The 144179-nt window shown below is 46.7% G+C and overlaps 1 protein-coding gene across 1 annotated transcript; it reads left to right on the top strand.

Moving 5' to 3' along the window:
* Positions 1-44748: 44748 nt before the first annotated feature.
* On the top strand, positions 44749-139486 carry HS3ST2 (heparan sulfate-glucosamine 3-sulfotransferase 2). Its single transcript, XM_086692763.1, has 2 exons — positions 44749-45654; positions 138105-139486. Exons 1-2 carry the CDS (start codon positions 45164-45166, stop codon positions 138721-138723), a joined length of 1110 nt encoding a protein of 369 aa, XP_086548889.1. The 5' UTR covers positions 44749-45163; the 3' UTR covers positions 138724-139486.
* Positions 139487-144179: the final 4693 nt, after the last annotated feature.

The following is a 144179-nucleotide window of genomic DNA, read 5'->3' as shown; positions in this document are numbered from 1 at the left end:
TCCCCAAAGCCAGGGACCTTGTATGATTTATCTTGGTATAACCCACAGCACTGGGAACAGGGCCTGGCACATAGCACACAATAAATGTTTATGGAATTGACTGGAGTTTTCTAAGAGATAAGGGACCAAGCACACACACACAATTGTCCACACACAAGTACACAGAAACTATACCTACACATCCTCCAGACACACATGCCCACTCTCTCTACCTGCACAGACATGCTCCCTAACACACACATGCACACGCGCGCGCGCGCGCGCACGCACACACACACACACACACACACAGGATTTTTGTTTCTGCAAATGGGAATGTGTGTCTGTGATTTTTGGTTCCCTATAACATGTTACATGTATAACCCCATCGCTCATCTTAATTACATTAGTGTGGGCTCTATTTGGCCTTAGGCTATTTTTGAGACCAAATTGGAAAATTTAAAAACAGCCATCTTTCTTCCCCGAGAAACTTCCTATCAGCGATTGCTGTGGGGTTGGGGAATGGGGACACCGGGTGGGGGTGGGGGACTGACTTTTCACAGGAGTCCCTTTTGTTCTGTTCACATTATTTTTAACCCTGTGCATGTGTTATCTTTTCAAAGCATAAAAAATGGAGACCTTTAGAAAATAGCCACCTTGCTTCAAAAACAACCGCTGACTTACATCAAAGCTTTTATAACTGGGTTAGTTAGAGATTAAAGTGGAGACCCATTCTGGACAGGTTCACAGGCCCCCAGGGACACGCTATCCCAAGGGGGCAGGCAGCCAGCAAGTGGATGACAGCCCTCTGGGGCCTGGGCTTAGGCCGCCATCCTCCTGGATGAGCCTGGAGGAATGCTTCCTCTGAAGTGCCTTCCCAGAAGCCCCTCAGTGCAGACCCTGCATGTTCGTTCGCTTATTCTCTTTGCTGGGTCAGTGACAGATCCGCAAGGATTAGGTGAGGTAAGCTCTGAAATCTACTCAGTAAGATGAAAATCTGTCCCTTCATTCTCAGGCTCAAGTGGAAATGATTAAATCTGAGGAGTCGGGCTCAGGGGGCAGGGGCGGGGGGCGGGCTGCATCCTTTCCCGTGACTTGAGATCACTGGCCTCTGATCCCTGGACTCTCAGGCAGCTAGCTGTTTGGAGCCTTGGAGTCAAACCCAGGGAGGACTGGGGCCTCCGAGGTGTCCTGAGTCCTTAAAACCAGCTAATGAGAGAGCCGGGGCTTTCTTCTGAGTCCAAGATATTCCTGGAGGGATTAATTTTTATCAAATGACTTCTTAATGAGAGTCTGCTTACCTCCAAATTTGGAGACTTTAAAGCTCCTGAAATTTAAAACTAATCAGCAAGCTGGACTCCTTTGAATGTGAGGAGTTCACACAATCAGAAGCTCGAAAGAGAGGAGCATGGGTTAGTAACAGCCAGGAGCTAGCAAAGTGGAAAATGTTAGCTTGAAATTCAGCAAATGGCCTTGCTCGGTGTCCCTGAGCACAGAGGTGCCAGCTTGGCGTCTGGAATTGGTGTCTTAGGGCTGGCCCTGACTTGCAGATGTGTTTTGTTTAGTCCACAACTGATTTTAAATTGGGGGAAATTTCCTGTACAGATGTGGTCGGGGGCTCCTTTGTAAAACAGCAAACTCTGGCAGCAGGCGAGGGATCTCCTTCAGCTGCATGGCGCCGGCCCCTTTGCAAAGGGCCATGAGGGCTCGTTGGCCGCAGTCCCCACCTTTCCCCATGACCCTTTCAGCCGTATGTATTATGTTATCTGCCTGGCCTTTGTGGGTATTTGAGTTAGAGTTTCCTGCCTCAGACAAACCACACTCATCCTTAGAAAGACCCACGGGATGGACCATTTTACGAATTTGGGGATCACTGGATAGACAAGTGAGGCCAAGAACACTCCACCGGGCTCAGCTGGGGGGATTCCTTCACTGTGACCCACATTGCTCGTGCCGATTTAGCTGCCCTTGTGGCTCGACTTCAGTGGCCTAATGTTTCTCTTTTGTACCCCGTGGTGGAAGACACTAAGATGGTCCCAGCTTCTCCCTGCCGCCCGGGACTCATGTCACTGCGCAGTCTCCCCTTGAGTGTGGGCAGGTCCCGCAACTTAATATCTCAGCAGAGGCATCAGGATGCCGCTCCCACAATCACACTACGTGAGACTATCGAGTCTGTCTTGCCAGCAGACTCGTCTTCTCTTCCTGGCTTGGGTGAAGCGAGTGGCCACACTGGGACCCGAGAGCAACTGTTGGCCAGCAGCCAGGAAGAAACTGAGGCCCTCAGTCTGACAGCCCCTAAGGACCTGCAGCCTGCCAACAGTCATGCACGCTTATTAGAAGCTGACTCTGCCCCAGATGAGCCTTCTGGTAAAATCAGACCCGGCCGACAAGGCTGATCGCAGCCTTGTGAGACCCTGAAGCGGAAGACCCAGCTAGGCTGTGCCCACGCCCCTGGGCCATGGAAAACCTGCGAGGTAACACATGTGAGTTGTTTTAAGCTGCTAAGTGTGTGGTGGTATCGTTTGTTAGGTATCGATAGAGAACTAATACGCACCCCCTCTGGGTTTGGAGTTTCAACTGCAACATTTCTTCTCAGTTGGATCCTACCTCTGCCTCTTGTCTTTTTACTCGTGGTGCCGTTGCTAAAGGCTGCTACTGATTCTCCCAAATCTGGGCCGCTTGCCAGAACAGACATTTTTTTGAGGGGTGGGGGAGGAGTAGAATATAGCCACACTCAGTTCACAGCTCTTTTGTGTCATTCACTAAATGTATTCCATAGTAAAATGTGTGTCCCTTGATGGGAGGGACTCTGTTTTATTCATCTTGACATCAGTGGTACTAACTATAAGGAGTATGTGGTCAGGAAATACTTGTTTGATGAATGAACATAGCTGAATGGCTGGATTATCCATTGCAGGTACTTTCTCCCTCCCATTTCAACTTGTTAAAGTTTCTTTATTTGAGAGAGAGAGAGAGGGAGGGAGAGAAAAGAGAGTGCATGAGTGTGGGCAGGGGTAGAGCAGAGAGAGAGAGAGAGAGGGAGGGAAAGAATCCCAAGCAAGGTCCACACTGTCAGCACAGAGTCCGATGTGGGGCTTGAACTCATGAACCATGAGATCATGACATGAGCCCAAACCAAGAGCCAGTCGCCTAACCCGCTGAACCACCTAGGTGCCCCTCTCCCATTTCAATTTTAAATGACTAGATCATCTTCTGTCATTTGAAGGTACTGTAGTTTAGAGAATTAACTTCTTTTTGGCATAATCTTGTTTCCAGATTTTTTTTTTTTTGTTAATACAATCAATGCTTTGAGTAAGCATTCTAATAGCCAAATGTTTGTGCCCATTTGTGATTATTGATGGGTTAAAGCATATGCACAATTACAGTTTTTAATATTCACTGGAAAAGTATTTACACTCCTAAAAATGTAGTATATGGGAATGCTAACTTTTCCTGCACACTTGCCAATACTAAATAGTATTTTTCTGAGTAACTTTTGCCAGTTCAATAGCTGGGAATAGTATCTTATTGTTTTTGTTTGCATCTATTTGCTTATGAATGATGTAGAATTTTTAATTAGCTATTTCTATGTATTTGTAAATTTATATTTCATGTACATTAACCATTTTTCTAATGGAACAGTTGATCTTTTATCTTTTATCAGAACTCTGTGTAAATGATTCAAACTAGTTTTGAAAATTTTGTCTTTTTATTTTTTTTATTTTTATTTTTAAAAAAAAAATTTTTTTTCAACGTTTATTTATTTTTGGGACAGAGACAGACAGAGCATGAACGGGGGAGGGGCAGAGAGAGAGGGAGACACAGAATCGGAAACAGGCTCCAGGCTCTGAGCCATCAGCCCAGAGCCTGACGCGGGGCTCGAACTCACGGACCGTGAGATCGTGACCTGGCTGAAGTCGGACGCTTAACTGACTGCGCCACCCAGGCGCCCCGAAAATTTTGTCTTTTTAAAAATATGTTTTGGAACACATTAAGAAGTTTTTCTTTGGTGAAATTTATCAGTCCTTTATTTTATAGTTTCTGTCTTTGTTACCACACTTAGAAAGTCCTTTTCCACCTTCAGCATTACATATGCATTCTCCAACCTCTTTTCTAGCAAAGTAGTTGATCTTCAGAGGACTTACTTGTTAAGTTTGGCAGCTGATCCATGGGCTTTCTCTACATTCATGATATTTTGGTCAAGCATAATTGAATTCTAGTCATGTAGGATAAGATTTGGGCCCCCAGCAGATTCATACTAATAGATTTTTTTTTTTTTTAATTTTCAAGTTAGTTAACATGCAGCGTAATCTTGGCTTCAGGAGTAGAACCCAGTGGTTCGTCTTTTACATATGACACCCAGTGCTCATCCAGAAAAGTGCCCTCCTTAATATCCGTCACCCATTTAACCCATCTCCCCCACCCCACCCCACACCACCTCCTCCAGAAACCCTCAGTTTGTTCTTTTTATTTAAGAGTCTCTTATGGTTTGTCACCCTCTCTGTTTTTATCTTATTTTTTCTTTCCTTCCCCTATGTTCATCTGTTGAGTTTCTCAAATTCCATATATGAGTGAAATCATATGATATCTGTCTTTCTCTGACTTATTTCTCTTAGCATAATGCCCTCCAGTTCCATCTATCTTGTTGAAAATGGCAAGATTTCATTCTTTTTCATCCCTGAGTAGTATTCCATTATATATATATATATATATATATATATATATATATATATATATATACACACACACACACACACCAGTTCTCCTTAATCCATTCATCAGTTGATGGACATTTGGGTTCTTTCCATACTTTGGCTATAGTTGATAGTGCTGCTATAAACATTGGGGTGCATGTGCCCCTTGGAATCAGCATTTTTGTATCCTTTGGATAAATTCCTAGTTCACACTAATAGGATTTTTAACTAAAACCAATTTCTCTACCCAAGACTCCTGAGGCAGTCTTCCTCTTCCAGTGGTGGAAGCCACTTTTTACTTTGAGCTAAGCCCTGGGAATACACAGATTCCTTGGTAGACAGACTCAGCCATGACTATTAGGGGACAGAACGGGGTCAGTGGCGTCATTGGACAATAGGTGATAGACTGGACAATTAATATTGAGGGGCCTATAGGACATGGGAGTGTCCTTATCAGTAATCAGAACATAAAATGGCTCTTCCTCTGAAGGACATGGAAGTCCATGACGTGGGCTGACATGGCTTTTATTAGGGTCTGATGGCTGCTGTGTTGAGAGCAGACTGTAGTTAAGAACAGAGGCAGTGAGGTCAGTGAAGAATCTAGTGGAAAAACCCTAAGGGGACAGTGGCTCCATGCGAGCAGGGCGGTAGGAATAAAAGTGGTGTGTAGTTGGGTTCGGGGTGTTTCCTGGAGGTAGTGCCAGTGGGTTCTGTGATGAACTGGCTGTGAGATGCAGGAGGAGAACAGTGGAGGTTGCTGTGAACGAGTCACAGGGTGGAGTTGCCTTTAACTTAGGTGAGGAGGGCTGTGGGCAGGTTTTGAGAAGGAAGATGAGGGACTTGGTTTCCGACATTGGAAGGCTTATTTCTTATGCTTCTCATAACATCCTCGGAGTCGTCATGGAATGTGGCTTGAGGAGATGGGAGCTGAGAGAACCCAAGAGGGAGGTGGGGAAACGTGCAAAGGAGAGAGGGGGGCTGCCCATCTAACCGTTCCCTGAAAGTGCGGCACAAATAAATTGTGAGGAAGCCCACAGCACTGCTTCATAATGCCGGTGGGCTTCAAAGTCAATAGGGTTTCCTGAGAGTCTTAAAGCCACACTGACCTCTGTCCTTGCTACTTACTAGCAAAAAATCTGTGCGGTTTCTAGCATGTGGCAGGGGTGTCAGTGAGGGAGCAAGAGAGGACCAAGTGTGATTTGGGGCAAATGATTAAGATGGAGGCTCGGGCACTGGGACCAAGACAGATCCAGGGCTGAGAAGGGCGGGACCAGGACTCGGATCCAGGGATGGGAAGGGCGGGACCAAGACTCAGGTCCAGGGGTGAGAAGGTGGTCTTGTGCTGTGGGGGGAGACTTCAAGTACTGACTCGTTCTCCGGGGCACACTGGACGATGATGCACACCCACCCCCGTGACACTGGGCCAAAGTGGAAGTGGCCTGTGTCACTTCTGGGCCAAAGCATCTGTCATGATGATTCTGTTGTGGTGACCAATGAGGCCTCGGTCCCAGATGGTGCAGCAAAAAGATGTCAGAGCCTCCACCATCCTGAGACCCTCACTGACTCCGCAGAGAGCGGGCCCCCAGTGACCTAGCTGCACATGCACCCTGAGAAGGAAACAGAACTCACTGCATTAAAGCCACTGCGACTCCAGAGTTAATGTTACCCCCGCAAAACCTAGACTATCTCGACTAAAACACCTCTTAAAGACAGAAGCAAATTACACCTTACTCCATTTCCTCTTTCATCTCTTATCCTTTTAAGAAATATAAAAGCTGTTAACACTCTTCCGACGCTCCTGAAAATATATCAGTATATCAGAACTCCCACTCATCCTTAGAGACTCTGCTCTGCACGAAGCCTTCCCATCCCCAGCCCCAAGCGGAGTTAGACGGTTCCTCCTTCCTGCTCCCACGACACTCTCTTATCATACCTATTAGAGCACTTACCACATCGTGTTGAAACGATTTGTGTATGTCTGCCTCTCCCTCTAGACTGTAAGTGTCAGAAGCCTCCTCTATTTCCTTCTCAAGAATCGAGGGGAAATACACCAAAGAAATGGTAAATACAGATAAAAGGCAGCTACACTGAGTCTCTCCTCCACCTTTATCTGGCAGTGTTTTAGTTAAGGCTCTTTTCAGTGCAAGTAACAGAAACCTAATCTTGCTAGTTTAAGTGAAAGGAGAAATTTGTTGGAAGGATATAGAGGGTTCTCAGAATCCAAGGAGAAAATGCACAAGAAACTCAAAGAACTGTGGGCACCAGGATGGCCCCAGGATGATAAAGCGGGTGACGGGAGTTTATCAGCCATTCCTCTACACCTCTGCCATGGCCCGACACAATTTCCAGCTCCCTGGACTCTGGGTCCCTCAGTTAAATGTTTTAGGGGACAGAATCTGATTGGCCCAACTTGGGTTAAGTGTCTGCCCTCGGCCCAATTGCCAACGGCCAGGAAAAATGTCATGCAAGACAGACACAGAGCTGTGGCTTTGAGCAATCCATATGGGTGGTTCTCAGCAATAAAGGGCTGGCAAATCATCTAACAGGAGCTCGTGTCAGATGCTATCTTTTCTAACCTTCCGGAAAGCCATCTTCTTGCCTCACAGACCTCTCTTGACACTTCCTGATAAATTCCCGTACCTGGGCACGCAATCTCCATCTAGATACCGGGTGTGCCCGGAAGTCTGAGTGATCTTATCTGCCTTTAGCTGGCTGCTGTGTCGCCCCCAGTTGCTTTTGTCCTTAATGGTTCTCAGCATCCAGGACGCCGGGCTCCACTCACGTACTGTATCGGCCTCAGCCAAGCTTGACTCTTGGCTGAGAATGGACAACAAGCCCCAGAAACAGGCCCATAGCAAGTGTGGAATTAAATGAAAACAGATCACTAAAAGCTAGATTGGGTCTCTTACCAGAAGTGAACTGGAGCCCTGCAGGTAAGAGGGGGTATGGCATCAATTCTGGAAACAGATCACCCCCAAGTCCTGCCCATCCATTCCCATTTAATCATTCCACAAGCACCTCTGGGTGCCTATGATGTCAAACATTTCTCTAGGTCTGGGATATTAAAATGAAAAAACCTTGTCTTGCCATTAACTCACGTCTAGTGTATGTTTTGGGGGAGGATGCAGACATCTAAACAGACAGCTGAAATTCTGGGCAATAAAACACGCAGTCAAGAGTGTGCATTGTGGAGGGGCCTCTGTGTGAACTCTGCTTCACCACTTCTTAGTTGCATGACCTTGGATAAGTCATTTGACCTTTCTGGATCTTAGTTGCCTTATGACAAAAGTTGGTACTATTGTTCTGATTAGTGCAGTATCTAATTTATATATTAGATATATAAAGTTTCTTAGTATATGATAGATTGCCAATAAATAGTAACTATTGATATCATTACAAAACCCAGGGTTTTTTGTTTTGTTTTGTTTTTACTTATTTTATGCTTTTTGCATAATTTCTGGGGTCATATCAGGCATTCGTGTATGTATCTGTAAAATAACTTTTAATTTAAAGAAAGGCAGTACAATGGAGAAAACTTTCATCCTTGGTGTTAGAAATATCTGTGCTCTCAGCCTTACTGTGAATTTGGACTCTGTCTCAGGTGGGGTCCCTAGAGGCAGAAGCTGAGAAGGACCTTCTTTGGCAAATGGTGAGACTCTTCTCAGGAAAAATTTGTTAAAAAAAAAAAAGCAACATGGGGCGCCTGGGTGGCGCAGTCGGTTAAGCGTCCGACTTCAACCAGGTCACGATCTCGCGGTCCGTGAGTTCGAGCCCCGCGTCAGGCTCTGGGCTGATGGCTCAGAGCCTGGAGCCTGTTTCCGATTCTGTGTCTCCCTCTCTCTCTGCCCCTCCCCCGTTCATGCTCTGTCTCTCTCTGTCCCAAAAATAAATAAACATTGAAAAAAAAAAATTAAAAAAAAAAAAAAAAAAGCAACAGAGGCAGGATGAAGCAGGATAAGAAGCTAGACAACGATATGGTGGATTTTGGTGCCTCCCTTCAGGCCTGGAAAGAGCTCTGGAGAGTGAGTTCTCCACAGAGTCAGTACTGTCTTGTAGCAAAGGGCTGGCTTTTGTCCCCCCACCCACATCAGTCAGCTGTTGGCTGCAAGTGGCTCCTGGAGAGGAGCACTGTCATCTTGGAAGTGCAGGCAGGGGGGCTCCAGCTGACCTCAGAAAAATGCAAGTATGAGGCCTCAGCAGTCACCACCAGGAGCCGGGTACCTAGAGGGGACCTGGTGGCTCTGGGCTCGTGAGGACTCTCACTCTCCTTCAAAATGGTGCCCTTGAAACTCACAGCACACGAGGGAACTGAGCCTCAGTAACTCATCCCAGATGACCTAGCTCTAAGCAGAAAGTGAATCCTAACGACGACTATGTGTTCGTAAGAATAACTGCCAGTTATTAATTAAATTGCCACGTGCAGGTAGTGAAATAAATGCTTTACATCCACTATCTCATTTATTGCTCACAACGAATCTACGGGGTAAGTAATCTTACTATCCCCCAGTGAAAATGAGGAAGTACATGTCAGAAGATGTTAGGAAACTAGCCCCAAATCACATGACTAGCAGTGGTGTGACCAGAATTTGAAATCAGGTATGTCAGACTCCCCAACCAAAAAAATTGTAACTACAACCCTAGGGGAATATTTAGAAGTATTAATTTTTTTTCTCTTCCCACACATTTCCCTTCTTCTCTATATTCCTATTTCCTTCCCTGTATTGAAGGAGGAGGCAGCCTCTGAGACCCTTTCCTCATGGGGCATCTCTAGTGGAGTGGAAATCAGAAAAGAAGGTTTCCTTTTGGCCTTTTCCTCCTAAAGCTTACAGCTTCAGGGAAAAAGGATCCAAAAACACTGACAGAGTGTGCTGGCTTGAAGAAATGGCAAGATTTATTCTACTAGAATTAGGATCTGCTAGACTGGAGGAGGAGAGAGAGAATGAGCAGAGTGGGATGGGGGCAGAGAAGGGGAGAGAGATGGAGGGAAGGAAAGAGAACGGAACCGCACGCTTTGAGTCCCTGGGCAGGAGAGAATGAGCCTCACCCTCCAGCAGCACCGCTGGGACAGATCACAAACCTCGGAGAAGAAGAGCTTTGTGACGCTTCCAGGTAGGTGGGACCACAGGAAGCCTCACAGAAGACTCTTTGCTAGCATTACAAAGAAAGGGACTGGATGAAAAGAAGCCATGCAGAAAGGGACAATGGATGCATCATTGGCAACCTGTGTAGACAGATGACTGAGGACCAAACACAGCCAGTCTTTGGGTGCAAAACACATGGATGTGAGTGACCCAAGGAAGGACCAAAGTTGATCTTATCCACAGATCAGAGGGATAGACAGCAGACAGTGAGATAATCAAGTTAAGCTGGAAGAAAAGGGCGTATTTATTGCATATCTGAATTTGAAGTTTGAAATGTATACCTGTGACCAGCAGAGAGAGAATTGGCTTGGGGATTGTGAAGACAGTGGCCTGTGCTATGGTGAGTCAGCATCACTGATCACTGAAAGCTAAACCCTTACCTATCAATTTGGGCTGCTCTATCCACTGTCCCTACCAGGAGCATGGGAGGTATTGAGAATTGAGGTCTAAGTAAACTAAAGCTGGAGCCCTGGTAGGGTTATAGCCTTAGTGAAAGGGATTTAGAAAAACTGTGCCCATCAACCCAGGGAAGCAACTTGGGCTCTGGGTTGGTAACAAAACCAACTTGCTCATGAGAAACTAAGATGCTAAGTCTGTACTTCATGATGATGTTGAAAATCAAGTTTACACTACTAGTAAGTATCAGATTTCTAAAGTTATGAGTTCACATTCAAAACTTGTTCTAGACTAGTGAAACCCCCAGGGTTCCCTGCATACACAAAAACAAAAGTACTCTGTGTACTATTACCATAACCCTAGGTTCCATAGGACTCCCATTGTATAAACAGTCCCCATGGGATTTAGCTATCATTAAAAAAACAAAAACAAAAACAAAAAAAAAACAAAAACTACAAGCCACAGGAAGAAATGGTCAACCATGAGGAAGAGTCAGCAGCCACCACAAGCAGTAAAATTAGTGACCTCAGGAACTTTAGACAACAGAACAGCAATCTGAAAGACACTGTGGGTCTGTTTAAGATTTTTAAAGAGATAATAAATAGAAATCATACCAACAGCACAAAATAACACGAAAATGATAACCAGCAGCTTTGAAAAGAGAAGCAAATAGAATGCCAATTAAAAATGTGGGCACAGAAAATAAAACCTCAATAAATGTGTTAGCAGATTAAACTGCTGGAAAAGAGAATACTGAAGTAAAAGAGCTGAGGACATCATCCAGAATAAAGCCCACAGAAGAAGAGATGGACAAGAAGGATAAAAGACAAGGAGAATAGATGTGAGCAGAGTTCTGGTAGCAAAGAATACAGGGAATGGGAACTAGGCAATATTCAATAACAATTTTCAGAATGCACACGGAGTTCTGCACAGGGTATGGACACATAGGGATCCATGAAGTTGAAACTGAAGAGTAACAAAGACAAAGAGAATATTAAGGGCATTGAAATTGTCTGCAAAGGAAACACAGACCAATGGCCACAAGAGAAGCCCAGAACAATGGAAGAGTCCCTTCAAACTCCTGCAAAATAAAACTATCAATCTAGAATTCTATACTTAGTTTAAACATTGGCCATGAAGGTCATAAAAAGCCATCTCTAGGCAGGAAAGGTGGAGGGAGGTTAATGCTCCAGGGATGTATTCTGGTAAAAGGATATTTGACCACAGAATGAAGGGGTAGGCAGCCAGAGGCATTATTTAGCAAACAGCACTGCCTCCATCTACCCCTAATTAAGCAAGCATTTCTCTTAAAAAATAGTAACTAATATTGGGGGAGGTGGAAACAAAATGACCAGTTAACAAAGATGAATGCAATGAAAGAAAGCAATGAGAGCTAATTCTCCCAAGGTCTGCATGTGTTCTGGAGCAGAGCAGAAATAGCAGTCACCTACAGGGATGAAAGTATGCAGATTTAAAACTTAAGGGAAACTACTAGAAGAATAGAAATAGAATGCATAACTTCCAGAACAGTAGAGAGGAAAGAATACCTAACCCCTTCAACACAAAAGTGGGAAATATATACTATATAATACCAGACAAATTCACAAAATAAAATGGGCCAAGTAAATCCACATGTGCAATCACAATAGATGTAGGTGGACAGTTGTCATCAGGTAACACATGGGGATTCTTGCATCTATATGCTATTTATTAGAGACGCCTTAAAAATAATTTTAAGTACAAGAAGTAATTTTGTAGGTAATGGGATTGAAAAAGATATCCTAGGTGAAAGGGGACCAAAAGAAGGCTGGTGTATCAATTAGTAGCATCAGATAAAACATTATTAAAGATAACAAAGCATAATTAGGGATAAAAATGACCACTATGTAATTATTAAAGGGAAAACTCACCAGTAAAATACAAACACTGCAAGCTATGTTCAGCTAACAACACAGCTTCAAAATAAAGCAAGTATGACAGAATGACAAGAAGAATTTGATAAATCTACAGTCATGGAAGGGGATTTTAATCAACATTTTGTAGACACTGATGTGCAAAGGAAATGAAAAATAAGGATATTGAAGTTTTGAACATCACAATTAATAAACTTGGTCTCACAAACGTGTTTAGGATATAGAACCTCAAAATTAAAATATATTCTTGTTAAGCACTTGTAGAATATTTATTAAAAATCTCCAAGTAAATGCCGAAGATTCAATTCCTGCAGACCACTTCCTTGCTGGTGCCAGAAAATTGCAACAGAAGGGCAGGGGCGCCTAGGTGGCTCAGTCAAAGTTAAGCATTGGACTTTGGCTCAGGTCATGATCTCACAGTTCTCAAGTTTGAGCCCTGCATCGGGGTCTGTGCTGATAGCTCAGAGCCTAGAGTCTGCTTCGGATTCTGTGTCTCCCTCTCTCTTTGCCCTCTCCCCTGCCCACACTCTGTCTCTGTCTCTGTCTCTCAAAAATCAGTGTTATAAAATTTTTTTTTATTAAAACAAAAGAAACAGAAGGGCAGAAAAGCAGTCAAAGCTTCTCACTCCCTTGGGAAATGATTACACTTCTTTTTATTTAATTTTTATTTATTTAAAAATTTTTTTTTAATGTTTATTATTTGAGAGAGAGAGAGACAGAGAGCAAGCAGGGGAGGGGCAGAGAGAGAGGGAGACACAGAACCAGAAGCAGGCTCCAGGCTCTGAACTGCCAGCACAGAGCCTGATGCGGGGCTCGAACCCACATGCCACGAGATCACGACTTGAGCTGAAGTCAGCTGCTTAAGCCACTGAGCCACCCAGGTGTCTCTATTTAATTTTTATTTTTAAAAGATCTTAAGTAATCTCTACACCCAATGTGGGGCTCGAACCTACAACCCTGAGGTTAAGAGCCACGTGCTCCACTGACTGAGCCAGCCAGGCACCCCTCCTTTGGGAAGTGCTTACACTCTTAAGCAATTCACATGTCAAAGGAGAAATCTGATGGAAATTAGAAGAATTTTAAGCATAAGCAATAATGAGAAACACTTCCTATTAAAACATGTGGATGCTGATTCTAAAAATCATACGGAAGAGCAAAGTGTCCAGTTCAGTGGAAATGGGGGAAATGCAATTTGAAGCAAAATGAGATTCTGGTACACCTATCAGTATGGCAAAAATTTTTGGAAAAGTCCGACAAGGACCAGCATCTGCGTGGGTACGAGGCGGCGGGAACCTCCAGCATGGCTGCTGGCAGGTCTGGGGAAACTTGTCAGCAGCTAGACAAATTAGTACCTGCAGCCCCCAGACTCAGATGTCTCTGGGCACATGCCCTGGCCTGGCTGCCACCCATTAGGGGGTCATGGCATCAAAAGGTTTCTAAACAGCTTCAAAACAAATGCAAAAGAAACAGAAAATATCTAAGTGTGTTACCCATAGTAAGATGAGGTATTGGTTTTGTAAAAACTGTGTCTGTGTTGGTGGCTATGTCAGTGTATGCTTTCTGGAGGTCATGGTTAAAAAAGAAGAAGAAGAAGAATTGAACAGACTCTGCCATAAAGAAACCCATTTGTCCACAAGGAGGTCGAGATGAGCATTCATTGTAGAGTTGTTGGCAATAGTGATAATGGAAAATAGCCTAAAGTATAGTGAAAAAAAAGAAAAAGTTGTATTTATCTACTTAGTGGAATCCTATCTTGCAATTAAACTAACTTAAATCTATATTTTTCAATGCTGAGAAATCTCAAAATCCTAAGGTTGAAGATAAGGAGAGCACAGTGTTAATTTCTCTGGTATAATTTTTTAAAAATGTTTTTATTTATATTTGAGAGAGAGAGGGAGACACAGAATCCGAATCAGGCTCCAGGCTCTGAGCTGTCAGCACAGATCCCAACGCGGGGCTTGAACTCGTGAACCATGTGATCATGACCTGAACCAAGTCATATGCTCAACTGACTTGAGCTACCCAGGTGCCCCTCTCTGATATAAATTTAAAGATACATCTATATGCAGTGGAAGCAATGAAACATTCATGGGAAGGATACACAGGAGCTTCAAGATTTGTTTCCATCTGAGGAGAGAGCTGGGAGACCTGGGTGGAGCATGTACCTTTGGGAAGGGGGATGTCTTTTGTTTTACCTGTGACGTTCTGTGTGCAAATAATGCATACATATTTGGGGGCAAATCTGGGAAAATGTGAACAAACTGTACAGTTTGGGCTCTGGGTACATAGATGTCTGTTGTGTTTTTTTTTTTTTTTAATACTGTATGTTTGAAACAATCCACGAGTAAAAATCTAAAAATTAAAACGACCACATTAAAAATATCTTCAGAGCATGGCTTATCCCACACGAGCTCTCAAACCACAGGGCCAGCTGAATGGCTAGTGTTCTTGGCTGTTGGAAGGGGACTCTTGCTGGCATTTAGCTTGGGGGCAGGGAGACAGAGTGTAAATTTGTATCACACACTCCGACAAAATCAATAGAGGTAATTTCCTGATCCAAACCCGTAGATGTGCACAAAACCACCCAGATCTATGGAGAATGATACGCACAGAGAGGGAGCTCAGGGGGTGATTGGAGACCTGAATTATTCAGTGTCTGTCTCATGTCCCTGTCAGTTTGGGCTTCATTTGGGGTGTGGTGGAAAACGCACGAGTTCAGCTGCCGGCCTGGCCTCAGCTCAGATCCTCTGACAATAACAGACCCGTGATGAATGATAATTGTATTTTCTCCACATCAGTGTATGGAAATCTGTTTATAGACTTGGATTACAGATTCTGGAAGCTTTATATGTTTAATGATTTTTTACCAACCTTAAAAGGCTCTGTACTATTTCAACCATGACTCTGCCTGAATTTTGGGCATTGTAGAAGGAACCCTGATTTCGCCCTGTGGAATTAACTTTTGCAGTTAAGAAACACTTGACATATCACTTCTCCCACCCCCAAGTTCCTTGTTTTATTCAGAAAAAAAAAAAGGCGGGAAAGGGAAAAAGCAGGTAAAACCTTTGGAAGAGGCTTTAATGAATGGCTGTTTTTCCCTGCTAAGCTTATAGGACACCTGTAATCCCAAACTTCGTAACTGAAATCCCTGCTGGGTGGTGAGGCAATCCATAGGGTCTCACGTGTAGCCTCTAGGAGACCAAAGCAACTGGCCATGAAGTTCAGTTCTAACAGGATTAGAAAATACGGCAGCAGGCGGATGGCCACAAAATCAAAAGGTGCTGAGTGACACACATTAGAAAAAGAAAATTGAATTAGCAGTGACATTTTTTGGCCTGAGGCCTCTTTTTTTTTTTTTTTTTTTTTTGGCTGTGGAAATAAAGACAAACTTTGATCTATTCTGCTTAGAACCTGACAAAGACATCAAGGCCAGAATATTACCTCTAATCTTATTTGCTGTTTCCAGACTACATCCCTTTGGCTCCTCTGCTCCTTGAGGATGGGGCTGTGTGTATCTCTGAATGGACTTTTTTTTTGAAAGTTTATTTATTTTTAGTAGTCTTTACACCCAAAGTGGGGCTCGAACCCATGACCCTGAGATCAAGAGTCACATGCTTTTCCCACTGAGCCAGCCAGGTGCCCCACAATTGGACATTTTCATGTTTCGGTCACAACAACCCTATAAGGGAAGTTGAGCCAGATACTTAAAAAGTGTCCCGTGATTGTTGGGGGCAACCATTGGTCTGGCCAAGGATCTTCATTCATGAGATTTATGTGTTCTTCTTCAGCATTGGAAAAAGCATAGCTAGCAGAAGTAAAATATAAAAGAGGGCAGGGAAACAGCTGTACAGCAGGTTTAGAATTATGAAAGACATAATAAGCAAAAACTTCCTGTTCTTAAGTGAAAAAATTCATTAGTTTTTCAGGAAAAAAAATAACATTAATGGAAGAAGACATGCCACTAGAGACAATCTAAAAATGTCTCTTATGTTTTGAAGGTAAAGAAATTAGGCTGCAAGCATCCAACCAGGAAAATAATTATCTTCAAAAACAAACACAAACACAAAAGGAAAAACAAAATACATTTTAAATTTTAGAATTTAAATCCAAGTTGGTTATCATGTAGTGTAATCACAGTTTCCGGAATAGAATTTAGTGGTTCATCACTTACATATAAGACCCAGGCCTCATCCCAACAAGTGTCTTCCTTAATGCCCATCCCCCATTTAGCCCATCCCATCAGCCAACACCCCACCAGCAACCCTCAGTTTGTTCTCTGTATTTAAGAGTTTCTTATGGTTTGTCTCCCTCTCTGTTTTTATATTATTATTAAAAAATTTTATTTAATGTTTATTTTTGAGAAAGAGAGAGAGACGGAGTGCAAGCAGGAAAGGGGCAGAGAGAGAGGGAGACACAGAATCTGAAGTAGGGTCCAGGCTCTGAGATGTCAGCACAGGGCCCGATGCGGAGCTCAAACTCATGGAGCGTGAGATCATAACCTGAGCTGAAGTCGAACACTTAACCGACTGAGCCACCCAGGCACCCCTGTTTTCAGAGTATTTTTGCTTCCCTTCCTTATGTTCATCTGTGTTGTAGCTTAAATTCCACATATGAGTGAAATCATATGATATTTTTCTATCTCTAACTGACTTATTTTGCTTAGCATAATACACCCTAGTCCCATCCATGTTGTTGCAAATGACAAGATTTCATTCTTTTTCATCACCGAGTAGTATTCCATTGTATATATATACCACATCTTCTTTATCCATTCATCCATTGATGGATTTGGGCTCTTTCCATTCTTTGGCTATTGTTGATAGTGTTGCTATAAACATTGGGCTGCATGTGCCCCTTTGAAACACCATTCCTGTATCCTTTGGATAAATACCTAGTAGTGCAATTGCTGGGTTGTAGGGTAGTTCTATTTTTTATTTTTTTGAGGAACATCCATACTGTTTTCCAGAGTGGCTGCACCAGTCTTCATTCCCACCAACAGTGCAAAAGGGTTCCCCTTTCTTGCATCCTCGCCAACATCTGTTGTTGCCTGAATTGTTAATTTTAACCATTCTGACAGGTGTGAGGTGATATCTTATTGTGATTTTGATTTGTATTTCCTGATGATGGGTGATGTTGAGCATTTTTTTCACATGTCTGGGTAGCCATCTGGATGTCTTATTTAGAAAAGTGTCTCTTCATGTCTTTTGCCCATTTCCTCAATGGATTGTTTGTTGGGGGTTGTTGAGTTTGATAAGTTCTTTATAGATTTTGGATACTAACCCTTTATCTGATATGTCATTTGTAAATATCCTCTCCCATTCTGTCGGCTGCCTTTTAGTTTTGCTGATTGTTTCCCTCGCTGTGCAGAAGCTTTTTATCTTGATGAAGTCTCAGTAGTTCATTTCTGCTTTGGTTTCCCTTGCCTCCAGAGACGTGTTGAGTAAGAAGTTGCTGCAGCTGAGATCAAAGAGGTTGTTGCCTGTTTTCTCCTCCAGGATTTTGATGGCTTCCTATCTTATGTTTAGGTCTTTCATCCATTGTGAGTTTATTTTTGTGTGTGGTGTAAGAAAGTGGTCTCAGGGCGCCTGGGTGGCTCAGTCGGTTAAGCGTCCAACTTCAGCTCAGGTCGCGATCTCACGGTCTGTGAGTTCGAGCCCCGCGTCGGGCTCTGGGCTGATGGCTCAGAGCCTGGAGCCTGCTTCCGATTCTGTGTCTTCCTCTCTCTCTGCCCCTCCCCCGTTCATGCTCTGTCTTTCTGTGTCTCAAAAATAAATAAACGTTAAAAAAAAAAAAAAAAGTGGTCCAGGTTCATTCTTCTGCATGTCGCTGTCCAGTTTTCCCAGCACCATTTGCTGAAGTGCCTGTCTTTTTTCCATTGGATGTTTTCTCCTACTTTGTCAAAGATTAGTTGGCCATATGTTTGTGGGTCCATTTCTGGGTTCTCTATTCTGTTCCATTGATCGATGTGTCTGTTTTAGTGCCAGAACCATGCTATCTTGATGATTACAGCTTTGTAATATAATTTGAAGTCCAGAATTATGATGCCTCCAGCTTTGGTTTTCTTTTTCAGCATTGCTTTGGCTGTTTGGGGTCTCTTCTGGTACCATACAAATTTTAGAATTGTTTCTTCTAGCTCTGTGAAGAATGCTGTTATTATTTTGATAGGGATTGCATTGAATATGTAGATTGCTTTGGGTAGTATAGACATTTTAACAATATTTGTTCTTCCAATCCATGAGCATGGAATATTTTTCCATTTTTTTGCCTGCAGTTTCTTTTATAGGCTTTCTATAGTTTTCAGTGTATAGACTTTTCACCTTTTTGGTTAGGTTTATTCCCAGGTATTTTATGGGTTTTGATGCAATTGTAAATGGGATCGATTCCTTGATTTCTCTTTCTGCTGCTTCATTATTGGTGTTAGAAATGCAACCAATTTCTGTACATTGATTTTATATCCTGCAACTTTGCTGAATTCGTGTATCAGTTCTAGTAGGGTTTTTTGTTGTTGTTGTTGTTTTGGTTTCTGGTTTTTTGTTTTTTTGAGTCTCTTGGGTTTCCCACATAGAGTATCATGTTGTCTGTGAAGAGTGAAAGTTTGTCTTTCCCCTTGCCACTTTGGATGCCTTTTATTTCTTTGTGTTGTCTGATTGCTGAGGCTAGGACTTCCAACACTATGTTGAATAACAGTGATGAGAATGAACATCCTTGTCATGTTCCTGACCTTAGGGGGAAAGCTTTCACTTTTTCCCCATTGAAGATGATATTAGCAGTGGGTCTTTCATATATGGCTTTTATGATCTTGAGGTATGATCCTTCTACTCCTCCTTTCTTGAGGGTTTTTATCAAGAAAGGGTGCTGTATTTTGTCAAATGCTTTTTCAGCATCTATTGAGTGGATCATGTGGTTCTTATCCTTTCTTTTATTAATGTGATGTATCACACTGATTGATTTGCAGATGTTAAACCAGTCCTGCAACCCAGGAATAAATCCCAGTTGATCATGGGGAATAATTCTTTTAAATTTTTTTAAATGTTTTATTTATTTTTGAGACAGAGAGAGACAGAGCATGAGCAGGGGAGGGGCAGAGAGAGAGGGAGACACAGAATCCGAAGCAGGCTCTAGGCTCCGAGCTGTCAGCACAGAGCCCGACGCGGGGCTCGAACTCACAAACCATGAGATCATGACCTGAGTCAAAGTCGGACGCTTAACCGACTGAGCCACCCAGGCACCCCGGGAATAATTCTTTTAATCTAATGTTAGATCTGGTTTGCTAGTATCTTATGGGGAATTTTTGCGTCCGTGTTCATCAGGGAAATTGGTCTGTAGTTCTCCTTTTTAGTGGGGTCTTTGTCTGGTTTTGGAATCAAGGTAATGCAGGCCTCATAGCCTGAGTTTGGAAGTTTTCCTTCCATTTGTATTTTTTTGGAACAGTTTCAAAAGAATAGGTGTTAACTCTTCTTTAAATGTTTGGTAGAATTCCCCTGGAAAGCCATCAGCCCTGGATTCTTGTTTGTTGGGAGATTTTTGATTACTGATTCAATTTCTTTACTGGTTATGGGTCTGTTCAAATTTTCTATTTCTTCCTGTTTCAGTTTTGGTACTTTATATGTTTCTAGGAATTTGCCCATTTCTTCCAGACTGCCCAGTTTGTTGGCATATAATTGCTCATAATATTCTCTTATTGTTTGTATTTCTGCAGTGTTGGTTGTGATCTCTCCTCTTTAATTTGTGATTTTATTTATTTGGGTTCTTTACCTTTTCTTTTTGATTAATCTGGAAAGGAGTTTATCAATTTTGTTAATTTTTTGAAAGAAACAGCTCCTGGTTTCATTGATTGGTTCTACTGTTTTTTTGTTTTTGTTTTTTATTTCATTGTCATTGATTTCTGCTCTAATGTTTACTATTTTCCTTCTGCTGTTTTGGGGCTTTATTTGCTGTTCTTTTTGCAGCTCTTTTAGGTATAAGGTTATGTTGTGTATTTGAGACCTTTATTCTCTCTTTAGGAAGGCCTGGATTGCTATATAGTTCCCTCTTGTGACCGCCTTTGCTGCATCCCAGAGGTTTTGGGCTGTCGTGTTTTCATCTTCATTGGCTTCCATGTACTTTTTAATTTCCTCTTAATTTCTTGGTTAACCCATTCATTCTTTAGTAGGATGTTCTTTAATCTCCAAGTATTCATGATCTTTCCGATTTTTTTCTTCTGGTTGGTTTCGAGTTTCATAGCATTGTAGTCTGAAAATATGCAAGGTATGATCTCAATCTTTTTGTACTTGTTGAGGGCTGATTTGTGACCCAGTATGTGATCTATTCTGGAGAATGTTCCATGTGCACTCGAGAAGAATGTGTATTCTGCTGCTTTAGGATGAAATGTTCTGAACAGATCTGTTAAGTCCATCTGGTTCAGTGTGTCATTCAAAACCATTGTTTCCTTGTTGATTTTCTGCTTAGATAATCTTTCCATTGTTTGAAGTGGGGTGTTGAGGTCCCCTACTCTTACAGTATTATTGTCAATGAGTTTCTTTATGTTTGTGATTAAGTGATTTATATATTTGGGTATCTCATGTTGGGAGCATAAATGTTTACAATTGTTAGATCTTCTTGGTGGATAGCCCCTTTAATTACAATATAATGCCTTTCTTAATCTCTTGTTACAGTCTTTATTTTAAAATCTAGTTTGTTTGATACAAGTATGGCTACTCCAGCTTTCTTTTGACGACCATTAGCATGATAGATGGTTCTCCATCCCCTTACTTTCAATCTGCAGGTGTCTTTAGGTCTAAAATGAGTCTCTTGTGAGCAGCATATAGATGGGTCTTGTTTTCTTATCCATTCTGATACCCTATGTCTTTTGATTGGAGCGTTTAGTCCATTGACATTTAGAGTGAGTACTGAAAGACATGAATTTGACGCCATTATGTTGCCTTTTGAGTTGATGTGTCTGGTGATGTTCTCTGGTCCTTTTTAGTCTTTGTTGCTTTTGGTCTTGTTTATTTTGTTTTGTCTTTTCTCCACTCAAAGAGTCCCCCTTAAAGTTTCTTGCAGGGCTGGTTTAGTGGTCATGAACTCCTTTAGTTTTTGTTTGTCTGGGACACTTTTTATCTCTCCTTCTATTTTGATTGACAGTCTTGCTGGATAAAGAATTATGGCTGCATGTTTTTCTGATTCAGCATGTTGAATATATCCTGCCACTCCTTTCTAACATGCCAAGTTTCTGTGGATAGGTCCGCTGTGAACCTGGTCTGTCTTCCCTTATAGCTAAAGGACTTGGGGCGCCTGGGTGGCTCAGTCGTTTGAGCGGCTGACTTCGGCTCAGGTCATGATCTCGCAGTCCGTGAGTTCAAGCCCCACGTCAGGCTCTGTGCTGACAGCTCGGAGCCTGGAGCCTGTTTCAGATTCTGTGTCTCCCTCTCTCTGACCTTCCCCTATTCATGCTCTGTCTCTCCCTGTCTCAAAAATAAATTTAAAAAAAATGTTAAAAAAAATTTAAAGGACTTTTTCCCTTGCTGCTTTCATAATTCTTTCCTTGTCTGTGTATTTTGTGAATTTGACTGTAATATGCCTTGGTGATGGTCGGTCATTTTTTGTTGAGTCTAATGGGTGTTCTCTGTGTTTCTTGGATTTTCATGTCTGTGTCCTTCCCCAGATGAGGAAAGTTTTCTGCTATAATTTTCTCACATAAACCTTCTGCCCCTTTTTTCTCTCTCTTCATCTTCTGGGAATCCTATGACTTGAATGTTATTCCTTTTTAATAAGTCACTGAGTTTTCTAAGTCTTGTATTGTGATCTTTGCCTTTGTGTCCTTTTTTTCTGCTTCATTAGTCTCCATATTTTATCTTCTAAATCGCTGATTCACTACTCTGCTTCATCCATCCTTGCTGTTGTGGCATTCTTAAGATTGCATCTCGGTTTTAGCATTTTTAATTTCGTCCTGACTAGATTTTACCTCTCTTATCTGCACAGAAAGGGATTCTATTCTTTTTTTAACCCCAGCTAGTATTCTTATTATCATGGTTCTATATTCTATTTCAGATATCTTGCTTATACTGTGTTGATTAAGCCCCTGGCTGTCATTTCTTCCTGTTCTTTCTTTAGGGGTTAATTCCTTCATTTTGTCATTTTGGAGGAAGAAAAAATTAATAAAATAAAAAATTAATATTAAAAAGTTAAAAACAAAACAAAAAAATCAAGTAAAGGAAGCTATGTCCTAGGTGTATTTTGGTCTGCTTGTTGAAGGAATCTTGATAGAATAGAGAAAAAATGGAAAGAGAAGGGGATAAAAAAGTAAGAAAAAAATTTAAAAATTAAAAAAAATATAATAAGATAGAATAAAATGAAATAGAATAAAAAACTTTTAAGATACAAAATAAAAAATATATAAAAACAAAAATAAGTTTTCCTCTTTCTGTATCCAAGAATGAGGAAGAAAAGAAAGGGAAAAAAAGAAAAAGAAAACAATTTAAGCAAAAACAGAAGCAAAGAACATAAATAAGTGAACCAGCAAACAGAATGAAACCCTAATGAAGCTATATCCAGTTTCCCCTAGAACTGAAACTATGAAGCACCCTCTATAGTCTTTACACTAAGTGGGTGGAGTGACTTGTGCTGGTCTTCTAGGGGATGTTCTTGGAGGGGCAGTTGGGTGGGGCTTGGTGTAATGGCTTTGTTCTCCACTATGTGGCGTTTCTTAGCTAGGTGGAAATGGTTTTATCTAGCTCCCTAGTCTCTGACGCGGGAACTTCGTGCACTAACCGACCCACAATCAAGCACCCTTCCTTTGTCTCAGGCCTCCGTCCACTCCCTGCCTCTACCTTGTGTCCAAGCTGTCCACCTGCCAGGCTGCACCTGCCTCTAGAGTTTTATCTCAGATGGGATTGTGTTTCAAAACCCCATACCAGAGACCCCAGTGGGTTGGACCTGGGCCAACTTTCTGGAGGACGGTCTCGCTGAGAATGGCTGGGTGCTGGCTTGCCCCAGAAAACTTTCATGTGATCGTGCAGCAGCAGAGGTTCAGAGATTGTGGCAAATCCCAACACACAGCCAATGTCAGGTTTCACTGCACTCTGGTGTCACTGTCCCAATACCCGCAAACATGGCTGTTCTCCAGGGTCCCCTGGGACCTTTGCCTGTGGGGGGGCCATATGGCCTCTACCAAATGCACTCCAAGCAGGGGAACTACTTCTCCCCATGTGGCACACAGACCCCTCATACCCCACTGCCTGCTCCTGGGGAGTTGGCCTGCTTCCTCACCAGAGAACCATCAGGCATTGAGCTCTGAAATTTCACTCTGCACTCCACTGTTTATAGAATCCTGGTGGTATTGAAACTCTCTCCTTTCTTCCTGTCAATGGTTTTGGGAAACAGATTTCTTGTTCAGTTCCCCTGTTTTCACTCTTTTTTTTCTCTCTCTCTAGCTACTTTAACAGGAGTGCTTTTCTTGCGCTCCCGATGTGCCACACAGTCCTTCTTTCTCTCTGTCCTCTCTTTGCAAAAAGAGCTCCCTACCTGCTGCAGCTTTTCTATTCCCCAGCCCATCTCTCTGCACTGCCTTCCTGCTGAGTTCTATGGCTCAAGTTATGCAGATGTTGTGTTAAATCTCAGATCAACTTTCTAGAATGTTCAAAATGGTCTGGTGCTGATCTAGCTGTGTTTCAAGGATGAGACAAGCTCAGGGTCTCCATGGTGCTCCACCCTATTTTAATTTTTTTTTATATGTTTATTTACTTTTGAGAGAGAGAGATGGAGAGGCAGAGCATGAGGGGGTGGGGCAGAGAGAGAGGGAGAGACATAATCTGAAGTAGGCTCCAGGCTCTGAGCTGTCAGCACAGAGCCTGATGTGGGACTCAGACTCACAAACTGTGAGATCAGTACCTGAGCCAAAATCAGACACTTAACCAACTGAGCCACCCAGGTGCCCCACAAAATATTTTTTAAAAAAGGATGTGGGTGGCTCAGACCTTTCTGCTTCAGCAATAAATGCCATGATAGACCCAATGGTGCCTATATAACTTGGAGGAAAGAAGACTAAGTCACTGTGCATCCAAGTTGGTGTTCAGGTATGAAGACAACAGTTAAGCATGTCAGAGATCCCGGCAGAGGGAACAGTATTGCAAAGATCTCCAAATGAAAAGATGCAGAACTTTGGAACTTGCAGGAGGAGCTGAACTTTTTTTCCCCCTAAGAGTTTTAAGCAAAGAAGTGGTGTGATTTGATGGATGTTTTTAAAAAAAGATTAATCTCTAGCCTGCTGTGTGAAGAACAGATTAGCAGGCCAAGGTGGGGAGGAGACATGAATGAGGAGAGTTTTGCATACCCTGGGCAAGAAATGATGAAGTCCTGGACTGGCACATGACAGTGGAGAAGAGAAGTAGTTAGATTTAGGATCTCTTACAGGAGGATGACAGAAGGGGGCTTCCCGACAGATTGCACTGGGGAAGGGGTGGAGAAAGGGAGGACGGAAGAAGGTTCCAGGTTTCAGGTGTGAATACTGGCAAGATGGTTGCCACTTACTGAAGTGAGAAACAATGGCAAGAGCACACATTTGAGGCTGAAGATCAGTGGACTGGTGTTGAGCCTGTTCAGTGTGAGAGACTCAGACCTCTAAATGCTATGGCCAAGGAAGTAAGTCTGATCAGTATGCAAGTCTGGAGTCATGTTCTCAGCCCCATACTTCTCCACACCTCCTACAGCATTCTCTGAAACCTTTCCATGGACCTTCTGGAACCCTATCCTGTGATCAATAGATGCCTCTACATCCTCAGCCTCCTCTGCCCCCAACCCTACTTGCTTCTCCTTATTTTCCTTATCCCAATACCTGATACGTCCACACTGGCTTTTGCTCCCCACGCCCACTTCTTTCCTCCACAATCCTTCCCATTCCAATTAATGGCACCTCCAAACTTTCAATTGTTGAATTATCACTGACTCCTCTTTTTTGCTAACACCCCACATTCAACTCTCTAGGAAGTCCAGTGGCTTTCCGTATGCCTCGGAATAAAAACCAAAGATCTTACAATAACCCATATAATCCTACATGACTTAGAACGCTTTGATGTTACATCTTGCCACGCTCTCTCTCACTTACTTTGTTCCAAACACATTAGCCTCCTTGCTATTGCCCAAGACTCCAAACACATTCCCACCTCAGGTCCTTTGCACTGGCTCTTCTACTGTCTGAAACTGTCTTTCCCCACTTATCCACATGGCTTCCTCATTTCCTTCACATCCTTCAAATATATGCCTTGATCTGATATAGTATATGTGCTGCTGAAGTGAGCACTGCCTTGATCTGATATAAATCAACATCCTTTCTCTTCTTATCACACCTGGCATACTCTCTATATTTACTTGTTTACTGTTTGTTCTTCTCCACTATAATGCAAGTTCCATGAGACCATTGTTTTGTTTTGTTTGCCTCTGGATCCCCACAGTCTAGAACAGTGCCCAGTCCATGGTAGGTGCCCCATCAATACTGTTGTGTGTGGTTTTGCATGTGTAACCTGAGGTGACCTCCCCGAGATTCACCTTTCCTAGCTGGGAGGTGAGGATATTAATATCTGGCCTGCCTAGCACATAGGGTTGCCATGAAGCCCAAATATGTTACTGTACCCTATGGCTTATCTGTTCGATCTAGACATTTTCATAGGCCAGAGTCCCATGGCCAAAAATGCAAACCACAGTATGTGTAATTCATATAAAAGAATATTTAATAAGTTTCTATATAATTCCTATGGGGGGGGGGGGGAGGTGGGAAGAGCGAGGCCCTAAAGAAACTAGTGTATTCTCCCAGGGAATTCGCTGGCAAGTCCTGATCATTTTAAGATCAGTTCATAAAAATGGAAAGACAGGCACAAAACCAAAGATGAATACAAAAGTTGTTAAGCATGGATAAGAATGGTTTCAGGGAGGCTGGTGGTGAAAAAGAGCTAAGGTTTGCAAAAATGTTAAGGATGAGAAAAATTGATTTGGGGGCACTTCTGAAGCAAGGAGATAAATGACGGGATCGTGCCAACAGATGACAGATTAGAGGTAGAACTCAGGTCTTACTTTGTTTCCAACAAAGAAAATTGTCTTCAGGTTTAAAATAAGGAATCGTTAAAAATGAAATTTAAAGAGCAACAGACGTATGCAAAGAGAACCTTGCGTCATTAAATGAGGTTGGGTCCTCAGACCCGATGTAATTGTCAACGCCAGCCCCTCGCTTCGTTTCATGGGTCTTTTTGTACCGCACCAGCCTTGGCAACCAGGTTATGCATCCAAGCTTTAGGCATATCCCCCCCAACCCCCCGGTTCCCAGTGCCATCTGATGAAGGGAGCCCTGTCAGGTGGGTGGAGGAGTTTCTTCTCCTCCATGACCTCACTGGAAGGGCCATGAGCAGGTGAACACCCAGGTGCTTAGTTGTGTGTGTTGTGTGTGTGTATGTGTACAAGTGAGTTCCTTCACCAGGGAGGTCGGGGTCGGGGGGCATGTCTCCCGATGACCATGAACTAATGGTTTATTGTCTCCAAGGATCTCCTCCACCAGAGGTGGGACAGTTTGGGGAACATAAGGGCCATTGCTCCCCTGATGCCAACAAGTACAACATGTGTCATACTTTGGATTTTCATGCTTCCTATTAAATACTCCAAACAGCTTATAAGACCTTACTTACCTCGTCTTCTGGAAGCCCACGAAGTGTTCCTCAGGTGCAGGAAACTCTGGGCAGGTTGCATACCTCATTTTTTAAAAATATTTTTTTGGGGCGCCTGGGTGGCGCAGTCGGTTAAGCGTCCGACTTCAGCCAGGTCACGATCTCACGGTCCGTGAGTTCGAGCCCCGCGTCAGGCTCTGGGCTGATGGCTCAGAGCCTGGAGCCTGTTTCCGATTCTGTGTCTCCCTCTCTCTCTGCCCCTCCCCCATTCATGCTCTGTCTCTCTCTGTCCCAAAAAATAAATAAACGTTGAAAAAAAAAATTTAAAAAAAATATTTTTTTAATGTTTATTTATTTTGGAGAGAGAGAGAGAACATGAGCAGGGGAGGCACAGAGAGAGAGGGACACACAGAATCCAAAGCAGGCTCCAGGCTCTGAGCTGCCAGCACAGAGCCTGACGCAGGGTTCAAACTCACCAACCGTGAGATCATGACCTGAGCCAAAGTCGGACGTTCAACCAACTGAGCCACCCAGGTGCCCCTACTATATAACGTATCTTGTTATTTTTGTATTGGGGTGAAATATATAGAACATAAAATTTACAATGTTAATCATTTTGGTGTATATTTCAGTGGCACTAAGTACATTCACTCTCCACGTCCAGGACTTTTTCATCTTCCCGAACTGAAACCGTACCCATGAAACACTAACTCGAGTGTCCCCTCTTGTCCCCATCCCTGGCAATCACTGTTCTACTTTCCATCTCTGTGAATTTGACTGCTCTCTGATTGTAAGAGGAATCCCATAATATTGGTCTTTTTGTGACCAGCTTCTTTCACCTAGCATAATGTCTTCCAGGCTCGTCTGTCTTGCTGCATGTGTCGGAATCGCTTTTCTTTTAAAGGCTGAATGATATCATATCTCAATTGTAACGGGTTAAGTTTTCACCTGGTATCCTGTGGCTAAATGGCAGGAATGTGCAACTGAGGGATGGGATACTGAAATCTTACTGAGCCCATGTCATCTGGGAGGAAAGCTGTCTCAGGAGTTTCCACAATATTCTTGCCCAGACTGCCCTGGACAAGCTTAATAACTTGTGAATGACAGAAAATGGGGCATAACAGCTCTTTTGTGGAATGATGAATATGGATTCAAAATATTTAGTATACTAGAATGATACACTGAAACCAAGGAGGTGAAATTTAACAACAGTAAATGCAATATAGTAAAACTAGGTTAAAGTGCATCTTGCAAGCGTACGTGCATGTGTGTGTGTGTGTGTGTGTGTGTGTGTGTGTGTGCATGCACACACACACACAAATGCAGTAGCACAGGATGGAGTAAAACTGGCCTAAGAGCAGCATGACCAAGAGTTGTGGGTTTTAATTGACCACAAGCTCAGCCTGAGTCAACAGTGGGATGTGGTTGCCAAAAAAACAACTAATGTGATCCCAAGATGCATTAATAGAAGCACAGTGTTCGGAGCAAGGCAGGAAATAGCTCCTATGCTGGCCTTGCTGGTTAGCCTGCACCTGGAATGTTGTGTTTGGCTGGGCACCGCACTTTACAAGGGATATCAAAAACCTGGAGGGCATTTGGCAGAGGGCAAAGTGTCTGGAAAATGTGCCTTGTGAAACAAATCCAGGAACTTAGCGGGAAGGACAGAAGACTCGGCAGGGGAACACAGGAGGCAACTTGAAAATTTGGAAGGCCTGCTTCTGTGTGGCATCGGAAAATGGAACTATCTATAACCCATGGATGGAACTTATGGCGAGGGTAAGTTCCACTGAGAAAAATAAACAACTTCCTTATCTTAGACCTGTCAGGCAATAGATGGGTGGCTTCCGGAGTGAGTTCCTCATCACGGGAAGCAATCAACCAGCATCGGTTCAGAAGAGTGATTCTCAGGGGCAATTCTGCTGCCCAGGAGAGAGGGATGTTGGGTGTCACCAATGGGAGGAGGCGGGGTTGCTACTGTCATCTAGTAGGTAGAGGCCGGGGGTGTTTGTAAATATCCTACCAGTGTGCCAGCCAGCCCTAAGAACAAAGAATTATCCAGCCCCAAATGTTGATTGTGCCAAGCTTGAGAAACCTCAGAAGGAATTCCTGTGCTGGAATGTTTCAGAGCAGAGGCCCAAGCCCCCTGGCTGGATCTGGCCTCCCAGTGCTTTTCTTTTCATATCACTTGCTCATGTTTAAGAATCCTAGGATTTCACATAAAGATTTGGAATCCCAGCCTTTCTTTAAAAAAAAAAAAAAATTCCTACATTTTACAACACTGGGTCCACCTTCCTGCACGGCAACAGTTCCCTGGAGCTGAGTAGCTGAGGTCCCTTCTGGATGAATCTAGAGCTCTCTAGCTCACCACAGTCCCACTTCATTACCTGCCTGACCACGGTAGGCATTTCCATTTGTGACCCCCTCGTCCCTTCCATCCACTGGTGCTCAACTTTGCCTTTGCATTCAAATCGCCTGGGGAGCTTTACGGGTACTAACACAGCCGCACCCCACACCAGTATAGCAGACTCTCTGGGGGTGGGACCCGGGGAAGCACATTTTCTTACATCTCCCCAAAATGGGTTAAAGGGGTAGTTAAGGGCAAGAACCATGGCTTTATCATGAAACGATAACCTGTGGACAGTTCTAAGGCAAATAAACTCATACTCAGTAGAGAAAACTTTCTGTGGTCAAAGAATTTGAATGGCTGAATGGGCTGCTTCAGGACTGAGCTCTACGTGAGCTCTGATGGTAATCAAGAGAATTTTTATTAAAAAAAATTTTTTTAAGGTTTACTCATTTTTTGAGAGACAAAGAGTGTGAGTGGGGCAGGGGCAGAGAGAGAGAGGGAGACACAGAATCTGAAGCAGGCTCCAGGCTCTGAGCTGTCAGCACAGAGCCTGACGTGGGTATTGAACCCATGAACCGCGAGATCATCACCTGAGTTGCTCAACTGACTGAGCCATGCATGTGCCCCAAGAGAGTTTTTAAGAAGAAATCCCTACTTTGGAATACTTGAAAGGGAGTGAGACTGGATCACAGCAGGGGTGCTGCAGTCCGAGTGTGGGAGACAATCACCTGAGAGACTTCCCCAAGCACACAGGTCCAAGTGCCATCCCAGAAGAGTATAATCTAGAAAGGTCAGGCAAGGGCTGAGCAGGTACAAATTGAAAAGGCCCCCCTGATGATGCTGGTAAGCGCTCCCGGGGAAGAACCACTGAGCTAGATGGATGACCTCTAAAGCCCCAACCTCAACATTGGCAGTGACTCAGGTCCTTCTAAAAAAAAAAATCTTCATAAATCTTCAAATACACACTGAAATAGAAACATAAAGGGCATGACCACCATGGGTTGGGGAGTATTTTAACACACGCAAAGATGAGGGTAAGCCTGAAGCTCAAGATTCTCTGATTCACTCAAACACTGAGGCCCAAAGGATTCAAGGAAAGAACACTTTTCGAGGCTGTAGCACGTTCCCTGACATATTTGACACGTGACGTTTGCTTAAATAACCTCTTGGAAAGCCGCTTATATGCTTGTGTGAGTTTTTAGCTTCAAGCAACAGATACTGATGCTGCCTGCTTTAAGCTAGAAAGAATTCCATTAAATGGGTATTAGAACAGTGTAAGAAGGTTTTAAAATATGCCTGACTTAATAAAGCATGATACATCAGCGCAATGACTTATTATACGGCCTTTAGAAACTATCACACAGATTAAAATGGATACATTTAGTGGGTGTGTGAAGATGTCCACAGTATAGGGCTCTGTGAGAAAATTAGGCTACAGAACAGGATGTAAGATAGGATGTAACTCATTTTCATAATAACATGTTTATATTAGTATTTACATACAAAATCTGGGGAACATCTGAACCCTGGCCTAAATCTCATATTTTATAGAAAAACTTACTAAAAATGGATCATCCAAATAAATATAAAATGTAAACCTACAAAACTTGTAGGAAAAAAAAACCCAAGAGAAAACATTCTGGATCTAGGGCCACAGGGTTCTTAGACATGACACCAAAGCCAACTCTGTAAAAGGAAAGATTGGTAATTTTGACGTCATTGAATTAAAAACTCCTGTGCCGCAAAGAAACTGTGGAAAAAAATGGAAAGAAAAGCTGCAGATTGGGAGAAAAGATGTGCAAACCACATATCCAGCAAAAGACTAGTATTTAGACTATATAAGGAACTCTCAAGAGTCAGTAGTAAAAAAACAGACAAAAAAAAAAAATCAGAAAGTGGGCGCAAGACATGAAAAGCCTTTCCCTCATTAGGATATAAAGATGCAAAATGAGCCCATGGAAAGATGTCCAACATGATTAAGTATCAGGGAGACGTAGTTAAAACCACAATAAGGGATCACTAGGCACTTATCAGAATGGCTAAAATAAAAAACAGCAACAACACCCGATGCTGGTGAGGATGCAGAGAAACTGGACGGCTCACATAGCATAAGACAGTCTGGCTAGTCTGGAAAACAATTTGGCAGTTTCTTAGAAAGTAAACAGGCAATCACCATTTGATCCAACAGTTCAGCTCTTGGGCATTTACTTATCCCAGAGAAATGAAAAGGTATGTCCACATAAAAATCCATACATGCATGTTCCCAGCAGCTCTATTTGTAATGGGCAAAATTGGAAAACAACCCAAATGTCCTTCAGCGGGTGAATGACTAAAGAAACGGATACATCCATACTAGGAAACACTAGTCAGGCTCACTTAAAAAATATCTAAGAATAAAGGAGGGGTGACATAAAGAAATTTTATAGAAGTAATCCTATTGGTGCACGGACGGGTAGGGCAGAAATTATGAAGATGCCATGTAAATGACTGAAAGTCAAAACACACTGTCCTGGAATGTGCCCAATTCCCTGCTGTCTCTCTGTCGCTCTCTAAGGAACCCAAGCACATTGGAAAGGGCACAGAAAATTAGAGAACCCCAATAAATGCAATCCACATCTTTCCCCCTTCCCTTTTATTGACTCATACTTAGAAGTGGGGGGGCCGATTCTAGACATTAATGCATCACCTCCTTTATATGTTAATAAATGATCTGAAATGAGTGATGGTCCTTAGAGCTCCCACTATCATTAGACACGGGTTAGGGTGGGAGGCTGGGGGAGGGATGAGGGAAGAGGCAGTCACTGATGAAAATAAGCATTTTCAAGGTCTGTAGCTAAGCCTCAAGCCATCACTGTATAAGCAAGGAAGTGTTAGGAAGTTGTTTGTGTGAAATGGAGTGTAAACTGCAAACATGTCATAGAGGTGGAGGGGAAAGGACAGAAGGAGTCACCCACAGAGGAAGCATTAGCCCCCACCCTAAGTGGGAGACCGTAGGAGTCTGGCGGTCCTTATTTATACGATACCAGATAACACTGCAGCTCACACTCCGTGTGTTTGCCGCCGCGTCTCCACCAACAGATGGAGGTAATAAAGAGGCTAAAAATGGAAACACGAACTGGTGTGTAGCTTTGTTATGGCAGTTTGTCACAGAACAGTCAAGAATCCCGCACCGGTAAGTGTGTTTGTCAAGGTCACCCGTGACCTCTTTGGTATTAAATCTAACCGACACTTGGCTGGCCGGGCTGTAGCAAGGCCAAGGAGGCCCGTCTCTTGGGGCATGAGGTTGGCCGCTGCCCACTCGCGATCGGCCAGGCTCAAGCAATGGTTTGGCTTCCCTGGGGCTTCTGGAGGCTGTTAGTTCCAGCTTTGGTCAATAGCCTATGTAATTAATCAACTTAAAGGGAGTGCTGGTTAGCAATGGTTCTTGACCCTGGCTGCACACTAGAATCACCTAGGGAGCTTTAAAAATAATACTAGGCCTAGACCTCACCCAGAACCAACCGGTGGGGCTGAATATAATAAGCAAGGTGATTCTCATGTGTAGCCAGGCTGAGAGCCAAGAGGCTAGATCATTAAGGGGCCAAGTTCAGATACATGGGAGATGCCAACCTTGCTCCTTCTCTATTCTATGACCTCCTACCTCTTCCTAGTATACTTTGAATTGGGGTGGAGATACGGGATTGGCATTGAGAGAGAAGGGACTATAATTTATGTAAGCGAAAACCAACAGGATGCAGTTTTAAGAGAGCTTCCAATTTCTTATAAAAAAATGCTCTGATGAACTAATCACCTTACATGCAAACCTTTGTAAGTATCCATAATGTGTTTTCTTGGGATAAATTCCTACTCTGAGTTAAAAGGTATGAACACTTTCTAAAGTTTCAATAATTCAAAAATCCAATAATTCAAAAAAGTATTGGCCATCTTGGTTGGTAATAAGTTCTAGTTAATAATCATTTTATCATTTGTTATTTTTCACTTCTTTAATGTTCATTAATTCCTTTTGTATATTAGTCATTTGTATTTCTTCTTTTCTGAAGTGGCTATTCATGTGCTTTGACCACTTTTCCATTGCGGTGGTCATTTTTTCTTATTGATTTTTTAAGACTCTTTATATAGGAGTGTATTAAACTTGTATGTCACATACATTGCCAATACTTTTCTTGATACAATATTTTTCTTTGTTTTTAATTTTATTTGAGACTTTTAGGTATACAAGTGTAAATTATGTATGTAGCCATGCAGCCAGATTTACCAGTCTTACCCTCCATGGTCTCTTCCACTACTTTTAGGCTTATTAAGTTTTTTATTGCAAATTGTTCTTGTAATTATTTTATGGCCTAATTTCCAACATTAAATACTTTGCTCCATCTGGAATTTCTTTCGGCAAAGAAACTGCCTTAATTTCAACAGCCAGATGGCATACCAAACACGCGGGCCCAGGTGTGAGCTTTCTCTTTCACCCCACTGATCATTCTGTCTGTCCTGTCTTGAGCTAACACCACACTGTTTTAATACTGTAACTTTATCATTTACTTTAAGATCTTGCAAAAAGTACAGTTGACCGTTAAAATAACACAGCTTTGAACAATGCACGTCCACTGACAGGTGGATTTTTTTCCTGATGAATACAGTCCAGTGTTGTGAACATATTTTCTCTTCCTTATGATTTTCTTAATGGCATTTTCTTGTCTCTAGCTTACTTTAAGAATACAGTACAGAACACATATAATGTACCAAATATGTGTTAACTATGTTATCAATAAGGATTCCAGTCATCACTAGGCTATTAGTTGTTAAGCTTTTGAGGAGTCAAAAGTTATACCTCCATTTTCGACTGCGTGGGGGATTGGCACCCCCAACCCCATATTGTTCAAGGGTCAAATGTGTATCATTCTTATTTTTATTTTCCAAAAGCATTCTGCCTATTCTTTGATTCTTGCTTGAATATTATTTTGGAAAAGCCTTAAAATTATTACAAAATTAATGCATATTAAGACAATATTGTTTGCAAATATTGACAAATAGATCAATGGAACCAAAGAGAGAATCAACAGATGGGAAATATAGTATTTTATACCTGCAAGAGAAGAGGGGACTATTTAGTAATTGATTTCAGACATTTGCTTATCTAATTGGAAAATATTAGAGCGCTACATCAGATTACATACAAAAATAAATTCCAGCAAAATTGGCAAGCTCTGTGAATAGTCAGTTTATAGACAAGGAATTGAAATGGCCAATAAACAAAAAAGAATCTTACCCACAGTGATAATCAGGGGAACGCATATAAAAACAATAACTAGATACCATTTTTCTTCCATACGAACTGGCAAAATTCTTTTTAAAATATAATATCTTAGTATGTAGAGGTGATGAGGTTGAGGGGAATTGCTGGGAGGGTATGGATTAGCATAAACAATTTGGGAGCATCTATTAAAATGTAAAACACACACACACCCTACGACCTAGTGTATCTACTCAGAGAAACACCAGCACGTACACATACTAAGGGCAAGTGTAGCCAGGACTCTACCAGTTGCTAAGATACTGAAATACTTCTCTTTTGGTTGGGAGACAGCCCCCACCTCAAGTCCTGCAAGCACTCTTGACTCCCACTGCCCAGGCCACTTTAACCTTCTCCCCTCTGCCCCATACTGTTCTGTGATCGAGAGTTAATGAGTTAATTCCAGACAGAGGTTAGCTCCCAGATCCCCTTGCAGCTCTGGAAGCTATTCTAGTTGGTTGGGGATATTTGACTGTGATCCCCGTGTTCAAAGATGTTCGTTGAAGCATCGTTGTATGAACAGACTGGAAACGACTTGAAGCAGACACTGCTGACTGCCTGCCAAATATCCACCTTCTCTCTCAAACCAACAGAACCTAGTAACATTTCCATCCATCCACGGCTACCCCTTGCTGCCAGAGGTAGCCGTGTGATTGAATTCCAGCCAACGAAAGGTGCGCAACATTCATGTGGGATTTCTCAGAAATCTCTTCCCCTTCTTCCATGCAGTTGCTGGGATGGAGATGTGATGATTATGGGGACCGCAGCACCCAACTTCAACCACAGGAAGGTGGGACACATCCAAGGTTACCAAGAGCCCAGGTGGCTGTTAACTTCATGGAGCCGCCATGCTGATGATTCAGACCGCCTCCTTCTGGACTTCCTTTAAATGAGACAAATTAATATCCTATTCAAACTGCTGCTACTTTGGGTTTCTTGGTTATAGGCAGCCAAGTTTAATCACAATGGATACAAACCTAAACTCCTATTAACAGGGAAATGGCTAAATCAACCATGATATATAAACAATATAAATCGTAAATAAGCTGAGACATCACGTATTTGATGAAATACTTGGCAGGGACCGAGTTAAATCTACAGGCATTTCCATGTTGAGTGGGGAAAAAAAAAAAAAAAAAGCAAGGTGCAGAATGTCTTCATCGTACATGCCCTCTCCACTCCAAACCCCTATTAAACTCTGCTGGGTTTTCCTAGTTTTCATGAAAGCACAGAAGAAAGACCGAAAGTGTACCTCACAAACTATGCTAACATTAGGAACTTTGGGGGAGAGGAGAAAAATTGCTGGGGGGTGGCCAAAGGGCCTCTTATCTTTGGCCGCACCCTTGTACGTTCCTACAAAAGGGGTGATTCCTGTACTACTTGAATGGTACAAATTAATTAGGTTTTCCACCTACCCACCAGCTGACCTTCTCCAACTGTTTACTTGCCTGCTGCTTGCTGCCTGCAGTGTCCATATTTGAGAGCTGTCAGAGCTGAGGGCTCAAACCTGGAAGAGCAGACTCGTTGGCACATAGAGATTAGCTTGAGAGCCACCACCTGAGTGCTTTGTGTTGGAGAAGTTCAAGGTTCTTTCAGAACGCCCCGTCACACAGATTGTATACCATGGCGTCTGAGGGAATGAAATACAGGTGTTAATCCTCAAGGACAAAGAAAGTAAGAGGACACAACAGCTAATGAGAAATGACAAGAAAAAACCAGAAGCACTGCTTGACACAGCAGAGCTGAGAAAGTTGAACTGAAGAGAGAAACAACTGCCAGAGGGAATTGTCAAAAGCTCAGTACTTGGAGGCATCGGGGGCCTCAGATGGCAGGGGACAGGTGCAGGGGCTGAGCAGCCGGCCCCTGGGTACCACTTGCCAGGCATACCACTGCAAACCCGTACTGTCCACCCTGCAGTCACTTGTTTTATAGAAAGCTTCACTAAGATGAGCTCCAGGCAGGGAGATCTCAAACGGAGTAGAGAAGAGAGGTGTGCTGGTATGAACCAAGGGGAGAAGTTAAAACCACCCACTTATGGGGTATTTATTCCTGGGTCCCCTGCCAGAGTCCTCCAATTAATTCTCATTTTGGAATGAGGCCAAAATGAGATTCCTTGTTGCTGGAGAATAGTGGGGCGAGGGGGGCAGGAGGGAGGCAAATGATCTGGGTAGCTGGCAGTTTTCTTTCAGGCTTATTGTCTCCAAACAATTCTTACCATCTTGACAATTCTTTAGCCCCTGGGGTGGGTCCACCATCTGAATGAGCTGAGAAGCCACAGACAGCTTTAAACAGAAGGGTGACCCTCACTGTTGAGAATGTTTTAGGAAGGCCAGGTGGAGACTATATTGATCAGTGTCTCATCGGGAAAACAGAAACATCCTAGGTATTTCAGACAGAAATTATTCAACATGGGAGATTGGTTCTAAAAGTGACAGAAGGGTGGATGGAGCAAGAAGGGGAGGGTGGGGTTACTCAGAAATTAGTAACTCCAGGAGCCAGCCCCAGGCTGTGGAAGCAAAAGGGAAAATGTTAGCAGAGCCCGTGACTGCTCCATCACTGTGGGTTCTGGAGGACCTGTGACTGTCACTGCTGCCCCAGGGACCACAGCCACACCCACCTGGCAACAAGCCAGGAGGTCACACTCCCACTAATACTGCAGGATCCTCCAGGCCCCAAAGGTGTCCATGAGGTGGAGGGTCTGCTACACCCGGGAGATCTGTGCTGCCGAGGCCACAGGGGTGCCCACTTCAACCTCCACGCTTCACGAACACGTTAGAAGCCAGCTAGGATGACAGCTGTGGAGGTGGTGAGAGGCAGTCAAGTTCAGTATGCATTTTGAGCAGGGAAACAACAAGGATTTGCTCACAGATCAGATGCAGGGGATGCGAGAAAGAGAGGTCAAGGCTAACTCTGGGTTATTCTTGGCTTGAGCAAATGGAACAGGAGAATTGCCATTTACTTGGATGACCAAAATTATGGTGAAAGCAGGTTTTAGGGAACTAGGAAGAGTTCAGTTTGGGACACATCTGGTTGGAGACGCATTGGCAGACACTCCGGGGGAAGGAGCTACGAATTTGAGATGCAGCAGTATACAAGGGGTGTAGACACCAGGAGACCCAAGGTGTTGCTAAGGGAGGGAGTGTTCACAGGAAAGAGATGATGTTCAAGGACCAATCTCTGGGATAGTCCCAAGTGAGCGGTCCTGGAGGTAAAAAGAAGCCATCAAAGGAAGCTTAAGAGAAGCAGAAAAGTGAGAAAAACACCAGAAAAATGCAACACCTTCAAATCCTGGTGAACAAAATTTCAGGAAGCAAAGGGCATCCGCTGTGTCACATGCTGTGCATGGGCCAGGTCCCACTAAGATGAAGAGGTGTCTTGAGTTTCGCACTATGGATGTCACTAGTGACCTCAAGAATAACTGTTTCAGAGGAGAGGAGGAAGCATAAGCCTGACTGGGATGGGCTCAATGGTGAGTGGGTGGAAAGATTTGGGAACCAGGGAGTAGAGCACTCTTGAGGAGCTGAGCTATCAACAGGGATGGTGTGCCAGTTGGGCTGAGAAGTGAGGTCAAGACAGTATTGCTTTTCTCTTTTCTAAGATGGAAGAGATATCAATTCATTGATATGCTGATGAGAAGGACCCAGTGGAGAGGGGACACTGATCATGGGGGAGAAAAAGGGAAGGCTTGCTGGGGCCATATCCTTGAGTGGGCGAGATACAGTACACAAATGGAGGGGCTGGCCTTATCAGGAAAAACATAGACCATGAACATTAACAAGAGAGAAAATAAAGCATGTGAACATAGCTACAGGCAGGTGGGTAGAGGTGATGGTAAGAGTTCTCTTCCAGTTGCTTCTATTTACCCATGAAGTACAGAGGAAGTGAGGCTATCAGATTGATCAGGATGGGGAGGAGATGTCTGAGGTTCAAGAAGAGGAGAGAAGGAACCAAATTGTTACATAGGAGAGTGAAGAATGAATGGACACGGGAAATGGAGCATGATTGCCAGGAAATGTGAAGGGTCCACTTGAGATCCGGAATGATGAATTCTAAGTGAGATTAGTCACCATGCTTGTGCGTTTGCTATGCTCAGCTGTGTGGGTGCAGGCACTGAGTGGGAAGAAAGTTGACTTTAACCAGAAAATACAGCAGTGAGAGAAGGTCAAGGGAGTTGACAGTGTAAGTGCAAAGTGACTACGTATCATGTTTATCTGTGCAGAGAGGGCATGAAGGGGGTGATCAATGAACAGAAAATCCAGTCTTTTAAGGTAAGTTATGCTCTATCTTCATGCTAAGATTGTTGTCCTCCAGGCAGAGGGGTCTTCGGGGGTGGTTACCTATTTATTTAATATTCATTTACTGAACACTTGCCATGAACTAGATCCAGGGTGGATAGGTGGTTACTTTCCTAGAAGCATCTAAAGTATCAGGTAGATAAGCTCAGGATCCAAAGCAAGAGGAGTGTTAGGGGATTGCTGAGAACAGAGGTTGACTTTATTGTACTGTCAATAAAATTTTCAAGTAGGTTGAAAGATGCAGATCTAGTTGAAAAGTACATACTCCTATCAATCAAAATAAGTAAGCAAAAAAGAATTTATGGATGCATGTAATTGAAAAGTTTGCAGTATAATAATGGCTGATGTTTATTGAAGGCTGTTAGCCAGGTTCTATTCTAAGTGCATTACATCTATAATCTTTTTTTAGTCATACTAGCAGAGCCAGAATTTGAACTCAGGCAGCCTGCTTCCAGTCACTGAACTCCTAATCACTATGCTTTACTGTCTCTTGAAGAGACAGCTTCAGGCAAAGCTGGATCTAGGGAGTCAAGCACTATTACCGGGACTCAGTCTTTCCCTTTCACTCTGCTTACTTACATGCTGAACTAGTTCACATGTGTGTTAGGTTCTCTCCATTCATAGTAGCTGCAAATTTATACCATTCTTAGAAAGAGAGAAAGCTATTTTCTCTTCTTTAAGTTTATTTTTATTATTTTGAGAAAGGGAGAAAGAGAGAGAGAATAAGTATGAGCAGGGGAGATGCAGACAGAGAGGGAGAGAGAGAGAATCCCAAGGAGGCTCCACACCAGCAGCATACAGCCTGATGTGGGGCTCGAACCCATGAACACTGAGACCATGACCTGAGCCAAAAACAAGAGTCAAATGCTTAACTGACTGAGCCACCCAGGTGCCCTACTATTTTCTCTTTCTGAAAGTACTAGACCTTCATAGGTCTGTATTTAATGATATAAAACAGATTCACAAGGGACGCCTGGGTGGCTCAGTCGGTTGAGCGTCCAGCTTCAGTTCATGTCATGATCTCATGGTTCGTGAGTTCGAGCCCCGTGTTGGGCTCTGCGCTGACAGCTCGGAGCCTGGAGCCTGCTTCAGATTCTGTGTCCCCCTCTCTCTCTGCCTCTCCCCAGCTTTCACTCTGTCTCTCCCTCTCTCAAAAATAAATAAACCTTAAAAAAAAATTTTTAAATAGATTCATAATATTGTCAAGTAAAAAAGCATTTTATAAAACAGTAGATATGGGCTGACCCATAAACAAACAGATACATTTTTAATAGGAAGGATGTAAAAAAGCATTTGATAGTTACTTCTAAGTATCATGATTTGGGGGAAGTTTTTTTTTTTGCTTCTCAGTATTTTCATTTGTTTCTACATCCAGGATAATATAATCTATAATAATAATGTTGAAGGGAAACACAAAACTCAATACAAGCCAACAATTGTATCTCCCTAAGTTGTTCTCTGTAGCTAGGTACTCTTCCTATACCACTAAGATCTATATTTCAGAAATAGATACATTGGGGGGCACCTGGGTGGCTCAGTCGGTTGAGTGTCTGACTTCAGCTTAGGGGCCATGATCTCATGGTCCATGAGTTCAAGCCCTGCGTCAGGCTCTGTGCTGACAGCTCAGAGCCTCCTTCAGATTCTGTGTCTCCTCTCTCTGCCCCTTCCCCGCTTGTGCCTCTCTCTCTCTCTCAAAAGTAAATATTTTTAAAAAATGGGTACATTGGGGGCCACAATGGTGACATTCTCATCTGCTTCCATTTGGTTAAAGACAAGGAGATGAGAGGGAGTATAACCCAGGTATTCCAGGTCAGCCGTACCCCATTACTGCATAAGTGAACAGGTTAGTATCTCCCCCAATAGTCCATACAACCCACTGTGGATAAATTTTGAAGTGAAATATAAGTTTCTTTCTTGGAAGCCCTAACAGGGTAATATGTATTGGTCCGTGGTCCATCAAGGAGGAGAAAGGAGATCAAGAATCCAAGGGGGTCCCAACATGAATATGCAGGCCAGATTCTCAGTACCATGCTGATTTGTAACCAGCTGTTGAGTCCCTTCCCCAAGGGACAGTTGCATTAGGAAGGCAAGATGGTAAGATAAGGTGAGCGGAAGATTGTGTGGGTTACATAAGGCAGGATGGGACGTGGGGGCAGGTAACAGTTCTGACCCAAGGGAGGGTTGTGGCTGAAGCTGATCATTAGCCAGCCCATCGTGTTTTGCACTGGTTTCCTCCTTCTCCAGCCTGTATCATCTGGGAGAACACAGAAAACCTCCTTGAGATGGTTTCTGTAGGGATAGTAGTAATCCCTATCTTACCGGGTTATTGCAAGGGTTAAATTAGGTACTGTATCCAAATGCTTAGCCCAGTGCCTGGTGCTGAATAAACGCTCAATACGTGGTGCACATTATTACGATGATTATTATTGCCAACAGCAGAAGTAAACCAACATGGAGATGACAAAAGATTTGGAATCTTACAAAGCAGTACTTGCAATCAACCGCGACTGCTGGCCTTCCAGATTGGTTCCCTTCTATAGGCAGCATCTGGCCCCTTGAACTTCCTCCCTCTGACTTTAGCCAGAGGATGGGGCACGTAGAAAACCTCTTTATCCTCACTTTCAATCCATTCCTAAATGGAGAGCGTTCATGCACACCCTCCTGCTCAGATGTGAACTCTGCCCCTCACACAGCCTGCAGACCTCGTGAGTCCATTTCACAGTCCTCTCCCTCTTAGGAACCACCCTCTTTGGAACATTTTCTCACATTTCACAAAACTCAGCCCTGGGGGGGAGGGGGGAAGGAAACTTCACTGAAATAAAACTGAATAATAAGGCTTGATTGGGTCCAAAGACTTAAGGGAAAGAAAATTTCCTTGTTTTGTTAATTTCCAATTCAAGGTCTTAAATGTAGGGTGTAAGGGTGGGAAGGAAGATTCAAGAGAATAGAATTCAGATGCAAAAGAGCAAACGAAGACTCAGGACAGGAAGAGAAGGATGTCCGTCCTGAGGTTCATTCTGTTGCTATTCTGTTTATGCACCCAGTCCACCCCCGCCCCGCCCCCCCCACCGTTCCAAATCCCTCTTCTTGCTTATATTAGCCACAGTCAGCTTCTGTTGCTTGCGACTCAGTAGCCCTTCCTGGTTTATAAATAAAAGGGAGTAAAAAGGCAGTTAAAAGTGAAGAAAATAAACAAGGTCCAAAGAGGAACAGACAAGATGGGGAAAAGTAGCTGGATCTTAGGACTGTGTCAGATTTTGAAGGATTCCAGTCCTAGTCTGTGCGTACCTGCCCCCCCCACCCCGCCGCCATGCCCTTAAAAGAGAATCACAGTACTTCTGGAAAAAAGATAGGGGTGGGGGGTGATGAGCAGGCACATCTGCTGTCTCACTCCTGAAAAATTATATGCAAATCACGGTCACTACTGTGGTTGGAAATTTGAAGAGGCAAATTTGCCTGGCTCTGATGGGTTGGAATACCCAGGCATTTCACAGCTTATGAATTCAAAGATAAAAATAATTTTTAAATTGAGCCAAGTAGAGAATTATGAGAAGTAACTACATTCATTTTTTTTCCTAAGAAAAAGTTCTTGTCAGAGCGGATTAATCCACGTTTAACCTTGTGATTTTAACAATAAGGTGCAAGAAATAAATAACAGGTTCACAATGTGAAAAACTTCTGAAGGTCTATATTAGAGCTACTTCCAACATATTTGTTTTGATATTATTATTAAAGACCTGAGTGAAGAATTAATTAAATTGCAATCAAACACGGAGATGACATAATGCCAACAGAGTGGTTCATACCTTGAATAAGGGAGCCACAGAACTACACAACATCAGAAAACCAAGGTTTTCATAGTTAATCCTGACTCCCCATTTTACAGCTGAGAAAACTGAGGCTCAGAAAGATCAACCCATTTGCCGAAGAGTAAGGCTGCCAGAATTCAACTTTTCTACGCGTTCTTTTTGAATAAATGAAAGCTGCATTGTGATTCAAGATTCAACTAGACATTTGTTAAAAACTAGAGCAGTGAGCTGATGAGACAAGATAAAATTTAATCAGGTCAGATGTGTAAGGACCTAACATGTTGGGTCCAAAAAAGCCCACTGTACAAGCACAGTATGGGGTAGATATGCCTTAATCAGCAGCGCTTGTAAGAAACACTTAGAGATGTTACTCAGCTGCGAGCTTGAGATGTCAGCAGTGTGATAGAGCTACAAGAAAAAGATAATGGAGTCACAGGTGGCATTACTAGAGACAGTTTACAGAAGGGAGGTGAGCATCTCGGTGAACTTTTCAACCTACAGCTGGAAGTCCTCATTTGGTCCCAGGTGTCAGGCTTTAGAAGTAATAGAGACATGTTAGTTCACAGCTGGGAGAGGAGCCTGGGATGGAATTCTGGGAGGAATGATCAAAGGAAGATAAGGAATTGCAAAGCACTGTCATTAAGAGCCCAAATCCTGAGTCAGTTTACCCCCCCCCCCCCCCCCGACCCTGTTGATTACTGATTGTGTGTTCTTTAAGCCTTACTCTCAGTCTGTAAATTAGGAATTATAATAGTATCTATCTCCAAAGACAAGGGAGGTAGTGCATGTCAACTGATATGCACATTACTGGCACCAAACAAGCACTCAGTAAATGTTAGCTACTATTAGAATTAAGGAAGTGAGGTGATGTGGGGATAATGATAACAAACTCATCGGGTTGTGGTCCATATTAAAGGAGTTAACCCTGGGAGGGCTCGAAACAAAGTTGGTAGTTATGGTCTGTAGTAGAGGGACTGGCCTAAGGTTTCTAGGGATAGGCCCGTTTGGGGACAAAATACTCCCTGGCTAGGGCTAAAGTCCACAGAACCTGATTAGATTATTCTCTGAAGAAGGATGTTTAGTTTGTGGGGGGCAGGCAGTGGAGGTGATGGTGGTCGCTCAGTGAATGGTGTGTGGGTAGCACTTGGTGAACACCTGGGCACAGAGATTTGGCATTCCTGTGGGGTGACAACTTAGCTGCGTTCTTGGCCACGGTGATTTAGGTCTGTTCTGATGTACGGTTCTGATCCACTAGTGTGGTCACTCAGGACAGCACTGGGGTTGGTCACCCATGCCTGTTCTGCGCATGGTCGCTGAAAACTGTCCTGCGGGCAATTGCCGGGAAATCATTCGAAGAGGAAATGCTCCTGGAAAAGTCCTCCCTTGCGTTTCCTTCTCATGCCACGGCATGAAGTCCACAGCATCCTGGACCTCAGGGACGCTGTGGGACCCCCAACAGCTCCCCGGGGAGCAGTTCGCCGCTAGGGGGCGGCCGCTAAGAGAGGAACCGGCCCTGCGCGGAGTCCGCTCCTTTGGGGTTCCCTCGCCCGCCGCGTCCCGGGAACTGTGGAGTGACAGTGGGGTGGGGGCGCATGCTTCATGGGTGTGAGACAGAGCGAGCCGCCTGGATATGAGTCAGCGCGCGGGGGGCCAACGAGCTCCGCGAATAGTCACGGAATCTCACTCACGCCCTGCTTCTCCACCCATCCCCGTCTAGAGCGTGTGTCCCAGTCCCGCGCGTGTGTGCGCACACGGCACGATGTCTGATTCCAGGCTGTGTGTGTCTGGTGAGACGGGGGTGAGGGGGACAGGGGAGGGTCCGTGTTGGTGTTTCCACGCCCTTGTGGGGTGAGGGGGTGTGTCCTGGTCAGGGTACGTGTGTACCTGTGTATGTGCGTGCGTGCGTGTGTCAGTGTGGTGGGACCGTGCATCCGTGTAGAGTGCTTGCGTCTGCGCCGGGGTCTGAGGCTGGATGTTGGCGCAACCTGGGCCGGGGTTCCCACCCCTGGGGGTGCTGGGGGCGTCCGGCCTCCTGGAGGAGTAAATGCCTCGCCACCCCAAGCCGGCCAGGGCTGCACAGGGAGCGGCCTGAACCGGGAGGGCCCGGGTGGCGCGTACCTGGGAGGGGCAGGAGAGTGGGGCGCAGGGGGCGGGCCAGGTCCCAGGGCGGGGCGCGAGCTCGGGGGACCCGCGCGGCTGACGTCAGGCGACTCCTTAAATAGAGCCGGCAGCGCGCGCGGCTCGGCATTTCTCGAGGAGTCGGAGCGGGGCCCGCGCCAGCGCCACCGTCCGGTCCGCCCGCCAGCCCGCGCGGCTGCGCCGCCGCCGAGCGTGGGGCGCCGCGCTCCGGGGACCAGGAATGGGGCTTCGGGCACTGGGCGCGCTCCGAAGCCGGCGCACGTGAGAGCCGAGGAGCGCCGCCCGGAGCCCCGTGGTCCGGGACGGGGAGATGTGGGACGCGCAGCCGCCTGTCCCCCGAGGAGCCGCCGTCCCCGAGATCCCCGGGCATGGTGCGCGCCCCGGCCGGCAGTGCCCGGAGAAGACGGCGCCCCCCACGCCCGACCCGCGGGGCCCGGGCAGCGCGGCGCCAGCCCTCTAGGCGGCCGCAGGGCCACGACAGCTCCGCCGCCGGCGCCCCCCGGAAACCATGACCCCCGGCGCGGGCCCATGGAGCCATGGCCTATAGGGTCCTGGGCCGCGCGGGGCCAGCTCAGCCGCGGAGGGCGCGCAGGCTGCTCTTCGCCTTCACGCTTTCGCTCTCCTGCACTTACCTGTGCTACAGTCTCCTGTGCTGCTGCGACGACCTGGGCCAGAGCCGCCTCCTTGGCGCGCCTCGCTGCCTGCGTGGCCCCGGCGCGGGCGGCCAGAAACTTCTCCCGAAGTCCCGCCCCTGCGATCCCCCGGGGCCCACGCCCAGCGCGCCCGGCGCTCCCAGCTCGCCCGCCGCTGCCGCTGCCGCTCCCGCCCCTCGCCTCCCGGCTGCCAACCACTCGGGCTCGGCCAGGCTAGGCACCAAGCGGCTGCCCCAAGCTCTCATCGTGGGCGTGAAGAAGGGGGGCACGCGGGCCGTGCTGGAGTTCATCCGCGTGCACCCGGACGTGCGGGCCTTGGGCACCGAGCCCCACTTCTTCGACAGGAACTACGGCCGCGGGCTGGACTGGTACAGGTAAGGAGGGGGCGCCCCGCTCCGCGCGCCGGGGCCCCAGTCGGGTCCATCCTTAGGGCCATCTCCGGCGTCTCCTCTCCCTCTAATCCGGCTCGTTGTGTGGTTCAAGCTGACACGTGGGGGGACTCTAGCAGGATTCACCAAGAACTTCCCGGGATGGTGTAGACGGGCACGCGCTTTGTCGAACTGCAAAGGGTGGTTGTTTCTGGAGTCGCCGGAAGGGAAGCGGGATGTCTAGCCAAACCTCAGGGCGAGCTGGTGAGCTAGCTCCGTGTCCAGCCTTTGGGGTGGAGCGGGATGCCCGGGGAAGGGGCGGGCCGGGACACGTGCCGCTTCAGAACAAGGCCCTCTCCTGACCTTCGTTCATCTTCCCCGGCGTCTGAAGGACCCTGAGAAGGGAAAGTCAGAATAGGGCCCCCTTGCGGTAGGGCTCTGCGCTTGGATGAAGTCCCCGGTAGTTCAGGCACACGGAGAGGGCATCCCCTAATGAGTGGGGATGAGGTGGGGGGGGGGGGGGTCCCTTCCGGAGGGTCATTTTTTACCCGGACTGAGACGCCCCCACCCTGCGCCCACCACACCCCGGTCGCTCTGACTCTGAATGAGTGGCCTTAGGGTAGTGGAAAGGAACTCTGGATTTGAGTCATGCTCTGTCACTTAGCTTGAGCAAATTCCTGAAATGCTTTGAGCCTCGATTTCTTCATCCATCCCAGTGGTCAGGAAAACAGCCTCGTCCTGGTGTGCCTCCTAAGGCCTTTCTAAAGTACCTTCAAAGTGTAAAAAAGACACCTGCGCTGGGTGGTGCTTCTAAACCCACAGCCAGGATGTGGAATTTGGGATACTGGTGGGCACCTCAGATAAGGGCTGGCCAGGGTCCTAGGGACAGCCAGTCATAGACTGTCTGCTCCACTACACTGGCAGGGCTGAGAGTCATCTAGGTTGGTGATGTCTGGGGATAGCCTGAAGCTTCTGGAAGGTGACAGCCTCTACTGTTCAGTGCCCGTCTGCCTCCCAATCCCTGAATGGTGCTGAGGTGTAGGACTGGCCCAAATGTGGGCGGAGTCAGGGCATCCCTGGGAGTGGTGTCAGGTATGGGTTCCCCGCAACACATGGATCACAGAATTCCCATCATTCATCTGACCCTTGAAGACCTTCTAGAAATGTCTGCATAGTATTGGAATTGGGGAGGAATAACATGGTAGCTGTTACAGGAACTAGAGCTAATTTTTAACAAATGTTTCTAAAAGTAAACTCTTTAGGAAGTAGCAACCATAAGCATCCTGGACAGATGAAAACTTTGTTAGGGGAGCCAACTAGGCTCATACTGAGGGGCTCTGGATTTGCAAGGGGGCAACAGGGCCGATAGCCCTGGCCTGCACTGGTCATGGTTGTGGGGGCAGGGGATGGGACACACACCCCCCTTAGGAGGCAGACACACACTGTGACTCCAGTGGAGCCCAGCAGGGGATACCTGGCCTGTTGGTGACCCCTGGCACCATTATGTTGGCTTAATGGAATAGGGCAACACAGTATGGGAGGTCTGGTGCTTTCCAAACTGTGACCCACAGGCATCCCATTTGGGTGTTTGAGGTGTACAAGGACAGCGTCAGAGCCAGACTTCAGGGCGAGGGAGGCAAATTCATGGAGCAGCAGAGCCCTGTGTGGGTCAGCCATAGCCACACACTCATGCCCAGCAGGGTTTCCTCGATGGAAAATCTGAAGATCATTACAAAACCCTTGGCCAGTACGAAGTGCCTTTTAAGTGCAAAATAGCAAAATTCTGAGCATCTGGCTTTTAGATATTGTGTCCTCCAGTAAACAATGATAACCCTGCACCCAATGTTTACACTCCCCTCTCCCTGGCCCATGGGCAAGCAACTTACCTCTGGCTTCCTTCCCAGAGCCTGTGTCATTCAGGGATGGCTGCCTTTTATTTTTAACCTTGGCATGTGTGATTCTAAGCCAGCTTAGCTGTGAACCTTAGAGATGGGAGCCGTGCCTTTTTTTTTTTTTTTTTTTTTTTTTATAGCACATTTGGATTCTGCTAAAATTCTCAACTGAGCCTTGGTAGGTTTTATTTAACATCAAGCACACTGACAGCTCTACTTCTCTCTCTCCTCCACCCGGCTTCCCAGGGTCTGAGTTACCCTCCCTTTCACCCTTTGTATTTCTGGGAAAGGTTAGCCTGGAGGTCTGTCCTATTCCCACTACACCCCCAGGGGAGGGCTGGGAGCCTACAGCTCAGGAAAGGGCTGTGTGGTTTGTGCATCTGTCCTTTGCAGACCCACACTCTGGGAGTCCAGGGTTTGGTTGTGGATTGCCATTTCTACGTAAGGTGATGCCGTCCCATTTGGATGCTGTTTGCATTACTTTCCAGAACATTTCTCTGAAAGTGCTTTATCCTTTATCATCGCTCAAGAGTTATGCATCAATTGCAGAAATGTCCAGGATTCCTGGGATCCCTTTTAAAATCCACGTTCTCACTTTATTCCTGCATTCTGGGAGTTAGGACAGCAGGTGATATGATGCTCCTCTTTCTGCCTGTTGCCCTTGTCATTTCACACATGTGAAAACTGCAGCCCCCCAAAAGTCTGAAATGGGATCACAAAGCAGGCTGATGAGCCAGAAGTCACCGGCATGTAGTAGCCCATGGAGACACACATGCTCGTGTGTGTGTGCCTGCGCATTGCCAGCTAAGTGCTTTAACCACTGCTCTGCATAGCTTGCCACTATGGAGCCGGTGACCCCTGGGTAGACATGGCCAAAGAGCCCTTGCACCCAGAGTGGCGGACCATGTTTTCCAAAGGCGGAGTTCAGAGTGGCAGAGTTACAGGCCATGGATCGCATTATAATCTGCCCACAGTTAAGCTCCTCGGGACAACTTCCTGGGTCCCGAGGCCTCCATATAGAGAGACAGGGGAAAAATCCAACTTCACTCTCAATGCAAAGGAGAGAGCCTTCTTTCTGTGGAGATAAGCCAGGAGGGGTCAAACAGTGCCTGAAGGCGGAGTGATACAGCCAGGGAGACCAGGAGGCAGAGTCTGTGTCCTCCTTGCCTCCAGCCTGAACCCCTCTTGGGAACCAGCCCGGGAGAGCCCAGCCCTCTGCGGTGGGATCCCTCCCCTTAGAGGTTTCTGAGTTCCATCACCTGCATGTCTGGCCTGGCTCCCCTCTCCCAATTTCCTCCCCGAGGTGACAGCTGGGCCTATGGGGCGAGGCCGGCTGCATGCTTGGACAGGGGACAGGTAGGCAGAAATGACAGCAGGCTGGTGAGGGAACCAGAGATGGTCTCCAGATGCTGTGCGGTTGGTTGAAAGACCGTGATCATCCTGTGTCTCGCCTTCCTCGTGGGATGGGGCCCGTAGCAGTCGTCACAGAAGGCTGTCGTGTGGGAAGGTGTCCCGGAAGAGTCTATGGCACATAAAGGTATGGCAGCCATGTTTCTGCTGTTGCTGCGGTGGCTGCAGCTCCTCACTACCAGTGCTTCTGGGATCACCGTCACACTAGTGTGAAAACTTGGTTTCTGCCCCTGCTGCTATTACCAGATTGGGCTGAGGAGTTAATTAGTTGCTAGAAAAGCAGTCCCAGGATAGACTAGGTAGGGTCCCGGTCTTAATTCTAGTGTCAGCTCTGCTTCAGTTTGCTTTCTTATTTTACAGTCTTCCTTCTCTCTCTCCTTTCTTTCCTTCCTTCCTTCCTTCCTTCCTTCCTTCCTTCCTTCCTTCCTTCCTTCCTTCCTTCCTTCCGCATTGGTAAAAAGTCACTTCACACGTCTGGGTGTCCGTTTGCTCACCTTTAAAATGGGACTGATGTCTGACCTGCTTTCCAGTCTTGTGAAACTCAAGACGGACCATGTGAAAATCGAAGATTGTATTTGGGATGCTATGATTTAGCAAGGGTTGGGTGTAAGGCAGAACAGTCCAGGTGTTCATCTTTTGTAAAGTGATAAAAACTGTGCGTTGTCTGGTAGTTTTTAGGGTCTTAGAGGAAGCTGAGTTTTGTCCTAAGTGTTCTTGATTTTGCTAGTTTTCAGGGATGGCAGGGGGCTGAGGGTGGGGGGTGAGGAGGAAGCGGATCTTCTCTAAATGCACTGAAATGCCAACAAGAGCAGGTTAACACATGATAATTGACTCTGTGCTCAGGTGACAACATTATGATAGATAAACCTGTTGGGTAAACTTTAGACTTCACAACTCGGGTTATTTGTTTGTTCAGCGTCCATGGTGTTGTTGGGATGGTGTAAGTCAGAGTAGACATTTGCCCCAGAGGCGACGGTCCAGGGAAGAAAGAGAATCAAAAGCAGAGAATAAGGTCTGTCGCTGGTTCTAGGTAGTCTCAATCAAGAAATCAAATTCTAACAGCAGAGCAAACAGAAGGCGAGGGGAGCGGTTAGTGCAGAAGACTCTGCTGTCTGCAACAAACTGAGCAGCACCTTCAGGTCATGGTCTCACGGCTTTGTGAGTTCGAGTCCTGCATCGGGCTGTGCGCTGGCAGGCATGCAGACTGCTTGGGATTCTCTCTCTCTCCTTCTCTCTCTGTCCCTCCCCAGCTAGTGCTGTCTCTGTGAAAATCAATAAATAAACATATAAAAAAAAAACCCTAAGCAATACCTGACATGGACCGTTCCACACTTGTCAGGTGTGCGCAGATGTATGCACTTGCACACTCCACAGACGTGCCCTTGCACGCACAATTGCAGTGTCTGTGCAGACACATGTCTTCAAAGGAGTTTTCCTGCCTCGGTCCAGGAGGATGTCATATGCGCTGGTTAAATGAAACCCTTGAGTCCATAAATCCAGCGTCCATGGTGTGCTGGCTGTCAGCCTTGCAGCACACTGGAGATGTAATAGTTAGTTCTAGCGTGCCTACAGTTGTCAGGCACCAAGGAACATTCGGGATGGGCAGGCAGAACTGTCATTGCTCAAAGACAGGTTTTGAAGAGCCGGCTTCGCTTGCCCCTGGAGCTTACAGGGATGGTGGGAGAGCTCGCCCTGGAGCGGGCTGTCCCCACAGTCTCTGGTATGTGGCTCTTTAGGGGGGAAAAGACTCTAACAGCCCTGGTGCTTTCCAGCTGTCACACATTGTTAAGCCTGCTTTGGGGTTTTGTTTAGTTTTTATTTATTTATTTTGAGAGAGCGAGAGATAGAGCACAAGTGGGGAAGGGGCAGAGAGAGAGGATCCCAAGTAGGCCCTGCGGTGTCTGCACAGAGCCCGATGCAGGGCTCGATCCCACGATGTGAGATCATGACCTGAGCCAAAATCAAGAACTGGATGCTCAACTGACTGAGCACTGACTCAGGCGCCCCTGTTAAGGCTGACTGAGCCCCTGTTGGATGGCCTGACTGAGCCACTCAGGCGCCCCCGTTAAGGCTGTTTGGGATGCGAAAATACCATTTATCAAAGGTTGTAAGAGCACACTTTCCCCCCACATTTTAACATCTCTGAATGAGGATATTTGACGATTGATGGGGTCTTAGATTCAATGAGGTATCATGTTTCCATGTTCGATGGAAACTCTTTCCCCCAGAGGTGCCTTCTGCTGTGGGGACCCACTAGACTTTCTGAAGAGCCTGAGACTAGGTGGCAAATGCCGGGTCCTGGAGGGAACCCCAGATTGCTGTTTCTGCAGCCGTCAGGGGCCTCTTCTGATTAGCCAAGGAGCCGCACCCATCTTGGATCTATGTTACCCATGCCATCTCCCTGAAAGCACCCATCCCAAAATGAGAGAAAGTGCGGACTGATTCCCACAGGGAGTTAATAAGATGATGTGGTGAGCACGTTCTTCGTGGGCTGCTGGACCACCCAGATATTTGGAGGCACGTCCTGAGAGTCCCTAACAGGCTCAAGGCAAAGGCAGTGTCCCACAGGTGCAATTACCTGCATGCCTGCTAATGTTCTGTGCATCTGGCGTGCAGGGTTATAGGACAACTTCTTTGCCTTTGGTCAGACCTCCATGAATCAGCCCTGAATGACTGAGTGACGGAGGGGGCGGGGCGGGGGTGGAAGCACACAGCTCCCCATTGATCAGGGTCCCCCGGAGGAGGACTCAGAGGGGAGGCCGTCTATGCGCAGAGGGCTTGGCAGCAGGGGGAGCGGGTAGACAAGCCCACAGCCTGTGAGTCAGGCCGGAGGGGCTGAAAGGTCACAGCTGGTCTAAGCCTATGGGACTCAACGTCTCCTCCAGAGCTAACCCCGGGCGGGTTAATCCATTTATTTGTCAAACGCCTACCATTTGCCAGGCTCAGTGCCAGGCTGCTGTAGGCCAGCTCTTGCTGCTACTTTGTTCTCCTAATGGGCTGCAGCGCTTTGTAGTCCATGGGCAGCTTGACGAGGTGGGTAAAAGCCACCAGTGAGTGGAAATAACTTAGCATTTCAGAGGTAATTGCTGCCTGTCAGGCTATACAGCTGGCCTGTTGGCTCAGTCCTGCATTCATGGGGGGGCTTTCTCAGCAGGATAACAGCAGAGGGAGAGGGGTGAGGGGTCATTACCGAGTAGGTTCTTCAAGGTTCTTCAAGGCGCGTGGGCCAATGGTACTGGTTGGGTTATCTGGGGCTTGAGCATCACGTGGTCTCCTGGGTGCAAGTCCACTGGGGGAGTGTCCTCCCGAGCTTTGGAATCAGAGGCTCTGCGCCCATGGCCACCAGCTCCCATGAGTGTCTGCTCGGGGTGGAGGCCGGGGACCCCTCCTTGCCACTTCTGAGGGGTAGCATCGCTCCCTCATTCTCTGAGGGTGGCGATTTCCAGGCTCCAGGCATTCTCGAACCCCCTTCATGACATTTGCCAAATTCTGGCACGGCCTCTGCTCTTATTTTCTTAATATTTTAAGTTTCCACACTTAAAAGATTAGAATTTTTTCATAAAGAGCTGGGCTTATTTTTTTTTCTCCAGTGCATATATTTTGGAATAGAGAATATGTTCACATAATGCAAACTTGAAAAGTGATCAAGGCTGTCCCATGAGAAGTATTCCCCTCCTTCTCACCCCTGTTTGTGCGCCATGTGGTTCCCCTTCCCAGGGTTACCACAGGCATCCACTGTTGTGTGTCCTAGATGTGTGCTGCTCATTTGTCCGCCTAACGCACAATATGCAAATAGAGTGGGAACACACATATTTTCTTAAAACGACTTCATTTGAAAACCGTCCTATGTGGAAAACCAGCCCCACTTTGCCATCATTAGAAAGGAATCGTAAAAATACATAGACTGCAAACAAAAGAGTGCAATTGAAGTTTTGCTTCCTAAGGTGGCTGGACCGTTCCAATCCTGCAGCCTAATCAGTCTTTGTTTAAAAGTGGGTACTGGAGGGGCGCCTGGGTGGCTCAGTCGGTTAAGTGTCTGACTTCGGCTCAGGTCATGATCTCGCAGTCTATGAGTTCAAGCCCTGCATGGGGCTCTGTGCTGACAGCTCAGAGCCTGGAGCCTGCTTCAGATTCTGTGTCCCTCTCTCGCTCTGCCGCTCACCTGCTGCTGCTCTCTCTCTCTCTTAAGAATAAATAAGACATTAAAAAAAATTAAGTTTGAAAGAGAGTACTGGAGATACCACTAAGAACAGCTAGAGAAATATTAATTGCGGCATGAGACTTTTCTTTCTCCTCGATGTAGGAGAGAGGAGAAATGGAAAAGAAATGGAAAAGATACAGATTTTTTCACTGTGAGAAATATTCAGTGATATTTAATAAATATTTAATAAATAATAACTACCCAGTGATCTTGGGTAGGTTGGTGGAGTACCCCCAGATTATGGAGATGGGCCACACATCCGACATCTGGGGAAACCCTGCTAGAATTTGCAGAAAATCCACCTTAAGTAAATCCTGAGAGGTTTCTAGCTTTCAGATTGCTTTGGTGTGTTAATGATTGGAAGAGACAAGCCAGTGGAAGACTCCGGACAAACAAGAGGCTTCAGAGAACTATTTCAACAAGCAATATTTACAAGGGAGTCTAGACTTCGGGAGAACAGCGTTCCCAGAATAAAAGGTGTAGCAGGTATTTAAAGGACCCCCCCCCCAAAGTTGCCATTGGTTTCTTCATTATTCCCATGGGTGGAAAAATGATCAGATCTACATAGGTCATTGCATCCATATCTGCAGGCGTCAGTGTTGCAAAAATCAGATGTCAAGTTGTTTCCACTAGAGACTCAGCAATCTATGGCAGTTTATGGGAATGGGTCTCAAGCCTTTTTTTTTTTTTTTTTTAATTTTGATGCTCATGCAAGACAGGGTGTCTTTTTAAAATTTCAAGATGCAAAGTCCCTTTTCTTCTACTCTGTGATGCATGACGTGAGGCTTCAACCTAGGGCAACTAGGTTGCCCTAGTGACACAACCTAGTGTCACTTTTGCTTTCTCAGCTCCGTAGAGGGAGCTCCACAGGGGAAAATTGTCCCTGGGACTTATTGTCCCTGGATGTAACAATACCCAGCAGCAGCCGTTTAGAGGGTGTCTGTGACAGCGGGGCACCCTGAGCTTGCCTTCAGTTGGGTAGATAGCCATCAATGCTGATGAAGAGGCACCTTCCTGCAAACTCAGGGCACCTCCTGGTCTCGGTGCTCATGGCTGGGCGAAGGAGACCCGCACCCACCCTGAGGCTGGGGAGAGGTGAGCAGGGCATTGCCGCGATGGCTCTTGGGAGAGTGGGGCTCCTTGTGGAGTGAGGGGGAGGGATGGACAGACACATCTTATTGGAAGGAGGAGGACAGCCCAGATTCAAAAGGCATGGGCGAGATGACCTCAAAATGGGGGTAAGGAGGCAGAAAGCACCAGGGCAGGCAGCTTCAGCGCAGTGATTAAAAGCTTGGCTCTGGGAGGCGCCCAGGGGGCTCAGTGGGTTAAGCATCTTCGGCTCAGGTCATGATCTCGCGGTCCATGAGTTCTAGCCCTGCCTCGGGCCTTGTGCTGACAGCTCAGAGCCTGGAGCCCGCTTCAGATTCTGTGTCTCCCTCTCTCTGCCCCTCCCCACTTGCTCTCTCAAAATTAAATAAACATTTAAAAAAGAAAAAGGAAAAAAGCTTGGCTCTGGAATCAGAATGAATGGGTTGGAATCTCCTCACTTGCACCACCTGCCAGGTTTGTGTCCAGCAGCCAGCGGCTTCTCTGTGTCTCAGTTCCATTGGCACACTGGGACGAGCCCTGTGCCTTAACCCCACAAGCTTGCCTTGAGGATCGAATGAGTGATAACATGCACAAGTACTCAGATTTCTGGCATGTGGAAGGTGTCCAACAAGTGTTACCTGTCATTATTAGTTATTAATTATTTTTCATCATATCTGTATGGAACCAGGTGCTGAGGGCCTAGAGGTAAATAGGACACAGGTCTTGTCACGGGGCTGTTCACAGTGTGATCCGATTTTGAGACGCTCATGGAAAATCAGATGCTGAGAGATACCATAATAGACATCCAGGCAGAGCTCTAGCAGTACAGAAAGGAAATGAGATCCACTTGGGAGAATTTTGGAAGGCTTCCTGGAGGAGGCAATATGTTATTTGGGTCTCAGTGGGCAGAGAGGATTTTCAAAGGGAGTGGCCAAAGGAATGTTGTTTCTGAATCCATTCATTCCATGACTGCACTTCTGATCTCAGTCCAGCACACCTTTATTGGCCATCTACTGTATGCCAGCTGCTCTGCCGAGCCCTGGAAAAGTGCAGACGAGAAGTAGGATCCCCTTTAAAGAGCTGAAGGGCACACACGTCCAGTAGCAAGACTTGCAGACACAGAGAGAGAGGGTGCTCCCAGCACTGTGGGATCACGGAGGAGGGGGCCTCACGCAGCGTGGGTTAGAGAGACATTTGGGGGAGCTGATGCCTAAGCTGTAGGGTGTTGGCATTTGCTGTATCCTAGATCTGGCTGCTTCTCATCATGCAGGTTCCAGCTCAAATGTCACCTACTCAAAGACATCTGTTTCAGACGCTGGCTACATCCTGGAGATACATTTGCAGAATTTGCTGAGGGATTTCGCGGTGGCAAGGTGTGAGGGTGGGAAGTCAACAGGGTGGTGCTGCTGCTCCTATTGATGACACCCACTAAGGGCTTGCTCTCTTTCAGGCCCTGACAAGTGACATGCTGGGGTTGGACCCTAACATGCTTCCTAGTACAGCCCCTGGCTTGACTGACCACATGTCTATCTGCAGGTGTCCTTGAACTGTCCAAAGACCGGAAAGTCATGTTCTGCTGTAGTGAGGTGGGGGATAGCACAGTCCTTCTCCCTTTCTCTGCGGGTCCTTGAGGCCCTTTTGACACCTGCAGCGTTCTTAAGTAACCGCTTGAGATCCTTTGAAGGTTGAATTAGCTTTGCTCCAACCCAGAAAAGGTATGCGTGTCGCCCAGTTTGTCACTCTCATTCCAGCCTCATCAATGTGCACGGCAAGGCAGCTGCCTCGATGGCATTGCTAGATCTAGGGGACTTACGTGTGTGGGGCCCTTCACATCGAACCGAACACCGTAACACCTGCCTGCAGGGTAATCGGGATCTGAATCTCTCCGACTTCCCCAAAGCTGCCGGAGCGTGGGGAGACGTGCTCTGCACTGGCAGCCTCTTTGCAAGTGTTTCTGCTTTGATGGTTTTAATGAAGATATGAAATCACCTAACGGCTTTCATTTTGCTCAAGCGAGATGGCTTAAAGCGGAGCCAGCCTTTCCCAGGATCAATCCCCATTTTCAGAAGTGGTTGGTTAAACTCTCTGCAGTTTATGGCCACTTCTGGCTGAAGCAGTGGGGGATCTGAATTATTAATTCCGTGAAAAATGAGTTAAGTCACTGCAAAGCTCTGTGGTGGCAAAATCCCTACTGTAGGCCCCTGTTCTGGTATTTTCTCTAGCACAGACCTCTCCATTAACCAGAAATCCTTGGGCAACTTGTCCACGTCGCTGTCTGTCTGTCATTTCTCCGGGAGGGGAAGGGCTTGACTGAATTCGGTTGTTCTTTCCTGCCGAGGATGAAGAAGAGGGGATGGGCACGAATGGCTCTAGGAGGTACTTAAGTCAAAGCCATTTTCACAGGCACTCGAATTTGGACATTGTTCAAATGACGAGTGTGCCAGCAAGGTCGTCTCCCAGACACGAACCCTTGAGCACCTCTACCCGATCTGGGTGGCTGATGGCCGGGAAGTGTGTGAAAGCATGGTGAGCTCAGAGCTGGTCTGAATATGGCTCTATGAACAGGAACAGTGACCGAGCTGCCCAGACCTTGTGTCTTGCGGAGGAGCTGGTTGGGATAGGGGTGGCGTCCCAAACTCAGCGTCCTCCAGGGACGCTGTAGGCACACACGTGAGTGAATGAAGTTGGCTGTGGGGCAGTAAAGAAAGCGAAGGGGCAATAAGGGCAAGTCCCAGTTAGAGAGGGCGCTTGTCCCGTTTGGAGGGGACAGCCACTAGTTAATCCCAACAGATTTTTTTTTTTTTTTTTTTGCCATCTCCGTATTGCCAGATCTTCTAGGTTTTCCCTTTTTTAGAACAAAGCTTGAAATATGGCATTTTTTAAAAAAAGCGAATCTCAATTTATAATTGTGACTTACTGATTCACAACTTCTATAGAACAGCTGTGGACCAAACTGAACATGTCTGTGGGCTGGATGTTACCTGTAACTGTCCTATCTTGACTTTGATGGGCTGGGTCGTGGAAACAGGCACTACTGCTTTTCCAGTCTTGCCTCTGGCACATATTAGCTGAGGGGTAAGTTGCCGCCTTCCTAAGCTTTGCTTCCTCCTAGGCAAGATGTGGCTGTTGTGTGTGTTCGTCCTTCCCGGATTGTTGTAGTGATTCCATGTTGTAAGTACGCATTAGATTTTATTAGTCTTGTGATCCCCCTTCCTGGATTCTGCCTGGAGGAGGTAAGCTGATGGGCATGACTGGAAGACAAGAGGCCTAACATGGACCTTTGTCAAGGTGAGGAAAGCTGGGGTCTTATCAGTTGGACCAAGAGGGAGGAGAAGAATCTAGAACCAGGATGACCCATGGTTGGAGAAACCCATGTGCTTCTAGAACTGGCCCCGAGGGAGGGAGCCCGCAATCCCCAACACTCGTTGTCATCCGAGTCCCTGGAGGATGTTGAGTTTGTGACACCATCCCTGTCCCAGACCACTCTGTGCAGCTGGGTCACTGCCCCCCAGCGCACAGTGCCATTTACAACAGCTCGGGGCTCTCCATCCTTCTGCGCGCTTCTTCTGGCTTTCGTGACTGGATGGGGTAGGGAAGCTCAGAGGTCCGTGCTCTAGAGATGACCTTGCTTGCACAGAAGGTGACTGCCTCTCTGATTCGGTGGTTTGGTGTAGACAGAAGTCCAACCGGGAGAGTGAATCTTGCTAATAGGGAGAGGCTAAGGGATGGCCAGGGGTGGACATGAAGAATTTTTGTTCAGCCTTGATCAGTAGTTGGCACCTTCAGAACAACAGACGAACACGGGGATGGGGGTGCAGAGGAGCCTGGGGCCAGAGATCATGATGGAGCCCAGAAGGCAGCCACCCCTCAGGAGAACCAGGTGTGTCAGAACTGGGCACGACTCCCTTTAAAGCCAAGCAAAGCCTTGATGAGAAGGGACATCCATTGGGATGGGTGTACGGTCAGTACTGAGAGCCCGGAGGCATGAGCTGGAGGTGGGAGAGCAGGCTTTGTCATGCCCGTGGGGCAGTCCTGTCCACGAGTCTCCTCAGCCATCGGGTCCTCAGAGCTCTATCTGAAATCTGACCACACATCTCCTCCCAACCTTCAGGCATTTGGGTACCATCTTCACGGTTTATTTTTGGATGTGTCTACAGATATTTTAATTTACTTCACATGACCTTAAAGTCCACTCATAACTTGTGCTTTAACATATTTACTGAAACGTGAAACTTCCTATCACCATCCGACATGAGAATCCCTACTTGCCTGGCACAGAAAATTGTCATAAACACAAATGTGGTAAAAACCAAACAACACAATTCAGTTCCAGCCCAGACGGTTGCCTGTGCCACCAACGGCCTTAGGCACACGGCATCAGGCAGCCTCCCGCTTTCTGAGGATGAGAGAGAGGAAGAAGCCCCTTAGAGAGGTGTTAACAACATTTTAGCACCTAACTAAGACTCTCTCCCTGGTGTAATCAGAAGATTTGAATAGAAAGGAAAAGGAAAGATCATTATTTTCTAATGATGTGATTAGGTGGCATTTCAAGTCGTGTCCGTGGGCCGCCTACATCTTTCTCTTTCAGCTGGTGGTACATATTGCACACATTGGGACATGCTGGCCGACCCACTTAGATCTCTCTTGCTTTGATGGCGCTGTATTATTTTATCATACTTGCTTGTCATGGTCCATCAACAGCTTGGGAGGGACTGGCTGACATTACGAAGTCTGGGTGGTTTAAAAAGCTGTGATTCCAATTTTAATTGCAAATTGATGGGGCATCATGGGAAAAGCGAATGGAGACGTGAAGAACTGGAGGAAAAGATTCAGCTCTGCAGTATTTTTAGATTTTTTGTCCCCCCCTCCCCACCTCCCCGGATGGGTTTTGTATAATTTTATCTGGACTCTAGGTTTGGTAAGTTTCAATACCTTCTTCCTACTGCATTACCCGAGGGCTAACCCAAACTTTCCTTACAATTCCAGTTAAAACGACCTATGTAAAACCTTTATCTGTGGTTCCTTTAAAAAACTGTGATTTGGATGAATGTCAAAGGCATTATGCCCAGTGAAAGAAAGGTTAGGTACTGTATGATTCCATTTATATGACACTCTCAAACAGACGAAACTGCAGTGATAGAGAACAAATCAGTAGTTGCCAGGGTTTAGGGCAGGGGGAGGGTTTGATTATAAAGAAGCAGATAAGGGGATTTTTTTGGGGGGGTGGGGGTGTGTGATGGGACTGTTCTGTATCCTGATTGTGGCGGTAGTCACGTGAATCTATACACGTGTTAAAATTCATAGAGCCGAACACCAGTAAAAAGTCTGTTTAACTGTGTAATACTTTTCAAAGATAAAGCAAAACTTTATTTAAAAAAAAAAAAAAAAAAAACACCCGGGATTGTAGAGCTCCACCGCTGATGGGCATCCTGTACGCCGAATCCCGGTTACCAGAAAGCAATCCTGTTCCCACGGGTTTGGAGTTCACCGGCCTCCTTCACTTCCATCCTGACTATGACGGAAGGGATGTGGGTGGCCTTTCAAGTCCTACCATCCCAGCACCATCCCCCCACCCCCACCATCCCCAAACGATGCTAGGATCTGAAGCCAAGGTTGGGAAGCATCCGTTGAGGTCTGGGGCCGCCGTGGCCAACACAGACGTCCAGCCAGGCTTTGCCCTGAGGGTCTGAGGTCAGGACTGTGGCAAGCGGCAGTGGGAAGTGCGTCTCATAATCTGAGTGCCTGCTGGTGGATAGCAGACCTGGCTGGGGTCCCAGGGACAGTTGGGGGGGGATGCAGCATGGGGAAAAATGGGTCACAAACCCCAATTGGAAGAAGAATCCGAGGATTCCCCCTCAAACAAAACAATTTACAAGGTACTGACAGCATGTCTGACCTCCTGACTACCAGACAACCTAAGGACTGAGCTAGAAGCTTCCCCTTGCTCACCCTACCCTCCACCCCAGCCAAGCCAGCAGGGACAAAAAGCTCTCAAATGCACCCTCTCGAGCCAGAGCATCTCTGGATCTGGCTGGGAAAGAGCACCCTGGACTGGATGTGCCCACATTTCTCTCTTTCCGGTAGTTGATAAAGAACCCATGCTTCCCAGAGCCCCACACTGCTAAAGGTGGTCACCCGGTCGTGTTTTCTTTTCCCATGGCGTCTGAAATTGGACACAGAGACCGTGCATACAACAGAGAGCAGCCATGAAAGCCACAAGGCTCCCCCCATCCTTCCCCAAACCCCACTTTCTGCTGGGCTTGGTTTGAATGGGTTTCTTTTCCTTAAGTGACTAAGACGCTACTTGGGTGGCTATACTGAAGCTACCTGGGCTGGAGCAAAAAAGTGTGAGCATTGCCAGCCTGTGGGTGGTAATTGAATTCATGGAAGTGGCTGCAATAACTCAGGAGCCGGAATAGCTAGAGAAGGAGGTCACAGGTGGGGCGTGACCAGGAAGTAAATGAACACAGTGATGGGGAGGGCGGAGTGGGGAGGGATTGTGCATAAACCACAGTGGAGCACAGGGCATGCGCACGGCACGTTCGAGGTACCCACCCCTCCAGCATCCCTCACTCGGTGCCAGCCCCTGAGGGAAACATAGCTTTACATTTCTTGACTTTACCATTTTCCCATGGCTACCGGTCTATTTGGGCTCTTCCACACTCAGCTTTGGTAAATCCTATTAACCTATTTAAAAAATGAAGATGAGGGGCGCCTGGGTGGCGCAGTCGGTTAAGCGTCCGACTTCAGCCAGGTCACGATCTCGCGGTCCGTGAGTTCGAGCCCCGCGTCGGGCTCTGGGCTGATGGCTCAGAGCCTGGAGCCTGTTTCTGATTCTGTGTCTCCCTCTCTCTCTGCCCCTCCCCCGTTCATGCTCTGTCTCTCTCTGTCCCAAAAAAATAAATAAACGTTAAAAAAAATTAAAAAAAAAATGATGATGATACTGCATATGAAGATGTCTGACCTCTGTTACAGTCATCAATGTCCCCAGCATACAAATCCTTGCACTTTTCTGATGATAAGCCATCTATAAAGTAAGGAAGTAAGAAAACACGCAAATAAAGATATAGCCACATGGTGGAATTCAACATAGCAGATAAAGAAAAATACATGCCCGTACGGGAAGTTGTCAAGATGTGCTGTTCAAGTACAAAAAGGAGCAAGGTGAAAAACATATTTCTGAAAATTTTGGCTGACTGTTTCTACTTTTGGAGATTTTTCTTTTTCTTTTTAAAAGAGATGGTTAGGGATTCAGGATGCTTATTCTGGGTTCCCTTCATACTTTTAGTGCCATCTTACTTCAGATGTGTTTCTGGGTGAATAGAACTTGGCTGGCTTTTGTATTTGTCTGTAGTCTGATAATCATCTTTCAGTAAGAGGATTTACATGTTTATGTGTGTTCTGATTATCAACATACTTGGACTTTTTCTGTCATTTATCTTGTTCACTTTATTTCCTTTTTTCCTTCTTTCCCAATTCTGATATTGGATCAGTGAAGTTTTCTTTCTTCTCTTTCTTTTTTTTATCTTTATTTATTTTGAGAGAGAGAGAGCATGAGCACAAGTGGAGGAGGAGCAGAGAGAGAGGGAGAGAAAGAGAATCCCAAGCAGGCTCTGCACTGTCAGCTCAGAGCCCAATGTGGGGCTTGATCTCCTAAACCGTGAGATCATGACCTGAGCTGAAACCGAGAGTCGGATGCTTAACCGACTGAGCCCCACCAGGCGTCCCATGAAGCTTTCTTTATTCCCCTTTTTTTCCTTCTGCTGAGGTGGAAGTTATACAAGCTATTTATGTGCTCTTAATAGTTGCCCTTATATGTGACCAAAGCCTTAGCAGAGAGTGATAAAGGGGGTCTTGACTCCCAACCTCCCCTTGCCAACACAGTCCACGATTATGGTTGCCCAGTATTTTACTCCACTTGCTTTTGTGATTTTTATGTTTGTCAAAATAATGTCTACATCGTCTGAACAGTTAAATAATATCATAAGGCTTCTCACAAAAACCGCAGCCCACTGCCTGACCCCCGACGTTCTGATTCCTGTGCAATGGAGGCACCTGATTTTGATTCCTCTGACTCTGAGACTTCTGTGTTCCTCCATATTACTGAATAATATGTTTGTATTGCCATGTCTTATAAAATCACAAATAGCCTAACCTTGGGAGTTAAAATCACACCTCTCAATTGCTCAGGGAAATGAAGACTTTCAAAACTGCGGGTGTACAGTATGTGGAAAGTAATGATAACACGTGTAGTAATATTTGTTGAAACCAGTCACGTGTACCCAAAGTTGGGTGCTGCAGTTGCCTCGCTTCTGTATGAAATGGAGAAGATGAACTAAAGATTCCACCCCAAAAGTTAGCCGAATGATAAATCAAACAAGGAGACAAGGAAGGAATGATTCGGAAAGATAAAAACAGAAAATGAATCTAGGAAAACAGTAACGTAGATTTAAAAAAAAAATAACAAACCTAAGGACTGATTCTTTGAAAGATTGATAAAATAGACAAAGAAAACACAAATAGGCATAATTAGGAATTAGAAAGAGCATGTAACCACAGGATTTTCAAAAATCCCCAAAGGGCTTAAGCATCTTTATGATGTTGTGAAAGAAGTAGATAAAATTGAATATTTAGTCCTCATAAGGCACTCAGTGTATCTAAAAGACATTTTCATAACATGATCTTGAAAACCATTCTCAAGCTAATTTTCAGCATGGTGTCCTGGGCGGGTGGCAGTAACTTTGTCCCCAAACTCTATCTGCTGGTAAGTCAGGGACATGGTCAAGAAAGCGTAGGTCCCAGCAGAGTTAGATAAGGCGTGACAGCTAAAGGCAACAGTCTCAGCTGAGAACTAAAGGAAGGTCATCCCCTGGGGCCACAGAGGTTGGACAGTGGTAGCTGTTGTTGCTGACTTTGCTGCTGAGTAATTGTTATTAAATCGTCTCCTGTAACGTGTTGTGTTTCAAATACGACATTTGATGTCGTATTTCAGCTTCTAAACCATAGTAATAGCAGAAGTCTGCGTTTACTGGTTCTGAGCTTCCGCTTCCTTTCTCTGTAATTAATACCTTTCTTTAGTTGTTCATTTTTATTTCTCTCTCAACCAGATGACAAACTCTTATAAGGTAAAAAAAAAAAAAAAAAAAAAAAAATCTTTTTTTGGTACGTGTTTTAATTTGAGCCCTTTGCAGATTTAGAGACTATCTTCCTGCCTTTCTCATGCACGAGCAATAGTTTGGCTGAATTAAAATTTTTAGGACAAAATCTTTTCAAAAACAGCTCTGAAGACACGGTCCTGTTGTCTTAGGGTGTGTACATGTCTGTGTATGTGGCAGAGAAGTTTTATGTCAGCTGGATTTGCTTTTTTCCCTTTGCAGACACACTATTTCATTTTCCCCCCTGCCTGGATGCTTATACAATTTTCCCTATTGTTTATTTATTTTTTGAATGTTTACTTATTTATTTTTGAGAGAGAGCGCAAGCGAGTGAGGAGGGGAGGGGCAGAGAGAGAGGGAGACAGAAGATCTAAAACAGGCTCCACACTGTCAGCGCAGAGCCCAACAAAGGGCTCAAACTCATGAGCCATGAGATCATGACCTGAGCTGAAGTTGGACACTTAACTGACTGAGCTACCCAGGCGCCCCTATAATTTTCTCTATTGTTTATTTAAAAAAAAAATTTTTTTTTTTTAACGTTTATTTTTGAGACAGAGAGAGAGCATGAACAGGGGAAGGTCAGAGAGAGGGAGACACAGAATCTGAAACAGCCTCCATGCTCTGAGCTGTCAGCACAGAGCCCGACGCGGGGCTCGAACTCACGGACCACGAGATCATGACCTGAGCCAAAGTCGGCCGCTTAACCGACTGAGCCACCCAGGCGCCCCTATTTTTTTTATTCTTTTAAAAATTTTGGGGCGCCTGGGTGGCGCAGTCGGTTAAGTGTCCGACTTCAGCCAGGTCATGATCTCGCGGTCCGTGAGTTCGAGCCCCGCGTCAGGCTCTGGGCTGAGGGCTCAGAGCCTGGAGCCTGTTTCCGATTCTGTGTCTCCCTCTCTCTCTGCCCCTCCCCCGTTCATGCTCTGTCTCTCTCTGTCCCAAAAATAAATAAACGTTGAAAAAAAATTTTTTTAATTTTTAATTATTTAAAAAAATTTTTTTAACATTTATTCATTTTTGAGAGACCGAGAGACAGTGTGAGTGGGGGAGGGGCAGAGAGAGAGAGAAGGAGACACAGAATCCAAAGCAGGCTCCAGGCTCCGAGCTGTTAGCACAGAGCCTGACGCGGGGCTCAAACCCATGGACCATGCGAGATCATGACCTGAGCCAAAATCGGACACCTAACCGACTGAGCCACCCAGGCGCCCCTCTATTGTTTAAATTAAAACATTGAATCTGGATGTGTTCGAGTGTGGTTCCTGACTTTGCCTCAGCACTTACTAGCACTTCTGATCAATAGCATCCCTCTTATCTACTCATCGGGATTCCCTGTTAAATTCTTATTCACTTTTACAGATTTGTTCTCTTTGGGTCTTACCTCTTCTATCCCTTTTTTCCTTTGCCTCTGAACTGCCATTTCTCCTGAGTTGTCCTATTCACTGATAATGTAGCTTGAAATGTGGAACCTGGGCTTCCAGCTCCAGTTTCCCATCATTATTGGTTATTGTTTGCAGACGTTCTTGACTCTAGATTATTCCCTCCCCACAGTCGCAGGGATGTAATGTTTCCTTGAGTCCCGTTTAGAATGCAGCTGGCAATTCTAACATTACTTTTCTTCTTACAGCAGCTCTACTGCTTTGATAACATGTACTCTTCTTCCTCATACTGAATTCTTGAACTGCCTTATCCATCCGTATATCTGGGGATCTTTCTCTTTGTGGCGGTAGACAGGTGACCCACTTCCCTCCTTTATGTGGCCGAATAATATTCCTCTGGGTATACATACCACATCTTCCTTGTCCATTCACCTGTCGATGGACACTTAGGTTGTCTCCATGCCTTGGCTATCGTGGTCTCATCTTAGATACCTCTTGTGTAAAAAACAAAACAAAATCCTTGGAACTCCTGGCACGTGAGTTAACCGCGTCCCCAGGTCCCAGTGCCAACAAAGATATCTCCTCTGTCATTAGCAAAAAGGACCAGGAAGGTGGGGTGGGGAAGCTGAAGGTGCAAGAAGTCCTTTTCACCTGAAACTAGCATTATAATTGTCTTTTACGAGGCGCCTGGGCAGCTGTCAGTTAAGCAAAGCTCTCGGTGTCAGCTCAAGTCCTGATCTCGCAGTTTTGTGAGTTTGAGCCCCATGTCAGGCTCTGTGCTGGCAGCATGGAGTCTGCTTAGCTTAGGATTGTCTCTCTCTCTCTGCCCCTCGCCCACTTGTGCTGTCTCTGTCCCTCAAAATAAATTAATTAAACTTAAAAAAAAATCGTCTTTTACCCCCTAGAACTACTGGATTTCTTTGCGGTGTTTCTCACTGGGGTACAAATTTTCAATCTAACTGTCTTGCTTATGTCTTGCCTCTTTCTTCTCGTTCCTTCTGTCGTGTCCCTGGGCTTTCAGTGCGTGCTGTCTCTCTGTCTCTCTGTCTCTCTCCAGGAAAGAATGCCCTCGCTGAGTGGGATAGGAGTTGCCCTCTAATACATTTTTTTTTTAAACATTTTCTTTTATTTTTTGAGAGACAGAGCATGAGCAGGGGAAGGGCGGTAAGAGGGAGACACAGAATCTGAAGCAGGCACCGGGCTCTGAGCTGTCAGCGCAGAGCCTGATGCAGGGCTTGAACCTATGCACCGTGAGATCATGACCTGAGCTGAAGTCAGATGCTCAACCGACTGAGCTACCCGGGTGCCCCTGGAGTTGTCCTCTTCTATCCAGTGTTTCTATCCAGCACAACACATACTAGCACCTTATCTGGAGTGCATGAGGCATTGGCACTCTTGACCTTCCCATGTGTCTGAGTTTGGACCAGCAGGGAGTTTATGTAGGTAGTAGTTCCTGAAAGCAGGACGGATGGAGAGGCAGGGCTTGCAGGGAAGGAGGAGAGGCTGATTATGCATAGCTGGTCGGCAGTATGGTGATCAGAGCCCAGCCCTGTTGGGGAACCTGAGAACTTCTAAGGAATCACCTTAAGTCGTGCTCAGGGGTCCTGCAGCATGAGGGAAGGGAATCAGTTCAACAGTGGCATCCAAAGAATAAGAAACCCACATTCTAGGTTCAGTGAGTTCATGGACTTGCCTTTGACCTCGGGTGAATGACTTGAGTGTTCTTAGTGTCTGTGTCGTCTTTCATAGAATTACAGAGTTTGACAGGCTCGTGTTTCCTGAGAGGTAAACGTGTCCCTAAACCAGGTGGTCTGGGGTGATACTCGAAGTGACTTGGGGTGACACACATTCACGTTACAGACACCAAAACATAGTGCTATCGTGATTTTTCTTTTCAATTTTCATTCCTTCCTCTGATTATATCAGAGAGGAGATCTTGGGTTCACGTTCATGGGCCTGTAACACCTCTCCAACGGCGAAACACCACCTAGGTAGAACTAAATCTTTTCTCCCTCTGTGTCTGGTTTTACTGTCACCTCCTGTTGGTGGCAAGAGATATTGTTTTTCCATTTACGGTTCTAGCAAAGTTTTAGAAAAAAACTAAAGCCATAGATTTATGTAAGTTAAAAAAAAAAAAAAAGTGAGTGGATTTTAAAGAGAAATAAAAGTGAACATTAGAGCAAGAATATGGCCAGAATTGTGGAGGTCATACGTGAATGACTCAGTTTGGGGCAGATGAACTGAAAGCCCCTTCCGGTTCTAGGAGCTTTTCGAGCGGAAATTCATCACACGGTTGGGACTCTGGAGTGCAGTGTCCCCGGCCCGGGATTTTGAATGATCTGTTTTCGATTCCCTTGGAATGTGTCCCCAGCAAACCCACCAGGCACCACCCTTCAGACGTGACATCCCCAACATTGGATTCTAGAGGCATTTTTGACAGTTGGTGGAGGCCTCTCTCTCCGACAGCAGCCCCAGAATGAGCCCTTAAAAGTCATAACCGGTAAATTGCCTCTTTGGCTGCTTTGACATCCCTGTGTGGTGCAATCCAGGTGTGTTGTAGCTGAGTCGTCTGGGCCAAGAGTCCTCGCTGGGGAGAAAATCGTTATGAAAAGCTATCGATTAGGTGTCCACAGCTGCTGAAATCCAGCCGCAGAAGCTCCTGGAGCTGCATTTATGAAAGGGCAGGGGTCATAAACAAGGGCGAGAATGTGATTGAGAGAGGAGGCAATTTGTTCAGAGGACAAGGGTGTGTGGAGGCGGGCAGCCCCCAAAAAGTCCCTTCTTCCTCGCCGCAGGTGGCAGGGTGGGCGGTTCAGTGTGGGCTGGAGCATGCCCTGGTGCCATTTGCAGCCGGGGGAGGAGTCTGGGGTGCTGTTTGTTCCTAGGAAATCCTGCCTTGGTGTCATTACCGTGGGCCTCAACGGGTACGGCGATGCTGAACTTCTGGTTTCACGGCACCATCCCGGGACTGCCCAGTCCAGCCCTGTGCTCCCCTTCGCTGCCAACCGCAAGCCCCCAACCCCCCACTTCTGACGCTGTTGCCCCGTCTGCGCCCCAAACTGACGAGCATGGTGCCTCCCCACAGCGCCCTTGTAGAACGCCCTCCCTCCCTACATGAGATGTTCTCACACACCTATTTGCTGCTGTGAAAACGAGGCACGGCCGTGTCCCTGGCTCTCCTCTGTACCTAGCAAAGTGCCCGGCACCTAATAACCTCAATGACTGTTGGTCGAATGAATGAATGAATGAATGAGCGTTTGTACCTGCCGGGCCAGGCGGGGCTGAGCACGGCTCATGGGCACCCACAGAAAGCACACGGCGCCCGCCCATTTGACTCACGTTTGATGCACGAAGGAGTGAAAAGCTTCTCAGGAAGTCTGGAAGGAGCTCTTGAAAAGAACAAAAGTGTAGGTTGTGAAGGAGGAGCACAACAGTGTACCCTTCTACCTGTGGCTTTAGAACAGTGGTGATTTTTGAATGGTCCGTCAATCACATTTGATACGTGAAATTGTACCTTAGAACTGCACTTCTCACGTTGTTTTCTTTTTGGCACGAAAGCTGCTGTACAGGTAACTTCTGCGAGTTGTGTGGAATTTTCTTTCCATGGTGGCCGTGTATTAAATGCTCTTTTCTTCTAGATGGTACAGTTTTGCCCCCTTTTACCCAAAGGTCTGATATGCCCCCCACCTGGCCCTCCTGCTAGTTAGAATCCATGCCTTTGATGCTTCTAGCCCCATTTTGCTCATAAATTTCTCCGACAATGTGCTGAAAGCTATATTCCCATCCCCCTCAAATTTGTAAATATGTACACGCAATATTTTGCAGTGGATTCATCTTATTGTAGTGGAAATTGATTGCCTTCAAATGCACGCAATAGGAGTGTGATCTTTGCAAAGAGATCTTTTTACTGCAGCTTTTTATGTAAATGGTCATTTTCGGGTTGGGGGGGAAGCCCCAGAGTTGTACAAAATAAAACAAAGAGTAGCCTTCAAGTTTACTCCAAAGGAAGCCCCGTTGCCGGTGCCTCCCGTGTTTTTGGCTTGCACAGATCTGAAATTGTGCAGTGCACGTGTTGTCTTTGACATTGAATCGATTCTGACTTTTGGTCTTGATGGCGATGGGCGCCTGACTGAGAAAGGTAAGCAAAAGCAGATGGAATCAGAGATTCCACGGGTAGCTTTGCCCAAGGAGAGTGAGTGACCTTGTGTCAAAGAGCACGAGATTTCCCCAAGACTCCTTAAGTGGCATTCATGCCACGTCATTTCCTTTGTACGTGTGTCAGGGAGGTCACCTCCAGCCCCGTCTGCGTTAGTCTTTGCTCGGCAGAGAAACTTCATTATTTCGGAGATGCTGCCTACCTTTGCAGTTACGCAAAGAAGCTCACAGAATAGAGATTCTTTGATGGTGTCAGGGTGCATACAGGAGGTGAAAGCGAGCGGCCTGCTGCACTGGGGCGGTGGGGGGTGGGGGGACAGCCGCACTGCCAGCCAGCTGCGTGCGAGGGACACTGACTGACGTAGTGAGCGGTTCCTCCATGACCTGCCTCACGCTATCGGGACACGTCAGTGGTTCCACGGCAGATGACCGAATTCTCCAGAGGCTTCTGCTCCAAGCCGTGAGGCGGCTCAAAAGCCTCCCTGATGCGTCCTCTTCATTGACTCTGGAAGTTCTTTCTTCTACCCATGTTCTTCTAGGGATCATCCTAATGTTTTACCAGAACCATCCAGACTGTCTCAGGATTGTACCTTCTTCCCGAATAATACAGGAAACGAGGCATACTAACTGCTCTTGCCCCCAGGTACTGTGTAGGACTTCACTTACAGCCCAGATCCTGTTATCATTACTGCCTTTTTAAAATCGTTTTTTTAGTGGCGCCTGGGTGGCGCAGTCGGTTAAGCGTCCGACTTCAGCCAGGTCACGATCTCGCGGTCCGTGAGTTTGAGCCCCGCGTCAGGCTCTGGGCTGATGGCTCGGAGCCTGGAGCCTGTTTCCGATTCTGTGTCTCCCTCTCTCTCTGCCCCTCCCCCGTTCATGCTCTGTCTCTCTCTGTCCCAAAAAATAAATAAATAAAAAACGTTGAAAAAAAAAATTTTTTTTAAATAAAATCGTTTTTTTAGGGGCAACCTGGGTGGCTCAGTCATCTGACTTTAGCTCTGGTCATGATCTCACGGCTCGTGGGTTCAAGCCCTGCGTCGGGCTCTGTGCTGACAGCCCAGAGCCTGGAGCCTGCTTCAGATTCTCTGTCTCCCTCTCTCTCTGCCCCTCCCTTGCTCGCGCTCTCTCTCAGAAACAAATAAACACTAAAAATAAATAAATAAATACTTTTTTAAAGGTTATTTGTTTATCTTGAAAGAGAGTGTGCACACCCATGCAAGTTGGGGAGGAGCAGAGAGAGGGAGGGAGAGAGACAGAATCCAAAGCAGGCTCCACTCAGGTAGAGTGGAGCCTGACGAGGGGCTCGATCCCATGAACCAGGAGATCATGACCTGAGCCGAAATCAAGAGTCACCCAGGTGCCCCATTACTTTCTTTTTAAAAGACAGTAAATCTCTCTGTAGATTTATCCAGGCTCTCCTAATTACTTTGCTCAAATCACTTCTTTCTCCACTTCCTCCTTCTGAGTTGAATTGCTTTCTACTGAAGTATGCCCTGGAGTCATCTTGTCATTGGTAAAATCTCTGTCAATATCTTTTTTTTCCCTCTGAAAATGTCTTTATTTTGCCCTCACCCTTGATGAAGTGTTAGCAGTACAGAATTCTAGGTCGATGGTTATTCTGCCTCCAATCCTGGAAGGTATAATTCTAGCATCTTCTGAAATTTCTAACTATCATTGCGAAATTTGCCGTGAACCTCATCATTCTTTTGTAGGCAACATGTCTATTATCTCTGGTTGCTTTTTGCTATTTCGTTGATGGTCTGTAGTTTCCCTACAGTGTATCTTAGTATGGATTATGTTTTACTTGATTTTGATCAAAACACATTTTGCTTCCTGAATCTGAGGGCTAATGTCTTTTTGTCAGTTCTGGGAAATTCTCAGCCATCATCTCTCTAGGAGTAGTTTTGCTTCCACATTCTCTCCTTTCTCCTTGGAGGGCCTCCTGTTAGACACATGTTGCACCTCTAATGAAATTTTCCTAGCATTTCACATTCTCCTGTTTTCCTTCCTTTAGTCTTTCCTCCTTTAGGCATGATCCCAGGGTCATGGGATCGAGCCCCGTGTCAGGCTCTGCACTGAGCGTGGAGCCTGCTTAAGCTTCTCTTTCTCTATTCTCCCTCTGCCCCTCTCCCCTGCTCATGCTGTTTCTCCCTCTCCCTCTCTCTCTAAAATCAAAAACAACAACAACAACAATTTGTGAACAGAAATGAACTCATATATTCACTGTAGATTGGAGCAAAAGATGGTGACTTTAGGTCCAGCTAAAACAGACCTCCTGCACAGCAATTATTTTTTAAAGCATCAGTGTTGAACTATAGACAATTTCCCTTGTAGTTTTCATTTGTTTGAGAGTATCTGTTTTTAACCAGAAAGGGATTCAACATGGGAAGGCCAGAGCTTTTGCCAAAACTTAGATTTGCCTGGGTTTTTCCCCCCTATTTTTTCATTTGTGTTCTTTTTTTTTCCTTTTAATCTCTTCAACTATGTTAAAGATTTATTTTTTGTCCTGTTTTGCACTTTTCAAAAGCTTCCTATTTGCTTTTAATTGAGTAATCACCTCAAGAAAATATATTTATTTTATGTGGCACGTGGGTGGCTCGGTTGGTTAAGTGTCTGACTCTTGGTTTCAGCTTAGGACGTGATCTTGCAGTTCGTGAGTTCAAGCCCGGAGTGGGGCTCTGCACCTGCTTCGGATTCTGTCTCTCTTCCTCTCTTACCTACTCACGTGTGCGTACTCTCTCTCTCTCTTTCTCCAAATAAATAAACTTAAAAAAATACCTATTTTATAGTTGCTTTTAAAATTTTTTTTTTTTTAACGTTTTATTCATTTTTGAGACAGAGAGAGACAGAGCATGAACAGGGGAGGGTCAGAGAGAGAAGGAGACACAGAATCTGAAACAGGCTCCAGGCTCTGAGTGGTCAGCACAGAGCCCGACGCGGGGCTTGAACTCACGGACCGTGAGATCATGACCTGAGCCGAAGTCGGACGCTCAACCGACTGAGCCACCCAGGCGCCCCTATAGTTGCTTTTAAATTGCTTTATTATCTTCAGCTCTTGGGAAGATACATTCCCTTTTGTCATATTTCTTACTCTCCAATATGAAGGATCATTTCCTGGCATGTTTTGTTATTTGTAAATTGCGAGCTCATTCGTAGCTGGGTTGTTTTCGCCCCGTGAGTACCATGTGTCCTGGGTGTGGAAATGTTTCTACTGAGTGACTTCGCATCTGCTGCTTCGGCACCAGGACAGACTCTTGTGCTAATTTCTTGCTTTGGGACTCATGTCCTACACACAAGTTCAGGGTTTCAGTTTCTTGAGACTTGGGTTTTCTCCCCAGGGCCCTGAGTAAAGGCAAAGTCCCAGGTGGCTCTCATGGACCAGCGAGAAGACTTCTCTAGTCTTCTATCACGATGATGGCAGCCCTTAGTAGCTTCCCGGCTCCGTGCAGGGATGTCAGTTCTAGGTAACAGTCTCACATGAGCTTAGGGTCACACATGCAGGGCCTCCTTTGGACATAACAGCTCCTCATCTAAAGCCTGTCTGTGGTCTGTTATGTCTCTGGGCCACTGTGGCACGCTGTCACCATCCACGTTCTCTTCAGTTTTGGCATTCAGGGATTTCCCTTTTCTGTAAACTCCTCTATGCACTTGCTCTTGTAATATTTTATCTAGCACTTCTGTTGATAGGGAAGTTCACATCAACTCCGGTTACTTTGCTTTTGGGGCCTCATGATGCCTCTTTAATCATGGTTACATTTGCTTTCAATAAGCAGCATAGCAGGACCATGAAGAGAAGGCTTTTGTGTTAAAGCAAATTCAACTTTTGGTAAAGTCCCAGTCTTTTGAAATGGAGTTTCCTTTTCATTAAGAAAAGATCCTTCTGGTCTGACGCCACTTGAAGATGAACAGATATGTGGACCCTTTAGTGGTTGCTGCATTGGGCCAAGAGGACTGGCCAACACCTGCTAATATATTATTTTTGGCTTTGGACAGTGGTGTCCTCAGTGCATCTCACTTTAAACCCTTTCCACCCCCCTTTTTTTTAAAGTTTATTTATTTATTTATGTATGTATGTATGTATGTATGTATGTATGTATGTATGTATGTATGTATTTAGAGAGGAGGGAATCCATGAACCATGAGATTATGACCTGAGCCAAAACCAAGAGTTAGACACTTAACCAACTGAGCCACCCAGGCACCCCATCCTACCCCCTTTACTACCTCCCTTGTTATATGCTTGGCCTTCCTCTGTATCCTCATGTAAGCTTAGCAAGACCTGGGACAGTGTCACGTATGTGTTTAGTATCACCCACAGTACCAAGAACATAGTAGGTAGTTAAAAAAAAATCTGGGGCGCCTGGGTGGCTCAGTCGGTTAAGCGTCCGACTTCAGCTCAGGTCACGATCTCGCGGTCCGTGAGTTCGAGCCCCGCGTCGGGCTCTGGGCTGATGGCTCAGAGCCTGGAGTCTGCTTCCGATTCTGTGTCTCCCTCTCTCTCTGCCCCTCCCCCATTCATGCTCTGTCTCTCTCTGTCCCAAAAATAAATAAATGTTAAAAAAAATTAAAAAAAAAAAAATCTGCATGCGTGATTTGAACTCATTTATAATTGGAGATATGAAAATTAAAACAATTTGAGGTATCATTTCACACCTGTTAGACTAGCAAAAATTAAAATACCACCACGTGTTGATATGGACATGGGAATATGAGGACTCTCCACCCTGCTGATAGGAAGGCAGACAGGTGTAGCTCTGAGGAGCGGTCTGACCTTACTGCCACGTAAAACCTGTCAAATTCCAGAGTTCCATTCCTGGGCAGACGGCCTAAAGACACTCTCGGAGAACTCCACAAAAGACACAAAGACACTGCAGTGTGGTCATGGTGGTGGGGAGGCGGCCACCACCTCAGTGTCCGGCCTGGGAAAGTGGGTGGGCACAGGTGGGGGCACACAGCGTGGAGGAGTCCTATGCCACATGCAGACTCAGCGGATTAGATGGACACAAAGCAACACAGACCTGCAGAGCATAGTGCCAAGTTGACAAATGCAGGAGAAGGAACAAGATTTCCAGCACAATACCGCTTATGTAAATTTTTAAAGACCCACATGCAAAACAATATACATTTTGCAAGAACATACTCAAGCAAAAAGATACACATTAAATCTATGAGGATGGATTGCCCATGGCAGAGGAGAAGGAGAATGGAGGTGAATACATTATTAATAAATAGGTAAGAAAGGGGACACGCACAGACCAGCAGTGATGAGAAAGCCAAAGAGCAAGGACTGTGATTAACTCTCAACACACAGTGTTTTGAAAAAAAGAAGGAAGAAATGAACATTTGTTCAGTTGGGAGTCTCATTTTCTCCTTGAATTCTTGCCTGATCAGGCCGGCCTCGTGTGTTTTCTGGAATCCTGTAATTCTTATTTGAATATGCGTCTTCCCCTCCACTCTCTTGATAAGCCCTTTAAATGCAGCATTTGTCGATTATTCTTTGTTACACGGCGGCAGCAAGATGGAGTTGAAAGACGATGGATCTGGGGGCCAGGTGGGCCTCTTCCATGGACCATGTGACCTTGGGCAAGGTCACATCCTCTGTCTGAGCCTCAGTTTCCCCATTTGGAAAACAAGGATGAAAAGACCTCTGAGTGTTGTTACAGGGACTCAAGTGAGGAAGTATGAAATGTTTTTCCCAGTACAGAGCCTGTGCTGGATACTCAGTAAATAATTAAAGCATCCTCTTCTTGATTATGTTTTCTGCGGGCCTCAGCACATTATAGGTGTCCCATCAAGAATTTGTTGGGGTGCCTGGGTGGCTCAGTCGGTTGAGAATCTGACTCTTGATTTTGACTCTGGTCATGATCCCAGGATCGTGAGATCAAGCCCCGTGTCAAGGTCTCAGCTGAACGTGGAGCCTGCTTAAGATTCTCGCTCTCCCTCTGCCCCTGTCTCCTACTCACGCATGCTCCCTCCCTCTCTCTCTCTTTCTAAAATAAAGAATCTGTGAGCAGAAACGAACCCTGATGTTCACCATAGATTGGAGCAAAAGATGGTGGCTTTAGGTGCCAGCTGAAACAGAACTTCTACACGGCAGGTTGTTTTGGTGATTGATTGATTGATTGATTGATTGATTGTCTCAGGATTGCTTCTGAGCGGTTGGGGAGTCTGCACGCCTCCACATGCCTTCATCACCTCACTCCCCAGCCCTGTGTCCCTGCATTCAGTCCTGGGGACTCTGTCACTTCTCACTCACCTTCCTCCCTGCTGGTCTGGGAGAGAAGTGCTCTGTGTATTCAGGTAGATTTCTACCTCCCTTTTGTTCTCCGCTGTCTGTTAGCGAGACCAGAACTTGACGCGGGGCTGGGTGATTATCCCCACGCCTGCCACAGAGTGAAGAAACCCTGACACTCTCCCGTGGACGGCGGTGATTTTCTGAGGCCTTTAGATTGATTGCATTCATCCTAGCAGCAGGTTGTACGCGCTATAAAATTATCCAGCTGCTTTCTCAAATCTTGCATTCACCCTGAGAATCTGTAAAAGCTTTCACATGTTGAAACATTTTAAATCCAGCAGATTTGGACAATGAAACCATGTGATTGAGGCAGGTGTTTTTGTCTCTCTGTGCCTTGTTTTTCTCACCTAGGAAATGGGAGTGAACTTCAGCATGGTGTGCTTAAACGCCCCAAGGGCCGTGAAGTGTGCTGTGTGCCTGAAATAGTGGATTTAGTGGAGAGTTTCTCTCCCTGGTTCTCATTCATCGAAGACCTACACTTACCTCTTTAAAACAGTCCAGTCCTGGGGCACCTGGGTGGCTCAGTCGGTTGAGCATCTGACTTTGGCTCAGGTCATGATCTTGCGGATCGTTGAGTTAGAGCCCTGCATCAGCCTCTGTGCTGACAGCTTGGAGCCTGGAGCCTGCTTCCGATTCTGTGTCTCCCTCTTCCGCCCCTCTCCCCTCGTTCTCTCTCTCTCTCTCTCTCAGATAAATAAACATTAAAACAATTTTTTAAAAAATAATAAAATAGTTCAGTCCTCCTCCATGTCTTTAAGATCAGCCAGCTCACCCAGAGACCAATGGTGTAAAAGAAGGAGGAAAAAGCCTTTTACTAAGATGTTGCCACATGGACGTGCTGTGGCCCATCTTCTGTCTGTGGGAAGGCACCCGTTTTATTGTCAAGTTCTCGTGCTAACTCCACGTACACTCACTGAGTAGGCAAGGCTATGCTGTAGGTAACACACAGTCCCAGTGTGTCAGTGGCTTAGCACGGCAAAGGCTGGTTTCTTACTCATGCTGTTGTCGTTCAGTATGAGCAGGGGATGTCTGCATCTCATGGTCACGCAGGGACCCAGCTCATGAAGGCCTCTTCTGGATATGTGCTCCCTAGGTCACCACAGAAGTGGAAAGGGAATGTGCTAAATGGTGTGCACTGGCTCTTAATGTTTCTGCCTGGGAGCAGCTTCAGGAAAGGCTTGGTCCAGGGCCTTCTTTCGGATCTGCTCCCTCTAGGTTATCTCCATCCTCAGGTTCTACGCTTCACATCATCACAGCACTCAGTTCAACAAGAGGGACAGGGTCCCCTCAAATAACTCTCACACAAATCCTGGGAGTCCCTCTCTCATTGCCCCAGATTAAGTAATATAGCCATACTGACGTGATAACCATGCTATGACATTGCAATGCACTATCATCTTAGTGTGGGTCATTTCCACTTCTGGGGCTGCATACAGGAGTAGGGTTGCCCCCATAAAATAAAATTCAGGATCCCCAGTTAAATCTGAATTTCAGATAAAAAAATATCTTTAGCATAAGGAAGTCCCAAGTATCACAAGGGATGTACTTACACTAAATAATTATTTATTCTTTATCAGAAGTTCAAGCTTGACTGGATATCCTGTATTTTAATTTACTAAAACCGGCAACTCTATATGGGAACCCCTTCCCAAACCACATGCGGGGATAGGGTGGTTCCTCCAAAGCAGAACTGGGATGCTGTATTATCAGAAAAAGAGACTGTGTCTACTGAGTGGCATAAAGCACAGTTGTTCAGTGTGATAACTGTGGTAGGGTTGAATGCGTGCGATGCTCCCCCTAGCTGCATACGGTGCTATAACCCTATAATACCTTACTACCGCATGACACTGTTGCGGCTGTCTGTGCTGTGTAACCAACAACCCCGCCCACTCCCCCTCCCCCCAGTCGCTTAAATCAGCAGCTTATTATCATGGCTCCTTGTTCTATGGGGCAGACAGGGCCCAGCATCTCGCATGCAGTTGCAGTCATGTGTCAGCTGGTGCCGCGATCATCTGAAGGTTCTGCAGGGAGGAACATCCAAGGTGGCCCTCTCACACGGCTGGCAGTTGGTGCCCAGCAGTCAGCTGGGACTGTCAACCAGAGTGATGGCCTGTGGCCTCTCCACGTGGCTTGGACTCCTGGCAGCATGGCACCTGGAATCTGAGAAGAAGCATCTCAAGAGCAAGCATTGCAAGAAGTCCATGCAGAAGTTGCAAGACTTCTTATGACCGAGCCTCAGAAGTCCCAGAACATCACTTTTGCTGTGTCTTAAGCAAGCCAGTCACTGAGGCCAGTCTAGACTCAAGGGCAGGGGAGAAGTGACATGTATGTGCAGGGAGGCAAGGAATTGATGGGGTCATCTTGCAAACCGTCAGCCACGTGCATTTTATATGCATTACGTCACTTAACCCTTACATTAACTATTGGGTAGAAACGAACATAGCCCCATTGTGTAGATGAGGAAACCAAAGTTGTAGTGGAGTCAAGGGACAGGGCCAAGGTCAAACAGGTAGTAAAGAGCAAAGCAAGGACTAGAACTCAAGTCTTCAGGTTCCAAGTCAGTCGTTTTGTTCTCTGTGGTAGCCCGCGTCCCCTCTTTGGAGTGGCACAGCTGTTGTATGTGGATTTAGGAATAAGGATGAGGGGCGCCTGTGTGGCTCTGTCAGATGCATCTGACTGTGGATTTTGGCTCAGGTCATGATCCCAGGGTTGTGGGTTCAAACCCCACATCCGGCTCTGCACTGAACACGGAGTCTGCTTAAGATTGTCTCTCCCTCTCTCTCTCTCTGCCCCTTACCCCCACTCACACTCTCTCTTTCCCTAAAAAAGAAAAAGGAATAATGATAAAAATTCATCCTCTTAAAGGAGGAAGCTCTCAGATATAATACATATTCTCCTGACCCATGGGAGGCCTCCACCCCCTGCCGGTTGTATCACATCCCCGCTGTGTCTAGGGTAACGTTAAGATAAAACATAAAGAACTTCCTAGACTGATAGAATTTTACGCCAGCGATGGTGTCGATGGCTGGGATCGTTTGGATTGCCGTTCCGTAAATATTCACACGCCTCTTCCCTCCCTCATGGCATAGTATGCTTCCTTACTCCAGCAGGGTTGGCCTTGGTCATGTGACACACTTTGCCCAAAGGGATGTTAGTGTTGATGTCACGTGAACAAAGACTTGAAATGTGCTTGGGTCACGGGGCTTGCTCCCTTGTGCTTCTGCACTCATTGCAAGAACATGCCCCAGGTAGCCAACAGGTCCTAGAAGGATAGGAGACGTGGCGCAGGCCTGGCCCCGACTGGAAGCTTAGACCCAAGCACAGGTGAGCCCCGCGCAAGCTCAGCCTGGAGCAGCGGTTCTCACCTGAAGGTGATGGTAGCTCACCGGGGGATATTTGACAGTGTCCGGAGACTAGGAGGAGGGTGCTCTGTGGGCATCTAGTGGGCCTCTGTGGTCAGGGTTACTGCTAGACTGCTACCATGCGCAGGACAGTCCCCCCCCCCCCCGCCCCCGAAAAGAATTTCCTGGCCCCAAACATCAGCAGTGCTGAGGTTGAGAAGCCCAGGGCTAGATCACCAAACTTCCCGCCTATCTATAGATAGCTGAGCAAAAATAAGTGACCAGCATTTGAAACCTGAGTTTGGGCGGAGGTTTTTAATGCAGCATTGTTGGTAATAAGTGGCAGATAGGATGGCAAATAAGGGCACCGCGTTTTAGGACACAAGCTCGTAAATGATTCCCCTTAGCTAAACTTCATAATCTCCTTGCTGGCACTGGTCCCCAGTCATTTCCTTCAGCAAAGGGTGGCCAACCACACCAGCTTAGATTCTTACTAGTCCCCAGATACCCCGAGGGAAGGAAGGTACCACCTTGGGCCCCAAAGATTCATCCCTCAAGCTGCACATCCCCTTCTTCCTTGCCTCCCAAAGCCCTTAATGACTCTCTGCCTCACGAGACCTGCCCCTTCCCTTCTCTGTCACGTTCAGTTTGTCTGAAGACTTTTCTCCAGCTGGTTGTTACTGCTTGTTTTTTCTCCCATCATTTCAGGCTGGCCCCTCCATCCCAGACGACTCCGTCCATTCAATGGTGACTGGTGTCTCTGAGGAGTCTAATTCATTCTGTACTTTCTCAGCAAAGATGAAAATTGGTTCCTTTTGGTCCTTTATAAAATCCTCACATCCCCTAGGATGTTTTTATGTAGTTTGGTTCCCAAACTGAGAAAAGGATCAGGTTCTGACTAATCTGCACAAAAGAAATTATGGAAGCTTTTTTTTTTCTTTACCTACCGAACAAGCAATTCCATTTTATATTAGCTTACCTTTTCCACCCACTTGGAAGGATGTTTTTTTCAAATTGAGGTATAATTTGCATACAGTAAACCGCACCAAACCCAAGGGTATGGCTTGATCAGTTTTTACATCTGTATGCACCAGTGTAACCACAACTCACATCAAGATCTAGAACATTCCATCAGCTCAGAAAGTCCCTTTGTGCCCCTCTCCAGGCAATCACTACCCCCTCAGAGGTAATCACTATTCTGTCTTCTGTTACCTAAGGTTAATTTTGCCTGTTCCTAGACTTCACATAGCCCGAATCATCCAATGTCTTGTATAGCATTTACTCATTTCTGTCTAGCTTCTTTATGTCCATGTGGTTTGGACTCTCAATAAATTCTTCCATAGAGAAGAGAAGGGATTTGGAAAAAAATTTCTACTGCTGCTATTTCAGGAGGCCGTGAATGGGTAAAAGAGAATCCCGGACTGTTGGAGAAAACAGGCACTGATGTTTTCTCCCTCCCCCAGTTTCCGCCTCCTCCCCGCCCCAGCCCACAGACACACACACACACACACACACACACACACACACACACACACTCCCATGAGAATAGTCAACACAACAGGAGGAAAGTCTTGCATTGGTTTTGGATCCTGTTCTGCGAGTAGTGTCACCTGTTTGGTAGAAACTGTAAGGAATCCCTGCTGGACTGGTGGCCCTGAGGTTGGTGTGAAGGTGCATGCAGGCAGCGTCACTCTCCCCATCCTGAGAGGAGGGGACGGGGCCACGGGCAGGCCGAGATTTGTAATGCAGAAGCGGGCATGGTGGTTGGGCTTCCTCCAAGCCTGGAAGGCTGCCATGCACAGAAAAGCTCCATGGAAGGCATGTCCCCAGCACTGGCAGACAAAGCAGATAAAATCCATGGAGACTGGGTATCCGCTGGGGCCGGCTGTCTGTGGAGCAAGAAGCCTGGCAGGCTTATTGGCCTAAGCAGGGTGACTCTTCTGGAGACGATTTTGGTGATTTACCTTTTCCTAGAAAAACATCCATTTCATCCAGCTTTTCGTTTATAAGCACAGACACACGTGGTCTCAGCATTGTATTTTGAGTCAGTTGATGATTGGCTGGAGGATTAGTTCAATGATATAGAATGTAAGTATTGAGCGTTCTGAGCCTTCTGTAGCTGAAACTGTCCTGTTACTGCACATGGGGACGGCAGCCTGGCTGTGTGTGGAGAGTGCTGGGCTTGCCAGCGGCTTCCAGGACCCTCAAAACTAGACATTGCCTTCTGTCTGATGCCACAGAGGTGACATCTGACTTTTTTCCTCTGTAGGTAAGCTCTTGTCCTGAGAATCTGTTGAGTTCTTTTCCTCGAAGTTAGAACTTTAACCAGGATATGCGTCTAGGTTTTAGTGTCTCTTTATGAATTTTTTTTTTTTCTGATAGGATTTGCATTCGTTTTGAAGCACAGATTTGGTTTATCTTTATTTCAGGAAACTTTTTTCTTGTATCAAACATTGCTCCTGCTACATTTGTTTTGGTATTTTGTTCATTGATGCACATTTTGCATGTGTGATGTCACATGGCTTGTCTTTGGGTATCTCCTGTCCCTCACCATTTTCGCTTCTGAATCCTGGTTCATTTTCTCAAGCTTGGCCTTTTTGCCAGCGAATTGCTTTTCTGCATTGCTAATTTAGCTATTACTGGACAAAATGCATTGTTAAATAGTTTAATTTCTTTCTGCCTCAAAACCATAATGATTTTCATCTCTTTTTAAATCTCATCTATGTTTTTGATTCACGATGTCTGCATTTTCTTTAATTTTATGACAAGTACGAAGTAAATGCTATTGGAATTTGCTTCTGTTTCCTGCAGAAAATCATTTTCAAAAGCATGTTTTTCCTGCCCATTTTATGACTCACTTCTCATAGGCTTCATGTTTTTTCAGTATTTTTAGTTGATGAGACTTCTATCCAGGTCTGGCATTTCCTCTCACGTGGAGGTGAGTGGACTCTTCTAGTAACCACACCTCCATCCTGGATCCTGAGCTGGAAGATTTTGCAAGTTCAGGGATTGAGCATCCTGGGGGAACAGAGAAGGAAGAGAAGGCCACAGACAGTCCCAGCACTGGATTGGGACTTCTTCACATTTGACAAGGGCACCATGGCATGGTTCCAACACCCCAGGTGTCCAGAGCCCTCACGGTGAGGGTTTTTGCAAAGCTTGGGACTCTTGTGTGGGAGTGACATAAAAACAAACCCAGACTGGCTTAAGCAAAAGAGAATTTATTGTCTCATGTAACTGAAGTGTTTGAGAGTTATAGTGGCTTCAGGGATGGCTGGGTTCAGGGGTATTCGAAACAGTGCATCAAGTGTCCGTCTGTCTGTCTGTCTCTCCTTCCTTCCCCTCCATTCTCAGGATTCTCAGGCTTTCTATGATGGCAAGATGCCCACTATAGGTTCAGCCTTCATATCTTTACAGTTCCAAAAACAGAAGGAACATTCTCTGTTCTCCCAGCATTTTCAGGAAGAATCTGCTTGTAGACTCATTGACTCTGATTAGGTCATGTGCTCCTCTTCGAACCACTCTCTTCACATAGTGGGTGGGATTTCCTGCCCAGTTTAGGCATGGGTTATATGCCCACTTCTCAAGCAGGGACTGAAATCTGCCACATCCAAATCCTGGAAAGAAATGTTTGGGTATGTTACTGTAAGATGGATGAATGAATGGTAGTGGCATGGACAGTAGATGTCCATTACAGAAGACTTCTCTACTTAATTCTGTAAAACTTCTGTTTCCACAGACTAGCAAGCTGTGAACTTACCCAACAGGGCTGCTCTGTATGGTTGGGCATGTTGTGCACAATACAACCATGCCACATCCCCTGGAGCCCAAGTCATATCATAGATCGTATAGATTTGTATAACTTTTAGTTTTCTGACAGATGGAAGTATCAGATGGGGCATCTTTTGCTAACTGCATAAAGGCGCCTTAGAGGCTAGTATCAAATAGCAGGCCTCTTACGATCTTGTTACTCAGTGGTTCTTTTGGCAAGCTGCAGTTCCTTTTCCTGAGCTGCCAGGCTTGATGTGGTTTCTTTGGCTTGCTTTTGCATGTTCAAATATGTAAGTCCTCGTGTCATTTCTCAGAAGTAGAAACCTTATTGCTAACATAGGATGATTCTTCTCCCCTGCCCCCTTGCTTAGCCCCCAAACATACACCCTCACTAAGAAACCATGCTTTCCCCATCCCTTACCTCTTAGCATTTCTGGTGGTAGAGAATGGGGGTAAGTCCATTCTGGGACCAGTGGGTTAGGCCCTGGAAGAGCAGGAGGGGCTCATGTCTGCTTCCATGTGGTAGCCGATAGATCATCAGGCTGGTAGTAACTTCAGAGGACCCCAGGAAGCAGCAATCTGGATTTTTCTCTGTCATGTCATGTCTCTCCTCTGGGCCTTTATAGGAGGGAGAAGGGCTGAGTAATTTCTATAGGCTTTTCCACCCCTTAGATCGGATGCCTGAGGGTATCATTCAATTGTAAGAATAAAAACATTTCAACAGTTGCTACGTAATTTCAATAACCTTTTATTCAATACTAATATATAACATAATATATGAGGTGCTTCCCTGGGTGTTTTATATATGCTATGTCATTTAATCCTTACAACAGCCCCCCCAGATATATGTTACTATCACCCCCATTTTATAAGTGAGGAACGTAAGGTTCAGAGAGGCTAAATAACACCTGTGTGTTTTAAAAAAAAAGATTGTTTGGTCTCACACCCATGACTTTATATGGTATTTCCTAATGCTAAGTACAGTGACAAAATAGTATTAATTTTAATGACTCCCATTTGTACAACAACTGTGGATGACCGTGCAATGTGGATTCAGACAGGGCTGGGTTCAGTTTTGGCTCAGTCACTTGACCTCAAACCTTTGTTTTCTCTTCTGTAAAGTGGAGATGGTAATACATGCCTCATAATATGGTATAAGCACTCAGTAAATGGCCTTCCTTGGGGCTCCTGGGTGGCTCAGTCAGTTGAACATCAGAATCTTGGTTTCGGCTCAGGTCATGATCTCATGGTTCATGAGTTCGAGGCCCGCATCAGGCATGGAGCCTGCTTGGGATTCTGTCTCTCCCTCTCTTTCTGCCCCTCCCCTGGGTGTGTGCGCTCTCTCTCTCTCTCTCTCTCTCTCTCTCTCAAAAGTAAGTAAATAAACTTAAATGGTCTTCCTTGGTTATTTACATGTATTTACTTGTTAACCATGGGTTTCCACGGTCATAATTTTTATATGAGAAAATAGCTTGCATCTTTCTGCACGTACGTTATGCTGGATGATTTCTCTTTAAGAAAGCACCCCCTTCTTATTCCCAGCAAAGCCTCTTGATGAGTATTCGAGATGATTTTAAAGCATAAACAGTGGAAAACGCGTTAATATCATTTCCTTTCCGGGCCCATTTCAAAATGAAAGGGAAATGTGTTTGGGGAAAAATTCACTTACAACTTTGGCCAAATGCCCAAACTCTCAGAAGAGCCCGACAAACAGAACAAAGTTTGACTCTCTCTAAATAAAATCCCCCCATCTCTGATTCCATGCTGGGGAAAGCTTTTGCAGTGATCCCTTTGCTAATGATAGCCCGTACATCAGTAATGGAACGTGAAAGACAATCTTCCAATCAATTTGTTTTTTTCTGCTGGTTTAGATTAAAGCACAGAAAATGCCCAAATGCTCCGTCTGCTTCCTCTAAGATTTCTGGTAGGCTGGAGCCCAATTATGGCTGCCTTATCCATTTTTAATAATCTACTTATGATCATGCAAACACAGGGTGTGATTATACCCACATCAGCTCCTGTTTCAGAGCCTCCGTTTCCATCCATAATTAATAAGCCACTCGGTGCATCGGAGGGGAGCCGAAGGAGAGCTGTAAGGGACCATCAAGTAGGATGGCTTTTGTGTTGCTGCTCATTCATTCGTTTTGCAGACCTTCCCTGACGTCTCCAAGGCGCCGGGCGCGAGACACCAGGGGTGAGAGGACCACACCCAGCTTGGCCCCCTTGAGCGGCTCAGGGACTGTGGAGGCAGATCTGCATAAACACATTTGTGGTGTGGACGGCCCTTGTCTTTGAACCAGAAAATTCAGCTGCTGAAACGACCAAGGTGTTTTACATTCTCCAATCATGAAGTACGGGATAATTAGATTACTGTATTATTATGAATATAATTCTAGGAAGACCTATTTTAGAACCGGTTTTTTCTATTTGAGGAGCGAGCTATTCTGGGGAGGTAGCCAATTTAGCAAGGAAACCTGACGAGAAAGAGCACGAAACGTCCCGTCAGCCTGGGTTCAAGTCCCTGCTTTGTACTGTGTGATCTCAGACAGGTCCCTTTACCCCTCTGAGCCCGTTCCTGTGTTGTAAAAGGAGGGAAATGGCTCTCTTCGCTGGCCTTCTGTGGGATGATGATCATGAATTCACCACATGGATTGCAGAGTGCTACATCAGTATAATACGGAAAGCCCAAAGTCTTGCCGGTTGGGTGTAGGATGAAACCACTCTGTTCTCGTTTTCGGATCCTGTCTCCTCTCCCAATGTTCCCCATCAGATGTTCCCGGCACCATGCTCTGGAAAGAGCCGGGCCCTCACAACAGAGACAGGTATGAGGTGTTTGGCACCACTCACGGGTCTCGTTCCTGTCTGCAAACAAAGCAAACCACCTCTCATCATTTTGGAAGAGATACTGGAGACACACATTTGCAGAGGGCTAGGCGACTGAATTTAGTACCTGCTCTGTAATTATTTGTTGCGAATATAATTGAATGAAAACTTTACCACTCATTCTCATTTTTGGTGTAGCAGCTGCCAGACTTTGCTGATCTCCTTTCTGGGCTTTTACATCAAGACTCCACCATGCTCACCCTCCTGTCTTAGACTCAAGCCAGAGCAGGCCTCTTAGACAAAGTGTCCACGTCTGCCTTCAGAATTCCCACTGCCCGTCTTGACGGAAGTTTCCAGCAATCTATAACCTGCGGCTTTGTAGCTGAAGTAAACCTGAAATCTTAATCTCCAGCAGTACCTGGGCCTGACAGGTAGTGAGTGGGACAAGGGGGCTGCAGAGCCGGAGTTCCGATGATGCGCAGCCCCAGGTCCGCCGGACCCCCCACCCCACCGCCGATGTCCAGCACGTCGCTCCTCCCCAAGGGTGTCAGGCACACCCAGCCTCACAATCGCCCTTCGCCGGACTCCTCTCCCCCAGGATAGCCACGGGCCTTGCTCCCCTGTTTCACTCAAATCTGCTTCAGTGTGCGACTCTCCCTGACCGCTCTATTTGAAGTTGCGACCACCCTTCCGTATGCGTCGGAATTCCCCATCCCACTTGTGCTTTACTTTCCTTCAGAGCAGTGACCGCTTTGTGAGATATAATTTGCTTTGGGGGAAGGGCGTCTCTCCCCCTCTTGGTAGGAATTGACTTGTTTGCTCACTGGGGCCGTCCCTACTGCGTGGACCCACTTCTGGCACATCGTAGGTTCTCAGTGAATCTTTGTGGAGGGAATGGCTGAGACAGCCAGTCTCGTCCCGGGCTTTGGATGTGGAAGCTACTGTTTTGGCCTCCAGGGCCCCAGCCCACTCTGGGGGTCCACCAGGGGCTCCAGGCCCGTGGGCAGCAGTCTCCACCGTGTCTCTGCTTGTATCTTGCAGCGGCTGGACAGAGCCGAGCCCAGTCCACTGCTGGTGCAAACTGCGTGGGCATCTGTACCTGCTGGGCAGGTGGTTCTTGTTTCAGAGACACCCGTTGGGCCGGGCTGTGCCCCAAGTGTCTGTGGGGGGGGGGGTGAGGTGACTGGGTGTCAGAGGAGCCACAGTCCCAGGACCAGCCTTAGTCGTCTCTCAGAGGCAGCCACTCTCAGCAGGCCTCTGACTGCTAATCAAATTTTAATCTAGAGGTGGGGAGGGAGCCTCCTTGTCGAGTCAGTGGAGCTTCCAAGTAATGAGATACAAACCTCTTATCTCGGCCTCTCAGACCTTGGCCAGCCTCTGAGCCTCGCCTCCTCTGCCCACTTGCCCACTGCGCTCTCGCTGCTGGCCTCCTGTGTTTCCTGAACCCGCTGAACTGCTTCCCCACCTCAGTCACCCTTGTTCCCTGGAGTGCCCTGCTTCCCGGTCGTCTTCACAGCCGATCCCAGTATATCCCATCGGAGAGACCTTTTCTGTCCAAAGTAGCCTCTCCTGTGCTGTTTATTTTCTTTTTAACACATTTCACTTACCTGTTAGATTTTCACTCCTTGTCCACCCCCACCTCAGCAACAGGAGCGTTGTGACAGCGGGGTTTCCTTTACCACCATCGTTTTTCATGCCTAGCACAGCACCCTGCACTCCCTAGGTGCTCAGTAAGCATTTGTAGAATAAATGCATGAATGAATGGACTCACGGGCCAATTAGACATTCTTGTTTCAGGATCTAAAGGCAGCTGGTGTGGGTGTCTCATTCGCAAGGCAGGCTTCTCCTCCATTTCTTTGAAGAGAAGCAGCCATACAGGTTGCAAGCTGGCAGACCGTGGCGCTGGCTGGAGCCTGTGGATCTGTTGAAGTGGTTTGATTGGCCTCCCACGGTGTTTTAAAGGCAAACTAACCAGCCACCTGTTACTCCTGCAATCCCGGCACTTGGCATCGATTGTCTTCAACTTTTCCCATCTTCTTCGTTTCCATTACCTGCCTGGTTCCTGTAGTGCTTGAGCTTACCCACCCCGGGCTGCTGGATCATTTAGACTTGGAACACTCAGACACCTTCTGCGGCCCCCACTGCTGTCCTTGTGGATCAGAGCCTGTTCGCAGGAGGCCGGCCGGAGAACCAGCTTTCTCCACGTCTGTGACGTGCCCAGGCTCAGGGGGTAGCAAGGCGTGGTTGGTGGCTCTCATTTTTCCAGAGAAGTTGAGCAGGGCTGACAGCCAAGAGAAAAGGAGGATGGGCTGGAGAGAAAGCTTTGGAACGTGTCCTATGGGAACGCGGAAGGCAGCCTGTGAGAGCAGGACCCAGGACTGCTCCATTCACTGCAGGTGTCTCTGGTACCTAGGACAGCTTGGAAGATAGTAGATGCCAAGGGAAACTTGAGTTACACTTCTTAAATGGCCATGACTAAAATGACAGTGTTCGCTTTTGAATTTATGGTATCCCTATTTAGTTAGACTTTATTACTTTCCCCATGAACCCGCTAAAAGCAGAGAAAGCAGATAACGATTTTGCTGTCCCGTGCTGCCTTTAAGATGCAATGGGGCAAAAGTGACAATCAATACCTGCCAGTGCCAGTGTGTCCTAGGAATTCCTGGGCCCAGTCTGCCTCGTCCTGTGAACTGGAACTTGACAGGAAACAACTCCACCTGGGATAAAACAAAATAAAAAGCAACCTTGTGACCCTTGAGATGAAGGCATGTGGTTGAGACGTCTATGATTATTTCCACCACCTACCCCTCCAACTGAAATCTCAGTCTGTGCACCACCGCCCAGCTTTTTGCACCTCTGCCCTCACACCCACCTCCAGGTCTCACACATCTGAGAACGTCCATTCCCCGCCCCGGGAGTGGTGATTGGTTCTCGGCACTAGCCAGCAGTAGTGTCTGCCTCAGGACAGTCCTGACAGAGTCATCAGGATGCCCGCATTCTTTGCTGGGGTTGTTGGGCCAGTAGGATGTCTGGTCCTGCCACGTGGGTAAAACAATGAGGGAGTCAGGTCTGAGAAGAGCAGAGAGAGCCCAAGCTCCAAGGGCATCATCTGAACCCCTGGGTCCCACTGGGTCTGCATCTTCCCATTTTGTGGCGAAAATTCTCTCCCCTTTTTGTTTCAGGTTGTGGTTAGTTTTTTAGCACAACCCATAGTTTTCCAGGCCATGCAAGAAGTTCAGTGGCAAATGGCCACCACCCTCTTGACTCATCATAACTCCTGGCACCCGTGACCAGGCTCCAGCGTTCCTTCCTGTGTTGAGTTTGGCAGGTTCCTCGCTTCATCTGAAAGCCCCTAATCATGGAGCTCTTGTGACCACGTGTTAGGACTTTGCGAAATGAACGTTTGTCAAGTGGAGCACAGGGCGCCAGATGGTGAGGAGGTTCAACAAGAGACCACAAGAGAAATTGGAATAGAGACATTAATGACGCACGGGTCGTGGAGGAAGTACACGGCACATCATGAGGGGTCACATGGGGAGATCAAGGCAGGGCACAGGCAGAGAGGCAGAACCCGGGGCACGTGCCATTATTGGGGGGTCCATATGTGGAGGGCTTTGGGCTTCTGGGTTAAGGCCAGAAAACCTAAAAAAGCAAGGCTTTGCTAAGCTCTATGAGGGTCTTATCTAAGGAGTGCACAAGGGGAAGGCCCTTATTCAAGGTAAAGCAGAAAATGGGATTTATTAGAGAATTACAGGGATATTTCATGGAACTAAGTATAGGAAATATGGCGGCACCTCACAAAGCACTGCAGCCAGGGACCAAGGCAGTAGTTACCTGTTTGAGCAAATGACAGACATGCGCTGGCATCTCTGATGCTCAGTTCCACGTTCCCAGGAGAGATTGTCTGTTTGGCTGCTGTAGCCTGAACCACGTGTCTGCCCCTGGTCCAGCCCAGATCAGTGAGGGGAAGGCTCTGCAGTCCAAACGTGGCCACAGGGGGGCAGTCCTGTGGGTGAGGGGCTGCTCATCAAGAGGGAGGTGTCAGCCCGGAATATACCTTTCGTAGTGACTGCGGGCGTACAAATCACCTACTCACTACTTCTCCCAGGAGCATGGCCCTCAAGACCCTCTGGCTAATATCCCCAAGTACTGCTTTTTTTAAAAGGCAGAATAGGTCTCTGGATAGGTAAATCAAGGGAGAAAAAACCCTCACGTGCACAATGTTAGAAAGGCAAAACAGATTTAAAAAATACTTATCGCACTTATTAGGGAAAACCTCATTTAGGCAGATGGTCCTCTGGGGAAAAAACTGACTCAAAAAGATATAGAAAAACTGAAAATGTACTGATGTGTACATATTTGCAAATAATGGCCCCCAAAGCCGCTAGACCAAAAATATTTGATGTATGAGTTCAGTCAGATCCTCAGGGAACTGGATTCTTTATGCTGTTCCAGACATATGTATGAAAAACATATTTCCCTGTTTATTTTACTAGCAAGTAGCCAGATTGCCCTGATACCAGATGCTGAATACAGACGCAGAAAACCTGACTGATGCAGGAGCAAATAGTATTCAGCTAAATTAGCAAAAAGAAATACGTATCTAGAGAATAAAAGGGGACCATGGCATAGCCACGTAGTATTTCTTCCAAGAGCACTAAGATTAGCTTGTCGTCAGGATGCCTGCCAACGCCATCAAGGTACTATAGCAGGTGAAAAGAAAGAAAAAAGCTGAATTTGGATGGCTTTTAAGTTAGACATCGCTGGAAGTCAGTGGTCACAAAATACTGAATTAGGACTGGAGAATGCTCTTTTTTATTTATCTGATTGACTCCCTGCATCACGTTGAAAGCCCAGATCAGCACTGGAATAAGTGCATTTACCTACTATCGTTGTAGAAGGTATCACCAATGCAATAAGAAAAGAAAAAAGAGAAAATAGACACAAATCCTGAAAAAGAGTCATTTTTTTCCCCAAGAAATAGCAGATGATGGTATTGTGTGTGCACAAAGCCAAACAGAACTGGCAGTCTGTTAGAAGGAATAAGAGAGCGTAGCAAAGTTTGGCAAACAGGGAAACACACACGCACGTACGCAGTAGCCAGTTCAATAATATGGTGTGTGTGTGTTGTGGGAAGGTGGTTTATAACAGAAACAAAAACGTTAAACACTTAAATAAATACACACAATGAATCTGTATGAAGGAAATCATAGAACTTTACTAGATACTGTAAACAGAAGGTCTGAGTAAGTGAGTAGTCTGGCACATACCTGGATGTCAATTCTTCTTCAGTTCCTTTTATTCAGTGAAATGGAAACTCCATGAAAAGAAAAAACCTTGACTTCTTTTTTCTGTTTTTTTAAAAACCTTGACTTTGAAGGTTCATCTGGAGATCCGCGTGAGCACTGGAGAAGATGGTAAACACGGGGAGTAAGATTGTTATATTAAAGTCTACGTTTGTAATAATTAAAATTTTTTTTTCAACGTTTATTTATTTTTGGGACAGAGAGAGACAGAGCATGAACGGGGGAGGGGCAGAGAGAGAGGGAGACACAGAATCGGAAACAGGCTCCAGGCTCTGAGCCATCAGCCCAGAGCCCGACGCGGGGCTCGAACTCACAGACCGCGAGATCGTGACCTGGCTGAAGTCGGACGCTTAACCGACTGCGCCACCCAGGCGCCCCTCGTTTGTAATAATTAAAAGAGTAGTATGGTTATGAAAGATCAGTGGAATAGACAAAATCCATAAAAATTTGAATTTAATATATGATAAGGTGACATTTAGATCAATGGAGAAGATTTATCCAACAGACGGTGCTGGGACAACTGGCTAGCCATTCGGAAAAGAAATCTTCCTTCACATGTATCAGCACGCCTAAACGTCATCACAGATTTAGATTTTAAAGATAAAACCACTTTATAGTCACCGAATGGTAAAAAATTTCAAAACACGACACCCAAGACAGAAAACATAAAGGAGACAGCTAAGAAATTGGACTACATGAAAGTGTAAAGACATTTTTACACTAAGAAAAATTCACAAAGGTAGAGCAGAAGGCAGCCCGAGTAATAGAGGACAGAGCACAGAGTGTGCAAAGGCAGAAATACAAACGGACAATTTACAAAGGAAGGAAAAATGCCCCATTCAGTAGTCCTGAGAAAAAAGTCAAATTTTGGTAGCATTCTTTGACCTGTGAAGTTGGGAAATGTGAAAACTGCCCTCTTCTAGTGCTATTTTGGATACCAATTGGTGTAACTATTCTAGAAGGGAAGGTGGTGGTTTGTTGAGAAGCCTGATTAGATTTAGTCACACCCAGAAATTCTGCTTTTTAGAAAAACCGTTTCAAGGAAAGGAAGAATAGATTTTCACCTCGAACATGTTTTAGTTTTGTCTGAATATTTAAAAATGCAGGGATGCCTGGGTGGCTCAGTCAGTTAAGCATCTGACTTCGGCCCAGGTCATGATCTCGTGGTTCGTGGGTTCGAGCCCTGCATCGGGCACTGTGCTGGCAGCTCGGAGGCTGGAGCCTGCTTTGGATTCTGTGTCTCCTTCTCTCTCTCTGCCCCTCCCCCACTTGTGTTCGCTCGCTCTCTCTCGCTCTCTCTCGCTCTCTCTCACTCTCTCAAAAATAATTGTCAAAAAAATAAATGCAAACAGCCAAATATCTAACGTAGGAGATTGTTACAGAATATGGTGCAACTGTTGACATAAATGAAGTACATACATGAATGCAAACTGTTAATATGAAATATCATCCAGTGTGTATTAACAAGTTGTAAAAAGTTTTGGAACACCGCATTCATTGAGTGCGATTCTCTTTACTCTCCGAAAATTCTCGATATGTGCAGAATCACTCAAATAGAAACATAAAAAGTCTGGAGGAATATACACCACACTGTTAATAGTGTTTATCTCTGCTTGGTGGGTTTAGCAGGATCTTCCCTGTTTTCCCTTTTTACTTAGCCGGTGTGTTATTTCCATGTAAATCAGCCAGAGAATGCAAAGTCAGGAAATATTTTAAAGTCAGCAGCAGTTAAGTTTCAGAGCCATTTCTGAGCCTGGGCCCTCCCCAGGACTGCTGTTCATCTAAAGATGAATTCGTCCACAACCGTGCCCCATCTTACAATTCCGGGCGTTGGTTTGTTTCTTTTGGGAGTTAATTGTGCTGCCACAGCATCCTGGGGTCTCCCGAGCTGGGGGTGTCTCTTTAACTACCAGTCCTTTGTGTCCCCTGCCAGATTTATTCAGCAATTCCTAATTGAATAAAACCCATAATTTCATTTTTAAAATACATGGGCCCATTAGTGTCAGTAATTAGACATTAACAAGTATGAAGATGGCCCATTAATGAAGCAGCAGTTTTAAGAGGCTCCACCGGTAGAGTCTACAGGGGGAATCACTTGGAAATGCTGTCCCTTGAGGATTTTTGATGGACCTGTTTGTGATCATCTGAGCAGCAGTGGGACCTGCAATGAAATTAGCATTTTCCTGACAGATATTACACAGTGAGAGCTGCAGCTGGGATTTATGTTGTTCGAAGAACAGAAGGAGGCCCAGTGAAGCCAGAGAAGGGGTCTCTGGAAAACTAGCCCTCCCAAGGCAGGGCTGGTGCTGCCTTTGCTGTTTGTTAGAGGCCGCCTCGCCAGCCCTGCTGGACAAACCTTTGAGAAGTCCTCTACCACATTCGGGAGGCGGTGTGGCCTTGTTAACGATAGGGCTTTAGCATTCGACAGCTGTGGGTTCGAAGCCAGCTCTGCCAGTTTCTAAAAGCTCTGTGATCTTGGGTAGGTTTTTGCAAACTACTTAAACCCACCCAAGACTCAGTTTCCTGGTTTAAGATTATAGAGCAGGCCTGGACCATACCCCCCAGATCTTCAGCCTGCTTTTAATTTGAGCCGGGGGAGCAGAAGGAACCCTTTTACATCACCTGTGGTCCAGCTGAGATCTAAGGTCTTGGCATCTCAGCCTTATTTGGGTCACCAATGCCTTCAGAAAATTGGATTAAAAAAATAGCTGATGTATATTGAGCACTTACTATGAAGTGTTTTACAAACATAGCCTTAAATTCTCATGTTAAACTCACAAGGTGGGTACAGTTATTCATATCCTTGTGTTTACAGGTGAGGATCCTCAGGCTTAGAGGTTTCAAAGCTTGCCTAGGGTTATAGAGGATGATCTGGACTCAGGCCATTTGACTGTAGAGCACAGTTTACAGTCCCTGGGATGCACTGCCTATGCTGACCCTCCCAGATGCGTACCAGACACAAACAACATGTTGCTGACAATTTCAGGGAATCCATGCCCCCCCCCCGCACCCCCCCCCCCCCGAATCCCACCAGGAATGCCCGATAGGCTGTGGTGGGTGGAGTAACTGAGGCTTTGGGGACTAGGATGTCCCCACAATCTGACTGCTTCTCAGACACACTACCATCATCTCTTTTGTGAAGGACGCTGAACAGCCTCCTGATTCTTGCTGCTGCCCCTTTCTAGCCCATCCACCCCCTGCACTGCAGCCTGTGGGAGCTGCTAAGACGTAAGTCACATCAGGTCACTCCTCTGCTGCTCATTTCCTTCAGAGTAAACATCCAAGTCCTTCGATGACCTCCAAGGTCCTGCACCCCCGCTTCTTCCAGTTTGTCTCTGATCTGCTCTCCCGGCACTCTCTGCCTTGCCCCTTCTGTGCCGGGAACACTGGCTTCCTTTCCACTCTGAGCACGACCCACCTCCACCTCGGGGACTGGGGACCGGGCACCTGTGTTTGCACCTCCACCTGCACTGCCCGCTCCTCGGAGAGCCTCATGCCCCGCTCCCTCCCTCCCTTCGAGTCTCTGCTCAAACACCCCTTCTGAGCAAAGCCTTCCTTGAATGGCCTTTGTAAACTTGAACCTTCCTGTTCCCGCTTTATTTATTCTCCTTAGCATTTGGAATCCTCTAAATGATGTACATTTGGTTTTTATTCACTTGTTTATTGTCCAGCTCCCCAAAACAACACAATCCCCACGAAGGCAGGGATTTTCATCTCTTCTTTTCAGTCTCCTCCTGGTCTCTGGAACATGGGCCTGGCATATGTAGATGCTCAGTAAATATTTGATGAATGAAGGAACCTGGTCCATTATCCTTCCCCACCCCCAACCCACCTCAGGGGCCTGGAATTTGGAAGCCGAGTTCCAGGAAAGCTCGTGAGGCTCCTACACTGAGAGCAGCCGCTGTTGGAAACACTTCACTGGCTAGAAACCTGTGTGGCTCCCGACTGTGATGTTTTGCGGGGACCAGAATTCATTTCCAGGGCCAGGGGAGCCTCGCCTGGGAGGTGCACACAGGCCTGGAAGAGCCCTGTGGGGAACTGACCGGGCACGCAGACATTTCACTGGGTGCCAGTGGAACGGTTACAGATGGTGCCTTGTGCTTCCCCAGACAGTCTGTTTGTTGTTGATGGGAATGAGATCTGTATACCGTAGGTACCCAAAGAACCAGCGACACAGCAGACGCTCCGAGACGAAATTTCAGAACTTGGCTTGTAAATCTGCTCTCTACACAGAAGTGGGACAGCTTTGCGATTTGTCAACTGAGTATTAGGATGTCAAATGGCAGCCCTGGAGATAAACCCAAGTGAGAGACTATTTAATAATCCACCCTTCACTTCTCATATCGACCCTAAAGATGATTATTCCAGACTTATTTTCCAGGAGATAGGTTCCCCCTTAAACTCATTCTGATTTTTATTGTCATTTACCCTGAGTTTTATCTTCTATACCAAATGTAGCAAATGCTGCTCTTGGGCAATATTTGGCCCAGACAAGTTTTGTTTGGCTCACATGGTATTTTGAGGAAAAAAATTTTTTCCCGCTGGGTGCTGACTTAAAAGTAGCACATGGTATCAGTAAATTTCTGGCTGGTCTTGAAAAATGGGAAAATTGGGCAATGGTGGACCCACATCTTTGCTTTCTAACAAGCAGGTAGAGAGAAATGCTTTTGTCTTTAGGTGAGGTGTGCAGCCAGCAGGCCAGCCAGCCTGTCCCACTCACCCTTGCTGGTGTCTGACCTGGCGGGTGTCTTTCCTTGCCGTTCCGGCACCACCACCGGATGGTGGGCTGCTCCGCTGAGAGTGGAGGAGGGGGCACGTCTGGACCCCAGACACAAGATTCTCCTGCATCTCATCTCACAGAATCCCAAACACGGACTTTTTAGGCATTCCACTTCTCTACCTGGGGCCCTAGTGTTGGTTTCTTTTTTTTCTTTTTCTTTTTTTTTTAATTTACATCCAAGTTAGTTAGCATCTAGTGCAACAATGATTTCAGGAGTAGATTCCTTAATGCCCCTTACCCATTTAGCCCAGCCCCCCACCCACAGTCCTTCCAGCAACCCTCAGTTTGTTCTCTGTATTTAAGAGTCTCTTATGTTTTGTCCCCCTCCCTGTTTTTGTATTCTTTTTGCTTCCCCTCCCTTGTGTTCATCTGTTTTGTATCTTAAATTCCTCATAGGAGTGAAGTCCTATGATATTTGTCTTTCTCTAATTTCGCTTAGCATAATGCCCTCTAGTTCCATTCACATAGTTCCAAATGGCAACATTTCTTTCTTTTTGATTGCCAAGCAATACTCCATTGTATATATATACCACATCTTCTTGATCCATTCATCCATCGATGGACATTTGGGCTCTTTCCATACTTTGGCTGTTGTTGATATGCTGTTATAAACATGGGGGTGCGTGTGCCCCTTCAAAACAGCACACCTGTATCCCTTGGATAAATACCTAGTAGTGCCATTGCTGGTTCGTAGGGTAGTTCTATTTTTAAATTTTTGAGGCACCTCCATACTGTTTTCCAGAGTGGCTGCACCAGTTTGCATTCCCACCAACAATGCAAAAGAGATCCTCTTTCTCCGCATCCTCACCAACATCCGTTGTTGCCTGAGTTCTTAATGTGAGCCATTCTGACTGGTGTGAGGTGGTATCTCATTGTGGTTTTGATTTGTAATTTCCCTGATGATGAGCGATACTGAGCATTTTTTCATGTGTCTGTTAGCCATTTGGATGTCTTCTTTGGAGAAGTGTCTATTTGTGTCTTTTGCCCATTTCCTCACTGGATTATTTGTTTTGGGGGTGTTGAGTTTGATAAGTTCTCTATAGATTTTGGATACTAACCCTTTATCTGCTATGTTGTTTGCAAATATCTTCTCCATTCCCCCGGTTGCCTTTTGGTTTTGCTGATTGTTCCCTTCGCTGTGCAGAAGCTTTTTATTTTGATGAGGTCCCAATAGTTCATTTTTGCTTTTGTTTCCCTTGCCTCCAGAGACATGTTGAGTAAGAAGTTGCTGCATCTGAGGTCAAAGAGGTTTTTGCCTGCTTTCTCCTCTAGGATTTTGATGGCTTCCTGTCTTGCATTTAGGTCTTTCATCCATTTTGAGTTTATTTTTGTGTCTGGTGTAAGAAAGTGGTCCAGGTTCATTCTTCTGCATGTCACTGTCCAGTTTCCCCAGCACCATTTGCTGAAGAGACTTTTTTCCATTGGATATTCTTTCCTGCTTTGTCAAAGATGAGTTGGCCATCTGTTTGTGGGTCCCTTTCTGGGTTCTCTATTCTGTTCCATTGATCTGAGCGTCTGTTCTTGTGCCAGTACCATATTGTCCTGATGATTACAGCTTTGTAGTACAGCTTGAAGTCCGGGATTGTGATGCCTCCTGCTTTGGTTTTCTTTTTCAAGATCGCTTTGGCTATTCGGGGTCTTTTCTGGTTCCATACAAATTTGAGGATTGTTTGTTCTAGCTCTGTGAAGAATGCTGGTGTTATTGTGATAGGGATTACCCTAGTGTTGGTTTCTAAGAGGCAGATGAGAAGGAGCTATTCGTGTAATGACTTCTAGACTTCGAGTCACTACTGTTGAACAATCCAGCTAAACTGGGCTCTCGAGGCAGACGGTCCCATGTCAAATCCTGGCTTGACCGCTCATCATCATTTGTGACCACACACAAATTTCTTAACCCCTCTGCACCTCAGTTTCTTCACGTGTAAAGTGATGACCACAGTAGTTCCCACACTGTTGGGTTAGACTTAAGGGTTATGTTTATTATTCACGGAAAGTGCTCAGAAAAGGACATGGTACGTGAGTAGTGGGGAATCGGTGTCCACCAGAACGGGAATCCTGTGCTGTCATGAAAATGCTGAACTGTGGGGCACTGGGTGGTTCATTCGGCTAAGCATCTGACTCTTGATTTCGGCTGAGCTCGTGATCTCATGGTCCTGGGTTTGAGCCCTGCATCAGGCTCTGTGATGACAGCATGGAAACTGCTTGGGATTCTCTCTCCCTTTCCCTTTCTGCCCCTCCCCTGCACGCACTCACACTCTTTCTCTCTTGCAAAATAAATAAATATTAAAAAAAAAAAAAAAAAAGAGGGGCACCTGGGTGGCCCTGTCAGTTAAGTGTCTGACTTCAGCTCAGGTCATGATCTTGTTCATGAGTTCGAGCCCCGCTTTGGGCTTTGTGCTGATAACTTGGAGCCTGGAGCCTGCTTCTGATTCTGTGTCTCCCTCTCTCTTTCTGCCCCTCCCCTACTCGTGCTCTGTCTCTCAAAAATAAATAAAACATCTACAAAAAAAAAGAAAAAGAAAGCGCAGAACTGTGAGTTAGCGGAGATTTCACACCCTGGCTCCTCCATCCTGAGGGAAAGCAATGCCACATCCCCAGGCGGGCCTGGGCTTTTGAACCTGTGGAAGCCTCCATGCCGTGGGTTATCAAATGGGGTGGTGGATGTGAATGACATGGAGAATGGGCTGTTTAAAACCCCAAGTTCAGAGCCTGGCACATAGTAGACACTTAAATGTCCATTAAGTCTTACTTTGTTTTAATGTCAACCTCCTTGGACCATTTTCCCTTGACTTCTACTTACCGCCAACTAAAACTTCTGGGGGAACAGATAGATACCTTAGACTGGAAGCGAGGAAACAGTAGGACATGGCTTTTTGTTCCTGGTGCAGGTAGTTTTGAATACCCGATCGCTCCCTTTGTCCCAGACTTTATACAGAACTAATCGGGGATGTTCTGAACAGATACAGGTCTGAGTCTGGCTCCCCTCTGGCAGTCTCTGACCACATGAAACCCGTGTGCTTTCGTTGTGCCGCTTCAAAACTTAAAGAAACGGCTATTGATGGAGCTTGGCAGCTAGGCAGGTTGGCGCTTTGGCCTGAGCTCCCCTGGGCGGTTCTTCTGGTCTAGGCCAGGCTCAGCAGCTGTGGCCAATCACTCGGCTGACCGGGGCTGGCTAGTGTGTGGGGCTTGGCCCGGGACACCTGAGACGGTGGGGGCCCCGTCCCCAGACGGCCTGCCACCCTCCAGCAGGTTAGCCTGGGCCTGCCCCGCGGTGGCCGTGGGGTTCCGGGAGCCCCGATGCACGGGCGCTTTTGACGTGATGGTAGCATGTGTCACACTTGCTACCGACCTGTTGGCTGGAGGAAGTCAATGTGGCCGACTTTTGGGGGCACCGTGAGAAGGTTCTCCCAAAGGAGGTCACTACAGGAAGAGGAGTAACTGTAGTCAGTTGTGCAAACAGTTGACCCCACTTCAACTAAGCCAAGCTGGAAAACTCTTCCCTCCATTTCCATTCGGTAGAAAACCCCGAAGGTGAGTATTCTTCCCTGGCACCCCGTCTCCAGGTTCTGGGCAGCTGTACCAGGCTGTCCTCTACGCAAGCCTAGTTGCCAGAGATCCCTGTTCAAGCCCCCCAGCCCATGCGTCCCGGCGTGGCCTGACTTTGCCAGAATAGCTCAGGTGGTGAGCCTGTCCGGCCGGGAGTCTGTGCCTCTTGAATGCCAAACTCTGCCAAGGCCATATGCTGTCTGGGAAAAGGCATTATTTACTGTGAACGTCATTGCTGAGAGCTGGCACAGGCAGCTGTCGGGGCCAGAGCCTGTGACAATCAGGACAAACATCGGGACCCATTGTACCTGCAGGCCCAGGAGGCTGAACCAGCCTGACCAGCAACAGATCTCCGGGTTCTCCTTGGATCTTTGCATTCTGTATACCCCTAACCCAGGCACCAAAGGGGGGTCCTCAGAAGAGACTCTCCAGGGTTTACGCCCCAAGCACTTTGTAGGTATCTGGACGGTCTGGGACTTGCCTATCCTACCCTATGGGGAGGCAACCTGGGCTGTTTCCCTCTGTGTGACTCCCCTAGGGTGGGGTGAGGCAATGCGGGACTGCAGCCCAGAGTGTGGATGTCAATACCAAGTCACAACATGGGGCATTGGGAGGCCAGGGCTGCAGAAATGTGCCCTATTGGGACAGTCACAACAGTAGCCGACACGGATGGTGTTTGCAGTGTGCCAGGCACTGTGCTGAGCACGTCCCCTGTGGGGTTCATGTTATTGGTGGTGAGATTTTAAAGAAAGGGAAACTGAGGGGCACCTGGGTGGCTCAGTCAGTTGAGTGTCTGACTCTTGATTTCAGCTCAGATCATGATCTCATGGTTCGTGGGATCGAGCCCCGTGTTGGACTCTGTGCTGTCAGCGTGGAGCCTGCTTGGGATTTTCTCTCCCTCTCTCTCTCTTCCACCCTCAAATAAATAAACATTAAAAAGAGAGAGCGAGAGAAAGGAAGGAAGGAAAGAAGGAAGGAAAGAAAGGAAGGGAAGGAAGGAAAGGAAGGAAGGAAGGAAAGGGGAAGGAAGGAAGGAAGGAAGGAAGGAAGGAAGGAAGGAAGGAAGGAAGGAAGGAAGGAAGCGGAACTGAGACAGGGGGAGACGGAGTCCCTTGTGTTGGCTCAGCCAGCAGTAAGCAGAGAGGATGATGCAGAGAGGATGATGAAGCCGTAGCCTGTCTCTCTCTCTCAGACTCCCTTGATCCCTACACCAGGACGCCAATGTTGGGCGATTGAGGTTGCCATGAGAGGTTGGCGGGGCAGCTAGGAAAGACAAAAGCCGGAAGTGGGGGTGAGTGAGCCCAGAAAGGGTGGACACTTGCCATGGTGCCGTTCTCACACAGCTCATCTCCCTTGAAAAGGGCCAGGACTCTGGAGCTTTGGCTGGGGCCCTTCGTCTTCCAGCAGCACCCCGTTGGGTGCTGACTGCCAATTCCCCTGGGGGAAACTCAGGCCCAGGTCCTCTGCCTGCACTTGTGACCTCTGGCCTCCGTACACTTCCGAGACTTCACACCTGTTGAAGGTTGGGGCAGGGAGGAGGGCAGTACATAAACTGGGTTCCTCTCCTCCCTTCCCAAGTTCAAAACCAGTGGAGTCAAGGGTCAGAAAGCAGGTGATCAAGATGTCGGCCCTGTTATTGATGAAGGGGGCTAGAGAACATGGTCAGGACAGCCTGCTAATCATCCTGCTGAGTTAAACCCATCCACCTGGTCGTCTTGGGCACTGGTGGCCTAGAAGGGTGGACGGTGCCCTTGTTGGGGGGCAGCTGGTTCTAGCAGGGCTCAGGGATGGTTGCTGACCACCGTGTACTTGGCTGCTTCTCTCAAACTTGCCAGCTAGTTAAATCAATATGAGGAGTGATAGGAGGGTGGGGAGGGACCAGGAGTGGGTCGAGCTGAAGCCTTTCCCCATGGCTAGAAGTGGGCAGGGAGATGGAGGTCCCCTCTGACACTCGTGGTTGGCCAGGTGACAGTGTAGAGGGGACGCCTGTCCCTTTGTGCCAGCAGGAGAGATTCTCACTTGCATGGGGGAGAGGATCTGAAGATCTGAGGGTATCCCATGGTCACGACTTACCCGGAGGATGGTGCAAGCCAGTATCAGCTTGGATGGATTGCACCCCACGTCTGTCTGCAACCCCAAAGTGCCAGGCAGTCAGCTTGTCCGACTAAGTGTCTGTGAGATGGTGTTTATTTAGCGCCTGGTGTGTTCCAGGCACTGTGCTGGGCGTGGCAGGCAGGAAGAGGAACGGGACGCCTCTGCCCTCAGGGAAGTGCTTACACAGCCGCGCGCGCGCGTATAATCAGTGCAGCGGTGCAGGTGCGAACAGGGTGCACGGGCGGGGGAGTGAGGGGAAGGACAGCGCCTGTCATGCACAGAGGGATAGCGGGCGGCTTCTCGGAGGAGGTGTGGCTGACGCTGAGCTCCGAAGCAGGAGCAGGAGTTCACTTGGAGGACAGTGGTGGGACGCCCCTTCTGAGCGGGGGGGGGGGGGGGGGGGGGGGGGGGGGGGGGGAGGGGGTGTGAAACCGCAGAGTCCAGGGGAACCTTAAATACCCTTGCATTTCCAGGGTCAAGGGTCTGCAAAGGGGAGCATCTGAGGGATCAAAGCAAGTACCTGTGAGAGAGTATTTAGAATTGGTTGTATACGTGATGCTGTCTTAAACTTCTGTCATTTGTGGAACCCATTGTTGACTCTTCTTTTTTTTTTAATGCTTCTTTATTTTTGAGAGAGTGTGTGAGCGAGCATAAGTGGGGGAGGAGTGGAGAGAGAGGCAGAGAGAGAATCCCAAGCAAGCTCCACACTCGGTGCTGAACCCAATATGGGGCTCAGTCCCACAATCTGTGAGCTCATGACCTGAGCCGAAATCAAGAGTCAGAGGCTTAGCCAACTGAGCCACCCAGGTGCCTCATCCCTTGTTGATCTTTCTCTGTGTGTCAGGCATTTGGGTTTTGTATGTGAATTATTCAGCAAGTAGTAAACTCTTTATTGCTGTGGTGAGTGGAAAACTAGTAGCTTTTGTCAAAACAGTCGATATAACAAAAACGAAATATTATTGAATTCTGATGAACAGTGTTGCCTGCTGCAGGCTTGGAGCCTGAGACGTGCTCTCCCTTTGCTAAAAGTGCAGGAGAACAGGTGTCAGAGATGCTGACACCAAACTGAGACTTCATCCCTGACTAAGCATCAGAGGTTGGAAAGGGAACCTTTTGGTCTGTGACTCAGTGTGAATTGATGCTGAGCGCGGGACTACCCGGATCACCCCACCCTGTGGGAGACCCGTGAGTTGTGGGAACCGATGAAGGATATTAAGCGGTGGCATAACAGGACTCAAATACCAGAAACAAGTCAATTACAGAGTAATTAGAAGGTGTTAAGTGATACAGAGAAAAACAAAACAAGAAATGACGATAAGGAGTGCAGGGGGAGGGGGCCGCACTTCTAAATAGAGTGGTCTGGGATGCCTTCCCCAAGAAGGCGTATTTGAGTACAGACTTGAAGAAGGGGAGGCATGGAGCTCTGACGGGAGAGCTTCCCGTGTACAGAGAACATCACATGCAAAGGCCCTGGGGTAGGAGTGTGCCTGGCATTCAATTGCAGAAGAACGTGCGAGGCTGGAATGAAGAGAGGGAGGGAGAGGGCAAGTGTTTGGAGATGAATTCACAGAAGGGGAAGGGTGCAGATGGTTTCCTGACATTTGCGCAAAGCCCTATCTGTATATCCCTACAACAACCTGGGGGGTGGGGGCAAGTGGGAAATTAAATCAACCATTTTGTACTCCGTCTCCGCAAGCTGAGCACCTGCCTTCACTAGCCAGTGTCAAGACCATCTGCGCAGATCGTCCGGGCTCTGGCTACACATGCAACATTAGTACTATGTCATTACCAACCCAGCGTCTGTGTCCAGACAGCCCCAGACTCAGTCTCTGCTTTCCGAGTGCATACCACTCGGATGATCTCTCGGGATTCAGGCATATTCTGCCGAGTCTCGGTGTCTTGTAGACCACCTTGGGAGCCTTCAAGGCCCAGCGCCCTATAGGCCGGGACCGTGATGTCAGCAGCGTTCCTGTCTTCTCAGCCCTTAGCTCCCTGGGGTGAAAGGTAATGGAGCTCCGCTTGTGGAATATGTTCTTGCCAGGCACCCTGCATGTCTGCGCCAGGCCCTTGGAGGGATGGATGGTGGACGGAGGTGCGGCGGGGAAGCACCCTCTGCCGTGTTGGTAGGCCAGTGGGTACCCACTGAATGCACATGGCCCTAGCGAGCCGGTCCCATTTTACGAGAGAGGAACCGTGTGCGAGGTGTGCGGAGGAAGGGGCGGAACCCGGGGGTAATGAGCTGAGTCTGTGGCGACATTAATGCGGCCGCACACCCAGCAGGCATTACCATCCATCAGTCTGTCAGCGTCTCTGGGGGCTGCTGGAGTGTAAATTAATCTGGAGGTACCGGCTCGGCTGCTGTATTCTCCCTGCAAACGTGTTTGAGTCTGAAATCTTTCCTGGGCTCCCCGAGTGGGTGAGGCAGCCACTCTCCCCTTCTGCCACCAGAGCGTGAAGATTTTCCGCGGCCAAGCACCATGGACCGGGCTCAGGGCCGCTGGCCCAGGAGGGAGCCCGTGACTGGCAGCAGTGGACGGGATGAGCCAGGGTGAGAGAGAACAGGGAACCCCCGCAGCCCCACAGAGCTCTGGACAGCATAGAGCCCAGCTCGTGGGACGAGTTCAGGACCTTCTCCCAACCTACATGCTAGAGAGTAAGCAGGCGAATGAGGGAAGGCTCAGATCTGCTAAGTCTCTTATCCTGATTTGTTTTCTTCCTAATAAAGATGTGGGAAAAGCTTTGACACAGGAAGTGTAGACAAGATTCATTGGTTTTGCCTGCTCAGCATCCGTTTCCTTCTCTGGCTGATACCAGACTTGGACATCCCTTTGGAGAACCTGCATTGTGCTGTGCGGTCCTGGCCGATGAGCATATAAGGCTGCCCCCCAGCTGCTGAGGTGGGCATGTGACCCAGGCCGGCCAGGCAGGGAACCTTATTCCTTGGCCACTGAAATTTGTTCAGGGGATGGCATGTGACTCACCCCGGGCCAGTCAAAACTTCCCTAAGAGAGTGGATTCTGATAGAAATAAGTCCCTTTCCCTCTGGGATCTCAAGCTGTGTGTGCCAGCGCACATCTTGGCCAGTTGCACCGGGGCGTGGTTTGTCACGTGAAGCCGGAACACCAGGGATGGCAAAGCCGATGACGGAGACACCCTTGATGACGTACTTGGGCCCCTGGATGAGATGGATCTGAGACTGGATGAATCACTGGCCATCAGAGTACGGTGGCAATACATTCCATTGCTGTTTGCGCTAGTGTGAGTGGCTTCTCTGTCCCTTGCAGCCAAGGGACGGACCTCAGTTCAAATCCCAGCTCTGCCATCTGTGAATTCTGTGGTCTTGGGAGAGAACTCACCTCATCTCCACCCGCTTTGCTGATCTGCAGAATAGCAATATTAATAGCATGTACCTTGTGGGACTGTTGGGAGGGGTCAGTGTGAATGCCCCTGACCATTCTGTGACATTAACAGGGGCTTGGCGCAGTGCTGGTTCCCTTCCGTCCCTGACTGATGAACAGGGAGACCTGGGAGGTCACTCTGCCTCTCAACAGGAAGTGCGGACGTCCGTGCTGTCAGGATGACGCACGTTGGAACCCATGTGAACACTGCAAGTTTGGAGGGCTGATCTCGGGTCCTGCCTCTTGCACTATCTCTACTCCCTTCCTGTTTCCCCATCTCCCCTCGGTCACCAGCCCCCTCCATGTGCTAAAGAATGTACCAGAATGCATGTCCAGCCGTATGAGAGTGGCAAGAAGCAAAGGTAATGACTTGAGAGAAAGTAGAGCTATTTAAAAAAAAATTTTTTTAAATGTTTATTTATTTTTGAGACAGAGAGAGACAGAGCATGAATGGGGGAGGGTCAGAGAGAGAGGGAGACACAGAATCGGAAGCAGGCTCCAGGCTCTGAGCTGTCAGCACAGAGCCCGACGCGGGGCTCGAACCCACAGACCACGAGATCATGACCTGAGCCGAAGTCGGACGCTTAACCGACTGAGCCACCCAGGCGCCCCGAACGTAGAGCTATTTTTGACTGGAGTAGGAACAAAGGTTTACGTGAGGGTAGGTGACTTCTATGGCAAAATCCTAACTTCTCACCAAAATGAGGACAGGGGGGTTTCCAGTGACCTTGGGAAGCTGGAGAAGACACTTCATAGCCTCTCAGAGACTTACGCCCTGGGTTCTTCGCTTAATCCGGTTCTTTGCAAGATCTGCAATGGCGAGAACTGTGGGGTCCTTTGCTAGCTTCTCTGCTTCCCACGTCTTCTCCAGTTATTGGCATTTCACTGGTCCTTAACAGACATCTGGTAAAAGACAGGAAGAAAATGCCAGCGGCCCAGGCACACAGGTTGCAAGCTGGCAGGCAGGAGGCTGCAGCATTAGGTAGGGGACACGTCTGACTCGGTCCTTATTGTATTTTTCTGTGGCTGTTGAGGTTGCTTAAGAACACTGGCCAAAATTTTATAATTGAGAAATTCCATGTGAACATCTTTATTTTTGACTTCACTTTCAAAAAAACCAGCATATGTGGGATTTCCAGAAGAGTCTCGGGGATCAGCGAGGCAGGTGAACTGAGCTGCGTTCAGATTCCCAGACCATAGCAACATCCCTGCTAACCATATGCCGCATTCGGGGCCAATTTGGATCGCCGTGTAGTGCTCGCAGGATACCGTAAACTGCAAACAGATGCCAGCTCCCGGACACAGTGACCATTTGTGATGAAAGGAAATGACAGTAAAGAAGGTCAGCGAACATTTCTCAGCCTCATTGTGTCAGGAAAGTGTTGTCCTGAGCACCAGCCTAGCAGCTCACAGGGTTTCACACCCTTAAGGGTGAGCCAGGTAAACTGGGAGAGGCCAGAGGGGACACACACACACACACACACACACACACACACACACACCCCAAAACAACTGGTCCAATGGGCAAGAGTTGAAGGAATAGGAGTTTTGCTCGAACAAGAGTTCTTTGATAGAAGTTTGTTACGTGAAGGCCCACCACGCCGGGCAATGTGGGTGGGAAGTTCAAGGAATGACCACTATCAATAAAAAAAGGAAGTGAGCTGTCTTAGAAAGTCACTGCAGAGGCTGGAATAACTACCTCACCAGGTTTTTGTTGTTGTTTTTGGCTGAGGATGAAATAATGGGTGATAGTTGTACTTCCCTTCTGTTGAGATTTGAGATTAGTGATTAATCACACCCCTCCTCACTTCCTGGTTCGAAACTAAATTAAAAAAAAAATAGAGTCAGGTAGAAATGAAAATGTAATTTTTATTTGTGTTCTGGTTAAGCTAGACTGAAGAATGCATCTTGAACCCAAGACCAAAATTAGGCATTCTACAACTACCCATCATCACCCTTAATCCGGACTTTGGGGCCAGCCTATGGGAGAAGTTGGGGCACCCACCTAGCCAGCCACCAAGAGGGCCTAGACCAGCCTCACACTTTTCTAGGTCCAGTAGAGAAAAGCCAGAGGGTTCCAGACTGGCACCTAAAAACCAGAATAGGTGGGTCCTGCCCCAGGTGGGGTAAGGGCTCCATTTCTAGGCAAGTCACAGAAACCGAGGAAGAAGGAGAAATACAGGGTCAAGAAATACAATGAAATGCTACTTGGCAATGAAAAAGAATGAAATCTTGCCGTTTGCAACAATGTGGATGGAACTGGAGGGCATTATGCTAAGTGGAATAAGTCAGTCAGAGAAAGATACCATATGTTTTCACTCCTATGTGGAATTTGAGAAACTTAACAGAAGACCATGGGGAAGGAAAGGGAAAAAATAGTTATAAACAGAGAGGGAGGCAAACCATAAGAGATTCTTAAATACAGAGAACAAACTGAGGGTTGATGGGGGGGTGGGGGGGAGGGGAAAGTGGGTGATGGGCAATGAGGAGGGCACTTGTTGGGATGAGCACTGGGTATTTTAGGGAAGTGGTGAATCATGGGAATCTACTCCTGAAACCAAGAGCACACTGTATACTGTATGTTAGCTAACTTGACAATAAATTATATAAAAAAGAAAGAAAGAAAAAGAAAAGCTGAGCCATACTTGACGCAAATGTCACTATATAAATATTACTTCTGACATCTAACACAAAGTGCTTATTCTGTGTCAAGGACCATTCTAGGGACTTCACGTGATCTGATTTATCTTGTTGTATTATCTCATCTAATCCTTGCACCAACCCTATGGAGTATTACTATTCTTAGCTCTGTTTTAGAGATTAGAAACCCGAGGAACAGAGAAGTTAAGTCATGTGCCTAAGACCACACTAGTAAGTAGTTAAGCTGAGCTTCAGATCCATAAGCTTCACCCAGATCCGTTTGACTCCAAATTGGGGCTCCTGCCAACATTGAAGGAAAAGCAGAAGCTTTATTCAAAAGGATGCAAGTTTTGGCCGGAATCTCTAACCCTGGGCACAGGCTCCATAACAGAGGGAGATCCATATCCAGGGTCTTCTCCCTAGACCCCAGGGACAGGCCCTGCAGTATCACCCTCCAGGGCAGGCTCTGGGTCTGATAGAGACAGTTCAAACCTCTGCCACTTCCAGGCTGGATGACCTTGGTTCTCTGTTCTTCCGTCTGTAAAATGGGGAAAATGTATCTGCTGTCAGCTTTCTCCCCCGTGTAAGTTAGGCAGCGTCCAGTCCCACCTAGACATCTACCTTGACCGTCATTCCTTGTTTCCAGATACATCTTCAGATCTGAACCACCTTGCTTCTCGCTCTCACACAACATACCACCACCACCCGACCCCGTTCCTGCCCCCGTCACTTAACCTTTTGCGGGAGGTGGCTTGGAAGAGGAAAGTCTTCTCACCTCATTCCCTGAAGCCTCCAATGCAGGGGAATCCCCCAAAGGCCAACTAACCCACAGGCCCCAGAGAGGGAATTGACAGAAGCCAAGAAAACCCCAGGAAGAACAGAGCATTTGAACTTGGGGCTCTTGCCCTCACATCTCACTTCCTGCTGGTGTGATCTCACTGTCCCTGTGGATTCCACTTTGTCCTGGATTTTTACCAGGGGTGGTCCTCTGCTGGGGATAAAGTAGGGACCTTTCCCTGGAGAAGCATCAGCTCCCTTACCGTGGTTGTCAGGAACAAGTGAGGTCTTGGGTACAACACGAGGGTCTGGCACACAGACACCGGTCACCCAGGTGCCAGAAGGCTGAGGTCAGAGATATCTGCAGACTCTCCATGACCCAGCTGAGCTCTCTGCAAGGGTCAGGTCATGAGAAATCAGACTTTCTCATGGTTCATGTCGGGCTCAGGCTCCCTTGCACCCCAAGACTGAGAGCTGAATGTGTATCCTTTTCAGGGGTGCTGTTAACACATAGATTATCTTCTAGGCAAGGTAGCCTGGGAGGTTCATTTGCTGCTCCCTCAGAAACCTTTCCAGGCCACCACAGATCCCGCTTTATGGCCCAAGTTAGCTGCACAATTAAACCCAAAGCAGCCTGTTTATGAATATGAGATGCCAAGTTTCCCTGCAAAACATAGCAAAGTAACAGATGCTTTAGAGCAATAAACAAACTGAAATATAGCTTTTCGTTTCTCTCTCTGATACTAATAGGCAGAAAGCCTTTCTTGGGAAGTACGACTTGGGGAGGGGTGCTGTCGGGGAGGGCGGTGCTCGCATCACTCCATTGGACATGGGCCCTAGATGACCCACTTTGGAGGTCCACATTTGGCCCAGACCTTGGTGGATGGGATCCTTTGTATTTAGCCCAAGGCTACTACCAGCCTCCTGCGAAATGGCTGGAGGCACCCCTCCTGGTGAGCCCAGCTGCACAAGAGAGAGCATGAGGAACCAGATGGAGACTGGATTCCCCCCCCCCCCCACTCCTTCCCATGCTGGGCACCCTTGGGCCTGATGCAGGTACGTTCACACCATCCAGAAAGAGGCTTCTGTCTTCGTAGATTTTTTAAAAAACAAACTCAAGAACTCAAGGAGACATTTGTCCCAGTCTTCTTTGCTGGTTCGTAACCTTTCAAAAGCTGCTACTGTGATAATTGATTCCACTTTTGCATTCTGAGTCAGAGTTCATCAGAGCCCCTGGCATTTCTGAGCGTTGTTTGGCGCATGCCTTGTGGCCTCCCACACCCACCCCCCAGCGGTCATTTCAGAACTTTCCTTTTGCTTTAAGACTTGCGCCATATCCTTCAGCACAAGTGCTCCCTTGAATCCTCCCATCTCCCACCTACCCATTCACCCGTTTGCACGCACCTAGAGCAGACACGGTCAGTGATTTGGCTTGGGAAGAGCAGTCAGAATGCTGGTGAGTCCTCAGCCCCTGGAGACAGCACTCAGTAGAGACTCGGTGGATATATACTCCAGCTTTCTTGTTATTCCGTCGGGACAACTCTGGGGAATATTCCACACGGTCTCTCAGACTTCCCAGCAGGATCACACTCCAGTTGCCCACGGTGGTAACTGACTTGATAACATGTCTTTCATTGTCTTTTCGGTGTTTACCTCCTTTTCCTGTTCTCTGGTGTCTCCCAATATCACCTTCCCTTGCATTCAGTATTGCCCTTCTTTTATTCAAATCTTTGTCTCAGTGGTGGTTTCTGGGGGGAAATTGAACCTAGATAATGCCTAAACCCATCACTGGTCTTCTTTCTTTTTAAAAAAAAAAATGTTTATTTTTGAGAGAGAGAGAGAGAGAGAGAGAGAGAAAAAATATGAGTGGGGGAGGGGCAGAGAGAGAGGAGGACAGAGGATTCAAAGCTGGCTTCGTGCTGACAGCTATGAACCCGGTGCAGGGCTCAAACCCACTAACTGTGAGATCATTACCTGAGCCAAAGTCGGACGCTCAACCAACTGAGCCACCCAGGTACACCTGTCTTTTTTCTTTTATTTTTTTTTTAATGTTTATTTATTTTTGAGAGGGAGACAGAGTGCAGGTAGGGGAGGGGCAGAGAGAGGGAGACATAGAATCCCAAGCAGGCTCCAGGCTCCGAGCTGTCAGCACAGAGCCCGACACGGGGCTGGAACTCACAGACCACGAGATGATGACCTGAGCCAAAGCTCAACTGACTGAGCCACCCAGGGACCCCCGGTCTTCTTTCTTATTCAGAGCTGGCCAGCTAACCAATGCCCTTAAACTCATTTCTTGCTAAGACCACCCATGATCTCATGATCTCATAAACACCAGGGGCTACTTTTCAAGAAATTCTTTGGCTTATTTACAGCATTAGACACCACTGATTATTTGCTCCTTCTGGAAACTATATTATCCCTTGGCTTTCATTTCACCAGAGAGTTGGTTAAGATATAGACCTCGCCAAATTAATACTGGCTTGATGAAGACAGAAGTTTATGTATCTGTTACTTAACAATGTGGGGAACAGTCCAGGGCCAGCTTGATGAGAATCTGTTCCACATCAACCAGGGGCCCACACCTCTTCTATCTTGTTGCTCTGCTATCCCTGGAGTGTTGTTCTTACCTCCACAGTCCAGGGTGGCTCACTAGGAAGCAGGGTGGAGGCGTGGACCTAGGGATGGGGTGTGGGCACATGTGGATGTTGCACACATCACATCTGCTCACATCTGATTGATTTAAACACATTGGCCACACTCAGGTACGAGGGAGGCTGTGAAATGTAGTCTCTCCCTTGCTGCGCATATGCCCAGCTGAAAGTCAAGGCTTTAGTACTGTGGGAAAGGGGGGTAATAGGTTTTAGGGGGCAACCAGTAATCACACGTTTCTAATTCTCACCTTTTCTCAACCTGCTCTTCAAAGTCTTCTGCCTGGATCTCCTTCCTTTGCCAGCCAGTTAAGCTTTTGTGTTCACCAGCCTTCTCTTACCACTCATAGTCTGTTACCAGAGGAATGCCTCCATACCCACCACCTCGGACTCCTCCTCCAGGCTGCACCCCCTAGATCCAGCCTTCCAGGTCTCTCCTGCCATCTTGGCTTGGACTTCCCAGCACCTACTGTAAATTATCTCCTCAGTGTCCCAAACTCGGTCATCAAAACCAGAACTGATGACCTCCTCCTCTTGCTCATCTTCTCATATTCCCTAACTTGGTGAGTACCACTTCCCTCCCTTAGCCATTTGAGTCAGAAGCCGGAGAGTCACCAAAGACTAGTGCTAATGCTCCCTCTCCGACCACATGGTAACTTAAAACCTTAGTCATTCCTACTGTATTAAAAAAGCTTGCAAACCTGTCTCCTTCCCTCCAACATCTGCCCCTTCTACATTGCCATCAACGGTTGCACTTTGGAGGTCTTGAGCTGTAATCACACTAGACGCATGAATTTCTTGGTCTACATGGTGGTCATTTGATGTCATCGTTTAAATATTGAGATATTCACGTGAAAACTCACATTTCCATATTCAAGCCTGCATAGCAGCAATTCCCAGAGCTCAGAAGTCGCTGCCTTATTAAGGTAGGACATAGGCTCCCCAGTTCACCAAGAACCAACTCAGTGGGCTTCTTATATATGTCCTCTCGTCTGGCCCCTGTAGGCACTTTAGGGGCTCCATTCTCAAGTATGGATCTGATTATGGTAAAGTCATGCCGTCACTCTGAAAATTGCTACCCATCAACTACCACATAAGGTCAGACTCTAAAGGATGCCATGAAACGCACCCCTCTGTTTGGCCCCTACCTGAATTTTCCACCCCGCCGGATCATACTCACCTTTCATGCTTGCCACCCTGGGCTCTGTTTCCCTAGAAAGTCACATGCTTACTCACATCCCATGCTTGCACCTAATGCTTTCCCTTCCCTTGCCCATTGGGCAAATTCTTAACTTTTCAAGTTCAACATTTTCTCTATGAGAAGTCTTCTCACCCTTGCACTCCCTGGAGTAGAGTCACATGTCGCCTCCTCACTTGCCCTCATCACACGTTCAGTGTATGTTCACCTTCGGCATTTCTCATTGTTCTTTAGCTAGAATATGAGCCCTGTAATTAAGGCAAAAATTTTGCTCTCAGCACCAAGGACAGCGCACAGCACCAACAACTTCTCAACGACTACTGAAGGAAGAAATTGATGAAACTATAACCATTGCATCATGAAAATCAAGATCAACCCATCTTCCTTTATGCCCTAGGCACACATAGATGTGCCAATCTTAAATACCATACAAAAACAATATGCAAAGATGAAACCAACCGCAAAATACAAATAAGAGTAACAAAAACACAAATACAAAAAAAACCTGGAGACACACACACACACACACATACACACACATTTCTGAAAATAAACCAAAGAAGGAAGCACAGAGAACAATGAAAGCTTCTGACTTAAAAATTTGGATAAATTTACAACCAAAATCAAACATAGTGGCAATGATAACAAGTAGAAAGGGAGGCTGAGCAGAGCATTATTACATTGTTCAGATGCAGGGCACTGCGCTAACATTTTATATACATTTCATTTAATCCTCACAGAAGCCCTGTAAGAAATTGTATTTGTCAGGGTTCTCCAGAGAAACAACCAATAGGATATATATAGATTATATATAAGAGGAGATTTATTATGGGAATTGGCTCACACGGTTATGGAGGCTGAGAAGTCCCACAATCTGCTGCCTGCAAACTGGAGAACCGGGGAAGCAGGTGGTAAATTCGGTCTGAGTCTGAAGGCCTGAGAACCAGGGGCCCCAGTGTCCGAAGGCAAGAGAAGCTGGACATCCCAGCTCGTGAACAGAGAGCCAACTGACCCTTCCTTTGCCTTTTTATTCCAGATAGGATGATGCCTGCCCACGTCGGTGAGGGTGGATCTCTACTCAGAATTTCCTCTGCATTCAAATGCTAATCTCTTCCAGAAGCACCCTCACAGACACCTCCAGAAATAATGTTTAACCAGCTAGCTGAGCCTCCCATACCCCAGTCAAACTGACACATAAAATTATCCGTCCATCTCAGAAATACATTACATTCTCCATTTCATATGTGTGGAGACTGAGTCAGCCATCCTGACTTGCTCCGTGTGCCTTCACTTCTAAGTGGGGGACACTGGACCGCCACTCAGGCCTGAGTGTTTATTACACTGAAACATTTTCCTTGGGGTCTTGCTTTACACATTTGACAGGTTTTTGTTTTTATTTTTGCCATAACTAGGAGGTGGGATAAGACCTGGGATTTGGGGAATTGCCTATAATCCATTCCTGGGAAATAGTGGACTTTTTTAAAATTAAGTTTTTATTGTAATTCCACTGTGGTTAACATACAGTGTTAGTTTCAAGTGTATAACATACTGATTTAATACCTCATACATCACCTGGTGCTCATCATGAAAGGTGCACTCTTTAATCCACATCACCTGTTTCACCCATTGCCCACCCACCTCCCCCTCTGATAACCGTCACTTTGTTCTCTATAGTTAAGAGTCTGTTTTTTGATTTGTCTTTCTCTTTTTTCCTTGGCTCATTTCTTTTGTTTCTTAAATTCCACATATGAATGAAATCATGGTATTTCTTTCTCTTATTTCTCATAGCATTATATTCCAGCTCCAACCGTGTTGCTGCAAATGGCAAGATTTTATTCCTTTTTGGTCAATATTCCATGTAATACATATATTAATATTATTATATATTATGTGTTATATATATTGTACATATACACACATCACATCTTCTTTATCTGTTCATCTATTGATGGACACTTGGGCTGCTTCCATTAAATGGTTATTGTAAATAATGCTGCTATAAACATAGGGATCCATATATCCCTTTGAACTGGTGGTTTTGTATTTTGGGGGTAGATAACCCAGTAGTGCGATTGCTGGATCATAGGGTAGTTCTATTTTTAACTTTTTGAGAAACCTCCGTACTGTTTTTCAGAGTGGCTGCACCAGTTTGCATTCCCACCATCAGGGCATGAGAGTACCTCTTTGTCCATATACTCACCAACACTTGTTTCTTGTGTTTTTGGTTTTAGCCATTCTGACAGGTGTGAGGTGATATCTCAGTGTGGTTTGATTTACATTTCCCTGCTGATGAGTGATGGTGAGCATCTTTTCATGTGCCTGTTGGCCATTTGTTCATCTTCTTTGGAGAAATGTCTGTTCATATCTTGTGCCCATTTTTAATTGGATCGTCTTTTGGGTGTTGCATCAGTTCTTTATATTTTTTGGATACTAACTCTTTGTCAGATATGTCATTTTCAAGTATCTTCTCCCATTCTGTAGGTTGCCTTTTAGCTTTGTTGATTGTTTGCTTTGCTGTGCAGATTTTATTTTGATGTAGTCCCAATAGTTTATTTTTGCTTTTATTCCCCTTGCCTCAGGAGGCAAAGCTAGAAAAATTTTGTGATGGCCAATATTACTGCCATAAGAGAAATTACTGCCTGTGCTCTTTCCTAGGGTTTTTATGGATTTCAGGTCTCACATTTAGGTCTTTCATCCATTTTGAATTTGTTTTTGTGTATGGTGTAAGAAATGGTCCAGTTTCATGTTTTCACATATAGTTATCCAGTTTTCCCAACTTCATTTGTTGAAGAGACTGTCTTTTTCCATTAGTCTTTCCTGCTTTGTCAAAGATTAATGGACCATATAAATGTGGGTTAATTTCTGGCTTTTCTAGTTGATCTATGTGTCTATTTTTGTGCCAGCACCATACTGTTTTAATTACTACAGGTTTTTTTTAATTAAAATTTTGGTTTTGAGAGAGAGAAAGAGAGAGAGAGACAGTGACAGTACAAGTGAGGGGGGTGGGGAGGGAGAGAGAGAGAATCCCAACAGGCTCCATGCTCAGTGTGGAGCCCAACACAGGTCTCAAATCCCATGACCCTGGAACCATGACCTGAGCTCAAATCAAGAGTCATACGCTCAACTGAGCCACCCATACGCCTCCGATTACTGCAATTTTGTGGTGTTCCTTCAAGTGTGGAATTGTGATGCCTCCAGCTCTGCTTTTCTTTTTCAAGATTGCTTTGGCTATTCAGGGTCTTTTGTGGTTCCATACAAATTTTAGGATTGTTTGTTCTCGTTATGTGAAAAATGCCGTTGGTATTTTGATAGGGACTGTGTTAAATATGTAGATTGCTTTGAGTACTATAGACATTTTAACAGTATTTGTTCTTCCAATTCATGAGCATGGAGTGTCTCAGAGTACAGGTCTTCATCTCTTTGGTTAGGTTTATCCCTAGGTATCTTATTATTTTTGGTGCAGTTGTAAATGGGATTGTGAATTTCTCTTTCTGCTGCTTCATTATTGGTGTGTAGAAATGCAGCAGATTTCTGTAGACAGATTTTGTATCCTGCGACTTCACTCAATTCCTTTATCAGTTCTAGCAGTTTTTTGGTGGAGTCCTTCGGGTTTTCTCTATATAGTTTCATGTCATCTGCAAATAGTAAAAATTTTATTTTTTCTTACCAATTTGGATACCTTTTATTTCTTTTTTGTTGCCTTATTTCTGTGGCTAGGACTTCAGTACTATGTTGAAATGAATTGGTGAGAGTGGACATCCTTGTCTCATTCCTGACTGTACGGGAAAGGCTCCCAGTTGGGTAATGATGGACTTTTGACAAAAATATTTCTTTAAAAATAAAAATAAAACATGGAGCTTCTGGGTGGCTCAGTCAGTTAAGCGTCGGACTTCTGCTCAGGTCATGATCTCACAGTCTGTGAGTTCGAGCCCTGCATCAGGCTCTGTGCTGACAGCTCGGAGCCTGGAGCCTGCTTCGGAATCTGTGTCTCCCTCACTCTCTGACCCTCCCCTCGTCATATTCTATGTCTCTCTCAAAAATAAATAAACATTAAAAAAATAATAAAATAAAAGTAAGTAAAAATAAATCAGACTAAAGAGCTGCCTTTGGAGCAATGACTATTTTTAGGTTTGGTTTGAAGATATAACAGTTAAATAGTGCCTACCTTCTTCCATTTCAAGATTCTTAGTATTATAAGGAAAAACCTATGTCTCCCTGAAGACAGTCTTGTATAATCAGAAAGGAAAAAAAAGCTTCTGACATCTCTCCTTTGACCTCCTGACTAATCAGTAAATTACTTTTCTAATAAGTGTGTAGAGTTAAATAATAATTAATCACATCTATATGACATCCCATCCCTTGAAAATGTTGATATATGAGCGATCCCATTAGATAATCACAATAATAGCCAGACTTTGGGGTTTTCTAAAGGGGTTTTATTCTTAAAGGAGCATAGCCTTATTTTTCCCCCTTGAAACCATTGAAGTGTTTGTGTTTTTGTTTTTTATTGAAGTAGAGTGACACACAGTATTACATTAGTTTCAGGAAATGGCTTTCTTATAGTGGAATCATACCTTTAAACAGTTTTCTTTCCTTTTTGTCTTGGAGATATTTATTTACAGAGTTCCTTAAAGAGAGCACAGCTACATACATCTTGTGTTGAAAAGCTACGTACATCTTTTTGTAGATACGTCATACATCTTTCTCTCCATTGCATTCATGAGGACACTACCCTGCCTCTGGATCTTCTAATGCAAAAGCACATATTTCTGTTTTGTTAACATGTTTTTGAAGCCTTGCCCAGCACCATTGATTTAATTAATGGTATACATTTAATTCCTAGCCATCTTTACCTTTAATTATTAGAATAAACCTATGAGGGAAGTACCATAATTGGCCCCATTTCACGGATGAGAAAACTGAGGCTTACAGAGCGTCAAGTAACTTCAGCGTAAGTGACTTCTCAGTTAAGAGGTGATCAATTAGAAGTCATCTCAATCAGACTCCAGAGTCTGGGGATTTAATTGCTAAGTTATTGTGCCTTCCTAATTTTAAGGAGCTATCACAATGACCTATGGCACGAGACAAGTCTTCCAGTGAGTTTAGTAAAAGTTGGATTTTGTTTTCTGTTCAAATCTCCAGGCATTCGGCATCTTGCTGGCGGCACTAGTGGGTAGAAGAAATCGCCTGTGTTTAACAGAAAAGGGCCAGGGTTTGCTGACATGTTTCGTTAATCCACAAGGAGATTGCTGATGAGGATTCTGGTTAATTAGTTGTGGAATTTTAAAAAACGAGCAGATGTACCATGGTAAAATGCATTTTACTTCCCAAATCCTGGGGGAAGGCACTGGGTATGTTCCACGGCTGTGTGTGCTTATATATCTTGATTGAACATTCAACAGCATGTTGTGCAAGACTCGGGTATCCTGGCTTTGTTCCAGCATGGATAATTAGATTCTTCTCTGGCTCTCCCTACAGTCTCAGGCAGGTACGAGATTCACCTTAATAACTACAACTAGCATAGCAAGCACCTACTATGCACCAGGCCAACACTGGCACATTGCCATGCATCATCTCCAATCCTTTGCACGATCCTGCGACCAAGTTTTATTTTCTCCCCCTTTAATGGGAAAGCTGAGGCTCAGAGAGAGGTTAGTGACTTGCCCAGAGCTGTACACGAGTGGCAAAACGGAGATTCAAACTTAGACATGCCTGGCTCCAAAGCCTGTATTTTTCCTCTTCTGCACTCTTCATTGGGAAGAAAAATGCATTTGACAAAAAACGTCAGGGGCGCCTGGGTGGCTCAGTCAGTTAAGCGTCCAACTTCAGCTCAGGTCATGATCTCATGGTTCGTGAGTTCGAGCCCCACATCGAGCTCTGTGCTGCCAGCTCAGAGCCTGGAGCCTGCTTCGGATTCTATGTCTCCCTCTCTCTCTGTACCCACCCCCCCCCACCCCGCCAAAAAAAAAAATTAAATTCAAAAAAAAGTCAAAGGATACAAAAAAGATATGTAATGGAAAATGAGTTACCTCCCAGCCCTTAGCCCTTCAGTTTCCCTTCCTGGAGGCCCACCCTGATATTCTTCTGTGTCATCCAGTATAGTCCATGCATCTACTCCTTATTTTCATTTTGAAGTTACTGTTGTAAGTTATTTGGCTGAATTGGACTCTTGCTCTATACTGCATTTTCTTATTTAAATTTCGTAAATGCTTTGGGAGCAAAGTGGGGATGGGTTTTCTATGAATATCAAAGAACAGGCTTGTTCTGCACATCTTTCAGGAAAAGTCATCCCAAACGGCAGGTCATGTATTTTTACATTTAGTTGGGAGTAGACAATACCAGAATATCATGGGGTAATAACTGTGCCCTTCCTTTTAATATCCCAGTATGCACGCGTGCACACGCACAGGGAGACAGCTATCATGTGTATGTAGTATTCTCTAACTTCTTTGTCTTACCTACCACTTTAAAACCAGCTCCATGTCTTTTCCCCATGTCTTATTTTCTGAAACATTATATATAATCACAGCGTAGCATTTCATTAAACATAAACGCGTAGACCATCACTTCAACCAGCGTAATATTGCATGACATTTAGGGCGTTTCCAGTTTTACATTTTACCGCTGTAAACAGATGATACCATGTTGCACATCCTTAAAATACATATCTGCCTGTAAATATCTTAACATTTTGATCAGATAAATTCTAAAGAGTGCCTTCCATAAAATTTAAACTTATTTGCAATCCTAGCATTGTACGAGATGCGTATTTCTGCTCACTGTGGCTAACACTAACTAATTCTTAATTTTGTGATAGGTCAAAATGCTATCTTTTTTGGATTGAATTTGGATTTCTTTGATACCTGATGAATTTTAATATTTCTCCAATTTTATGTCTTCTTTCAGGAATTGTGCCTTTTGCTCCGTTTTCTAGTAGGGTGTTTTCCTTACTGATTTATAAAACTCTATTTATTAAAGGTATTAAATATTTATCTGTTATATATAGAACACATTTATTCCTTTGCATTTTATTTCCCCTTATGGTGACTTTTTTTTGTCTCCCAAAACTTTAAAATTTTTATGTGGTCATATTAAAGTCTTTTTCTTTGCTTTCTTCCTTTGGTATTATGGGTATAAAGCCTTCCCCGTTCTCAATATACACATATTTACTGATTTTTTTTTTAATGTTTATTTATTTATTTTGACAGAGAGAGGATGAGCAGAGGAGGGGGAGAGAGAGAGAGAGAGAGAAAGAATCCCAAGCAGGCTCTGTGCTGCCAGCATAGAGCCTGATGGCAGGGCTTGATCTTGTGAACCATGAGATCACGACCTGAGCCAAAACCAGGAGTCGGACACTTAATCGACTCAGCCACCCAGGCGCCCCTACATATTACTGATATTTTCATCCCTTACAGCGTTGTTTTCTTTTTCCCTTTGAATTACTTCATTGATCCTGAATTCACCCTGGTGTAGGTGTAAATGAAGAAACCTGATTCCATTTTTTCCCAGACGATTCACTGATTGCCCCCACAGTGTTCCCATGAACCGTAATTTCCCAGCTGACTTGAAATGCCACCTTTACTGCGTTGCTTATTTCTGATTTCGGATTCTGTTCATCCATTTGCCTATTCACAAGCCAGAACCACACTGTTTTAATTAGTACAGCTTCATAATATATACTGTATGGCATTGAGTTTCCTGCCCATGATTTTTCCTTCCAGCACAATGCATTAGCTCTTATCTTTAATTTATTCATCCAAAAGAAACTTGGTAATTGTAATGTCAAATTCAATTTTTTAAATCCCCTTGGGATTTAGATTGCTATTACATTTGATTTATAGATTAATTTGAGAAGAATGGATGTCTTTCTAACGTTATGACTTCCCATCTCTCCATTTATTAACGTTTTAATTGAACTGTCTATAAATTATAGAACAATATTAAATATTAATTGTGTTAGCAGGCATCTTTCTCTTGCCTAACTTTAATGAGACTCACAGTCTGTGGGTCACCAGCACGGAGTCACTAGATTCAAATGCCTGGGTTTATATCCTGGCTTCACCAGTCAGTGCCTTGGGTCTTTGGGCAGGTTACTTCTCTGTGCCAAATTTCTTTACATGAATAATAAGATTAATACAAATACCTACCTGGTGATACTGTGGTGAGGTTTAAATGAGATAATACATGGGAAGGTACTTAGAGCCATACCTGCCCCATGGCTCTCAATGTTGGTATGATTTCATCCTTCAATATGCTAGTGGATGTCCTTTTTTCATGTTAAAGAGGCAGCCTTCCTGGTTTCTGAAGATTATCTTTTTCTTGATTAGCAATGGATGTTGAATTTACTAAGCGCCTTTCTGGAATCTGTTGAGATGATCATTTTTTCTTCTGACCTATTTCTGCGCTGAATTATGATTTTGTGTTAAATGTAATGATAATGGATCTCAATGGGACGTGACAGCTTTTCTTTTAATAAATTATGCTTTGGTAGATACTACTCGAAATCTCTACTGGTCAGGGAGCTTCCGCTTGTCAGCCTGGGGTAGATGGGCCTGCCTGCCCACGTTCTGGCCAGTGTCCCGCCCCCTTCCACCGTGCCAGCGTCTGGGGCTGCTGGCTCCTGGTTCCCAAGCATAATCTTGCCCCCTCCGGGAGCAGGGCAGTGGCCTGGCTGTAGGGCTGGGGAAGAGGTCTGCAATGTGGCTGCTGCTTCTGACACCGCCTCTAACACCGACTGTATGTTTGCCTGTGCCTCTCGCCCCACTAGGCTCTTGGTGCCTCCACATCCAGAAAATTCCGTGGCAAGAATCCACTTTCTTCTCATTAGTGATACCCTCCCCACCTCACAGCCTTACATTTTGGCTGTCTCTTCCAATACCCCTCACGCTCAGCCTCCCTTCTTCCAAAAATATGTCTCGGGGCCTGGGTGCCTCAGCCAGTTAAGTGTCTGACTTTGTTCGGCTCAGGTCATGATCTCACGGTTCGTGAGTTCGAGCCCCACACCCGGCTCTGTGCTGACAGCTCAGAGCCTGGAGCCTACTTCAGATCCTGTGTCTCCCTCTCTCTCTGCACACCCACCCCCCCACCTCTCTAAAAAAAAAAAAAAAAATGAATGAATGTTAAGAAATTTTTTTTCAAAAATATGTCTATTGTCTGCCACCAAGTCCTCACCCTTCCCTTAATATGTGGACTTTATATTTTTTATCCATTCGTTATCAATTTAGTGGTGACCCGAGAGGGAGTGGAGATGAACACTGTACTTGCTTCACCGTGTTCTACAGCAGGTCCTACTAGGACTTGGGCCCATTATTGACATTAAATGACACACTTTGTCTCATTTATTTTATTTTTTTTTTTTTAATTTTTTTTTTCAACGTTTATTTATTTTTGGGACAGAGAGAGACAGAGCATGAACGGGGGAGGGGCAGAGAGAGAGGGAGACACAGAATCGGAAACAGGCTCCAGGCTCCGAGCCATCAGCCCAGAGCCTGACGCGGGGCTCGAACCCACGGACCGCGAGATCGTGACCTGGCTGAAGTCGGACGCTTAACCGACTGCGCCACCCAGGCACCCCCACTTTGTCTCATTTAACGTCTTTGGCTTGGATTCTGCTTTTCCTGGTACTAATTTCATGACTCTGGCTCTCTTTAGACTGGCATTTCCCTGATGTATCTGAACCTCTCCCATTTTCATAGAAAACGTTTCTTTCTGTCCTTGTGTCCTGGGGTGGTCTTGAAACACGAATATGACTAGGTTTTATTTTAGAATGAGAAATCTTTATTGTTGTCATTTCAAAAAATGGTGGTGTTTAGCCTATTTTCAGTAATTTTTAATAGTAACGCAAGTGTTCCTACTTGAACACTTCTGTCATCTGGCTCTACGGTTTTGGCTGGTTTTTTTTTCCCCCTGGCTTTCCTTTCCCATCTCTTTTGTTATATGAGCTGCATTAGCTTTGCTTTCTTATTTTCTGATGTTTTGGAAGGCCCATGTCCTGTTTTTACTTGTTCGTTTTACTCTGCTCTCATACAGCACGTGAGTAGGCAGTGCCCTTTGGGAAAAAGCCTCATATCCTTCCATTCTGCTCCCCCCACTCCTTCCTCTGTCACCAACTTCTTGGTTAATTTAATCTGGGATATTAGATTTGATTTGTCAGACTACTGATTTTTAACTTTATGGAGGTATAAATTATTGTTTATATTTTTTAAAGAAAAACCATGATAACAGGAGCTAAATTTATTGGTTATCTGGGATTCGCACTTGTTTGATCCCAATCGTTGCCCTTTTATGCCCTACCTCCCGAGTCTCAAATTCTTTCTCACCACGACTTAGGTCATTGCTTTCATTTCAAGGAACTTTCTGGAGAGCAAGGTGGAATGCTTTTCAAGCTGTGGCACATCTTGTAATGCTTTGCTTTTGCCTTCACAAGCAAATTGGCCAAGTACTGAGAGTCGCAATTTTTCTTCCCCCTGAAAAACTCTCTGGGTGATAATCTGTGTTTTGCTAGCATTTAGTGCTGCTGCAAGGTCCTCGTCTGGCTTGAATTTGTAAAAAACCCATTTTGTTTGCTTTATCCATTTTGGTTACCTATAATACTTCATGAACTTTTGCAATTTTGTTTAACTTAAAATGTTTAGCCTGATGTGTGTTTGTACAGATAGATGATGGGTGGATGGGTGCATTCCTAGATGTGGGTTTTATCTCGTTAAGACTAAACTGGGCTTTTGATCTGCCCGGATAGCCATCTTTTATCTCCAGAAATGTCTCTTTAATGAAGTCTCAGCCTGTTGCTCTGTCCAGTTTGTTTCAGGTTTCCTCTTCAGTAACATCACAGACTGGGTGTTGCTTATGACAACTCTGCCTTCCATGTTGCCTTCTCCCGCATCAGTTCAATCCTGTGGACCCTTCCTTGAGAAGCTCAAGATCAAGCTCAAGTGTGCTCTGATTTTTATTTTCTGTGTCACTAGGTCTGCTCCCCCCGCCCCAGCCTCTTTTTTTAGTTTATTTATTTATTTTGAGAGAGAGAAAAAGATAGAGTGTGTGCACAGGAGGGGCAGAGAGAGAGAATCCTAAGCAGGCTCCACACTGTCAGCACGAGGAATCCGATGGGGGGCTGGAACTCACGAACCTGTGAGATCGTGACCTGAGTCGAAATCTGTGGTCAGACACTTAACCAACTGAGCCACCCAGGCGCCCCCATTAGGTCTGCTCTTGACTGCTACCAAGTGTCATTTACTAAAGCATTTTTAGCTTCTCTGCAGGACAATCTTACCTCACCCATACCCAGTTTTTCTTAACCTGTTGTCTTTCCCTCCCATCCTGTGTCTTTTCATCCAAGCCTATGCTCACCTCTTGACCTTCTGCTCAGATGTCTAGCCACTCAATTCCTTTTCCTTCACCCCGTGTAGTAATTCTGTATTTATTTGTCCGTATCTCTTCCACCAGACCAGAGGCTTCATGCTTCACCTGTTTTACTTAGAGCCATGCCTCAGCACAATGGCACGTGGCTAGCAAACAGTAGGTGCTCCATAATTATTTGTCGACTGAGTTTATCTCCACATTACCCTGGCTTGGATTCCCTTTGGCCCTGCCAACATTGCATTGAGCCAGAGGTTCCCAAACTCTAGTCATTGAAAGATGAGCTTTTTTTCATGTTCATGTGCCATCTGTACTGTCACTTACTTAACATTCGTCTTTAGATCAGTTCACATTTTCCGCCTCATCCTCATATAAGGCTCATATTTAAGCCTCATCCTCAGCAGTGAAATCTGCGAAATAAAGGTGATGTCCTACCTCCAGTTTTCTAACGTACATTAAAGTAAACACGTACCTGTAAAAAAATGTAAGCTCCGCCCACGAATCCCTTGCACACCACAGGTGAGAAGTGACTACACTTTGGGAAACCTTTTCCCAAGACCTCCAGCTGCTCTTTAGAACAGAAATCCTTGAGATTTCCTTAAGGAGTTTAGGTCTTCTTGATTTGGGCTTTGATTCCTACCCATGTTCTCCATTCGATCAGCATGAGTCCTTCTCTTCTGACTGTGATGGGATGGCACGGTGACAAGGACCAAAGATACCACAGTCACCAAGGACGACACCACCCTTTACCAATGGGGTTTGCAGGCCAGCTGGGGAAAAAGGCATTAGATACACAAACAGATAAGCAAGGTGATTACAGATTCTGCTTAGAACTCTGCGGGAAAGAAACCATGGGGTTTAGGGAGTGGAGACGTTTGAACAGAGACGGGAGAATGAAAAGGACTGAGCCATGGGAAGACCAGGGGAAAGTGTCCCGGGCGGATGCTGAGGGGAGGAAGAGGTAGGATTGGGGCTTTAGGAGTGCCTGCCCGCGCCTCGTGTGGGGCCTCCTGAGTGCTTTCCAGATCTGAAAAGCAGGGCTGAACCGTTGAGCACCACAGCCTGGACAAGAATCCGGGTTGGTACGGTTTGGGCAGGCCTTGGACCCTGCAGAAGTACTGGTGACTCACTAATCATACATGTGGCATTGGGCACATCAGGGGTCTGGATGATATTTGAGCAGCTGATTGCCAGCCGCTCTGCCCACTGCTTTCTTTCCTTGCCCCCCTCATGATCAGAAAGCCGGCCCCAGCTCACCCTCTGCAGCCATGGAGCTTAATGTATTCTGAGACGATTGCACGTGTGGGAGACAAAATGGAAAGGACTCCTTTCCGGGGCTGATTCCTCCCAGGGGAGCAACAGGGACTTGCCGAGAGGCAGCAGGGGGTTCACTCCAACAGCTGCCGTTGGCTCACCTCCCACGAGGGGGCAATGTTACGCCGCAGGAAGTGGGGCAGGCTGGCAACTCTCCCTGCCAAACTTAGGAGCCCCGGGACGCTGGAGTGGTAGATTATAAAGCGTGGTGTTAAAAAAAAACCAAAAACAAAAACAAACAAACCTCACTGACTCATCCAGTCATTGGTTGGGAGTTTGCAGATGCCTGGGAAGCATTCAGAGCTGGTAGGGGCTGAAAGGTCCTTAAAATGGATCCGGGCACAGGTGGAGCAGGGTGGAGGCTCCATGGGCACCGCAGGCAGGGAACACTGGGAGATGGAGGTGGGGACAGGGGCAGCAGAAAGCCCCTGGGCAGACCACCTCCAGCCTCAACCTGGGGCTGGTCACTGTGGAAAACCTCATACGTTTGGCAGCAGGAGAGCAAAGGCATCCTAACAGCTTCTTTAGTTCCCTGTGGAGCATGTGCAAGCTCGTCTGCAGAGAGGGGCAGGAAAGGGCAGGCTTTGGTGGTTGGCACGGAGCGGGAAAGGTCGGGAGCAGCCGCTGTACAGAGCAGGCGAGTGGCCGGGCCAGAGGAGCGGGGCGGAACGGCCGGCTGTGTCGAGGCCCCCTTTGCGTCGGGCGGTCGGGCACTCGTAGCGGAGTTGCGGGCGGTGCTCCCCTCCCCGTGTCTTTTCACCTAGATTGTCTTTGAGAGACCGAGGGGAGTGAGGATCCCCTAAGCCACCACTCGGTACCATCACTGGTAGCCTTGGCACCGCTTGGCGTAGCCCCCAGGTACTGTCCCGCTTCCTGGATGCCGGGGTCACAGGAGAGCGAGCTGGCTCAGAAGGGGTACTGGAAGCTAGCGCCTCGCTCGAGAGAAGGGCAGATCTGCTCCCTGCAGCTGTGAGCTTGGATGAGCAAGCTGTGTGGTCCTGAGCCGCCTGGGGCCGGTGTCAGAGGAGACTGGATCAGATGTGGGGGTGGCCTGGGCGCCTGGTGGTCCGTGGAGTCATCGACTGAGACACGAGGAGGCAAATGGTAAGCCGAGGGAAAAGGACTGAAATACGTACGGAGGAGACCAAAAGAGTGTTCCCGAAGCCAAGAAAAAAACGACGTTTCTCACGAAATAGGGAGTGGGCGCCTCCGATGCCACAGAGAAATGTGACGAGACCGGGACAAAATTGGGATTGCCTCTTGGGGGTGGACTCAGCACCGCCTCATGGGGTCACAGGGTGGGTGGCAGATGGGACAAGTTGGGGGCGAGTGTGAGGAGACGAAGTGGAGCTTTATTTCAAGAACTTTGGGGAGAGAAGGAGATACGTAGGACTGTGGCGGTGGGGGGGGGTGGTGGTGAAGGGATAGATGATTAGCTTTTCAAAAATCAAAAAGACTGGGACGCTACAGCACTTAACTGCAGTTAATACTGTATATCTGAGAGCTGGCTAAGAGATCAGACCATAGAAGGTCTCATCAGGGGAAAATTTTTGTCAGTGTGTTAGTGATGGATGTTAAGTGGACTCATTGCGGCGATCGTTTTGCAACGTATACCTGTGGCGAGTCACGTTGCACGCTTGAAGCTGATACAATGTTACCTGCCGGTTATATCTCAATAAAAACTAAATAAATAGGGGCGCCTGGGTGGCTTGGTCGGTTAAGCGTCTGCCTTCGGCTCAGGTGGTGATCTTGTGTTTCGTAAGTTCGAGCCCCGCGTCGGGCTCTGTGCTGTCCCTGTGGAGCTGCTTCAGATCCTCTGTCCCCCTCTCTCTCCACCCCTCACTGCTCTCTCACTCTGTTTCTCAAAATTAAATATTTTTTTTTAATTTTTAAATTAAAAAACTAAATCAATAGAAAAAGAATTAGCTGATTCCACTGATTGCAGGTTCACTGAGATGCCCCCTGTGCCAGTGTCACCACGACTCCTGTAAGACCTTGCTACCCACACTGTGGTCCACGGACCAGCAGGTCAGCCTCAGTGCGGAGCCGGTCAGCAATGCAGAATCTCAGGCCCCCTCCCTAGCCTTCCCCGATCGGAACGTGCATTCCAGCAAGACCCCCGGGTGGCTCAGAGGATGCACATCAAAGTATGAAAAGCACTGATTGAAGGGACCCACCCCCAAGGAAAAGGGAAGGTGGGCTTAAGTGTAGGGAAGGAGCCAAGCCCAGACTGAGAAAGAAGGTGGGGATCTGGAGTTACCCCCAGAAGGCGCCCTGATAGTGTCCCCACGGTCAGGCCAGGCTGGCCACACATGGTCCCTGAGAAATTGAGGTCCAGTTGCCTGGAAACTTACCGAGCTATACACGCAGCAGCAAAAACCATTCATCCAACACCCAGGCCACACTTCCTCCCTCTTGAGAGCGGAGCTGAACATTCTGGGCCTCCCACAGCCTTGCTTCCCACCCACACCTCGGCTCCTCCAAACACGCTTCCTTCCCCCCCCCCGCCTGCCGCACGAAACCGCTACCATCCAGGCCATCTTCTTCCTAAATGGTATCAATGGAGACTTTTTAACGTCATTTTTAATTAGCTAGTTGTTTTTGGGTTTTTTTAACTACAAAGAACACATGGTTATGGCAAAGAAAAACCCACTGAGCAGCAGAAAGGGAAAGGTAGAAATAAGGTCCCATTCTGCACTACAGTCCATCCCTCTTCTGGGACCTCAGGAGTTCCCCGCACTCAGCTAGTGGACAGAAGGGACAGTGAGAGGGATGCATCTACCTTGTGAGCACAGCACAGAGCCTGGCTAAAGGTCACACACTGCGTTTCTACTCACTGTCCGCGGCAGGAACCAGGTGCAGCGCCCGTCACAGATGCATTGGGTGCTGGGAAATGTGGTCCTTGGCTGGGCAGCTGCCCTCTAGAAACAGCTCTGCTCTGGGGGCAAGAGCAGGGGTCTTTGGTCAGGTCTCCCCATCTCTACCCCAGATGCTGCAGCAAACATCCATGCACACAGGCCTTCACCTGCCTGTAAAGAAAATTTCCAGAAGTGGAATTGCTGGATTGGAGGGTGCATTTTAGGGCACCTGGGTGGCTCAGTCTGTTAATCATCCGACTCTTGATTTCGGCTCAGGGTTCGAGTGCTGCATCAGGCTCTGCGTTGACAGCTCGGAACCTGCTTGGGATTCTCTCTCCCTCTACCCTGCTCGTGTGCGTGCGCGCTCACTCTTTCAAATAAGCCTAAAAAAATAAAGGGTGAGTTTTGCATTTGGCAAGGCAACCTCTACTTGCCCTCCTGAAGACCACACCCATCAACACTCCTACGGATATTGGAGAGTACTTGTTAGTTCAACACGTTGCCAGCAGTAACTGTTATCATTTTTTAAAAATATATTTTTCCAGTGTTAAAAGTGAGTAATATCTCATCATGGTTTTTTTTGAAAAATTTTTAATGTTTATTTTTGAGAGAGAGAGAGAAACCTAGCGTGAGGGCGGGAGGCGCAGAGAGAGAGGGAGACACAGAATCATAAGCAGGCTCCAGGCTCTGAACTGTCAGCACAGAGCCCGATGCAGGGCTCTAACCCACCAGCCGTGAGATCATGACCTGAGCCAAAGTCGGAGGCTCAACCGACTGAGCTACCCAGGTACCCCTCATCATGGTTTTAATTTGCATTTAACATTGCGAGAGATGGAGAGTATCTTTTCATGTATTTATTTTAATTCGAGCTCTTTTATTATTAACTCTTCTTGTGACCTGTGGGCCTTTCTTCCACCGGCTGGTTCTCCTTTTCTGATTGATTTGCCAGAACTTTGAAACAATATAGATGAAGTCATCCCATCGTTTCCCTGTCTCTCATGCTGCAAATACTTTTCCAGGGGGTCCTTGTCCTTCTATTTTATTTGTGGTGGGTTTTTCCCCCCATCCTGGAGACTTGCATTTTCACGAGGTCTAACTTCTCAGCTTCTTGCTTCATGATTTTTGTCTCATGCTTAGAAAGGCTGTCCTTGTGCCAAGATTAATTTTATGTTCTCACGTTTTCTTCTAGTGTTAGAGTCACACTTGAATCCAGATTCTGCAACTTGCTGTTGCTTTGGCGATGACGTTGGTTCTCGGTGCCCCAGTTTCCTCTGCCCGCAAGCAGGAATAGTGAGGGTGGCGGCCTCTTGGAGTTCACGTATAGACGGAGGGAGGCAGTTTTCCCGTAGAGCCGAGAACTGCTTGGGCCCCCCGGCCACTGTGCAGCAGGCGCTAGCTTATGTCCAGGGCGTCAGTGACCGTGTCTCTGTCAGCTTGGGCTGCTGTGACAACACTACCGTGGAGGGGTAGGGGGGCTTCAGCAACAGGCATTTGTTTACTTCTCTCCATTATGGAGGCTAGAAGTCCAAGATCAGAATGCCGGCCAATTTGGTTCCTGGTGAGAGTTCTCTTTCTGGTTTGCAGACGGCCGCCTTCTTGCTGGATCCTTACATATTATGGGAGTGGGAAGAGATCCTCTTTCTTGTTTCTCTCCTCATAACAGCACTAAGCCCATTTGTGAGAACTCCACTCTCATGACCTCCTTACCTCCCACAGGCCCCACTTCCAGAGACCATCACATTGGGGGCTGGGGTTAGGGCTTCAACATGTGAATCTGAAGGAAAAAGTCATAAGCAAGACCATATGGACAGCCAATGTGTGTTGCCTTCTTTTGTATTTTAATGTTTATTTTTGAGAGAAAGAGTGTGAGTGGGGAAGGGGCAGAGAGAGAGGGAGACACAGAATCTGAAGCAGACTCCAAGCTCCGAGCTGTCAGCACAGAGCCCATTGTGGGTCTCGAACTCACGAACTGTGAGATCATGACCTGAGCCAAAGTCAGAGGCTTAACTTACTGGGCCACCCAGGCGCCCCTTGTTGCCTTATTTTTTTAAAAAGATACAGAATGTGAGGATTTCATACATGTGTACGTTGTGAAATGATTACCACAATCAAGTTAATTAACATATCCATCACCTCATGTAGTTGCCCAGCGTGTGCACGCATGTGTGTGTCTGTGCACTGAGACTTAAGATCTACTCTCTTGGCAAATTTCAAGTGTACAATAGAGTATTGTTAACTGGAGTCACCATGCTGTAATTAGATCCCCGGGACTTAATTCATCTTCTAACTGGAAGTGTGTACCCTTTCACTAACGTCTCCCCCTTGCACCCTCCCTCCTCCCCTGGCATCCACCGTTCTACTCTCTGGTTCTCTACTCTCTGGTTCTCTAAGTTCTACATAGGGAATCATATGGTATTTGTCTTTCCGTGTCAGACTTATTCCCCTCAACCATATAAAAGGAAAGAAACCCTGCCGCTTGTCACAGCGTGGATGAGCCTGGAGCACATTATATGCTCGGAGAAATAAGCTGTACCCCCATTTCTGTGGGTAGCAAGGGACAGGACTCAAACTCAGGGCTCTTTGACTCCAAATCCCATAGTCACAACCAGCCCCTAGAGTAGCCCACTGTCCCGTGAACATCTCTGTGTATCACATAAGGAGAGTCCTTTTCTGGTCTGTCACATGGCAGGACCCGGGACAAATTCCCCAATGCACGAGGTGTGGAAGAAAGAATAGGCTTTACTGGGGAAACTTGCACACCAAGGGTCTCAATAGAAGAGGCAAGTGTGGGGTTACTGTTTTCTGACCGTCACACTGAGAGATGTGCCAGGGCCTGGCTAGACTGGGTTTATGCTCCAGGGAAGGAACTTTGCCCCCACACCTCCATCAACTTCTCTTCTTATGGAGGAACAGCCCTGCCAGGTGGGGGGTAATCACACTACTGGGACACCAGGCAGGCTGCTGTTTACAGGAGATGCCAGCTGCCCCCAGGAGTTATCTGGGAAAGCCCACTGCCCAGCACCTTGATGGCCTATAGGAAAAAGTGGGTTCGGGCATAGGCCCTCTTGCCAGAGAAAAGAAACCCTCCTCCCTGCGCCCCCTCCCCCACAGCCCTCGTAGGGAGCCAAGTTCAGGTAGGGAGCCCTCCCACTGGGAAATGAGGACCCACCCCCCACCCCTGTTTCCACAAGGCTGTGTTAACTCCCAGAGGATAGAGGCTTGCTTATCTTTGTATCTCTTGCATACAATAGGTGCCTAATAATGCTTGAATACATGAGTGCATACCAGGTGTAGGATAAGCATTGTCGATGTAGAGACGTGACAGTCATGATGCCTGCCTTCCATGACCTTACACTCTAGGGCTCTGATAGACACAGATCATGTATCCGTAGCGGATACACCACAAAATCACAAGTGTAGCAAATGCCTAAGTCTTCCAGGAAGGGGAAAAGAAGGGGGGCCTGGAAAGCTCCCTGGTGGAGGTGATGAGTTGAGAGCTGAAGTTTCGCCCAACAGGCTGCAGGGGACGTCGCCCAAAGGATACGATGTGTAAAAGGTCCCTTAGCACGAAATAGAGTCTTGTGGGGAGAGCCTTGAATAGACCACGCTGGCCGCCCAGGTGGCCATGGGCCAGATTAAGAAGAGCCACATAAATCCTGTCAAGGCCTTTATCCTGTGAGCAGTGAAGAATGGTTGATGGAGTTCAAGCTGGGACTTCATGTTTTGCTCCAGGGTCACCTAAGTGTGAGGATTCGGGGCCATGGACCTGGAAGGAAGTGGTCATTTCTCTTCTCAACCAGATGAGGAGAAACGGCCACAGGTGCTGTGCCTGCGCTGGGCTCAGCACACGGGGGGGTTGGCAGGTTTTGTTTTAAGAACCGGTTTCCTGCAATAAAGCCTTTTTCCTCCTCTTCCACTCTTAATTATCCCCCTGGAGACTGCAATGATTTTCAAGGAGCCTGTTGCCCAGTTAGGAGCTAATAAATCACCCAAGTCCCCCAGGCAGCCAGGCTTCCAGAACACATACATGGAGTGCATAGATTTAGCAGAAAATGAAATCTTCCAGAGAATCCTCTCGGTAATGATCAGAGGTGTGCTCGTACTCCAAGTTCCCAGGGAGGCCCTGCTGAGGCTCCCGTGTGCGGACACGCATAGGATGTCTCTTGTGTGGACAGTGGGGGCCCAGGGAGTGGTCTCTGCCCCACGGGGTAGGTGTAAAAAAAACAAAAAAAAAAAACAAAAAAAAAAAAAAAAAAACCCTTTCCAGCCTCAAGCTGCCAAGAGAGTTAGATGTTTTTTTCTTTTTCTTTGGGAGGGTCCTCAGGAAGTCTGTGATTTTCCCTCAGGAAGTAGGTAAGAGTACAGACTTTGTCTGCATGGGGAAGAGGCCCACGTCTCCAGTGGCACTTACAAATGGCTTCTTCCTTACCCTTCCCGGATTCAAGCCCTGACTTTCTGTTTTTCTGTACCCCCTACCACCTGCCAGTCTTCTTGGGGCTGAGAGTAGGGAACAAGACTGACATCCACCCGATTCTCTTAGAACTTACAAGAGAATAGTGGTTAGGGGCTGGGATGGGCAGAGGCCCAACATACAAGTAAACATATATTAGAGAGTAATGAGCATAATCACATTATTTGTGAGAGCCCATTTTAATAAGGCTGCGCTTCCCAAACTTTTCTGATGGTAAGAATCATGGGGAACCCACTGAATCAGAATGTACAGGGGAGGGGCCTGGGACCTTTTTTCTGTAATGTGCACCCCAGTTAATACTCGTGAACAACTGTATTCAAGGCTAAGTGGCTAAAGCAATAGTGGTTCTTGGCCCTGGTGAGCCACTGGGATCATCTGGAGGGCTTTCAAACTGCAGGAGTCCAGGGCCACTTCCAGAGTTTCTGATTTAAATAGTCTGGTGTGGGGTCTGGCCGTTTAAATATCTCCAAAAACCCTGCAGGAGGTCCCAGTGGGCAGCATGACTTTACCCCCCACACCCCTAGCCTCACTGCAGACTGACCACAGCCGGGTTCTCACCCATCACCGTGGGAGTCCGGGGCGAAGGACGGGGTGTAGGTAGCAAACCAGAAAGGGCACAAGATGTGTTCCTTCTTACATCTCATTTCACTTTCTTAGATATGGAGGTTAGGTTGAAGCAGAGCCTGGACCTCCCTCAGTCTCTGTGCCTGAGTGCCTGTGGCCTTGATAAAATCTTGAAAATGACACCGTGATCCCCCCTCCCCAGGACTGTCTACTGAAACCGTCCTCTGCCCAAGGCCAGAATGCCCAGAAAAGGCTGTGCTTCCTGAACTAACACTGGTAACTTGTGAGGACTCAAGATGACCTCTCAATAGGCACTTGCCTTTGACACTGGATCTTTGACCCATTTGCTGAGCACCTGTGGTTTGCTGGGTACTGTGCTAGGAAGGCAAAAACAAATGAGAAACATGCCCAAGTTGCTGACAATGTGGTGATACAAGTGAATGCATATCTGCTAAGTTCTGCACAATGGGATGAGGGTGCTGGCAGTTGGATGCACCAAATGTCATGAAATTACAAGAAAGGGTTCACAGAGGGTGTGACTTTTGGTTCGGGCTTGGAGAGATGAGTCAGTGTTCACTAGAGTGAGAGAGACAAAGAAAGATGATCCAGAGTCTTAAAAACAAAAAACTCAGCAAGTTGCAAAAGCACATGGCGTGCTCTGGGGAGTGGATCTTGTATTCAGCATGACATGAGCATTGGGTTGCCAGGACGTGGCAAGAGATTAATTCTAGAAAGGCAAGGCAGTGGCCTTAAGTACCAAGTCAAGGAATACGGGCTTTATTCAAAAGAAGAGTTGGTCATTGATAAGATTGGATTTGCTTTAGAGAGATTTCCCTGGTGGACACAAGATGCAGAACAGACTGAAAGGGAAGAGAGAGCGGAAGCCTGGAGGTCAGGCAGAAATATATGACAAGAGCCTGAGGCTGTGTGAGCGGGCTGGGAGAGGCAGGGCCTACCTGAGAACTTTCCGGAACAAAGAACATTAGATGCGAGAAGGAGTCAAGAATGACTGTGAAGGTTTTCTGCTTTGTGAGTGGATTCACGGCGACATCATCTGCAAGGACAGGCAAAAGAGAGAAGTGAGTTTGGGGAGGAAAATGGGGAGTTCCGTTGTTGAGGTGAGGTGTCCAGTCTGCAGAGGGTCGGGCGTCCCAGTCTGGAGCATGGGCGAGTTGGATCGGCAGTTACGGACCTGTGAGTCACAGCTCCTCAGTGGTGGTTAAAGGCCGGGGGAGGAGTGAGGTCGGCCAGGGAGATCGCGGGGAGTGGGGGGAGCGCGAGTTAGACCCTTGGGAAGATCTAGAATGGCTCCCTGCCCTCATGGAGTTTAGGGGAGCTTGGCCTCCACAGAGAGGAAGCCGGGTTGTAAAAGATAAGATTTGCATTCTCGGGGCGCCAGCACCAGAAACCAACTCTCACTGACTTCGACTAGTAGTCCTTTATCGGAAGGACATGTAGGGACTCACAGGGCACGGAAGAAAGCGGAAGAACCGGGTCTCGGACGGGGTGAGCGTGAAGACGGCCACAGGGACTTGGAAGCAGAGGCCGGTGAGGAGGCTTCCAGGCTCCCGTGCCTGGTTGGAGGATTCAGCCCAACGGTTTCCAGTCCGAAAGATACGTGTTTAGTCTTCATGACACAATTGGCACTGATCGTCTTAACTCCAGTCACGCACCCACCCCCGGGCCTGCCAAGATTTTAATCCAAAGCAGGAGGGGTAGTTCCTCCAAGAGAAATCTGGGGGCTGTTGCCAGATGTAGGAAAATTGCCGCTGAGCAGGTTAAAATAACAGATGGGAGGTGAGTGAGTCCAGACTGTGAGTGTTAGTTCTTCCAGTCACTTTTGCAGAGCCACAGTGTAAAGAAAGGAGGCCGAAGCTGAGAGAGAAAAGTTCAGCTGTTTTTAGCGGCCGGAAACAGGTAAGCAAAATTTACACAATGACATGAGGAGGAAACATGAGCCTCTAGGAAAAGTCTGATGCCCCCCAACACCTGCCTGTGCAAAGAGCAATGAGGCATGTAGAGTCTCTTGCACATTATGCTCGCACAGGCCCCCCGCACTCGACGCTAGCGACCCCAGGAGAAACAGGTAAGGGATGGAGAAAATGGCAGTGCACAGGAGCCGTGCGACTCGTGGTGTGATCAGGGCTGCGCGATCCCGTTTACAGTCTGGTGTGAGTGCCTCCTTAGTATTTGTAACTCGGTTTTGCAGCCGATATGCCAGTGAGGAATTGGCAAGGTGGAGCTTCTGTTTGGGGGACAGCTGGGGGAATGATGTGGTTCTCCGGAGATCACTGGAATTGGGCAGAATTTCCCAAACTGGTAACAGAGAGAGACATTCGCTGGTGTTCCTGGCAAAAGTATCCTTAGATAAGCTTGGGAAATGCCGTACCTGCGCTTCCTCTCTCGGGTATCCTTTAGTGTCTTAAAGGGTAATGCAAAGAAATCTGTTTAGTAGCTTGTCAGGTCAACTTTTTGGTGTTGCAGAAAACCTTTATATCAGTAACCCCCATAGGGTTTGGAAAGTTCTTAATATTTATTTTTGAGAGAGAGAGAGAGAGAGAGCAGGGGAGGGTCAGAGAGAGAGAGGGAGACACAGAATCTGAAGCAGGCTCCAGACTCTGAGCTGACAGCACAGAGCCTGATGCGGGGCTTGAACTCACGAACCGTGAGCCCGAAGTCAGACATTTAACTGACTGAGCCACCCAGGTGCCCCTGGAAAGTCCTTAACTTTAAATGCACCATCACGGGGCACCTGGGTAGCTCAGTCAGTTAAGCGTTCGACTTTGGCTCAGGTCATGATCTTACGGTTCGTGAGTTCAAGCCCCGCATCAGGCTCTGTGCTGTCAGCTCAGAGTCTGGAGCCTGCTTCAGATTCTGTGTCTCCCTATCTGCCCTCTTCCCCTCACGCTCTCTCTCTCTCTCTCAAAAATAAATATTTTTCAAAAGTTTTACAAATAAATGCAGTCACATCTATATAATGTCATCTGCTTTTGTCCTTAAGGCCAACACCTATTTACAGTGTGGGTCAGGTCATAATATAATACAGCCACGTTTCTAAGAAAATCCAGCCAAAGAATTCTAGTCATGTGTACTTGTGATTGTTTGCTAATGACGATATCCTATTGTTAAAAACGAATGGCCTACTCCCTGTTGATAAATCTCAAACTTCCAACTCACAAGGGTCCGTTACGGACCTCGAGCCTGGAAACGAGATACCAGTCGTGTCAGCCCGTCAGGTACCCGGTGAATTTGAAGGTTCCGGGGGTAATGTGCAGGTTTGCGGGGAAAGCACCAGGGGCAAAGATCTAGGAGCACAGGTGGACAGGGGAGGCCACCTTGTCCTCTAAGACCAGCGGGAGGGGCGCAGGATGGGTGCAGGTAACAGTCTGAAGGTGGACGAGAGGAAGGTTGAAGGAGCTGATGTGTAAGTGGTGGAGACTAGCTGTGTGTTGATGCGGAGGAACAGGGGTAGAGTTGGGAGCTCATGGTGAGAAGGTAGAGCACTTTGACGAGCTTGAGAGGTAAATATAAAAAATGAGCAGTGGGGGCGCCTGGGTGGCGCAGTCGGTTAAGCGTCCGACTTCAGCCAGGTCACGATCTCGCGGTCCGTGAGTTCGAGCCCCGCGTCGGGCTCTGGGCTGATGGCTCGGAGCCTGGAGCCTGTTTCCGATTCTGTGTCTCCCTCTCTCTCTGCCCCTCCCCCGTTCATGCTCTGTCTCTCTCTGTCCCAAAAATAAATAAACGTTGAAAAAAAAATTAAAAAAATTAAAAAAATAAAAAGAGCAGTGTTTGAGAGTTCAACTGAAGCTAGAATTTATAAGCATATCAAGGATCCAGTTGTCAGGGTCACTGGTTTCCTTTGCTGCTGTTTGTCATCCCCAGGACAGAATGGGAGAGAATGAAAGGTTGGAAGGACACATTGCTAGCGATGGGAGAACACACAGTACAAGGAAGTGGACGAGGAGGAGGATGCTCATGACCGTGACGCTATTGCATGTTATTCATGGGTCCAGAGCAGGCATGGAGGAACATGCAATCAGAGAGAGTCAGATGAATTTCAAGATCAGGTATAGTGAGTTTGAGACTGTGTTAAATAAAGGTAGGAAGAAATAAGGGTACAGCCTGTATTAGTTTCCTGTGGCTGCCATAACACATGACCACAGACGGGGTGGTTTAAAACGACTAGCTTGTGGTGGTTGCCAGAATCCTTGGCATTTCTCAGCTTGTACGTATATCACTCCGCACTCTGCTTTCATCTTTACATTACCTTCTCTCTTCACCCCTGCTTGTCTCTTGTAAGGCTACTTACTGCTCATTGGATTAGGGCCCACCGGATTCAGGATGGCCTCATCTCGAGATCCTTAACTAACTTCTATCTGCAAAGACTCTTTTTCCAAAAATAAGGTCACATTCGGAGGTTCTGAGTGGACATGTCTTTCAGAGGGTCACCATTTGGCCCATTCCATGGTACTAGAGTGGAATTTCAGAGAGAACCATTTCAGAACTAGGTCAATTCCAATGACAAGACCCAAGGTATGGCCATGAGGAGGAGCTGCCAAACGGAAGGAGAAAAATGGAGACTTGGGTTAAAGAACTGTGAAGCTGGGTGATTGGATGGAGATGATGATGGGACCTGGGAAGAAGACCAGGAACTAGGAATGTGTGAGCCAGAGGAAGGTGAAGATGATGAATGCTTTGGGGGTTGGTGAGTCACGGTGGGGAAAAGATGTGGTGGTTCTCAACTCTGCCTCCACACTGGAACTATCTGAAGAGCTTCTGAAAAGTACCCACCCCATAAATTTCTCATTAGTTCATCTAAGACGGGTCCCAGACATCTGCATTTTTAAAAAAATTCTTTGGGTGGTCTAATGTGCAAAACACGACCTTCAGAAAGAAGTAGAAACTGGGAGCCAAGGGTGTTCCCCTCCAGCAAGGCTTGAAGGAGACACATCTGGGAAGGAGACTTCAGAGCTTCCCACCATCATCCCTTAAAGTCTTAAGCACAACCAGGAAATTAAAAAGTAAGGGAGCAAGAGGTTGCATCACCTGACTTCCTGCTGAGGGCACGACAGGACTGGAGTTCCGTGCTATTTCAGGCTTATACCGAGGACGTATTTCAGATGTGTTCCAGCAGAAAAAGACATCAGAAGGCATTTCTAAAATGTTATTCATACAAGACTTGCCCCAAAAAGGTTTTCTTAATATATTTGGAGAACTGTCTTTCACCGGAATAATATTTAGTAGCTTCCTACTAAATATATTTTTGAATATGTAGTAAACGACATTAAAATTTTCAAGTAGCATAAAATACAAATACAAAAAATAAAAATTGCTTTTTAGACAAAAAGTAATTCTTGGGGCACCTGGGGACTCAGTCAGGTGTCCAACTCTTGATCTCAGGTTAGATCTTGATCTCAGGGTCATGAGTTCAAGCCCTATACTGGGCTTTCCACTGGGGTGAAGCCTACTTAAAAAAAAAACAAAACAAAACACTTATCCCTGACCTTCTCACTCTGCCCCCACCTCAAGACTCCCCCCAGAAACAACTGTTTTTATTGTTTCTTGTGTATCCTTCCTGAGGTGAATGTGCTATATCTTGCCTATTTAACACCGTACCTTGGAACTCATTCCCTATTTGTACACACAGATCCACCTGATTCTATTAACTGGCTGTTCTATCATTTATTTAACCCATACTGATGAACATTTAGGTTGTTTCCTCTCTGAAAGCAAACCTGTTAAAGATTTTTTTAAACAACCAGCATGAGTTGAAGTGGGTCCCTCACTGGAGATCTAATACAGCGTAGCGATTATAGGCCGTGGTATACTATTGTAAACGTCAAGCCTGCTGAAAGACTAGTTCTTAAAGTGGGTTCCTTACCAGGTGAATGCAGGCGGACCTCCAACGTCACCGAGGTCGGGGGTGGGGGGGTGGGGGGCTCCACTAGGGAGCAGGGTGTAGGGAAATGATCTGACCCTGCGCTGCTTCTGCCCCACAGGAGCCTGATGCCCCGGACCCTCGAGAGCCAGATCACTCTGGAGAAGACGCCCAGCTACTTCGTCACCCAGGAGGCCCCCCGACGCATCTTCAACATGTCCCGAGACACCAAGCTGATCGTGGTCGTGCGGAACCCGGTGACCCGCGCCATCTCGGATTACACGCAGACGCTCTCCAAGAAGCCGGACATCCCCACCTTCGAGGGCCTCTCGTTCCGCAACCGCACGCTGGGCCAGGTGGACGTGTCATGGAACGCCATCCGCATTGGCATGTATGTGCTGCATCTGGAGAGCTGGCTGCGGTACTTCCCCCTGGCTCAGATCCACTTCGTCAGCGGCGAGCGCCTCATCACCGACCCGGCCGGCGAGATGGGCCGGGTCCAGGACTTTCTGGGCATCAAGAGGTTCATCACGGACAAGCACTTCTACTTCAACAAGACCAAAGGCTTCCCTTGCTTGAGAAAAACAGAATCGAGCCTCCTGCCTCGGTGCCTGGGCAAATCGAAAGGCAGAACTCATGTACAGATCGACCCTGAAGTGATAGACCAGCTGCGGGAATTTTATAGACCTTATAATATTAAATTTTATGAAACTGTTGGACAGGACTTCAGGTGGGAGTGAGCCACCGACATGCAAGGGCTCCTCCTCGTCTCCTCCGTGGGGTTTGCCCGTGCAGCCTGTGAGCCTCAGCCCCCGGCAGACCCACGCTCCAGCCCCCTCTCCCAGCTCGGGTTCCATCATCCTGGAACTGGGAAGCCCAGCTAAGGCCACGAGACCGGGGGGTCCCTGCCACTCGCTCTCCCCAGTCTGTCTAGGCAAAGCTGACCTGCTTCTGGCATGGCCAGTCCATTCCGAATCATTTCCCTTCCGCCCACGAGAGGCCTTGGGAAACTGCTTTAAGAGCAGATCTTCTGATTATGATAGGTCCTGTAAGTGGCGATGGTTCTGTTGCTGCAGACACAGCAGTCTGCCCCTGTCACTGTCCACCCCGGAGGGGGCTTGCTAATTCCGAGTGGCATGTACCTCCCCTCTGAGCTTCACTCTCCCTAGCCTCCCTTGGGGGTGGGATAGGAGACCATCCTCTTCCTCCTGACCTTAGCCGCTCATCGAGACATTGCAGAGCCCGAAGCACTCCCTGGCCACTCCTAGGAGACAGACCCTCTGATGATGAAATAAACCAGAGATTTCAAAGCCTGTGGTCTCCACTCTGCTTGAAGGGTAACTGTCTTTGAAAAACCACTTTGTGACCCACCCTGCTCCCCATGGACAAAAGCACATTAATTCTGCTGTTACGGGTACTTGCCTCACGCGAGCTTTCATGTTCAGCATGCGAAGGAATCATGCTTGTCCATGTGAAATAAATATGGCTCTCTCGTGTCCTTAATGCTGGGCTCTTCTCTGTAAGCCAGGCCTGGAGCACAGCTCATTCATTCGGCTCCTCCTGTGTAAGACGAGGGGTCAGTGCTGAGGAGGGTCCCGGAGAGGGGCGGGGGGCGGGCACGCTCCGGGAGGGCAGCGAGGGATGCACAAACCACGTGGACAAGAAGCAAGGGCGTGAAGGTGGGGAATGGGAGAGGAGGTTCTTGCTGGCAGAGGCTGCTGCAGAAACATCATGTGGAGACCTGTGCAGACAGTCTCTTTCTGAAACAGAAGTCTGTCAGCTCTCTGCTTAAGCTTTATATCTGAAGTGCCAAACTAGAAGCCCAGGGACTGATGGGATGTCAGATGTTTTTACTTGGCCAGCATGATATTTTGGAGCAATCTCCAACATTTGAAACTTGGGAGTGTTCATATAAAAATAGGGATTTCCATTTATTTTTTAACGGGAACTTGGCAACAGTCGGTTGCTGCCTTTGGATGAAGCCTGTGCTCCCCAAGCTTCAGTCCCCACGTGGCCCACCTCACTGATGGACATGCTCTGCCTGGCCCCTGTTGGCGTGTGAGTTCCCAACCCTGCCTCGGGTGTGTACTGGGACCTCAGAATAAAGCTCAAATCCTCCAGCGTGGGGCCCAAGACAACCCCAACTAGTTTCTGCATCATCCCCTTCTTTACCCTCTCGCTCTGTTCCAACTCTCACAACTCCGTGCCTTTTCTTAACTCTCTTCAGCCTTTGCCTGGAATACTTCCTCTCCCTAACCTCTGTCCCTACCCCATGTCTCCAGCTAATGGAAGCTTCCATAAGACTTCACTCAAGTGTCACCTGCTTGATATCCGTGAAGCCTTCCCCAACCAAGTTATCTGCTCACTCTTCTGTGTTCACTTGGTAGTTTGCACACGTCTCAATTACAGCTTTTATCACACTAGATTAGTGTTATTTGTAGAAATGCCCCACCGTGCACCATGGCTTCTCGAGGGTCAAGGTTGTATCTTGCCAACATACAGCACACAGCAAATGTTTGATGGATGAAAGTGTGAGTGGGTGGATGGATGTTGGAGGCCTGGGGACATGGGCAGGAATGCTCCAGAGAACTATACTTCTGGGACACGATTCCCAGGTAGCCGCAGAGTGAGTTACAGGTAAGCTGAGAAGGATCGCTGAACCTCCAGAAGCCACTTGGCCTTTGTTCTGTCAGGCCTGGTGCACGTTTCCTGGAAATGAGAGTCTGATTTACAAGGCTGGAGGACACAAAGCCTAAGACCTTAGTTCTGAGTCTTGGCCCATCTTCCTGTCCCAAGCATCTTAAAGGAGATCAAATGATTGAGACCCAGTGGTACCAAGGAGCCAGTCCTGGGAGCTGCCACCACCCAGAAGCTGGGGCCCTGAACCTCCAGTGACCAGAGGAAGGATGGATCGGCTGTATGTGGACATTAATGAACTGCCCTTATACCTTCCCCATCCACGAGTGTTTGGTGTCCCGTGATCCTGCACCACGTGGTGGCCAAAGCTGTGTCCAAAGGGAAAGACTTACACGGGGGACACAAAGGAAACACCCAAGAAAGAGTAAGTCTGGCTTTTTTATCCCTATTGGGGGTGGGAGTCTGGTCAAAGCGGACAAAAATTCTGAATTCTGTGGGCCCCAGTGCAGCCTTATTCCTCTCCGTCATAAGCATTCCCAGGCCGCTGGGAGTAAGTATGCTCTAAGTACTAATGAATAGGTCAGAGTCTACTGTAATTAGCATATCAATCATTGTATGCAAATGAAGGAGGCTAAAGTACCTCAAAAATCCCAGTTGAGATGAGTGAAATCTGGTGTACATGCATCTGCTCGGCAAACTCTGATTTTTAATCCAGTGCAAATGTACCCTTTTGCCCGGGGTGCTCCAGGGCAGACTTGCACAAGTTCCAAATTAGTAGTTTAAGTACATGAAGTTTGTTCAGTCTAAGACGAAAAAGCCGCCTCTGGGCGTGTGTGTGTGTGTGCGCGCGCGCGCGCGCGTGCTTCTAACGGTGCAGGGTATGTGGCAATTCTAGAACACCAGGCTCATTCCATGCGAGTGCTCACGATTTGCCCCGTATCTGCCTCCCACTCAAGCATTAAGGGAGTCTTGCAATCCAAGAAGACCCTCCCAAAAGAGAATAGAGCCTAGGGACACAGAGCTTGCAGAGCAAGGGGTCCTGCTTTGGGAAGACCCTGGGTGTGCCCCGACTGGAGGCTGTCACCATGGGGAAGCTGGAGGCAGGCTAGCTAACTAGGAGTGGGGCAACCGATGTAATTGGTTTGCAGACAGATTTGATTTTCTTCTGGTTGGTTCTGAGTTGGAAGCCCAGACAGAAAAAGTAGGAATGCGGGCCGTCGTGGACCAAGTCCTGATCGTTTTGCTACAGAAGTGGCGGCTCAGAGTTCCATTGTCCTATTTGGCCTGGCTTTTGTCTACTCAAACATTCAGTCTCCTGGGAGGAAAGCCGGGCACAGGCAGGACAGGCCTCCTCCATTTGAGTCGCAACATCCTGCCCACTCATAGCTTCCTCGTATTATGAATGATGCCCCCTGGGGTTGTGCAAGGGTCGCGGTACCACTTTCTCACAACCCTTTGGGTAGAACTCAGTCCTCCCTAGGTTGCCTTTCTTTGGTTCTGACCATTTACTATCTGTTACTTGGATCTTACCCTGAACTCCAACACCAGCTTATTCCTCTTAAAGGGCTGATCTTCCAGACATCGCCGTGGGCTCCTTCCCAACATCCCCTTCTCTGTTCTGGGTAGAATTACCCTCCCTCTCCCCTGCCACTCTCTCATTCTGCTGCCTTCCGTTAGGACACGAAGCACTATCTCACATTATGTATTAGTTTCCTCGTTTGACGTCTGGCTCCTCCACGGACCTGTAAGCTCCCTGAAAGCGCAGTCCAGGTCCACCTTCTTCAGCGTGGTGCCCAGCATACAGTAGGCACTTAACAGTCATTTGAGTAAATGGACTCCTGGGGCTCTGTCCCCTAACCACCAGCCTTTTTGACTGCTGCTTAACCCCAAGTGTGGATGCTCTCCCTAAGGCTCTGTCTTCTGCCTGGGATCACTTAGGTCTCTTGGGCTCTTATTGCCGTTACCAGCTCATATGGCATCTTTGTGGGTTCTAGAAAAGTTACTCCCCTTGGCAGATACGCGAGAATAGGGTGGGGTGGACGCAGCCTTTCAGGTGCACAGTATGTATAGCAAATGCAGCGCAGACAGGATATCGGCCCCCACTCTCCCCCACCCCCTAATATCCTTGTGTAGGAGGACACAGATGGCACAATCATGCAAGGCGGCCCTGACCACCGTTGCTCCCATTCACCGGGATTCCCTGGCCGAGCATGCTCCTGGAATTAGCACGGAGACATCCAAGACGCTTCCAATTCCGCTGGCTGCCTGCCCTGCCCTGTCTCTGAGGAGCCGCCCGATCTCTCCTGGTGTCCTGGAGCTTTGTGATGGCCACACTTCACATTTGGTCTCTCTGGTATGCGCATGCACGTGTCTCTGTGGACGCATGCTCACGTGTGTGCCTGTCTCTTTCCCAGTAACCTCGTTCACGCTTATTAACACTCAAAACTATTCAACTGAGTGCTTGCCAAAGGAGAGTGAGGAGTAGGGACAGCCAACACTGACTGAATGCTTTTGGTGTGGCAGCTGTTGTGCCCGCCATATCTTTTCAACTCTGTGAAGCAAGTACTATTTCCACGTGTAGTGAATGCGGGATGTTGAGTACGGTGGTTAAGAGCATGGGCTGCCTGGGACACCTGGCTGGCTCATTCGGGAAGAGTGTGCGACGCTTGATCTTGGGGTCGTGGGTTCGAGCCCCATCTTGGGTGTTGAGCTTAAACAAATAAATAAATAAATAAACTTAAAAAAAAAGAGAGAGAGAGAGAGAGAGAGCCTGAGTTCTAGGTCTAGCTCACTGCTCTCTTACTCTGGGACCTCACGCAAGCTATTTTCTGCTCCCTGTGCTCTGTTTCTCCCTCTAGAAAACGGGGGTGCCACATCCCTGATTGCTGCTATCCAGAAGCTGCCCTGGAGCAGATCGCACGAGCGAGGCCCAAGAGAGTGAGGCAAATAAAGTAACTGAAGCCGGTGCAGGAACTGAATAGAATCAGCGAAGACTCCATAAAGGACATGAGCTCCTTTGATTGAGCTCCTTCCCGCTCCTTATGGCAAATCTCATGGCCTCTTGGATAAAGTTCAACTTTCTCATTAGATACCACAGGTCTGATCATATTACGTCCCCCAGGAACAAGAATGGCACAATGTGGACCATTCCTCAAATTTGGGGTGAAGAACCTACTAGATGAAGTACAAACAAGTGAATCGTCAGCAGGATTTCGTTCACTCCACCTAATTTCCTGAACACTCTAGGCGGACCAGCCAGGCACAGAAGATACACGGTTGTGTTGGGCTTCCTATCTGCCCCCTCCTGGAGTGCTCAGACTCATGAGGCGGAAAGACACATAAGCAAAAAATCACTACCTAGGGTAATAATCTGACACTGCATGACGAGGGAGAAAGAGCAGGGACTTTCCCAGGGGAAGTGACAAGGGAGCCAAGCCTTAAAGGGTGAGGAAGAATTCGTCTTTTGGAGAAGAGTGTTCTAGGCCAGTCTGAAATGCCCCCAGCGCATGGTTTTTCTAGGTGGGGACAAGTGGGGCCAAGGAATAACAGCACCGGGCTA

This window comes from Puma concolor, chromosome E3 (genome assembly GCF_028749965.1).
Source record: "Puma concolor isolate L17-30 chromosome E3, mPumCon1.1.hap2, whole genome shotgun sequence".
Taxonomy (NCBI): domain Eukaryota; kingdom Metazoa; phylum Chordata; class Mammalia; order Carnivora; family Felidae; genus Puma; species Puma concolor.
This window is presented reverse-complemented; position numbering and strand designations above follow the sequence as displayed.

Excerpts from the sequence above, each read along its gene's own strand:
- HS3ST2 (XM_086692763.1), top strand. The coding sequence starts at position 45,164 with ATGGCCTATAGGGTCCTGGGCCGCGCGGGGCCAGCTCAGCCGCGGAGG. Across the intron at positions 45,655-138,104 it reads CGCGGGCTGGACTGGTACAG|GAGCCTGATGCCCCGGACCC; the intron begins GTAAGGAGGGGG and ends TCTGCCCCACAG.